This window comes from Phycodurus eques, chromosome 10 (genome assembly GCF_024500275.1).
Source record: "Phycodurus eques isolate BA_2022a chromosome 10, UOR_Pequ_1.1, whole genome shotgun sequence".
Classification (NCBI taxonomy): Eukaryota; Metazoa; Chordata; class Actinopteri; order Syngnathiformes; family Syngnathidae; genus Phycodurus; species Phycodurus eques.
In genome coordinates, this window is record NC_084534.1 from 21,958,015 (window position 1) to 22,060,709 (window position 102,695).

General features: G+C 41.7%; 3 protein-coding genes across 3 annotated transcripts in view; 2 read left to right on the plus strand and 1 right to left on the minus strand.

Annotated features, from left to right (window-relative positions):
* capzb (capping actin protein of muscle Z-line subunit beta) overlaps positions 1 to 1,626 on the plus strand; it is a 14,789-nt gene extending 13,163 nt beyond the window's left edge. The window contains exon 9 of the mRNA XM_061688567.1: positions 658 to 1,626. Within this exon, the coding sequence (XP_061544551.1) occupies positions 658 to 745 (88 nt within the window). The 3' untranslated portion in view covers positions 746 to 1,626. The remainder of the gene's footprint in view (positions 1 to 657) is intronic.
* Positions 1,627 to 3,737: 2,111 nt separating this feature from the next.
* On the plus strand, positions 3,738 to 69,901 carry celsr2 (cadherin, EGF LAG seven-pass G-type receptor 2). Its single transcript, XM_061688487.1, has 34 exons — positions 3,738 to 7,535; positions 28,359 to 29,054; positions 38,204 to 38,426; positions 45,180 to 45,295; positions 46,091 to 46,179; positions 52,037 to 52,194; positions 52,559 to 52,722; positions 52,989 to 53,114; positions 54,915 to 55,081; positions 55,564 to 55,743; positions 55,824 to 55,937; positions 56,474 to 56,630; positions 56,713 to 56,854; positions 56,935 to 57,055; positions 57,512 to 57,695; positions 57,798 to 57,899; positions 58,050 to 58,144; positions 58,959 to 59,168; positions 59,368 to 59,551; positions 60,176 to 60,494; positions 60,815 to 60,982; positions 61,079 to 61,202; positions 61,408 to 61,608; positions 61,703 to 61,877; positions 62,961 to 63,073; positions 63,147 to 63,229; positions 63,302 to 63,428; positions 63,518 to 63,628; positions 64,740 to 64,870; positions 64,952 to 65,040; positions 65,141 to 65,305; positions 65,409 to 65,564; positions 67,181 to 67,421; positions 68,361 to 69,901. Exons 1-34 carry the CDS (start codon positions 4,001 to 4,003, stop codon positions 68,383 to 68,385), a joined length of 8,991 nt encoding a protein of 2,996 aa, XP_061544471.1. The 5' UTR covers positions 3,738 to 4,000; the 3' UTR covers positions 68,386 to 69,901.
* Positions 69,902 to 76,782: 6,881 nt separating this feature from the next.
* dstyk (dual serine/threonine and tyrosine protein kinase) lies at positions 76,783 to 100,497 on the minus strand. The gene is made up of 14 exons (XM_061688566.1): positions 99,674 to 100,497; positions 95,733 to 96,142; positions 87,810 to 88,316; positions 87,486 to 87,681; positions 86,069 to 86,307; positions 85,827 to 85,910; positions 85,567 to 85,743; positions 82,479 to 82,608; positions 80,236 to 80,392; positions 79,776 to 79,908; positions 79,022 to 79,135; positions 78,336 to 78,450; positions 78,094 to 78,228; positions 76,783 to 77,357 (listed from the first exon to the last, which is right to left on the minus strand). Exons 1-14 carry the CDS (start codon positions 99,900 to 99,902, stop codon positions 77,170 to 77,172), a joined length of 2,814 nt encoding a protein of 937 aa, XP_061544550.1. The 5' UTR covers positions 99,903 to 100,497; the 3' UTR covers positions 76,783 to 77,169.
* Positions 100,498 to 102,695: the final 2,198 nt, after the last annotated feature.

Below are 102,695 nucleotides of genomic sequence, written 5' to 3' on the forward strand. Positions count from 1 at the left end.
CTTTTGGGGTAATATTTGTAGGCCAGCCACTCCTGGGAAGGTTTACTATTGTTCCATGTTTTCTCAATTTGTGGATAATTCCTCTCACCGTGGTTTGCTGCAGAAATTGCTTTGGTACCCTTTCCAGACTGATAGATGTCAATTACTTTATTTCTCATCTGTTCTTGAATTTCTTTGGATCGTAGCTTTTTATTTCAGCTTTTTGAGGTCTTCTGGCTAACTTGATTGTCTCAGACAGTTTCTAATTAAATGATTTCTTGATTGAACATTTCTGGAGGTCATCAGGCTAGGATGTGGACAGTGAAAATGTACACAGCTTATGAACGTGAACACACTTATTTCATGATTTTACAAGGGGGGCAATCACTTTTTCCCTACAAGGCCAGGTAGCTTTGAAGTTTTCCGTCCTTAAAAAATAAAAACACTATTTAAATACTTTATTTCTGATATTTGAACCTAGTGATGATACGTGGAACGGAAGATGAATGAATGAATATATTTGGTGATCTTAAAGTGGGGAAACTATGCAAAATAAATAAGCATTTGAGAAGGGGCAAATACGTTTTCATGGCACTGTATTCTTAGTTTTCTTGTTTTTTTTTGTACCTGATTTTGCCCACACTGACGGTGTTTCCTGCATGTGTTTCACCTTCACAGGAGTGTTACATCTCTGGCTGACAAGTCAAAGCAGGAGGCTCTCCAAAGCGAACTGTTCAAGGCGCTCAAACTGAAAAACCAAAGCTAGAGCTGCTGCTGTTCTGTCCGTTTCTCTCCGTCATCTCTTCTCTTGTTTCTTTCTGTCTTCTCCCTCACCGCCTCCTGCACTCTTGTTTCTTTGTGGAAAAAAAAAAAAAAAAAAAAAGAGAGAAAATGCTTCGCTTTTCTCCACCCCCTTTCACCTGTCCTGTTTTGTTGTTTTCATGTATCTCTACATGTTCTGAAGCCATTCACTCACACTCCCTTCCATGTTATGAACTTATCGATAGCATTATGGCGGTTAAAGATAATCTTGCAGTGCGAGGGTCGGCGTATACTAATCCCACCCCCCCCCCCCCCCCTGCAATGTCCTCAGTCATTTGGAACTGAACAATTTTTATTTCCTCTCAGCTGAGGAGACAAACATGCACAGGCTGTATGCTTTAGGTGGCATCATTCTCATCACATTGATTTCTTGCACCCCTCTGCCCCACCCTTGATTTAGTTGTCTAAATTGATAACTGCCCTTTCAGTCTTCCCTTCACACAGAGGCTTTTGCCTTCTGTGGAAAGATTTTTTACTCGTCATCTGTTCGCATGCATGTGAGCCCATGTGCGAGCGTGGAGCTGCAGTCAGTGGAAATATTTCCCGCCATAATAATACCCTCCACCCCTCCTTCTCCTCCCACCTTTCCACAATGAGTATCACATGACGGTTTAACTGCCACCCCTCTTTACAATATCTGTAACTCTTCTCTCTGCTCACCTTCTATGTCTTTGTTGGGGGTCACAGTTTTTGTGTCATTGGAAACCTTTGACCGTTTCCATTTTGGAGGGGAAACTTTGTATTTTGTTTTTGTTTTAATTTTGTAAAGCCTATAATTCATATTGTATTAGAGCCTCCAGCAACAATAAAAAGTAAAAAAAGCTATTGTTCTGCTTGTTTTTAGGAGAGCCGACATTATTGATCAATTGAATGTTAATTGAATGTTAATTGAAATGTTAATTGAATCTATTGATTCAAGCTAAATTAGTTTGTGGTGGAAAGTCTCACAACCGATTCTCCTATTAAAAATGAAAATCCCTGTAGTTGACCGAGGGATTGATGCAGATTTGTAGAGATGGTAAACATTTAAACATCCTAGTACAAATCCTCATCATGGACCAGAGCCTCAATTTTATTTGCAATGTACAGTACAAGTCAAAAGGACACTTTGCCATTCAATGGAATGAGAGGTGAGTGTCCAAACATCTGACTCGTTTTGTAATGAAACATTCAATGCACATATTTAAACGTGTCAGGATTTCAATCTTGAACAGTTCATATTTTTAAGCATTTAGCACGACGGCTTTGGTTTTATTTCACATTTCAAAATATTGCAATAAGGTATCATTTTGTATGTCATACGTCTTACGCCTGTAAATTGTCAGTGATATGTAACTAGTTATATTAATTTCAATTTTTTTCTCTTATTGCAGTTAATTGATATCCTGATGCACATTTAGTGTATCTTAACTTCATAGTAACTCCGGTTACAGTAATTGGTGTGTTATCCTCTTTTTCACCTATTTTGTTTGAGTCTCCTCCGCTTTAAGAGAGAACTAATTCACTCTTGAGCAGGGTGACATTTATATTCTGTCAGAGGCTCTGGGTAAACTCGAGATTGAGCCTTTGATAGCAGCTCTTGACTGATCTGAAAATTCAAGGACAAAGAGGCAAAAAGTCATCGTGAGGAAGATAGTGTGATAGAAACTCTATTGTTGAAGACACTAGTGTTCCATTTAGTCATACCGGATTTATCAATTTATTATTTTTTTAAACCACAAGAATCAATTATGTACAGAAAACTTGTAACATTGAGTCTCCATTGTAAAATGGAGAGCAGCATGACTTTATTGACTGCTTGTGCTAGTGTGTGCCTGAATTATCGCTGTTTGTACGTTAGGTGGCAGTGACGCATCATTATCTACACAAGCAGCGGGACAGATCTCACAAATGTGAACGTCTTCAAATTAATATCTGGCTGAGATTGCCAGTCAAAAGAGAACATTATTGTGTTTGTAAAGGTAGCATTTTAAATGCAAATGTTCATTCTTAATTGTCCAGGTGAGTGCTCATCCAACTAGAGTATTAGTAATTTCAGTGGAAACTTCTAAGTTGGAGGTCAAGCAAGCTCAATGCTCTGGAAAGAATATGCTTCAAAAGTCAGTCATATGCAAGCATCAGCAAATCTCGTGAGACTCAGTGAGAACCGATGGCCCATTTGGTGTTTTGCTTTTATGTGACCCGAAAGAAAACATAAATCCTCGACTAGATTACCATTTCTTTAGACGTTTATACGTAATATCACAAACCTGATTATTAGATTTTATTTTATCTTTTTTTTTTTTTGGGGTGAAAACTCTATAGGAAAAGTGTGATGGTAATCATCGACTGAAATCAATGCTGCTTAGTACAATATGAGGAATGCAAATTAATTTATACATGATGTTCACTTAGCATTTAACATGAAAATATCTTCAAATGGGGAGTAGTTGTATCTTATTTTAGTTGTATAGTTTTATTATACAGTGCTTAATTTTTATATTTGTATGACAGGTAGGAATGTAATTTTTTTTTTTTTTTTTTTTTTTTAATAAATACAAAAAAAATACCCATGTGACAGATTGGGCCTGGGACAGATTTTGTCACTCATTAATTCTAGTGCACGTTATGGGAGATCCTCACTTGGGTGCCATCTGCATTTGAAGAAAGCACAACAGAGCCAGGCAAAGTATGTCCAGCTTATATAAGAGAAGGAGTGAAATAAATGAGCTTTACTGACGAGAGCCACTGTTGACTTTGCAATGTTCCCGTTGAATCAAAGAAACCCCGCGAGGAAGTCTTCATTTATCTCCGGTGGCAGGGTTTGTGGACCCCCTTCACAAGAACTGTCCCGCATTTGCATACACGTGCACGCGCAGGTTTTTATGCTAATCAGGAGCCCGCGCGCGTGGTCGCAGCCGGGAGCCATTTTCACCATTCAAGCGGAGTCGCGCAAGGCGGGTAGGATGTGTTAGCGAGCTCGGCGGCGTGTGTGAATGTGTTTGTGCGGAAACTCCGTCTGTCGGGAAATGGTTTTACCTTTACCTTGAAAATACAATTGAAAACAAAACCCCCCCAAAAGGCACCCGGAGTGAGACGCGCGCCCGCCGAGAGAGAGCATGGCTCCTCCGCAACAAAAGAAAAGTCACTGGTTGAAAGTTTAAGGAGCTCCACGTTTTGAACTCCTCTCTTGGAAATCTTGAACGGAAACCGAGGAGCGATGCACTTCGTTCAGTTGGAGTTTCTGCTTGTGTTCTGCTGGTGGAAGCTGGCTCCTCTGGTGTCCAGTTTCGCGGTTCACCTCAGCGAGGATGCCCGGCCGGGGACGGTGCTGGCCGGCGTGGAGCAGCGCGCGCGGTGCGCCCTGGATCAGGTGCTCGCTCCCGGAGCCACCGAGCGCTTCCTGGACACCGACCCCGCGACGGGAACCGTGTTTCTTTCCGACTCGATAAAGTGCGCCTCGCTCCGCTCCAACCCGTTTACACTGTACACCGTTTCGGACTGCGTGGACTCCGTGAGTTCCGGCTACCGGCACCTCATCACCAGCCGCTATGACGTCCACGTCCACGGGAAAAACTGCTCCAAGAAGCCCAGAAGGAAAGCAGAGTGGGATATGGAGGTGCTCAGTTTGTTTGTTAAGCCCGCACAGTGCCACCAAGCAGGCTTTGCTTTATTTCCAGTGAGGGGGCTGCTACCTGGGGTGCCCACCCGCTGCCGGGTCACCAGCCGAGGTCACTTCTACTTCTCGGAGGGGGACTTGTTTGTGTCCGAGACTCTGTGCTGGGGCCAAGACGCGCTCCTGGAGCTGGACCTGCTCTGCGATGTCTTGGTCGGAGACGGATCCGCACGAGTGGATCCTATCTTCGTCCACTGGCGTGTTGGACAGGGCCCCTTTCTTCAGGACCGCATTAAGAAGCTGCTAGACAAGGCAGCTCGCTCCAACTCTGGGATTGTGGGCAGGAGTAGGAGAAGCATCAACAGCAGCCCTCAGTTTCAGCCTCCAATGTACCAGGTGTCGGTGGCAGAGAACAAGGCGACTGGGACTTCTGTTGTTGTTTTGAAAGCAGTGGACGCAGACGAGGGCGAAGCGGGCAGGCTGGAGTATTTTATCGAGGCTCTCTTTGACAGCCGCTCCAATAACCTTTTTGCCGTGGATCCGGCCAGCGGCACCGTGTCCACAGTGGAGGTGCTGGACCGCGAGACGAAAGAAACCCACGTGTTCCGCGTGACCGCCGTGGACCATGGAACACCTCGGCGCACGGCCATGGCCACGCTCACCATCACAATCAGCGACGCCAACGACCACGATCCTGTTTTCGAGCAGGAGGACTATAAAGAAAGCATCAGGGAGAATCTAGAGATCGGCTATGAGGTGTTGACAGTGAGGGCCACAGATGGCGATGCGCCAGTTAACGGTAACATCCTTTATCAAATCCTCAATAGTAACGGCTCAAATGATGTCTTTGAGATTGACTCCAGGTCTGGTGTTATCCGCACAAAAGGTCTTGTAGATAGGGAGGCGGTGGATGCGTACGTGTTGTTAGTCCAGGCTAATGACCAAGGTCGTGACCCCGGGCCCCGAAGCACCACAGCTACAGTCTGCATTGTAGTGGAGGATGACAATGACAATGCTCCCCAGTTTAGTGAGAAACGCTACGTGGTCCAGGTGCCTGAGGACTTGGCCCCTAACACTGAGATCCTGCAGGTGACCGCCACAGACCGGGACAGGGGGAGCAATGCCATGGTCCACTTTAGCATCATGAGTGGCAACTCCAGGGGCCAGTTTTATATTGATGCACAGACAGGTAAAATGGACCTGGTGAGCCACTTGGATTACGAGACAAACAAAGAATACACTTTAAGAATCCGAGCTCAAGATGGGGGTCGCCCCCCTCTTTCCAACATCAGCGGCCTGGTTACGGTGCAGGTGCTGGATGTTAATGACAACGCTCCCATTTTTGTCAGCACCCCATTCCAGGCCACCGTGTTGGAGAACGTGCCGGTAGGCTACTCCATCATCCACATCCAAGCCGTGGATGCAGACTCTGGTGAAAACTCCAGGCTGGACTATCGGCTCACTGAAACCATGCCAAACTTCCCCTTCACCATCAACAACAATACGGGCTGGATCGTAGTGGCCGCCGAACTTGACAGGGAGAGCGTCGATTTCTACAACTTTGGAGTGGAGGCCCGAGATCACGGCTATCCTGCCATGTCCTCCTCCGCAAGCATTACCATGAACGTTCTCGACGTCAATGATAACAACCCAGACTTCACCCAGAAGGCGTACTATATGCGACTGAATGAGGATGCGGCCGTGGGGACCAGCGTGGTGACGGTCTCCGCTGTGGACCAAGACATCAACAGCGTGGTGTCGTACCAGATATCCAGCGGAAACACTCGCAACAGGTTCTCCATCACGAGTCAGAGTGGAGGTGGGCTTATCACACTCGCGCTGCCTTTGGACTACAAACTAGAACGTCAGTATGTCCTGACTGTGACGGCAAGTGATGGTACGCTCTTTGACACGGCTAAAGTGTTTGTCAACGTCACCGATGCCAACACACACCGGCCCGTCTTTCAGAGCTCCCATTACACGGTCAACATTAATGAGGACAGGCCGATGGGCACCACGGTTGTCCTTATAAGCGCCACGGATGAAGACACAGGAGAAAACGCTCGCATCACCTATTTTATGGACGACAGCATCCCTCAGTTTGACATCGATCCTGACACAGGGGCCGTCACCACGCAGATGGAGCTGGACTACGAGGACCAGGTGTCCTACACACTCGCCATCACTGCCCGCGACAACGGCATCCCGCAGAAGTCGGACACAACCTACCTGGAGATACTGGTGAACGATGTGAACGACAACTTGCCGCGCTTCATCAGGGACAGCTACTTGGGCTCTGTGTTGGAGGACGTGCCCGTCTTCACTAGCGTGGTCCAGGTTTCTGCCACTGATCGAGACTCTGGCCTCAATGGCCGCGTCTTCTACACATTCCAGGGTGGCGAGGATGGTGATGGAGACTTCATAATTGAATCCACCTCTGGTATTGTTCGCACGCTGCGTAGATTAGATCGAGAAAATGTGCCTGTTTATAGCCTGCAGGCCTTTGGTGTAGATAAAGGTATTCCAGCGTTGAAAATGCCAATAAACATCCAAGTGACTATTCTTGACGTGAATGACAACCCTCCTGTGTTCGAGAAAGATGAGTTTGACATTATGGTAGACGAAAACACCCCCATTGGCCTTGTGGTTGCGCTTATAATAGCAACAGACCCAGATGAAGGCAGTAATGCACAGATTATGTACCAGATAGTGGAAGGAAACATCCCAGAGATGTTCCAGCTGGATATCTTCTCAGGAGAACTGACATCACTAATAGACCTGGACTATGAGATGAGGTCTGAGTACATCATAGTGGTCCAGGCCACCTCCGCCCCTCTGGTCAGCCGCGCCACAGTCCACATCAAACTCGTTGACAAGAACGACAACGTGCCTGTGCTCAAAAACTTCCAGATCATCTTCAACAATTATGTAACAGACAAATCCAACAGCTTCCCGGCCGGTGTGATTGGTCGCATCCCAGCCCATGACCCGGACGTGTCGGACCAGCTCCACTACAGCTTTGAGGTGGGCAATGAGTTGAACCTTGTGCTGCTGAACCAAACGACAGGCGAGATCCAGCTGAGCCAGGCCCTGGATAACAACCGTCCCCTGGAGGCCTCCATGAGAATCTCCGTGTCAGGTAAGATAATGACATAGCGCACACTCACACAGATGTGTTTTTGCTCCATTTCCATTTTCAATTCACTTGACTAGATAATGGAATTGAGCAACAGCTTTAGTATGACTTCCTGTGCTTACAGAGTGATTTTCAATGCAATAGAAATATTCATGAGGGAGGATTAGCATTCTCTGCAGGACATGTTGAAAACAAAACATTCAAGCATTCAATTCAGTCTTGGATTTAAATTGTTTGATGTGTGGCAGATTCTGTAATTACTTGGACCCTCATTAAGGAACTGACTTATTAATACCTTGATTTGTAGCCATCTATTGTGGAGATTTAAATAGGTGCCAGACTGAGCTTGTCTGTATCCTGCGGGATCCACACTTCTGTGGATAGACTGATGCTGAGCCATAATTGTCCATTATACACCCCCCCACCCAAATACAAAGAAAAATCCTAATTCAATTATGATCTGTTTCTGGAGCTTATTTAGAGTGGCAGCTGAGAGTTTGTCCTTTTAACGGTTTTGCTTTTGAACTCATTCAACGGAAGAGGTTAAAAGCAACTGTTTTCTCAGCGAGAAAGTGTTGATGACAGACAACAATGCATTTAAAGACAGCAGCTAAACATCACATTGACTTGATAGTTTTGACTCATAAAGCTTCAATTCTGCAGGCAATCACAAATTAGATTTTTCCTCACTCCGAAAATGTGAGCGAACGTGAATTATATTCACAAGGAGTGGGAGTGCACTGTTCCCCCTTTATGTGCCGCAGTGTGCACTGCTGTAAATCTGCCTTCTCTTTGACCTTGGCAGAAGCTAAGAGAAAACACAACTCAACGGGGAGCTCAATTAAGAAATTGGTTGGACATGAAGGTTAAATATGAATGTGGATGTGGATTAAATATGATGGGCATCTTGGGGATTTGTCTGAGCTGGCTAAATGGTTTGGTGATTGACAGTACAGTTACTACAGTATCAGTATCAGTGTAGTGTCGATACACAAGCGTCAAATATTGTTTTTATGGCTGTCTTAGGTCTAAGTCCGCACATGTAATGACACTTTTGTGTTTTTAATTTAAATGATTTGATTTTAATGTGATGATATAAGTCTTGGCAGCATGGTGACCTAGCGGTGCGCACAACTCTGGCTCACGGTTTGAGGTTTGGGGTTTTAGTTTCATTTAGACTTCAAATTGTCCGTATGTGTAAGTGCCCTGGTGACCAGTCAATATTAAATTGTCACTTTCCACTCCAGGATCTGCAATTCCCACACGACTGAACACTATATGGTTTGCGTGGTGGTTAGACGTATTTTGCGTCTCTGGAGAACAATAGTGAGCAGTCGATTGACAAGCTGGTTCTCAACGTCATAGCGGACTGTGGTCGGGAGGCGACAGCTGGGACTCCAGCAAAGACCATTTAGAGTCCGTGTCGCCGCACGGGTCCTGCACCTGATGGAGTATATGTATAAGTGTCGGCACCCCTGCTAAAGGCAGAGGGGGGTGAGGTACGAACTGGGAGCTTGATTAAAGAGGCAACAAACAAAGAAGCAAGAAGGGAAAGTCTGTCCAGCTGCTGCAGGATGAGGGGATGTGGTCGCACTATGAGCTCCTCTTTTAGATGCTACTGACCCCAATTTACAACTGATTCCCCCTCCAGGGACCTCCCAAGTCTTTCCCATTATCTTCCTCTTCATGCTGTAGTTTCAGAGGCCCCTTATGATCGAAGATTTGTGATGGGCTCTTTTGTTTGTAGTTGGACTGTGATTAACAGCGCTTCTGAGCACTGCTCTCCAGCAGTGAAATGGTTTCAATGAAGCTGCACTTGGCTAATAAGCCTTTAAAGTCAACTTTGAGTCGACACCAGCTTCTCGTCAACAATTTTTCTGCTATTTGATCTGCTTTGAAAGGTTTGTCTTTTCATCACTTTAACCGAACGGTAAAAGGTCTTCAACATGCGGTAGGATTGATATGCAAACTAGCTATTCCCTTTGCAGTCTCATCTAAATAAAATGCCCCAAGGGATGAGGATGTACCATATTTAAAGTCAAATCCAGGTTTTTTTTCATTTTCTAAAACTCTGTAAAAAAAAAAAAAAAAAATTCATAAAACGCAAGCTTCAATTGAGACACTGGCAAGCCCAGGTCAAAGACACGCTCACTTACATCATCAATAATTTCAATTACATCACTTTTTAAAGGCTGTAATACATTAACAAGGTCTCAAATAATCCCAACCCCCTCCAAAGTAATCGACCTATATTGAAACATAAATTAGCCATTAGAGGGAACTGAGTAGACTGGATTGGAAAGGCTTTAATCATTTGTTTACAAAAAGACACGGACTACACTTGATCATCTAGGGCAGCAGCTATCATATTTTTGTATTCGAGTATCCTACTAAAATGTTATCAAGTAATCGACTATTCGGATAAATTATATTTTGGCTTGGTTAAAGACCAATTACGAATACACAGGAAAAAATAAGCCATTTCACTCAAAAATGAACAACCAATACTTTTTCTTTTTTAAATAATCAATACTTTTTTTTTCTTAAATTAACATTGAGCAGGAAACTACTTTCTTGTCGAGAAATATTTTCAGTGAGCAAGAAAACACCAATAAATTTCAGTTTCATCTTAGCATTTTGTTCTACTTAGCATTCTCAGCATTTCTTGTAAGTATAAAAAAAACACAAACCGCCCTAATTTAAAAAATGGCACTAATTAAAAAAAGGCATCAGGAGCCTTTTTTATTTTATTTATTTATTTATTTATTTTTAACCTACAGTACTTGACTCAAAATGTTGCCACTTGCAGATAGGTACGATGTAAGTACACTGGCCATAATATACAATTACAGTGTGTGCGACGATAATGTGAGGTAACCTATTCAGGGTGCTTGTTAACTTGTTAAGCACTGTGAGATTTGTCTCAGCTTGCCAATTAACTCTTTCCTGCCATTAAAGGGAAGCTACTGTATATGCAAATGGTATTGTAACATCCCGGGAAGTGGTCAACGAGGAAGGGAGTCGCCAATGCACTTTCCGTCATTTTATTGAACTTGCGGAAACACAAGAACATCACAGACTTACGAGCAAACTCAGTCAAGAGGGCTGACAGTGAATAAGTTAAATAAGCGTGTCCCAGAGGCAGAGAGAATTCTTCGGGCATTTTTTGTATTCCAAGTACTTGAAACATTCAAGTATTCGTTGCAGGCCTACGCTCGTCAGGTCTTTATGATTTAATAGGCACGAACAACCTCAGAAAAACAAACAAGACGGAAACAGTAATGGGATCATTGTCTATGTCATAAACACAAATAGCTTTTTTGCTGTGAGCTGACATAAATTAGTGATCAGCGTATAATTAAGTGAGCCAGTTATGCTGTCAGATTTACGGCAGCAGTGTGCGGGTGTTGAGCCTTGCCCCATGTAGACTGCAAGACAGTTGGATGTCAAATAAATCCACTGATTTTCTTCTGCGTTTGGATACGCGGTGAAGACAAATTCTGATCACAGCATAGGCCGAGAGGCTTCTTGTCATCCGTGGGATTCAATTTGCCTTTGCATCTCTTTCCCGGGTTGTGTCAGATCAGTGTTGACATACTCAAGGCTGATCAACTCTTCCCAGGCATGCGTGAGCCTGCATTAATTGGTGTTTTTATTAGAAACCAAATTTTGTTCTCTTTTGTCTTTTCATTGCATCCTTAAGCCCTGCTAATGTAAGATAAAGCGTGTTCGTGATGTGTCTGTGTAGTGTTTCTATGGGTTTTGTACATGTTGCACGGCCTGTTTATGACCCAGTTAGTTGAACCCCCTTTGTTGCAAGAAGATAATTTATACATTAGCTTTAATATGCAACAAGGACACGTTGTCCTTTGTTTTAATCCAATTCCAAACCCAAGGTGGCATATTGTCAGAAATGCCACAGCAGAGATTTGACTAACACGCCCCCCACAGCGAATGAAGGCAGTTCGATTCGGCTCACATCCCGCTGAGCAGGTACTTCACTTACATGGTGGGCACCATTGTTTGTCTCTTTGTGGTCAGTGGTGGACAGCACAGGAGCACTTTCAATTTTCAAGTGTACAGCTCAAGTGGATGTGGATGCGCAAAGGTTACAGGCTACTTTGTTGTCCAGTCCGGCCCAGTTTAGTACTCTTGCACAATCTAATGATATCCAGTCCAAGATGTGTCGTGTGAATTCTGCCTTTACAAAAATGACAACTCCCTTTGATTGCAACTGTCAGCGAAGTATTAATTTGACGGTATATTTATCATTAGGCTTTACACGATCAGGATTTTTGGGGCCAATCAGCGAGTTTAAAAACCCGATAACCGATCCGATCACAAGATGGAGGAATGTGTCCATTTAGATTACCTGTTCATTTACTGTATATACTTGTACAATAAATAATGTATTTTTTTTCCCTCTATTTATGCCAGTGAGGCATAGTGACAGGCAGAACAAATGAATGAAATGAATGAATGAATGAATGGTAAATACAGTAATTAATGTATCCACTTTTTGTTTGTTGGTGTGCTGTGAGATTTTTCAATTGTAAAATATGTTCCTTGGAAATCACTGCTCTAGTCAGATCGTGTATTCTAATCTGTCAGGTCAAACCAACATTACATGACAGAAATAATGGGTGCTAACTTACTGTAATTAAATTACTTTATTTTTAATTAAATGACTTAACCCACACCAAAACTTTAGAGCATGATTCGACAGAACGGCGGCATGTTTACGTCCACCCGTTCGTGCTACCACTAGCTTGCTAGGCTACATAACGTTTTGTTGCCTGCTTGCGAGCCGTATCGTATTAAAAGTACGTGAACATACCTCAAGCAAGCCTTAAACGAACGTCCTCTCCTGTCCTGAGCACCGGTGACAATTCACGTTTTTCCCCATTTTATCCTAATAATATAGTCGCCGCGATCCACTCTTGTTGTCCTTGCCACGGTAACGAGTGTATCCGGTCGCATTTGAGTTGACAAGATTAAGCCCAATGATCGTAAAAAACGGGATGCGGTGGTATCGGAATACAATATTTTATTGCAGTAGTCTGACATAGTGCAATCTTGAAAGACCAAATTTGTCTTGTAGTCTGATCCAGGCATTACGTGTTGTCTGTCTCAGACGTGTTGTCTGTTCCACACCGCTGATGCTTTATTGGCCGTCATATATTTATAGGACTACGCCAAAGGGCACGTGACAAGGCTAAAAGTAAACTAGCTTTTGGATTCAAATATACTGTGCACGATGACGACGCGGGGTAAATGTCTTTTGCGGAGCCGATCAATGACGTTATTGATCGGATCTGCGAATTATGACATTAAAGCCGATCAGCATAAAATGCTAATTATCGGCCGATACCGATAAGGCCGATAAAATCGGTGTAAAGTCTATTTATCATTGTGATTAGACTCTAGTGATGTAGAAATACACTGCATCAATCAGCTAAACGTTGTGATCAAAGTACAAGAAAAGACTCTCCGTGCAAACTACACCCACAATAATACACATACTGTCAACATCTCTGGTAGTCTCTGACAGTATCAATCAAAACGGATCATTATTATTATCTCTGATGTAGTTTTTGGAATGGATCTCATGATAATGAGCAGATGTATCTAATGTTGTGAACAGGGTACACCTGCGCCATTAGTAACCCATCTATATTAACAAAAGACAACTTCACTTTAGCATCACTGCAAATTGCTGTTCCAAGATTAGATAATAAATTAGGGATTTAGGGTCTGTTGGAGTCACTGAGGTTGTTGTGGTTCACTTGCCGGATTTATGTGCAGGCAGCGTGGGTTCAGTCCCCACACATGGTGTGAATGTGACAGTATTCATTTTTCAGTTATTTCTGCTGAGGTCCCTCTTGTTGTAATATTGCACAGAATATTAATTACAAGAATGTTTTCTTAATTTTACGACTTTATCATAATAAGATTACCCCCTTTTCCTTTTTACATATCCCCGCATTATTACACTGAGATTACACTACTTTGTATGTGCTAAAAGGATGTAAATGCCAATTAAATGGTGTTTTCCTGGAAAGCCTTTACCTGTGAACACTTCTGGTGACATTGGTATTACAGAGATGTACCGAACATGCTCCAGCAGGTGTTTAGTTTAGCGAAGACTGTGAGAGTTTAAATATTTAGATGCTCCATTTCCTGTCTTGTAGGAACAAGACGTGGTTATCCTTGTGTAAGATAATGCTGCGTGTCTTGAATTTCAATGGAACATTCTGTGCTTGGCAGTAGTGTCGTTTCATTATAATCCATCCAAACTTTTAAAATGTCTGTGACTCTGAAACCTTTGTCATGGTTGATCGCTTCAACACTGGTGAAACACGAATTTATCCAGCTGCTTAAATTATATTGTATTACTGGTATGTGTATGGGCTGTATGTGTGTGTGTGTGTGTGTGTGTGTGTGTGTGTGTGTGTGTGTGTGTGTGTGTGTGTGTGTGTGGCCACCAACAGCTGGACTGCTTTCATCACTTGTCCCAATCATATAATTATCTCACTCAAGCAGTACAATGAATTGCTGTCTGTGTGCTCAACTGGTGTAAATATGTGTTGACTTGATGGAGTGTGTGTGCGTGTGTGTATCATGCACATGTTTTGCTTTCACTTGAGTCTACAATGACCAGAGGAAACTGTAAAGCTACTGTTCATGTTTTGCAGTGTTTATGGCACAGGGGGGAGAAATTATCATTATATCCTGTTATTATCTCTCACCATATTAGATTTACAGTATACTGCTATTGATAATGTCATCACCATCTTACACCCTTTACCAGAACGAGAAGGAGGGAAGCGATAAGGGTAGCGGGAGTTAAACAGGCCAAAATCCAGATGGCAGGTGGTGTAGCAGGGCGAGAGACGAGTTGTATCCTAGGTGTGGTTTAACAAAATGCAATAGTATAGAAATACAGTAAGTCGAGATTTCAACATTTCTACAGAGGTAGCCACTATAATTTCCGCAGGTAGGGCATTTTAGAATACTGGAGCTCAAATCCAGATCGCTCTAGAACCTGCTGATGGTACAGTATTGATAGAAATTGACAATATTTATTTCCATGTTTAATTGGTATTTATATTACACTATACTTAATATGTCAAAAGACTGCTTCCACAAGAGTCTCTTCTTATATACTCATACTGTTGGTATCATTATGTTTTGTAGATGGATTTCTTATCAATATTGCGCAATTGCATCGCCATAATATTGATTATGAGTTAAGCCTTGCAAAAATGGAGTCTTTCTTCGTACTTTCCCATCACCTACCACCTGATGGTGTTCTCTTACCCCCGTTTTGTCTACTTGTCACCCCTTTCCCATGTTGCTCCTATGTGGGTCAATATTGCTCTCACCCCTGCAACCTCCACTGTTCCCTCCCATCATTCCAAGCTCCTCCGTTCCGCCCTCTCTGTCTTTCGCGTCTTTTTGATTGTTATGCCCCCCCCCCCACACACCCTCCCGCCTTGCCCCACCATCCCCCAGCTACCCCTCCCTGGTCTGTGAAAGGAAGAATGCCTAAGAGAAATGCTTTGTTAAGCGCCCAGTTGTCATGGTGAACCCAGCAATGCCTGAGAAATTCCTGGTGGGTGGGGATGAGGGGTAAGGTCCCCTTTTGTGGAGCGAAGATGCCGGGGGAGGGGAGGCACATAAAGTTCTAAAGAGTAACTGTCCCCATCTCCCTCTTTAGCAGTGAAGCATGTCAGGTTTTCTTTGGAGCTGCAGTACTCCGGGACACACTGACCTGTCTCGCCGGGTGCAGACATTTTTATAGGGCGTGCGGCGAGGTGGCCGACACCTGACCTCAGATATAAACCATCTCTAGTCTTGTGTTGTTGTTGTTATTGTTTTTTAAATATAGTTTAAACCTGCATGTGGCAAACTTCAGAGGCCTAAAAACACCTGCGACCTCTTTGTTGATAACAGTGCTGCTGTCTTTTGATGCACTCAGTGGGTATCCCATTTCTTGCTACTGTGTTTTTTTTCTCTGTAACATCCGATTGCTTCTCTCCACTTGGCTGCGTTAAGATGACATCAACGGGGAGATAGGAGTTGTTTGGGATTAGGATTGGTGCATCTCCAGGGTGAGGCCTTATTTATCTCAGGGTTGTCCCGCATTGCCCTCATCCTCCTAGCAGACAATGGGGTTGGCCTCTGTCGCTTTGGGGCGGCACCTTTCTGTCTTCTTGTCCTCTTATTTGAGTTTCACAGGGGTCACAATTTACTGTAGTGTACAGTGTAATGGTGACACTTCCTCCCCTCACGAATAACTGATTGCAGACACGCCATAGTACATAATTAGCTTGGGACGGTTCTACTTGCCATTATACAGGTTGCTCCCAAAAACTTTACATAATTTGAAAGATGAATATCTGAGTAACTGCATGTCAAGGCAAAAGAAATTAAGTGGGTTTCATGTTAAAAAAAATAAGACATTTATCAAAATTCCAACAACATATTCAATTGGAGATCAATTTTATAACCGATTTTCTCGAAGCTTTACAAAGCACGACCTTTTTGTGATGTCATGTCCAAATCTGTTTTGCAGTTGGTGTTGGTTGATTTGTAATGCATTTTTACAAAAATGCTCAGTGCACATTCTGATTTCACTGTGTTCGGGCATATTCTAACACACTAAATGCCTTTCAATTGTAAGTGTCATTCTTCAACCTGAAAAAGGTAAAACTTCAAACTAACAAACTTAAATTTAACATAAAAGCCAGTTTTTATGCATCTTGTTAATACAGGAGACTCCATTTCTCATCCATTGTTGTTTTTCTGTAAAACATACCTGATGCTTTCAATAAACCACGGTTTTTGCAGTTTTCCCCACCATACTATTTAGAAGTGGAAGATAATGGGACATTTATCTTAATCAATCAATTTGGGGTTTGACTAGTCCTTGGTCCAACTTGGTAGGAACAGTTGGGGAATGTTCGTTTACCATTCTAGCATGGCTGTAGCCCAGTACACAAAGCAAGGTCCATAAAGGGATGCTTGGATGAGTTTGGTGTGCAAGAACTCCTCTTAACCCCATTCAAACACATTTTTGATGAGCTACTACACAGATTGTGAACCAACAGGCCAAATGTTCTTCTGGATGTATGGACAAAAATTCCTACAGACGCACTCTGGAATGTAGTCGATAATGTTATAGCTGCAAAGTGGGGACTAACTCCCTGTTGTCCCATAACGTTTGAGCATATAGTGTATTTTTCTTCTCCTCTCAGCATGTAGACCTCAATTGAACCGAGCAGGCAGCACAGCAAGCGAATGCTTCCAACATCCCGGATGTGACAGCATCTGATTATTTAACGGACTGTTACCTTCACGCTACATTGCTCCCATTTAACATGGAACCAGATTGAGATTTCACAGTGAGCTGGTATCATATGCTCCAGCTCCAGAGTGTAAACTGTCAACGTTAAACTGTTACACGCGAGGTGTGACTGCGAGCTGCAGTGATCTCTGACATGCGGCAAGGGTCTTGTATTGATAGTGACAGGAGGGCGTCACAGTAGTCAAACAGATGGACCCCCGTGAGCCACTACACTGGTGTGATTGGGATTTCACAGTTTGCTGGCAATGTGTGAGTGGATGCAGGTTGTAGTTTTTACTTTTAGTACTTCTGGAGAGCCATTTTTGGAATCAAACGCAGTTTTGGGCAAGCTACTTAGAAAATGTAGTGAGCTAAGCTACAAGTTATTCGACATTAAAGACCCTCTAATGTGAATTCAGAGATTTGTTTCTAAATATATAATACGTGTTTGAAGGTAATTGCGTAAAAAGTGCAAAGACAATGTACAGAGAGAAACAAAACGAAAAGTTGAAACGAAAGACAAATGTACAAAGAGAACAATGCAGTACTGAATTGTGGTGATATAGCATTAAATGTGATATAGCTCAACTTAATGTTCTTCATACCGCACTTAAAAAACAACAACTGCAGCTCTAACAATGTGCTGTACGTAGTAAAGATAGAAAAAGCACAAAACAATAAATGAAATAATAAAATATCGCTTTTCTCGTCACTAGTGAGATCATGTTGTCTTTTTAAACAGCTAACTTATTCATCCTCCATTGCTTCAAGACCGAGTTAATCAGCGATCAGTTCCGTACAATGGACCAATTGATCACACAACTGATTCATGGATTCTTATGCTATCTCCTCTCCAGGTTGTGGCAAATATTGCAGTTATCGAGTGACAACTGGTTCAAACGAAAGCCCTCTTGCTCGGCCACGTTTCTGCATGCTAATGTCTCGTCACTATTGCGCTGACAGCAGTTTTGTTTGATGTGCAAATGTTCTGATTGCGAGAGGTCACATGCCTTCCGGAGCCGCCACGCTGGAAGCGTGGAGGGGGGGGAACAATTTATGGAATCTTGATGTTTTTGTTTTTGGGGATGCAGCAGGAAAGTGTCGTCAGATTTCACAGTGAGCTGGTAGGCTCCACAAATGAGTTCGAATGGCCAAAAACAGCCTTTGGGCGCTGTCTCCTCAGGATTGAAACCCATGGGTCGACATTGAGCTGCACAAGCTTGTGTCAGTATTGACTCCCCTTTAGCTGTTGTCTTTGTCGTTATCGCTGATCTTTGGCTCTTTTTTTTTTTTTTTTTTTTTTGCTCTCAAACGACATAGGTTTTATTTGTCTGCAGATAAAAACAAAAACAAGCTCAGACACTAATTTGTGCTCTCGCAAACCCTTTTCCCTCTGCACAGAGGGTATGTAGTGTTAATGGAATTTGATTTAACAGCTTTAGCATCACTCAGATAGAGACAACAGCAAATCTGCTGCGTAGGAGTCGGGAACATGCTGTCTGTCTGCTCCCTCTCCGGAGGATAAGAGGTTTTTTCTTTCACCTGAGTTGTTTGTGCGTAGATCAACTTGTGTGGCTGCTGGCCAACATGAACTTCTCTTTGCAAAAGTGTTGTTCTTGGCTCAGTTGTTGACAAATCTTTTCATCATTAGCGCCCATGTTATTTGTAACCCACTTAGCGGAGTTTTGATACTAAAAATGTCTTTCTTGCACCAACCACTTAGCTAAACCATAGTCCTGGAAAACTCTGTTACTGTCTTTTTCTGCTTATTTTACTGAGAAGAAAATTCAAGCACATTGAATTTGCAATGGAAACACTCATCTGTATTACATTTAAAATTTGTACAGTTAAATCCATGTTCTATTATTTGTATCTTGAAATTACATAAGAAAGTGTGTTAAAACAGTCAGGATTTTTCCCCTTAAAACATTTTTTGACAAAGTTCCATGATCAAAATTTTCCATACGCTTTCTCAATACAGTTTGCATTGAGAAAACGTATTACAGACATATCCTATGTTCTTGATGGGGAATGGTTAATCATTCACCTACTGATGACGGCATCAGGAGCAACTGGTGGTTCAGTATCTTGCTCAAGGACACTTTGACATTGTCACAAGGGCTGAGGGTCAAACCCACAACCTGAAGGTTGGGAGACGACCACCCTACTACCTGAGCCGTGCCACCCACTTGTTAATTTTTGAATGTTATAAATCAGTGTTTTCCAACCTTAATGGAGCCAAGGCCCCTATTTTACATTAGAATAAAATAAATGAACGTGACTAAAGTATGAATACTAAAATAACGATGATCTTGTCTCAATTAACACAAATCGACTTACTCAGTGGGAACTCTGGGCCAGTTTAGTTGAACACAAAGCTATTATTCTGTTGTATAAATAGCAACAGGTGACTACATAGGTTTATTGTATTGTCTATTGGAAGAGCATCTAATTATTCAGCCTGTCACTATTTACGTTAATGGCATAGATAGATGAACAAAGATATATTTGTAATGACGAGATCATTTTCAGGCAAATCCAGTATAATTTAATAAAATTCCAACAGCACCCCTTATTATCTCTCACAGCACAATAGTGTGCCATGGCACCCTGAGTAAAAGTCACTGCATATAGATAATGGTAGAAGTAACCAGCATCTTTAAGAATCGCACGCAAGTTTGCATTTCCTCGAAATGTAAATAATTTCCAAAATGTAAAAAACTATGAAAATGTTGACTATATTTCATTAATATCTCTTAACAGAACTTTTTAAAGTCCTTTGTCACTTCATGTCCAGCTGCAAGATAAGCAATTAATCAATTTAGAAATATGATTTAACTCAGAATATGGCCAGGGTAATGTTTAGGATTTACTGTAGCTAATCTCAAGCCAATACAAAATCACCACTAAACCCTTTAATACCTTAGCATTAAATTACTTCGTGGCCACCTGAACATGTCTTTTAACGGTTAAAAGTGATAAAGGGCTGTGGGTGGAGACTTTTCCTGCTTGCTGATAGTGCTTTCTCTTAGAAGCAGTTGCAGTGTAAGTAAATGGCCAGGTGTATTTAATACAGAGGTTGGTGGTGATGGCGGTGATGGCGGTGATGGCGGTGGAGTGTCAGCATCAGCCGTTGCTGGTCTAGTAGGGGTCAGGAAGAGGGCCTGCAGAGGGGGCAGGGTACAAGTGCAATGAGATGAAAAACCTGCCTCCTCCCAGTTTTATAGCCCCCACTCCCCTCGTCTTCATTGACCTTTTCAGTCCAGTTCATTCATACGGCCCGCTACCCAGCAACATTTTACTGTGAATGCTAAAGACCTACCTCTCCTTCTAAAGATGGATTACAATCGTGTTGTTTGTGCCACTCGTTTAGACGACGCTGGCATTTTTGTTGGTAAAATACAGGTCTCCAAGGGGAGGTTTTAAATCAGCCGTGTTATTGTCTAAACACTGAATACAGGCATATTCCAAAACATGAGCAAGCACAAGTGCACCACATTCATTCATGAATGACAGAACACAGGGCTGTTGTTGCGTGTGTTCTGCTCAAGGTAACCATAAAGGTCTTCCAGTGAAGTGTACACTTTCTCAAATTCTCAACCCAAACATTTGAAAGTACTGCATGTAAATAAATTATAGTAAATACATTAATAAAAATCTGTTTTCGCTCGATCGTTCTCAGGTTTATACTCCAAAAACACTGCTATCCAGTAAGCAAGCTGCCAATGTCAACTCAAAACGGCCTAGTGTCAACGGCCTTTCATTTTCTTCTGTAGACAGCCCGTCACAGAGACATAGAACTTCTTGATCATCTTCCACTCTTTCGATCTTTGACCTACATCTGCCCTCGTTAGTGCTGGTTCAGGGCAGAATGGTTCTCTCCTCCATTTTGTATTTAATTGAACATCCACTCGCCGGCTCCTGCTGGTGGTGCTATTGTGGAGGTGGGGATTAGCCCAGCCGCACCGCTGCGGCCACCTCTGGTCTGCAGTTGCATTCTGGAATAATTAATTTCATTTTCGGGAAATCAGTCATCATCAAAGCAGAAGTGAGAGTGAAATTATTAACTTCTTCCTAAGTGTGATTTGCTTTAGTTAAGCATGTCGGTCACTTTGTCATGATAACTTGTAGTTTCTGAGAAAGTGGAGTTTTTGTGGATCATGGACTTCTGGGTGAGTTGTGGACATCAAGCTAAAAACCAAACACTAATTAAAATTATTTTATGTGGCATCCTATCTTGGACCTTTAGTTTAAAAACCATTTAAGTTTGAAAGTCATGCATAGCAAACTTGCAGCAGTCCAGCAGTGAACACTTGGTTGACAAGTTTTTGCTCAAGGGATCTTTTAAATTGGTATTATTGTACATTGATTATACAGTAAAGAGAGACAAAAAGCCCAAAATGTGATATTCATTGGAGTTTGGACCTCTTTCATCCTTTTTCATTTTCTATAGCATTTGTCCTTGTTAAGGTCGTGGGTGAGTTGCAGCCTATCACAGCTGGCTTTGGGCAAGAGGCCGGATACACCCTGGACTGGTCACCAGTCCAAAAGATACAACCATGGACCCTCACATCCACACTTTTTTCCAATGTAGAGTCTAAAATGAACGTAACATGCATGTTTTTAGAAGGAATTAATTAAAAGTGAGTGGCATCTTAATGGCCATGGGAAAATGTGCTTCTTCACAGGTTGAGACTTCTTCAGAAGCTCTCATTTAGATGTCCAAACAAGTGTGCTGCTAACAGTAAAGCGAAAACTCTTGGCTAGATTTACAGTTTGACAGTTCAGCAGGCCCCAGGTTTACAAACCACAACACCTGTAAGGTTTACTCTCAAAGTATCCATAAACATATAACACGTGTGCTGTCCATTAAGCGATGTTACATGTGTAAGGACACAGAGTACTCCCACTAAGTAATACATGTAATGCATTAGCGGCTGCTCCGTGTATTTAGGTGTAATGAAATCAAAAAGGCCTCAAAGAGACTGTTCTCGCAGGTCAACGTTGTGTGTTTTCATTGCTGTGTGTGCCTCAGATGTGTTGCTTGCACACATGACAATTGCCAAAAGAGTTTCACACTCAAGTGAATATTCACTTCTAATGTTAGATGCAGTGAAAATGAATGAAAATGGATTGTGAAAGTGGGTCTCTGCCAATTATTGTCCTTGAAAATAATGGCCAGCTTGCTTCTTTTATAATCAATTTTATAATCTTGCTTCTTTTATAATCAATTTTATAATCAATCAATAATATCCATTTAATAATATCCATTTAATCACAATATATATATATATATATATATATATATATATATATACATATATATATACACACACACACACACACAGTATATTATATTCAAACTTCCATTAAAAAAGTAAAAAGAAGTTAACCGTTGTTTGTAACAAGTTATGAAAAGAATTAATGTCTTTTATTTCCATCACCGAAAAAATATTTTTTAGTCAGCTTCAATAACTGATATCATATTAGAAGTGGGGGCGTTAAAAGATGGCTCGGGGTTACTATGGTACAGCGGAGGTTCTTGATGTCTCTTTCCTCCGCAGTTTGGTCACAGTGCCTTTCTGCTCTTCATCCACCAGGACTTCATTGACATTTTCTGGGAATCCACTGGGAGATTGGATGGTAACTTTGTGGTCTAATTAGGCCGCTCTCCCCAATTTCTTTGCCCTCTCTCTCACTGCCTGTCCCTCAGCAGGCAATTATCACTATCATTAAGGCCTCCTGAAGACTTAAATATGCAGTGGTGTACAGAGGATACTGTTTATGTACTGTATGTTTATGCTAATGTTCAATAATGTAATTTGTTGTCTTTGCAATGCATAAATAAAAATACTATATATTCTGTTTATTAGAATGCAGAATACTAAAGAAGCAAGTATTTATTGTCACGTCCCCTTACGCCACACTTTTATTAGTCACATAGCGTAGATACTATACTAAGTTGTATAGCATGCAGTGAAATTGTCCCTCATACTCTGCAGGAAAAAGCTATTGTCTAAAAATGCACAAAATTAAGGCGAGTGCACAAAGCAATTGAAATGTTAAGTTTTTACAATGTAAAGTTGTAAATTAAATAGAAACCCTAATAGAATTGCTAATATCTGTATCTTTGCGTCTTTATTTACTTGTTAACTATGTCAAAAATGACTCTACTGAGCCAGGTGACCCAGAACTTTAATATTGCTTCTCATCAAGACATTTACAGTCAGTAACTGTTAAAACGATTGATTTGATGTCTATTTGTTATCATGATCCAATATAAAGTCAATTACACTATAAACAAGTGGCTTGTTAGTCTTTTCCGCAACTTTAATGTGAAATAACCACCCCGGCTTACATGTGTCAATGTGTACATTAACACACACATGCACACACTTGTGTTTGTGTACTGCCATGGCTCAACCCATAACCACAGTGTGTGTTTAATCTTTTCTCTGGCGCCACTTCCTAGCTGAGAGGCTCCCGGAGGCCCACAAGGGTCCGAAGTGAAAGCAGCGTCACACTTCAGGTCTGGGACCTAAACGTACCTCATTTGGCCCAAAAAGCCGCCGCTTGCCCTCCCTCTTCCTGCACGGAGAATCCTTCCATGGAGAATGACCCGTTTGAACGATGGTCTGCTTCCTTTCAGAGGAGATTCTCCTCGTGCTCGCTTTCCCAGCGCTGCATCCACGCCTGGAGCTGTGCCCGAGCTCCCATCCAAGAATGCGAGTTGGCACAGGACATAATTAAGGCCATGTCTGTCCTCATACTCTGTCCTCATACCCTTTAAAAGCGCCTCTTTAGTGAGAGCTGTTTATCTGGCTACTGTTGCTGCAGAAACTTGTCCATAATGGACATAGATGGATGAAATGGGTGAAAACAGGCGGCGGCGGTTCAACTTTTGTTGCTTTGCTCAGCGTCCTAAGTTACTGATGTTATGCGTTATAACACTGAGGCCTTAACTACAGTGTTTCGAGGTTTGTGCACTCACCGGCCACAACTGTGTAAATACATTTCAAAATGAGAGCTTAATGGAAAAAAGGAAGTGTATAATGACTTTTGGGACACCCCGTGTGTTTATTTTTAATTGTGGTTGTTCGGGTGGGACAAAATAAATCAATAAATCAAACTAGCATCAAAATCAATGATTGTTTCAACACAATCTGATTACAAAAATGGATTTGCATGTTATGAGGATTTCAACTTTAATGTGATGTGAATGTGCACATTCTCCGCTAAGACTGCAACCAAAAAACTTATTTTATCATCAAGACATGCTTTTAAATGAGTCTTCAATGGATGCCCTGACGTGGCTAAGCATTTGGTGTGGGATTGTATGCTATTATTGCAATATTTTATTGAAATCTTTTTTTGGACACTATATCAACAGAGATAGTATGCTTCATTGAAATGGTTGATAATAATATAATTATAATGTGATATCAGTGTTGGCGGCATGGTGGCCGAGTGGTTAGCACATCGGCCTTACTTTGTGGAGTCAATTTTGTAGTCTCATTGGATTGTACAAGTGTACCTAATGAAGTGTCCAGTGAGTGTAAATTCTGCTCGTCTGCTTGAATAAAATCTGCTTGAAGCATGCAATCATCATAATAAAGCTGTCAGATGCTGAGGGACAGCTTGTAGCTACTTGTAGAAATCACATTTCTTTCATTGATACAGTATATGAGAGCTTCTCATACTCAAGTTCATCAGTTTATGGGGGGAGTTTTAGTTAGAATAAGATTTGTCATTAAAACTATACCAGCGTGGGCTGTGGGAACTTGTCATGAGCATTTTCAGCTGTTGTTCTTTTATTGAAATACCGGCATTACTTGTAGTGGTCATCAATCCTCAGAATCAATCCCACACAATCGTCAAACTTTGTAACAAACAATTGTTTTCAACAAGCATTTCTTAGTCTAGTCCTAGTCAAAAGATCTGAGGAGGCTATTTGTAACTAGATAATGCTATTTCTGTAGACATGAACTGAAATGCTCTGGAGTTTATTGCGGAATGATATCGAGTGAAGGGGTAATTTGTCATATCTCTTAATTTGGATTTTTATTTTTGGTACTTTTAGGAATGGGAATAGTTCCCAAGATTGATTGAATGAGCTAAACAATTTGAAGTTGGAATGGTTTTAATCAGTCGTGAAATGTGGAAGGGGGAGGGAATAACGTGAAATGTCTCTTAATTTGGAGCTTTATTTTGAAAGGTTCGGGAATTAGGGGATGTGAATCGCCTCCAGAATGTCTTGAATAAGCTAAACATTTTGAAGTTGGAATGATTTGAATTGGTCAAAAAATGTGGAAGCTGGAGGAGGTTAAATATGTAATAATCTCTTAGTTTGAAAGTTTAAATTGACAATTTGGGGAATGGGAATAGTTCCCAAGATGTTTTTAATGAGCTGAACATTTTGAAGTTGGAATGGTTTCAGTCTTTTTGTTGTTGTTGCATGTCTCTCCGTAATTCAGTGAGGGTTTTTTTTTTTTTTTTTTTTTTTTTTTTAAATATGGAATTCTGAGAAAAGTGGGAAATTTTGGAATGTGAAAAATAATAGCAGACATTTTTTTAGCATTCACACAAGCATCAGTTAAACTTGTGTGCTTGTTAGTCTTCATTCAGTATTCTTTTTTTTTTTTTACTGTATATCCACCCTTATATGCAAGTAATATGTCTCGTACACAAGTGTGTGTGTGTGTGTGTGAGAGTATTTGTTGACTGTACAGTGTCAATTAGTCCCGCTTGTTTCTGTACTTCCTCCACTTGGGTCATGTATTATTGCTGTGTCGGAGGCTCTTGACTGAAAACAGAGGGATTAGAACCGTGTCAAACACGCTTCTGTCTCGCTTCCTCTATGAAAAGCACTCCTGCCCCTCTTCCTCCTCTTCCTCCTCACCCCCACCTCCCGGCTGGCACCCTGCTTTTCACCTCGCCTGATGCCAAACGGTGATCTGGTAACTTTGGGAAGTTTTCTGTTTGTTTGCGCGAGTTGTGCACACAGGTTCTGCCCTTTGGCCAGCGTCCAGGCCCCTTAAACAAAGCGACCCATTGATTGTTTGGGAGCGGGGAGGCGGTGGGCCCGTTTTCACTACACGTTTGAGTCGATTGAGCTGGTTTTGTGTTTGCCGCTTTGATAATGTTAACCTGCGGACCTGAGGCAGGGCCTGTTATGAAATATCTATTGAAATCTCATCAACAATAACCTAAAAAGAAACAAACAAACATAGAAGTGTTTACCTTTCTTCTCCATCTGCTTTAATAAAACATCTTTTTTTTTATTGTTCCGAGCATCAATAACAGGGGAGATCAAACCATGACTAACAATATTATCACAATATTTTGCCAACAATAACAATATTATCATGATACAGCGATGTGTAATAATTCATAAAACATGATACCTTATGGTATCGTTGCATCACCCCTAATCGATGCCATTGCATTGAAAGTTTAAAGCATACTTGTCAAACTCAGGCCCGGGGGCCAACTTTGGCCCACGATGTAATTATATTTGGCCCGCAAGACCATATCAAATGTGTATTAGAGCTGGCCCGCCAGTATATAGCACGTGCGCCACTAATATTACAAATCCCAGAATGGTTTGCTAGTGTGTTGGCCCATCAGTCTAGACCGGCGAGCTAGACCCTTTCTGTTGCAGTTGTTAGCAACTATGCTACCAGTTTCCTCGAGCAAATTTACACTTCCCCTTCCCAAAAATGCCCAAACGAACGATGGAAAACGGTTAACTTCCAAGACAGGTGGGAGGCAGATTGTCTGTTCACTAAAGTAAGTAAAAGACAGACCTGTTTGTCGTGTGTGGAGCAACGTGGCTGTAACAAAGAATATAACATAATTTAATTGTTTTTTTTAATGCCCTTTAACAACTCCTAGGCAGGGACTGTTAATAGTTTGAAGTTTGGATTTTTATTGCAGGACATTCGTATTTTTTAGGGATTGTTTTGTTGTTGGCCTTTGAAAAAAGATTTACATCAAAAAGAAAGGTAGTTGGAGGTAGATAAATAGAAGATGGGGAGACAGAAGAATTCATGTTATCTATTTATATACAAAACAACAAACAAATACCACTGATGTCTTTTATAGCAAATTTGATTTCTCGTGTTTATAATATTAAAATTTATTTATTCCAGACTCAGTATTTAAGCAAAATTTAAGTTTGCTGTCATATGATAAACTTTAACACTACATCTCTGCAGAGAAGGGAAACATGCACATCGCAGTGATTCTTCATTAAATATTGAGTTTGGTCAGCGACGTTGTCCCAATTTTTTAATTTTGGCCCACCGTGAATTTGAGTTTGACGTCCCTGTGTTAAAGTAAATAACTATATACAGTAGAGCCTAAATATTAGCCTTACAGTGTGGGAAATGGATATTCTAAGTGACTCTGTAGTCCCTTGGCAGACTTGAAAAGACTGCATGTCAGCATTGAAAGGCAAACAATTGGAAGTATTGAAGGTGAGCATTTACACGATGTGGCATGGGAACAAGAGGATACAAGACAAGTGATTAGCCGGGCTGAGAAAAGCTTCAACTGTTGAACTGAAGACTTGGCATGAAAAATGAAGAAACATTTCTGCTTCCGGACAAAGAAAGGAGGAGTTTTGCTCTGAATGAAGGCGTAAAATTCCTGATTAGGAGCTTGGGATGTATTGAAAAGAAAAAGAAGCTTGTTCTTTTCTTAGTCCTGGCGTATTTCTATTGTTATTTGTAGAACGCATAGCAGCAGATAAACTCTTCTTTTGATCCGCTAATATGAGGAAAGTGTTTCATATAAGCGTCCTCCAATTGTAGGCGGTGTTTTCACTTGGCATGTGTGGTTGGAACTGAAGTGCGATTGCTCCTACAGTGCGGCTCAATCGGTCAAGTGTGAACAATATCATTTGAAACCTGCCGCTTGAAGAGGGTGTCTCGGTCCGCTTGCCAGTGAACTCTGGTTTGGTTTCCTTCACTTGACTGAACATAGACACGGAACCAGTGTTAACATGATCTTCGTCAGGGTGTGGAGGAACTCCTCGTGAGGACACTATAGTACAGTATAAGACTGGCTGCTAAATGGTATCCGCTCGCATAGTATTGGAGTGTTTTTGTGAGTCCGAGTACAAGCACAGACGTACAGTATCGGCACCGATACCGCATGCATCCGTCGTACCAGATACACAGAGGATTGAAAAAAATATTTCTTTCTGAACTGAACCACAGTGCAAAGATAAAAAGTAAAAGAGCTATTAAAATATATATATTATAAAAACAACAAAATAGTGTAAGTATAAAAGCAATTGTGTTGAGTGAATAAGGTTGATAGGATTGTGCAAGTATAAACATGTAAAAATAGTACTATTGTTGCGTGAATGAGGTATAGTAGATATGACATGCAAATATTTCAAAAGTACTGCTTTAAGTGTGAAAACAGTTTCCCTAAAAAAATACATGATGTGTTACTCTGTGTGCGTGCAGATGGCGTACACTCCGTGTCGGCCCAGTGCCTTCTTCAGGTCACCGTCATCACAGATGAGATGTTGTCCAACAGCATCACACTGAGGCTGGCCAACACCTCTCAGGAGCACTTCCTCTCCCTGCTGCTTACTCAGTTCCTGGACGGTGTGGCCCGTGTGCTCTCCGCAGCCCCCGAAGATGTCGTCATCTTTAACATTCAGGACGACACAGACGTCAGCGCCCGCGTCCTGAATGTCAGCCTGTCCGTGGCCGTGCCAGGCGACGCCCCCCAGCGTCCTCCGGGCCTTCGTGAGGACGGCGCCAGGAGAGGGGCCGAAAGCGGAGGGGCGGAGTTTTTCGGCTCCGAGGAGCTCCAGGAGAGGCTGTACCTGAACCGCAGCCTGCTGGCTCAGATCTCCTCCCAGGAAGTCCTGCCCTTTGACGACAACATCTGTCTACGCGAGCCCTGTGAAAACTACATGAAGTGTGTGTCCGTGCTCAAGTTTGACAGCCTGGCCCCCTTTGTGGCGTCCGACACCATCCTGTTCAGGCCCATCCACCCCATCGCCGGCCTGCGCTGCCGCTGTCCCGCCGGTTTTACGGGAGACTACTGTGAGACTGAGATCGACCTGTGCTACTCCAAACCCTGTGGAGTTCACGGTGTATGTCGCAGCAGAGAGGGAGGATTCGCCTGCGAGTGCATGGACGACTATACAGGTGAGAGACCTCCCCCAAACTACACTCTATCAATGAAGAAGTGGCTTTATCGAAATAGAATACAGTGAATCCCCTATTTATCGCAGGGGATAAGTGGTTCTGGACCCACCCGCAATAGTTGAAAATCTGCACTGTAGAGACACATTTTCTTAAACAATGTTTTACCCCATAACATGCTTTAAATGTGATTTAACTATTAAAACACTTAAAAGCTATTAAAACAGTTAAAAAGTAAAGTATTCCTTAGCAAGCAAGTGGGAACTCTCTCGCTGTCAAGAAATGGGAACCTATCGTCTAACATCACTCAGAGGAAACGAAAAGTAGACTCTCGCACAATTCTCCAGATAAGAGGCAAAGTGTACTTGCTTACAGTTGTTTATTTGTCACTCTCAGTTGAAGTTTACTTTAAAACTGACACATACAACAAAAGAGAATTAAACATGTTGTATTTATACAGCAAAATGTTCAACCAAACCATATCATTTCATCTGACAAATGTCCACAAGCGCAAGGCAACATGTAATACAAAACACCGTAGATGGTCAAATGGAAACACGGAGCATCAGTGAATACAAATCGAGCATACAATACTTGTAGGCATATATTTTCTCAGCTGTATGGGAACAACAGCTATTAGAGGAGCTCTGTTTGGGACCTTCTCTGTCTGTTCTTCTTGCTTCCACCTACACTGCATCTCATCTAGTAGACTTCTGCTGCCTGGCATGTTGCTACATGTCTACAGTGTCGTGTGGATTTATAGGAGCTTGACAAATAATACATTGAGTAAAGCACTACACGTTTTCTTTGCTTTGTGTTATACCTGATTGGTTTGCCAGTCAAAGTCAGATCACTAAAGAGAACTGGATTGCAATTTGAATAATACAGACCCAAAAAAAGTGCTAGGTTGAAAGCACCCTCGGGTTACTTGGTCTTTCGTTTGCTCACATCGGGGCCAAGTAGGGCAGTGAACCACAGCATTCAAAGTGGAAAAAAAAGATTCCCTTGTATGGCAATTGGTTCTTTATGATGCACATTATATCTATCTACAAGACTGGAATGGAACAGCATTGAGCACACATTCTGATTTCTTTCATCAAATTGGTCAGTCGGACACGTTTAAGTGAAAGTCTGTATTAAGTTGAAGTCCATTCTTTTAGATATTGCCAAAACAACTACAATCAGGCTTTAGCTATATATCCATTCATTAAAGCACCAACACAAAGTCAATAAAGCACATTGTTCATTTATCAAACTCCGATAATGGGTATCTGTGGAACTTTATAGCATGGTAGACGTACAGTAGACCACTTTACTACCAGTGCCATGTTGCACCAGTCATATTTCACTTAATTAAAATGAGGATTGGTCCATTTTGGACCCTCAGTTCTCATCCAAAAGCAGACTGTATTTGATCTGAATATAAATGTATTTTTAGGAGGTACATTGTCTGCTTCCAACTCTTATGTCCACTTACGTGTCAACATGTCTATAAATACACAGTAGGTTCACCTGCAAAGGTATTCACTCCCACACTTGGATGTTCATCCCGAGCCGCAATGGTAACGCTACATAACATTAAAAATAATGTGTCCTGGCTGTTCCATTCATTGTGGTGACACAATATATATAAACATATTAATTTCCACACACAGTATGTTGAGACAGAAGCTTCAATTTTCAGTGATAATGAGGGAATATAACTGCTGGCAGCAGAGCAGCTAAACAACTGCAGAAATATTCAGCCCAAAATGTTCACATTCTCAACTGGGTTAAAGCCGACTCATTCATATTCATTTAGCAAAAAAAGAGAAGTGAGAAATAAAATATGCTAATAAATACAGCATGCATATCATGGGAGTAGTCACCATCCTATTTATTAGAAGGTTAAGTATGCCAAAAACTGACTTTGAAAAGATTTGTATTCTTTGAAGCAGCATGTTTAATTGCTTTTTTGTACATATGGGCTCTGTTTAGTCGCCATTTGAGATTTAAAATCCATGTCTTGTCATATTCTCACCACCATATTAAGTACACATTCACGATACTGCATAATAACTTTTATAACATTCGAGCCTGCCTTTAAAAAAAAAATAATGCCCACTTTTGATTGGTACTGTCCGAAAAAATTCTAATGTGCTTCCCTAACACCCCGCACCCCCTCCAAAAAAAGTGCAGAAAGCTTTATCACAGAGCCGACACAGCAGATTTAATGGTGGAACTTCAATAAACACATTCGTCCATCCATCTATTTTCTGTACCGCTTTATCCTCACAAGGGTCGCGGGCGTGCTGGAACCTATCCCAGGTGAGAGGCAGGGTACACCCTGAACTGGTCGCCAGCCAATCGCAGGGCACATATAAACAAACAACCATTTGCACTCACATTCACACCTAAGGGAAATTTAGAGTCTTCAATCAACCTGGCATGCATGTTTTTTGGGATGTGGGAGGAAACCGGAGTGCCCGGAGAAAACCCATGCAGGCACGGGGAGAACATGCAAACTCCACACAGGCGAGGCCGGGATTTGAACCAGTCGAACCAGCTAACCAGTCGTCCAACGTGCCGGCTTAAACACGTTCAGTAGTGTGAAAATTATACTCGCACATAGCTACTCACAATTTGCACTGTACTTATTAATAGTGGAACATACTTTTGTCAACATTTTTAACGCCGTGATCGTAATGCCAATTGATCCCATAGAGCAGACCTATAACGCACCTGGCATCTTCTCGCGCTAACTCTTTCGTCATGCCCACAAATGTCTCCACGCTTTTTTTTTTTTTTTAAATCTCCACAATGCTAGCAAAGCCGCTTCACTTCATCTGCTTTCTGTGGTTGGCATTATATTTTAGATGCTACTTTCTGCTCTGAAGTGCATGAGAAAGAGAGAAAGAAAAGAGACCTTTGCGTGCATAGATGAACCAAAACGAAAGGTTTGGTCAATTATCATAAAGCGTCCCACCCCTGGTTACATTACTTAACTGTGATGAAACTTTCAGAATCACGTCATTTTTATTTTAAATCGTTTCAAACCAGTCTATGAAACTTAATGTTTGACCAGCTAGCTAAGCTGTAGAATTAGCTTACCTGTCTTCCTGAGTTTTGTAGTGACTGATGGAGTTAGATGTCATCGTTGTTGTGTCTTTTATGCACGAGTTGCAAACCACGCAGGCTGCCATTCTCTTTTTGCAGACTTCATCGACAACATAAAATCCTTAAATCCAAATTGTATTATCTTTGGGCTCCCCCCATTATTGTTCATGCAGGTGTCTACGTCACAGTGCCAAGTGTGCAACAACGCAGACTGTGTTGCCAGGTTGGCTAGAATGACAGCCCCCGCCCCCTCCCCACCATCTCCCCCCAAAACGTTTGGTACTTAAAAAAAACAAACAAACAAAAAACATTTTTTTTTTTTTAAATTTAAAAAAACAAAAAGCCAGACTGTTTCATTTTAAATGCAGATTTTCAACTTTAAATGAGATGACTTGCAGAATTCCAACTCTAAATGAAATGACTTGTCAAGTCGGGTAATTCAAGTCAGTCAAGTCTCTTGGCTACCAAGTCTCAAGTCAAGTATTTCTGAAGTATTTGGCAAGCAAGTCGCAAGTCATAAAACTGGGAACTCGAGTCAAGTCATTTGAATCCAATCGACCAGTCAAGTCATTTGAATCGAGTCCCCGCCATCTCTGCTCACCCGGACCAAACCTTGGCAGCACATCACCCCCACCCTGAAAGACCTACAATGGCTTCCAGTCAAATTCCGCATCACATACAAGCTGTTCCTCCTCACCTTGTTTATGTTAAATGACCTTGAGTCTCAAGAAAGGCGCTATATAAGATAAAGTTATTATTACTCGCAGACATTAAAGAGTCTATTTTCATTAAAGAGCAGCATATAGTGGAATGTGTTATACATTTCTCACATGAGTGAAAACCATGTTGCCGACTGATGTTCTTAACATGTTTCCTGCCCACGTGACTCTCCCCTTGCAACAACATGTCCATTCCATTATTCCTCATCCGAAATCCCAAGGTTTTCGTTCACCCGCTGTATACATTGTTGCACCTGAAATAGCGTATCAATGTGTGGGCCCCATCACCAGGTTGAGTGGCACTCACATCTTCTCGTGCACTGCTGTGGGTGTCGGAGAAGAACTGTGGCCGCTTTTAACCGGAGTTGTCATGTGAGTGGGTGAAAGTGGGCAGATTTTCTCTTGTTTCCCCTGTAAGCAGCAGAGATGGCTATATTCATGAGTTAGTGGGGGGTTGTGGAAGGGGGGATGTTGTAGCTGTCATACTGTCACAGTCGCTCATGCAGGTTTAATTCAGTGTGGAGTTTCTCTCATGACTTCAGGTTGAGTTGAGGAAAGCACTCCCCTATTGTGGTTCACGTAGCTAAGTGCTGCAGTTAAAGCTGGATGAACAATCTGAGGAATAGTTCTGCGTTTGTGGTGCATGGATGTGTGAATCCGTGCGTGTGTGTGCGTGTGTGTGTGGTTTGGATCTGTTGGACCGTAGGCGTTTGCCAGATGGTAGCGATGAAAAAACAGAGAGAAGAAATTGTAGCCATCATTTTCACTCTTCAGAAGGGCAGAGTGAAAGATCTTTATCATCTGAGTTGTTTTGTAGTTGCTGAAGTGATAGATAATGGCCTTGCATGTTTAAAAAAAAGGTTTTAATATACTCAGAGGCCTAAATAAAAAGTTACAACTGCATAAGGTAATAAGATCCAATACAAAATTCAGCATTTAGAAAGGTAATAATGTTGAGTTTGGATTGACATGGTCATATTAAAAAAATGTTTATTATTGTGCTTGTACTGTATTTTACATTAGTGCAAAAGTTGAATGCATCATAGAGGTCACCATATAAGTTCAAAATATTACAAACAGCTCTCAGTATAATGCAGTGCAGTTAAAAGCCACTGATCCAACATCAACTACAATAAAACCACTATTACTTATCAGTGTCACAGATTATTAGTTAATAATTACTAATATATCATTTACATGCAGTAAAAGTAAAGCGATTTTATTTAATTTAGCTTTATTACTCTATAAAGATAATGAATACATTAATCTTATCTGTTATTGTTTATTTACTGTATATTAATTGTATGATTATGAATTAATAATTAATTAATGCACCATTTAGTAAAATATGTCGGAATGTATTAGTCAAGTAGTGACATCTAAATTTAGAATGTATACCGTAATTTCTCGTGTATAATGCACACCCATGTATAATACGCACCCCCAAAGTTGACCTCATAATTCTGGAAAACCCTTCTACCTATGTATAATGCATTTTTACAATGCATTATTTTGCTTCTATCCATATCAGAATCAGAATCATCTTTATTTGCCAAGTATGTCCAAAACACACAAGGAATTTGTCTCCTTGTGTGTTTTGGACATACTTGGCATATGATCAAAACATTAAGTATTATCTGTATTTTGTTCGGGTTTTTTAAAAAGAATTATTCTAAAGTTAAGCACTTTATTTGAACACGTAATACTTTTTTAAAATTTACTTGCTCTTATTTTGAAATTCACAGCCCTACTTTTATTTAGTAAATGAGAAAACACACAATTGTGTTCATATGTTTGATTACCCAGGCGGAATTTGTAAGATGGGTACAATCCTTTAAAGAAAACATGAAAGACCAGGCGAAAGACATTTAATTTTATTTTAATGGGGTTCAAATTAAATGGTCAAGCTTTTCAGAAAAGCATTATCAGTAAACAAAGCATAACCATAAATAAATTAATGATGGCTGTTGTTCAGTCATATTATAAAGAAAACAATATTTTATAAATTCTGCCAGGGTATGTAAACTTATGACCACAACTGTACCTATATGCAGTCATACGTACCCGCTGTCATATTGGAATGAAAGTGTAGGCTACCCGTATTTTATAAGCACGAGGTGGCTGTGGCATATTAGAATGAAAGTGTACAACATTCTCATAACCTCTTGGTGGCGGCGGAATTATGAAATGAAGTGTACAGCGTTTTCATAACCACTAGATGCCGGCATATATTTATAAATTGTGAAAGTTTTTTTCCATTTGCCCCTATACCTATGTATAATGCGCACTACTGACTTTTGAAAATTTTTGGGGGGGGGGGGGGGGGTAGTGAATGTGCATTATACACAAGAAATGTGCTATAATATATTTATATTAAGCAAGTAGAAGTAAATTAAATGGATTTTCAATATATCCAGTATGTGGTGAGTGTGATGTAATGTTTTTAGGGAGAAAAAGTAAAGTGTAAGTGTATTTGACAAAAACTTTACATACTAATGAACATTCATGTGCTTTTCTGGAATGACATTCTAACGCTCACAGAGAGGAAAGTGCAAATTTATTGCTCTTAGTTTGAATCACAATAACGCAACCGAGTGAACAAATAAGAACGTAGCTAGTTGTGAAAGAACAGCCCCGCATTCTTCACAGTGTGTTGGCACCCCGCTTGTGTTTGTCATACTGCTTGCATTCTTACTTTCATCCCAAATTCTTTTATGGGCTTCGAATGTGTTTGGAACAAATAAAATCTTCAAAAGCACCTCACACTGATGCCAAACCATGAAAACCACTTGAATGTATCACTGAGAGAATACCCAAAAAATAATACTATTCCTAGCTAATAATTTAAGAGATGAAGCACTGTAGATAAGAAGATACGAGGTAAATTAAATTCTTTAGGTCCCACTGACTCTATATTTAAATTGGTGCTGTACAATGACATCAATGTACTGTATGTCACAATCATTGTTTAGTTTTTGAGAAAAACAGTGTTTCCAAGAGAAGTATTGAGTTAAAAGCTCAGCACTAATGACAGCTTGAGCACCAGAGAGGTAACTATATCTTTTTTTTACATCCTGTACAGTATGCTCTTGGTGTTGGAGGACATATATTGTATGTAATAATGGCTTCCTATAATGAACGATTACTCAGGAGACCAGATGATAGAATTTTTTTACAATCGAAATACATTTGTCCACGGGGAGTGGCAGTGCGACCCGGAACTGCTGAAATCCACCCGTAATTGGCGGGTTGGTGGGTGTTAATGTCAACCACTGCTACTAGCGCTCGTTACATGATAGATAAATGTGAGACTACGTATACCCAGCGCAATGGGACACTTTCAAAACTGCAACTTCAGAACTGTTTTCCCAAAGTACATACATACTGTAAACTTTATTTTGCCACAGGATAAAATTATAATTTTTACCACCTCATAAAAAATCGTGACTCGGCAGAGTTTTCAGCTGATAAAAGGGGGTTACATTCTGAAAAAATAATTGGATGCAGTTTTCAGCTGTGTATAGAACACAAACACAATGACCACAACTCACGCCTACACACACACACACACACACACACACAGACTCGCCATAGCTTGAGCCAACCGACCAACCTCCCTCCAGCTCGCCACGTCACATGCCACACCACCGAGCCCCACCTCCTAAAGGTACATACCTGACACACCGACACTACAATATGTTAAAAAAAAGGTATTTTCATTTTATAGGATTTTCACCTATTGCAAGTGTGTGTGGAAAATATCCCCGCAATGATGCCTCAGCATTTATGCTCATATCGATCATGTTCCAATCAGGAGCTGCATGAACCTACACCAACCTCATCTCCTTTTTATTATCTGGTGTAATTAAAGTTGAGCTAGGTCGTTCTTGTTGTGAGTCTAGAGGGACGTTGGTGCTCCTGTTATCTAGCAGCCTGACAACGTCCCATGAGCTTCTGTGTCTCTGAGGAAATGTCCTCTGCTGCATCTTAATCTCAATTAGCCAATACTTTTTTTCTTTTTCTTTTAACCAGAGGTGGGAATAAGCCACACATGTGACATTTCTAAGTCTCAAGTTAACTCTCTGTGACACTTGAAGTGTCTGATAGGTGGCTCAAAACTCCACCTCTTCCTCGCTCCACGGGAGCTGTGCGGCATTATGTCGCCTCAAGATCGAAAATCTGGATGTTATTTAGACAATAGATGCCATTTCTTTTATGACCTAAAACGTAGTGATTCTGTGTTGCGAGGATTCCGCTCGACACCAACGATGAATTTTAAGTCTGAGTCTAGTTGAGTCTCATGAATACGAAGTCTAGGTCAAGTTGATTAATTTTAGAAGTTTTAGTTTTAGAACTTGGGACTTGTCCCAAGTTCTAAAACTGCCGACTCAAGTCCCCCACCTCTGCTTTTTACTTGCATACTAACATATAGATTGGTTGACTACTTTCTGCTGCACTTGAATTTATTTTGCATAAATATTGAATCTTGTTTACTATTCTAGGATCAGTTTATGATTTCTTTGGTGAATAACAAAATTATTTTTTTTAAATTCATAATTTAACGTTGGCTCACATTCCAATGGCATTGATCTTTTATGCATGCATCAAGCAAACATTAACGAGCGTAGCGCATCTTCCGCCCATTTCCGAGGTGTGCAATTTGCCGCCTTAATGATACGAGCGCTCACTCACACATGGTCGTTGCTTATATTGACTTGTTTAAATAATTAATCAGGAGATGCTGTGCATTTGTCACTCTGAGCTCTGCGCCCTGCTGTCGCTCTCACCTGGCAACGTACTGCAACAGATTAGCAGCGGGGAGCTAGACTTCCCATAGGGCACACCCTTTTGGAAAGAGCATGTTAATTAATGACATAATAACAATTATTCTTATAAACACTGCTTATCCTGGTTAGGGTCGCGGGGCCCAGCTGACTTCGGGCGAAAGGCGGACTACACCCTCTACTGGTCGCCAGTCAGTCGCAGGGCACATATAGACACGGACAACCTTTCGCACTCACATTTGCGCCGTCACTGAGTGGGAACTGAACCCACACTGCCAGCACCAAAGTCAAGCGAGTGTACCACTACACCATCAGTGACCTTATTATTATTATTGTTATTATTATTCATTTTTAATAAATCCAGTGAGGGTTTAAGAGAATCCCAAAATACAAATGAATGTATACATAATGATCTGCGATTGGCTGGGAACCAGTCCAGGGTGTACCCCGCGTCTTGCCTAAAGTCATCTAGGATCGGCTTCAGTTCAGCTGTGACCCTAATGAGGCCAAGCGATAGTGGTTGAACATCATTATTCTGTTTTCTCTGTCCCAGGAGAGCGCTGCGAGCTGTCGTCCCGCTCCGGCCGCTGTGCTCCGGGAATCTGCAAGAACGACGGCGTGTGCGTAAACCTCCTGGTGGGCGGGTTCAAGTGCGAGTGTCCGACGGGCGGCTACGAGAAGCCTTACTGTGAGATGACTACGCGCAACTTCCCCTCGAATTCCTTCCTCACCTTCAAGGGCCTCCGCCAGCGCTTCCACTTCACGTTCTCGCTTACGTAAGTTGCAACACTCGCATCGCATACTTTACATCACTTGCATTATATCCTGAACATTGCCTGTATCACATGTAATCTGTCACCTACATCATTATGTACTGTACATCACATACAGTGCTGTGAAAAAATATTGGCCTCATTCTCAAATTCTTATCCATCCATCCATCCATTTTCTGTACGGCTTATCGTCACTAGGGTCGCGGGTGTGCTGGAGCCTATCCCAGCTATCGTCGGGCGAGAGAGGCGGGGTGCACCCTGAACAGTTCACCAGCCAATCGCAGCTCAAATTCCTATATTTTTGCATAATTTCCATAAATTTAATTTGTATAAATTTAATTAAGATCATCAATCAGAATCAGAATCATCTTTATTTTGCCAAGTATGTCCAAAAAACACACAAGGAATTTGTAGTTGGAGCCGCTCTAGTACGACAACAGACAGTCAATTGACAGAGAATACTTTTGAGACATGAAGACATTGAGAACAGTAATCTAGTAATGCCGACACAATTTATTTTATTTTTTTTGACAATTGTGCAAAAATTGTGCAAAAAGATGCAGAGTCCTAGCAATTAGAGCAGTTTGAATGACTAATATACCAATAGTCCGGTGCAATGACCATTGTGCAAAGGGCGCCGAGACTTCAAGGAATGTACGCAGTTTAAAGTGACTAGTAGTGTGATCATTTGGGACAATGTCGATTGTGCAAATGTTGCAGCTACTCCTCAGTCAGTGTGCAAGTGGTGCAGATGCTACACTGGCATGACTGGCCAGTATTGGTCAACAACAGATGCAAATAGTGCAGCGTGGCGAGACTATCACAGTGAGTGCACGAATAATGTATAATTGGCCCGACAGAAATGTGACAACAAACTCAAGACAAAATAATTGGCAGCATGTTGCAATGGAATAGTAAATTAAACAGATATAAATAGCAGACAAAGATAACAAAAGTAAACATAAAATGCTGTATTCAAACAGTGATTTTATTTATTAACGGGGGGGGGGGGGAAACTATTCAAACCTACCTGGTCCTGTGTAAAAAAGTAATGCATCCTCTTGTTAAATCAGGAATTTACTGTGGCTAATCACGTATTTTGGTTAATTTTTACTGACCACGCCCAAGCCTGATTACCTCCAGACCTGTTCAATGAATAAATCACTTAAATAGAACCTGTTTGACAAAATGAAGTTGACCAAAGGATCTAAAAAAGCTGCAACAAAATGACATGATCCAAAGAAATTCAAGAACAAACGACAGATGAAGTAATTGACATCTATGAGTGTGGAAAGGATTAGAAAGCAATTTCTAAATCTTTAGGATTCGAGCGAACCACGGTAAACACCATTACCCTTAAATAAAGTAAACATGGAACAGTGATTAAATTTCCCAGGAGTGGTCGGATTACAAAAATTAACCCAAAGCACAACGAGAACCCATCTAGAAGGTCACAAAGCAATCCAGGACAATGTGTAAAGAACCCCAGGCCTCACTTGTCTCAGTTCCAAGGCAAAAACGACTGCTGACCAAAAAGAACATTCAGGCTCATCTGATTGCCAAGATTTTTGGGAGAATATTCTATGGACTGACGAGAAGAAAGTTTAGCTTTTTGGGAGGTGTGTGTGGCATAAATGTAACACAGTATTTTAGAAAAATCCTCATACCAACAATCAAACATGGTGGTGGTAGTGTGATGGTCTGGGGCTGCTTTGCTCCTTCAGGACCTGATTGATGAAACCATGAATTATACTCTTTACGAGAAAATCCTGAAGTAGAATGTTTGGCCATTAGATCCTGACCTCAAGCTGATGCACACTTTGGGTTCTGCAGTAAGACAACAATCCATAACACAGAACATATATGCATCACCTTCATCACCCATAGTATATTACCTGTATCACCAACATCGCAGACTGTGCATCTTCACCTCTTCCATATATAACTTGTATCACCTGCCTCACCTACATCACCTGTAAAAGCTCTATGTGTCACCTGCATCACCCACGTGCAAAAACATTGACGCATACTTCATATCAACCGCATCACCTGTATCATCTACTCCATATCACATATGTATTAACTGTATCCCCTCCACTGCTTTTTGCACAGTGTGACTCATTGCTCCTCCACCTCCACACACCTCTCAGGATATCATTGAACATCAGCCCTCTTCTGTCAAGCCACTGCAGTGCCACATTCTAGCACCTGACCTAAAAATACATGCAGAACCACTGCTAACCAATATAGCAGTTACATCTGTACACTGTGCTTACATGTTGGCTTTTTAATGGCTGCTGGACAGAAGGAAAAGGTGTATTTTTGTAGAGTTGAGATCCTGCAGTCAATGTGGAGATGAATGTTAATGCAATATCCTCAAAACTTACTTCTCAGCATTTTTTGCTTCAGAGGTTAGAGGATGAATATCCATCCTTCATGTTAATGGAATGGGCGATAAAAGCATGTCGTGTTGTTTTGATATCCGAACACCACAGATGTTGTCAAACATCTCAGATGGCATCAGAGGGAATGTGACAACCATCATGCTCGCATCACTGCTCCACCTGCCCAATAAGGGTTGACCCTCACAATGTCTGTTAGTGAAAATAATATCCCCCTTGTGATCCTTCTGGGCCCGGCCCTCCTTTAAGCCTGGCTCGGATGACCGTCTTTTTTGATGGAGAACTGGCCTGACCAGTTTGGAAAGTGCTCTACATTTCAGCGGCAGGTCAGAGAAGCAGCGACGTAAAAGGTGCCGATACTCCGAGCTCGAGGCAGGTAAGGGAGAACAAGTAGCGGTGACACCGATCAGGTTTCGCCCATGAGCAACTTGTTATGATGGACAGATCAGAATGCAAATCCTGTTTGCACCGTGCCACAGGTGGCCTTACGCATCGTGTTTGGTCACCGCTTTAGCGCTGCAGTAAAGGCTTTGATTTTACAAAAAGGTGTATAGGATCAACACTGGCTGGATTTAAGGTGACCGTACTCCTACTTCTGCTCATAATTTGTACTCTCAACCCAAAATGAAACTTCATAGTAGAATTGACAATGTCCAGCACCCATGGTAACAATGCAAACACAATGTTTACATTTTTGTCTTCCGCTCAAATCTCTGGAGTGGGATCCAATCTCAGCTATGGCCTTCCATGGAGTTTGCATACTTTCCCTGTGTTTGTGTGGGTTTCCTCCGGGTACTCCAGCTTCCTCTCACATTCCAAAAAGATCTATACTGATTTCAGTTTATTAAAGACTCTAAATTGTCCATAAGTGTGAATGTGACTGTTTGTTTGTCCACATGTGCCCAGCGCAACCAGTCCAGAGTGTAAACCTCCTTTTGCTCAAAGTCAACTGAGATTAGGATAAGTGAATATAAAATGGATGAACGGGTTACATTAGGTAAAACAATACATAATGATGATGATAATAAATGATGAGGAAATCTATCTTTCTGGTCGCCAGTCTATGGCAGGGCGCATACTAGAAAAATAACCAGTCACACGTACGTTCACTCGTCTAGACAATTTTTAATCTTACATTAACCTAACATGCATGTTTTTGGAATGTGGGCGGAAGTCGGAGTACCCGAAGAAAACCCACGCAAATACAGAGAGAGCATAAAAACTCTACACAAGAGCCAAAGCCAAGACACAAGCCCCGACTCTCAGAACTGAGAGTAAGACATGCTAGCCACTAGTCTACTGTGCTGCCTGGGTAAAGTACTGTAATACATATTGATAATAATAAATACAATAATTGGAAAATTCCCAAACGTATCCAGCTAGTGACCCTATATTAAGGAGGTAGCACAGTTATTTCATAAAAATCCATGCAGTGGTTGTGGAATGTTAATGTGCTACTGTACATGTACATGTATGTTACATACAGTATAGCAGTACAATGAGTGAAGGGCCCCTCTTTATTCCTCATCAGCGCACACATCTTATGCATTGCAGCATGTTCGCATAGCGTGACACGGTTCCCCACATAAGGGCAGACTGGTTGTTTCTTTTACTGATGAGTGCCTAATGCGACACAAAGTGATGTGCGTGGTTACTTCCAGCTGATTACTCTCATAGTTCCGAGAGCCCTGGGGGGGATCAAGGTAGTGGGGTCTTTTAAATTGATATGTCAAAGACGAGAAGGGGCTGCTGTGTGAGAGAGTCAAAATTATTATTTTAGTTGGCATTTTGTGCATACATTCGGAATGTATTGAGGTCGTTTGAGGGCCTTTTATGAATTATGTCGCTGTCGTCTTCATCGACATCCTCTGTCCTCCAAGGTGGCGATTTAGCTTTTGCGTGTTAGCAGGCCAGCAGTGTCGTGCCCCCCGGCTCCTCTCCATTTTTAAGAATACTGCACCAATAGCGTCACATACATGTGCATGTAGTTTAGCCTCAAACGCCCGCGGACTTCAAGAGGGGGTGGGCAGCTGCTCATGTTGTCTGGGAGAATCCATTGAAAGTGGGAGTTGGGAATGACATCTCTAGAAGACACTGTAGCTGCATTCAGGCTCCAAACCCAAAGGTCCTATTTGACCTAATAATTTGCATTAGCTGCATGATACTGTACAGATAATAATGCCAGGAATTCAACTCAGCTGTAGCTCATCAGTAAGGACTTGGGCTTTTGAACTAGTTGTTGAAGAGATGCTAGTCTGCTTCCTAACTACTGTTGAGCTGCATTTGAGCAACCCTAGCTCAAGATGTCCCGCACTGTACCCGTGCCGCTTTCTCTCTGACATCTCTCCTTGCATGCACGCTTTTAGTTTGGCTCTCTCTGTGGTGTGTAGCACATTAAAAAAAAAATAATACAGCAGAGGGTCATTTCCCATTGAGGGGTTGGATTGTAATATAGACTGAGTCCCAGACAGGACATAGGGACGAAAACAAATTGTAGCCACAATTAGTTGTGCACGGTATATGCAGTCGTCGGTATAAATGTGGCCTCTACCAAACAATTGTGATAGTGCTTGTTGGTGATGCAATCGTATCTGCTTCAGTGTAGAAATGCCTTCAAGCACGTCGGACCACAGGGTTGGAAGAGCCTGCCAGTGCCATTTTTGTTAAATAAGCTCTTTCGAACGGTCACTCATCCTCCATGCTTTCCCGGCTGCTCGGAAACTAGTGGGATAATGCTAGGCGATAAGTTAACTTGCTTCGCATCAGCTACGAGCTGCGGCTGGCTAGCTGGTGCAACTAAACACTGTCCTTACACGTTGCCGATCTATTTCCCTAAGTCACTAATCCTTGGCGGTGAATGAGCTACATTTTTGACAAGTATCGTTATCACGAAAGGATATGCGGACCGAACTCTGACTCCGGTCGTACAGGGACCGAACAGCCCGTATCAGGGGGTTCGGTACCCCATACTCCCGAATCACCCCCCACAGGACCCCCCCCTAGGTACACGGCCTTCTCCAAGTCCACAAAACACATGTAGACTGGTTGGGCGAGCTCCCATGCAGGTTCTGATCGATGGGGCCGTTCCTCCCCCAGCAGAACGATGGAGTCCCCAGCGGGAGTGCTCTCCAGCACCCCCTCCAAGGGAGCGTACTCTGAACTGCATAGGCACAAATAACAGTCAGGACCCGTCCGCCCACCCGAAGGCGGAGGGAGGCTACCCTCTCGTCCACCGGGGTGAATCCCAATGTACAGGCGCCAAGCCAGGGGGCAATAAGTATACCCAGACAACTTCGCTCCTCGGATCATTGGAACACACAAACCCCTCCACCACGCTAAGGTGACGGCTTCCAGGAGGGAACAATTAAATATTATTTTTGCAATATATGTATAATTATATTGTATTTATTAGACTCTATTATAGTATTATTATTATGTACTATACTTCATCATCGCAGTGATCCAGATGCAAACATCTGCTCATCTTCCTTCCCGCTTCGCCGTCCGTGCGGTAATAATGCATCCCCCCGCATCCTCCTACTCATTCACCGCCACATCCGACCCACTGCTACTTTGACGTCGGCCTAGATTTTCTCATCTGTTGTTTAATGTGCCAATCGTTATTCATGGCACACTTCCTTTCTGTTTCTCAGGGCACCTCTCTGCTGTAAAGTTCTCCTGCTCACGGTGTGCTATTCATTAATCTCGTCATTTATCTGGTATTTGTGATTTGTATTTTCATCTCGATAAAGCACTAAATCTTTATCATCATCCTGCGCATGCACTTTTTAGATTGTTTTTACAATAAAACATGTCTCGTTTTGTTTAAGTGAAAGTGTCACTCTCCTTTTTTTTTTTAATTCTAAAATGAGACTAAAAACACAGTGAAACCTTATAACAATAATACGATTCAGTACAAGATGTATCACAATTCTGCCTTCACAAAACTACTAAAGATCTCTATTGATTGATATAAAGTCAATATGTTTATCATTGTGGTTGTAGTTAGCAGTGGTGTAGAATTATAATAATGTGATGTTGTGCTATTAATTAACCCTGCACACCACAACCACAATAATAAACATTTTAAAATTGATTTCTCTGATAGTGTCAATCAAAACTGAGCATTATTATCTTTACAAAGGGTATTTTTTATAATGTCGTGCATTGAAACTCGTTGAACTGTGCAGGGCTTCCTAACATTATTGGTATCATTTTAATAATAGAGAGTAGAAAATAAAGCCTTAAAATTATTCCAATTTCTGTAACACCTGAGGGAATTGTAATGCATTAGCAAGATATTGATAACCTAGCAATTGCATTTGTTTTATTTTTAAACATTTTTTTGTCCTAGATTTGCGACTAAAGAGCCCAACGGATTATTGCTGTACAACGGCCGCTTCAACGAGAAACACGACTTCATTGCCATGGAAATCATCAATGAGCAGATTCAGGTCACCTTCTCCGCAGGTAACAAACACTCGTATTAGTTTAGGATTTCTGAAGACTTAATCAACTTTTACGCTACTCACAAAATGTTAGGGATGTTCGGCTTTTAGGTGAAATTTCAGGATGAACCTAAAATGCACTATAACCGCTACAATTAAACTTAATTAGACTTCCTATAAACGTATAAAGGTACATGTCCAACTGTTTAATATTTCATTATTTACTAATCAGAAGGGGGTGCTGGTCAAACTTTTCCGCCTTGAAAAACTCTATAGTGGGGGTGCCAGCGGGGTGGCCGCAGCTGCCGGCAGGGTGACTGACCTTCAGTCTGCGGTGGCCCCTGCCCACCACGTAGCTCCGCCCCTGGAAAGACCACAATGTATGACAAAAATATTTTCATAATAAGCATTTTGTCTTTAAGTAAAATATCAGAAGTCTTTTCATGGGGACAGAAAAGCCACCAATAGCCAGGAATGCCCCAGGTGTTGTCTTGGTCTCATGATGTCAAAACGTGAAAAGAATGATGAAGAGGACTGTTTAAATACCATTTGTAATCGTACCCGGTAATTTATTATTCCATTAACGAATCAAACACGTTAGAGAGCAGCAGGTTTGGTAAAAACTATTGAAACATTATTCAGTTGGACATGTGCAATCAAAAGTTTAGAAAAGGTCAAATCAAGTTCACCCGTAAAAGTTACAGTGCATTTTAGTTTCATCCTGGAATTTCTCCTGAAAGCTGAATGCCTCTACCTTTTTGTGAGCAGTGTATGTGTAATACTTCATCATCATTATTGATCGTGATTCTTTCCACAGGTGAAACCAAGACCACAGTTTCACCTTTTATCGTTGGCGGTGTGAGCGACGGCCAGTGGCATGTGGTGGAGGTTAACTACTACAACAAGGTATCGTCTCATTTGGCTGAGAAAAGACTACGTTGCACTTCCTTCCTTTAATTTAGGACACAACAAATAGCTGACAAAACAAGACAGAATTTAGACAGAAGTTAATGAGTGGAATCCTGGTTAATCTGCAGCAAAATGTCAGTCAGAGGGGTCTGATTCTATTGAAGTTGGCATAAATAAGTGACATGCTTTGGCAATAAGACCCTGGTTCAGAGGGAGTGAAGTAGAAAGTGGAGGGACTTTGTTGGTCCATGTCGTCAGTGTCACACTCAACAATGGCTGCTGACAAATTGATAATCTGGAAAGCTGCCAAGGGATTTAGTTTTTTTTTTGGGGGGGGGGGGGGGGGGGGGGGCTTCTGGACATTATTTTTGCAGATGTGCTCAGATTGGATTTAAGATGTTGTGACTAACGCATCTCTCCGTACCAACCACTCAACATCTCAATCAGTGAGGAATGTGCGGACCTGTTGTCTGTCTGTGCTTTCCCAGACAGAATGTCACATTTTAGTCCATTGAGAAAGCCACTTTGCATTATAAAGATGCCCCCCCCCCACACACACTCCCCTGCAGTTCACATTTTCTATTCAATGCCTATGATAGCATAGCTGTGCCCACAAAAGTGATGAAGGGGGTGGAAAAACTTGTCCTTTTGCCAGCAACCTATTATGGAGTCTTTAGTCAACTTGTTACAAAAGCTGAAAATTGTTACGCCGTAAAAAACATTCCCATGTCTTAGATAAAAAAAAAAAAAGAAAAACATCACTTCTCAGGAAAACAACAACAAAAAAACAGTTAACAGTTCATCGTCAAAGAGAGCAAGGCATTTTCAACACTTCAAATAAGTCAATTTGTGAAAAAAAATATCTAATTCACCAAATTTGGAAATAGGAACTTTATATAATGTAAAACAGTTATAATAATATTGTGTTATCTTGACTTACGGTTTTAACATGATCCGTGACAGAGCAGAACTCCAAATACTTCTTCAAATACTTCTTTCCCAATTGAAATATATGGCATAGCTTTTAATCTTTTCCAGCCTTCCAACAAAAATGTGTGTATTGTGATTTTACGTTATGAAACACACAGTAAATACATAATTAAATACAAATCAAAGCAATTAAATCATTTATTGCTTCAAGTCAATGGACATGGGGCTGCTCCTTTTGGTGTGCGCACCTTGGCCATCTGGGGCAGTATAATACAGACATACGGCCAGACTGCAAATGAAGCTGCTCTCAGCTCCTCAGTATGCCGCTGTACTTTTATGCCGTGAATATTTTTTTATAATCTGTCTACATCTATTGCGCCACCGTTTTTATTAAAATATCCATTGTTTAAAGGGTTATAACACTGTGACACGTTCCAATTTGTTAGCCCCGCTATGCTGTTTCCCATTATGTGTTAGCATTAAGCTAGCGCAATTTAATGGAAAGGTTATGTGGTTGTTTGAGATACACTGTGTAATTCTCTTTGATGTTGAGTTTGACAGTAGACTTCAACTTGGAGTGGCAATAAACAGTTTGAAGCCTTTTTTTTTTTTTTTGAAGAATTGTTTTATGATTCTGTTATATGCATGGCAACATGTGGATACACAGGTTAATTGCACCTTCTGCCATCTAGGCGAAGAGCATCTAATTGTACTACTACCTGTCACTATATGTTGCTGGCATATAACAAAGATACATTATGTGTATTTAAAAATATATATATTTTTTAGAATAATGAAGTTAAATTGGATAATTTCCTGTGTCTTACCTGATTAACTCTCACAACCCACTCAAGTGCTGTAGCACAGTGGTTGAGGATCATTGAATTAATGGACCTTGCGTTGTGCACTGGCAGAAGAAAAGGAAACGTCTGTTTCTGCAAAGTTGCAATCATTTCCCATGTTTTATTGAGAAGAAAAATGCAGATTAATTCTTTGATTGATTAATGAATTGACTTTTGGACAACTGAACATCACCCTATTCCATTTCCTCACCTCTAACTAATCCTCCCTCCTCCTGGGACTTGCTGAGGTCTAAACATGGCTCCTCCCATTGGAGGTATCCCACAGTGGCCCTCTCTGACCCGTCCCTATCAGCAGGGGGTGGGGCAGGGTGGCGGGGAGGGGTGCGTTTGAGATTGAAATGTGGCTTTCATGGTAGCCGGGGCTGTGGAGAATGGCAATGACCGTTGCCTTTGTGCGTAGCTCTGCTTCTTTTGGGACCGCGGGCAGTGAATGATGCGGCCCCGGGGAAGGTGCCCCGCTCTGTGTTCTAGGGAGAGCAGGAGAGCAGCGGAAGAAAAGCGCTGAGAAGTATTGACTCGGGCTTTGAGCGGCGATGCTGCGCTTCAGGGCTCAACTCCCTTGTTGCTATGGTTTTTCCAGTCAATCTTAGATCGCATATGCGTGTGTGACTTCTCTCATGCTCCTCTTGCTCACCTCCTGTCCCCCTTTTGTGTCAAGAAACTCATATTCCCATAATCCTTCTGTCGTGTCCGGCAAATGTCCGACTTGAGCAAATATGTACATTCCAATCAGCGCTGACAGGGCGGGCCTTTGTGTGGCCGAATGTCATCCTGACAGTCAGTCATTAATGGCGAGTCAACAGCCGTGACTGATGACAGCAGAGGTCAGCGAAGGAGCGTCCAATCTGGAGCGCTGCCTGTTCCGGACCTTTCACAAGAGAGGAGAGGTGGGGGGTCGCCGTGGAGAGAGAAAAAAAAAAAAAAGAGCATGTCGGATGATTTCGCCATTGGCCGATTCAAACAGTGTTTGCCTTTTTCCATCATCGACAAATTTGTAACACACTGGCCTGTGCTGCTGAAAAAATAAAGAACCAGTTGCTTTAACAAGCTCAGGATGAATCGCTCTGTCTTGAAAGGACTAAATTGTATGAAGACGTTTTGGAAGTGAAACACACACACTTGCCACTTCCACAATTCAGTGACATCCAATACAAGAGCTATATAACAAAACTCCTCTTTTATGAAGATAATAATGCTCAGTTTCGATTTGACTATATAAGAACGGTATGAAGTGAACAATATGTGTATTATTGTGGTGGACCAACTGTCAATCAGATACCACTACCGTGACATGAAAAAATGGATGCTACTTTTCTTATACCTATACATAACTACATGTTTGAGCCACGGAAATATATGTGCTTAAAGTTTCTGCTGGCTGGGATATACTCCACCGGTGCATCACGGGGCTTTTCCACGCCACGAAAGCGAGGCGCGAGGTCTTTTTGCTGGCTGTCAAGTTGGTCTTTTTATCTTTCCCTCCTCCCTCTTACACCTTTCTCCTAACAATGAGGCCATCTTAAGCTGCCATGCCAGCAGACTATCCAAAGGCATACCATGCATGCATTTTTTCAACATGCGTTTTCGGGTTGTAGGCGTCGTGAATCGGATTGTCACCTTTTTAGCCTTGTAAAAAACAGTTTAACGCTATATCTCCTCAAACGAGGACTTCAGTGTTCATGTGTTTTCAGCAATTATCTTCAAACATAAAGTATTTCAAAGCAAATCTCTGACTTCACTAAACAGGGTCTTTAACATGTTTCAAGTAAAATGTTTCAGATGGCTTAAAAAGATGCATTTCGTGCAAGGTCTGTTTTTATGTATGGAAAGCACCCTGTAGTTTAGTGTGGTCTATGACTCTACTGCAATTTACACTTTCAGAAATAGTGGTAGACCACAAGTCAATTTCTGTCCCTCACCGTAATATGTCACATATGTAAACTTAATGTTCTGATACAATGAAGAAAATAGCTGTGGGCCACGAACTGACCCCCTGGCTTAGAGAGCGTACCATGAGAATTTAATATTTTGGTTGCTTTATTTAACGACATCAAAATGGTACCATTATAGACAGCTCTAAGTACAACCCCAATTCCAATGAAGTTGAGACGTTGTGTTAAAAATAAATAAAAACAGAATACAATTTGTTTTTTCTTGTTTTCCGAAAACATTTTAACATTACTCGGCAATTATGCTGTTAGGCTAATGATATGTGGCGTTTTCATATTCTCGCCGCGCTTGCGTGTTTTTTCTCCTGGTACTCCGGTTTCCTCCTACACTCCAAAAACACGCATGATAGGTTCATTGAAGACTAAATTGTCCGTAGGTTCGAATGTGAGCATAAATTGCAAATAGCTGCTTATCAGTCCAGTGTGTACCTCGCCTATTGCCCTAACAGTCAGCTGTGATAGGCTCCAGCTCACCTGTGACCCTAATAAGGACAAACGCTATACAAAATGGATGTATGGATGTTATTGAGAGTGGTACCTTAGCTTACAAACTTAGGGTTCCGAGACTTTTTTCGTGAACTGAAATGTTTGCGAACTAAAGCATTTTCCCCATTAAAATGAAAGGAAATTGAATTAATACATTCCAGCCCCAGAACCAGGGTATTTTTTTTATCACTAACAACTTTTATGCTGATCTGCTTTATGGGCATTTAATTTAAAAAAAATGTTTTCAAATATCCTGCTTACAAAATTACTAGGCTAAAGTTGAGATGCCAGAAAAGTGAGAGATGACAGCTGGGATCTTAGAGAAGCCATTGAGTCACGTATAGTCGATCTATTTTGGCTCTAGTAAGACAATCAAAACAAGACAATTGTGTACGTTCTCAAGCTGTCAGCACCGAGCAAGTTAAAACGGCTTGCGCGTCTCATCTCGGTGCATGAAATGGGCTAAGGCCTCCTAAATCCTGTCTGACCAGCTGACAGCGCAGCGCCGCGTCCTCTCCTGCAGACCAAACGGTCGGTCAGCTGCACGACGGGGGGTGCCCGGGGGTTTTGGGAGGACTTGGTTACTTCCCCGTTGTCTGTTTGCAGCAGCGGCTTGAACCTGTGCTTAGGGTTAATATGAGCTAGACGTGACCTCAGAGAAACTGCCCAGTTTGAAAAGAGGTTGTGACCTTTATTGATAGAATCATCATTCTGGGCCCCCACAGACCACACCCCCTTCTACCCCCTCATGCTTTTGGTGCCTCCCCGCAATCGGCTTCTCAGACAATGAAGACAACCCTTTGTTGACAGGGATGATGTCCTGCCGAGAGCCAGCCATTTGCGCGCGTGTGTGTTATCTGGCCATACGCTGCCGTTAGCTGTTGTATTGTTGTATGAATTATCGACATGCACAACAGCAGCTGTAATAAGCAGATTTTGTGAGCTGAACGGGAGGCCGAAACAGGCTAAAGGCAAAAGATCATTTGGCTGATCTTTCACAGTTTCAAAGCTGCACTGTTTAATCTGGCTCAAAAAGCTGTATGCAGCATTGCACTGGCTGGAGTCTCAACTGCTTTACCAAATAATCCTTTCATCAATGCAGCAGAACAATACAATATTTTCTTAACATCATAGCTATTTCTGAATGCTTAGTAACCCAAAATACGGCAGTGTCTTAAAATAGTGGTGTGATTCTACTTGTACTTTCGTTTATGCTTTAATCTGTCAATCTGCACAAGCTATTTTCCACTAAAATGAACAGACAAAAAGTTTTGCACGAACAAAGAGCAATTCAGAAAGGAGCCACAGACATTAGAATGTACCTGAAGAGAAATACACAAATCTGGTGAAAGACTTCATTAAGTGCACATTCTCCTGCAAAAATTCTGCCTGATGCACGTTTTTGGGATGTGTGAGGAAACTGAAGAAAACCCACGCAGGCACAGGGAGAACATGCCAACTCCACACAGGGGAGGCCAGATTTGAACCCCGGTCCTCAGAACTGTGAGGCAGATATATGTCGTAACCATGGCGACATGACTTGTCGATCACATGACAATTCAATCGTCACATAAAAATGCTTATGATATATTCAGGTTTTTTCGTATGTTGCGTCTTTGTCCACAGCCCGTCCTAAACCAGGCCGGCCTGCCGCAGGGTCCCTCCGACCAGAAGGCCGTGGTGGTGACTGTGGACAACTGCGACAACCCTGTGGCTCTGAGGTTCGGTCATGTGATTGGAAACTACACCTGTTCCGCGCAAGGAAGCCAATCGGGGAGCAAAAAGTAAATATATTTTAGTGGATTCTTCTCCAATGGTGTTATAAATAATGTTCTTGCAGCTGCATCCCCTCACGCATTTGTTATTGACTTCCATAATTTAGCACATTACTTTCTTTGCAGTGGGCTCATTAAGAGTAAATTTATGAAATGAAGTTCCACATCTCCAGGGTGTTACTTTTTTCCAGGATGTTTACTACTTTTCTGGTTTTATCTGCAGGCACTAATAGTAACACTGTGCACTATTTCTGTCATGAATTATTTACTGTATGTATTTCTCCTTTAATGAGTGCTGATGATGTCTTTTAAAGGCGCCAGGCGACGCAAAACTGTGCAATATATTAAATGTTCGTGTGTTCTGTGCTGTCAGATCACTGGACCTGACCGGCCCGCTGCTCCTCGGAGGAGTGCCCAAGCTCCCCGAGGACTTTCCCGTCCGCAACCACCAGTTTGTGGGTTGCATGAAGAACCTGCGTGTGGACAACCAACGCGTCGACATGGCCGGCTTCATCGCTAACAACGGCACGTTGCCCGGTACGCAGCGATGCCTTCCCGGCCTCAAAAGCTCACATGGCTTTGCTTTGGTTCTGTTTTGTAGTCAGTGTGCAGATGAGAGCTGCCAAGTGAGAGAGAGCAAACACTGACTATAATGAGCACAGCAGGGTAGACGAATCAGAAGGAAATGATCAGAATAATCTACCTTCCATTCTTTGCTGCTGCGATAAAATAATGAGGTAGGAACACATCAAGCATGAAGATGAGTCTTTTTTTTTTTTTTTTTTTTTTCCTCACCTTCCTAGGATGTTCCACCAAAAGGCACTTCTGCAACAACAACCCGTGTCTGAACGGAGGAACCTGCGTCAACCTGTGGGGCTCCTTCAGCTGCGACTGCCCGCTGGGATTCGGAGGAAGAAACTGTGAAAGAGGTGAGGGAAAGAGTGGAAGTGAAAGTGTCGACAGGTCGAGAATGTTTAGACCCCAGAGGAGGCCTGACACCTATCGTGAGTCTGATCCATGAATCACCCGATATGACCTGAAGTTGTCGTTTGGTGTAAACAAAGAATCCATCAGATCAATAAAGCAATGGAAATAGCGAAGCGGGGTATAGAGGCCCAGCCCTGCCACCAATAGCGAAAATCCACAAGTAATTGATGTCTCCCCAAAAAGGTTTGCACTTGCCTAGAGATGTCACAAGATGGCAACAAAGCACTTCTTATATTTGAATGAAACTCATCAACTCACTTCAACATATTTCCTTGATGCCAAAACGCCACCGGATGACACCAAAGCAATCATGCTATTGCTTTGTTCTAAGCACAAGAACAGTGAATAAGTGAGTTTTTCAGTGAATAACGGAGAGTAGGTTCCACAAAAACATCTGCGAATGATGAACATGAATATGCGAGGGCTCACTTACTGACACTTGGGCCAAATTCAAACATTGTTCCTCTCTTTCGATCAAAGTCAGCAAAGGCCTGATAGATGGATGGATGGATGGATGGATGGATGGATGGATGAATGAATGAATAAATAAATAAATAATGAGGCAACTTTGTGAGTGGATTCAAGTTACCAGATAGGATACCAGTTACTACAATACTACTGTTGCTTCTTTCGGGCAGTTTGAATGTCCAGTGGCACCATGCTCCCTCTGACAGGTCAGTCTTGGTACTACAACACAATGTGGGAGGAGACGTGGTTGTCTGTGGAGATATTGTTACGTGTGTGGTGGTCTGTGGTCATCTCAGGTTCAACACATACTATAAGAGCAGTAAGCAAACATATGGCAAACAAATTTATTCATTTATGTTCCCCCTCCACCCACACATGACTCCACCCATGTGTGGGTGGAGTCGCTCACATTTTAAAATGTTGAAAATTGGTATGTGTCTATCCGGCTTGACTGAAATGTCCAAAGGAAGCATTTAAAGTGATTCTAACCACAAATGATAGAAATGTACTTATTGTAAGACCTTAAATGGAATGCAATATGAAGTCTTCCAAAGATGAATTGAATTGTATTAACAATGAGCAATCCTCATCAACAACCAAAACACAAAAAGCCAGGACAAAATCACAAAAACATAATAACCTCAACATGCATTTATCAATGCATTGGAGGCTGATGGTGTACCAAACTCCGACTAGGATAAGTGCAATGAAATGCAACTTAAAGTAAAAAAAACAGCGTACTGCAATTCATTGTGAAGAAAGTGTATCAACAAAATTATTATTTTTGACATTTCAAGTTTTATGGATGATTTCCCACAGCATCAGCTTTAGTTATGAGTGTCAAGCAGGGTGCTCAAATATAGATGAAACGCGACTAATTGCCCTAACGACACGCATGAGTTATCATTTCTGTTTCTGTTTCCATGTTCTCCAGTGTCCCATTTTGTTTCACCTGACACACCGCAGCCTCTTTTTTTGTGTGCTGATTTCTGGTTTACAGCAATGTGAGAGGACACACACAGAAGCTCAAAATGGGCCATGTGAGTGCGCAACACGCATAATTGTGTTTGCCGTGTTTCAAACAAGGAAAAAGATGATTGTGTTTGTTTTTCGTGATGATCTGATATGAAAGGTGTGAGGAATTGCTGTGCACTGCGGCAGACATAAACTGAATGTGCTTCCCCGGAACTATTCAACCGCAGTGTGTCGTTTGATTTTTGGGGCGTTCGCCTTTGGAGGTTCCGCCAAATATCAAGATGAGTTGTTCTCCGTAGTCATGGCCAACCCGCAGCGTTTCCTGGGCAACAGCCTGTTGCAGTGGAACAACCTGGCGACGGCGACCTCCGTCCCGTGGCACGTGGAGCTGATGCTGCGCACCCGTCAGGCGGGCGCCATGCTGCTGCACATCTCCTCCGGCCTGCGGCACAACCTCACTCTGCAGGTGAGACCGCTCTTGGCTTTAAACACAAAGACTTTTGAAACCCAAACCAAAAGTCTCTTCTTTGCCGCTCGTTGCATCAGATGCTGTTTTTCTGCTCACATGTTGCAATACACAGAAATGTCAAGTTTATTCCTAAGGGCAATAGAACTACATATCATCAGGATGTTTTAATTAGGAGGGAAACAACGCTAATAAGATCGCTTAGAGGGCAAAACTCAGAATGAAGTGGTTACAATGTATATGTATCCTAATAGCTGGAATGAGAGGAAATTCCTCTGGAACCAATAACATGAAATTAACTGTAATTTAATTCCAACAAAATCTGGATTCTCTCCATATTGAAATCATTATTCAAAAACACCTATTTAAAGGGGCTCATCCATTATAATGAATTAATCTTCTGCTCCTCTGTGCTCTTCTGTTATTGATTGACTCCCCTCCCTGCTGCCTCTGTCCTTTTCGTCACCTTTCTCCCTCTGCAGCTGCGTGGTGGGAGTGTGCTGATGGGCCTGCACAGGGGGGAGGACTCCACGCTGTCCCGCGTGGAGGAGGTGCTGGTGAACGACGGCGACTGGCATCATTTGCAGCTGGATATTAGCAGCTTGGGCGGGCCGGCGGGCCACCATAAAGCTGTTCTATCAGTAGACCATGGACTCTACCTGGTGAGAAAATATGCCAATATTTATTCATGACAATCTTGTTGCTCAGCCACCCCGCACTGAATGTTGTCTCTGTGTTTCAGGCCAGTATGCAGGTGGATGGGGAGTTGCAGGAGTCCACGCTGAAGGCTGTCAGTGTTGGCGGTTTAGCAATGTCTGATGGGAAAATTCAGCATGGCTTCCGAGGCTGCATACAAGTGAGACCCCTCGAAAGAATGTATTGCCACAGACCTCCATATGAATGAATTGCCAATTTGTGAATTACTTTTTTCTGCTGCATGTCCCAATGCCTTTGTCCATAACGTGGAAACCCTATTCCTGCTACAAGTCCCAAAACCTTTGTTCATTTGCTGTACAGTATTGGCTTAACCTTTCTTTACTGATTGGCTGAGAGACATCACAGTGTGTGGCGTCCATTTTGTTACCGTTATGGTTGTGCCCTACAGTATAAATGGCCATTTAAAAGCTTTCCTTCTCCAGGATCCCAAAACTATTCAATATCTTGGGCTTGATTTTTCCCAATTTTGATGTCTCATTTTATGTACTTGGTAATTTTTTTAAATCATTTAAAATGGCAGGGTTCCTAACTTCTCTGTGGTGTGTCAAATTTACACAACATTTATTTTTACTTTACAAGGACTTAAAAGAAAATGTTGAAACTGCAAAACTCTTCTCTGTGGTTACGTTTCATAGTGCATCCTCTATTGTTAAAGATGTGTCGGTCTCTGTGCAGGGTCTGCGTGTCGGGGGGGCTCTGAGTCTGAGTCAGGCCAGGAAGGTGAAGGTGGAGCTGGGCTGCAATGTGCCCGACCCCTGCAGCTCCAGCCCGTGTCCCGCTAACAGCTACTGCAGCGACGACTGGGACAGCTACTCGTGCACATGTCGCCCTGGTTAGCATCAATTCACAATCTTTTGAAATAATTCATATATCACATGACCCGCAACAGTATTGCGTCATTTACATGTTTGCAGGTTACTACGGCACCAACTGCACAGATGCGTGCACGCTCAATCTGTGCGAGCACGAGTCCACGTGCACCAGGAAGACCAGTTCCTCCCGGGGTTACACATGTGAATGTCCACACAACTACTTTGGCCATTACTGCGAGAAAAAGTACATAACGCAACGTTAACATCCGCCTGTGTGCGTGCCAGGGCGCTTTAAAGTACGTGACTGTATTTGTGTCTCTGCAGGACCGACTTGCCCTGTCCTCGAGGTTGGTGGGGTCACAAGACCTGCGGGCCCTGTAACTGTCCCACTGAGCGCGGATTTGATTCCGACTGTAACAAGACCACTGGAGAGTGTCGCTGTAAGGTGGGTGAATAGATAAAATATTTTGTTCATATAGTCAGCCGAAGCTGCGAGGAATACAAAGTTAACAATCTCCTTTCAACCATCGTTCCTGTCATACTGTGTTGCGTATTTTTGCTTGCACATGAAGGACAAAAGTGCTGTTTTTGTTTTAATTATTCATTTTTTAAAAAGACCATTCAAGCAACACGTTTTTCCTCATTTTTTTGAGATTGCATATCTCAAGGCACCACTGTACTAAAAAGTTAAATACAACTCTACTGCTCTTGCCAGTGAGTCTTTAGTGTACCCCTCGACTGAGCTTGCATACCACTAGTGGTACTAGTACTACACTTGGAGACTAGCATCATTTGAATATGTATATATATATGTAATGTATGCCTAATGGTCAGGTGTCTCAATATTTTGTGTCCATACAGAACAATTACAATATACAGTCTGAATTTGCGCCCTTTGCAGGACAATCACTACCGTCCCGAAGGCAGCGACACGTGCCTGCTGTGTGACTGCTACCCGGTGGGCTCCTTCTCCAGAACGTGCGAGCACGAGAGCGGTCAGTGTCAGTGTAAAGCGGGCGTGATCGGACTGCACTGCGACCGCTGCGACAACCCCTTCGCCGAGGTTTCTCCTAACGGCTGCGATGGTAACAACCCGCCACGTTTACACTCCGCTTCATGTCCATTTCTGATGTTCGGCGCGCTAAATATTTTTCCATTTTCACCCCGCGCTGCTCCATCTGTGCCAGTCATCTATGACAGCTGCCCTCAGGCAATCCAGGCTGGAATCTGGTGGCCCAGGACCAAGTTTGGGCTCCCTGCAGCAGTCCCTTGCCCCAAGGGGACGCTGGGTAGGACGTTTTTTCAGCTGACGTTCCGATTACCATAAAATAATGGCAATGCATGGAGGTTGCCCGGAGGCTTTTTTTAAAGCTGCAGTCTATTTCCCACCTCATGTAATAACACTCACACCTCCTCTTCCTCCTCCTTTTCCTTCACAGGCACTGCCATTCGCCACTGTGACGAGCACAAGGGCTGGCTGCCTCCTAATCTCTTCAATTGCACGTCGGTCACCTTCAGCCAGCTGAGAGCGCTGGTGTGTGGCTTCTCTCTCGCTTTGCCTCGAAAAGCAAATGTTAAATGTTCAAATATTTGTCATATTGAACAATAGGAAGCTCAATGTTACCATGCATGCATCACTCTCTTGCACTCTTTCCAATATATTACAAGACACAAAGTTCCAAGAAATTGTCAAATTAAATACTTATCATGCCACCTATCAGAGTACATTAAATAGCTTTTTCTGCTTCTGTGATTTTGTGTTATTATCATTTGCACCTTAGCTTAATAAGTACTTCCCTATGGGTCAGAGTAAAGCAGGTACAACAGTCACTGTGGAACAAAAAGTATGGAATTATTTTTTTATTTTTTTATGTTTCTGGGGGATAAACGCGAGCGAGTTTGATTCCAAATGATTCCACAAATACCATTAAAAATCGTTAGCTTTTAGGTTTTTTTTTTACTACAGAGAAAAGAATTCTAATATGCTGTTTGGTTTTTTCACCGTTACCATCAACATTTTCTCAGTTTTATGGCAAGAATGGCATTTAGGTGTAATGTGTAGTGTGGGCAAACCATGGCTATTATTATTATTTTAATATTTTACATGCATATTTTAGCATTACATTTTTTTTCCATGTCATCTCTGAATGACCTTGCCTCTCTGTTCATTTACAACATGCCCGTTGAGCACAAAAGTTTGTTCGCCCTGGCTTAAGGTCATCTTATTCATCAACCACTCTTTTAAAGTTGATGTCTCCCATAATCTTGTTTATATTTGGGGGGGGGGGGGGGGGAAGCATTTTGATGGATGTCTTCATGTACTATATGTGTGCCTTTTCTGCTCCCAGTCTGAAAGATTTTCCCATAATGCATCACTGCTGGACTCGGGCCACGTCCAGCAGACAGCGGCCATGTTGGCCAACGCCACTTTGCACACAGAGAAGTACTACGGCAGCGACGTGAAAGTGGCCTACGGACTCACTCAGAGGCTGCTGCTGCGTGAGAGCAAGCAGCAGGGATTCAACCTCACCGCCACGCAGGACGTCCACTTCACCGAGGTGACAAACAAGCACCACCGCTACCACACACACACACACACACACACACACACACACACACACACACACACACGCACGCACGCACGCACACACACACACACACACACACCACTTCATCCTTTTGAATAATGCCAGTTCAAATGAGCTGGATAATGTCACCATTGAGGGTGCCTGAGCTTCTCTAGCTTTGGCCCCACAGAACCTGGTCCGCGTGGGCAGTGCCATCCTGTCTCCCGACACACGCCCGCACTGGGAGCTGATCCAGCACAAGGAGGGCGGCACAGCGGCACTGCTGCGCCACTACGAGGAATATGCCAACACTCTGGCGCAGAACATGAGGAAGACCTACCTAAGCCCCTTCACCATCGTCACACCGCACATTGGTTAGCCTCTGTAAATTACGTCATTAAATAGAAACATAAAGTGTTTACATTCTATTATTAGAATAATAACATTTTATACTGCTCAAAATAATCTGACATAGTATTATATTTGTAAAAGTTTGTTCTATTAGATAATTGTGCTGATTACGTATATTATACATAGTTGTGAAGATACTTAGTTTATAAAATTATACATTATATAATGATTATATAAGTATTATTACTCTTTATTTAAATATTGTCAAAAATATGACAAAAATAATATTTAGCATTGTGTATGAAACAACAATTATTATTAATGACTAATTATTGTTATTGTTGTATTCCTAAGTTATTATATTTATAATGATTATATAAAATAATAAAATGTTTTTATACATATATACTCCATATTTATATACTGGATGTAAAAATAATGAGTAAGACTTAAATTGTATTAATATTAATAATATTTAACATATTTTATAATAGCTCTGTTTTTTTTTCCTAGCCACACCCACGATAGTTTAATAATAATAATAGCTAGTCACCGAGAGTAAAGTGGTACAGACAGGAGTCTTTAGATTTTTTGGTTTTGAAATGTAGAGTCATGATCTACGACCTATTTAATTGTGTCCTAATTAGTCATCTCAGTGGACCGTCTGAAAAAGATGAATTTTGCCGGGGCCAAACTCCCACGATACCAGTCCCTGAGGGGCCCTCGTCCGGCCGACCTTGAGACCACCGTCACCCTGCCCGACTCCGTCTTCCAGCTGCCCGTGGACGCCAAGGCCCACAGGAACCTGGACGCTTTCCCAGAATCCTCGCCGAGGAACCGCTCCGCCAACAGGAAGCGCCGCCATCCTGATGGCGACCAGCCGGACGCCGTCGCCAGCGTGATCATCTTCCACACTCTGGCGTCTTTGCTACCGGAGAGCTACGACCCCGACAAGAGAAGTCTCCGGTAAGAAAAGTTTGCATCTTTTCCCGATGCTTGCGAGGGTTTTCTCCGAAACTGCGATTTCCTTGCACATTTCAAAAAAACATTCATATTAGGTTAATTGAAGACTGTCAATTGACCATAGCTATGAACATCAGTGTGAATGTTTGATTGTCTAAATGTGCTCTGCGATTAGCTGGCCTCCAGTCCAGGGTGTACGCAGCATCTCGGCCAAAGTCAGCTGGGATAGCCTCCAACTCATCCATGACCCTAATGAAGACATGCACTATAAAAAAAAATGCATGGATTTCTAGTTTTTTTGCGTATATATAATTTTTTTTCAGCGTGCCAAAGCGTCCTGTGATCAACACACCCGTGGTGAGCATCACCGTTCACGACAATGACGAGCTGCTGCGGCACATACTGGACAAACCCATCACTGTGCAGTTCCGCCTGGTCACCACAGAGGAGCGCTCCAAACCCATCTGCGTTTTCTGGAACCACACTATACTGTTGAGTGCACACACACACACACACAAACATATACACAAAGAGAAGATGAGGTTCTTGTTGTTGTTGTCATGTTTGATTGTCGTGTGTTATTTTAGAGGCGTAATGGGCGGCTGGTCAGCGAAGGGATGCGAGGTGGTCTTTCGGAACAACACTCACATCAGCTGTCAGTGTTATCACATGACAAGCTTCGCCGTGCTCATGGACATCTCCAGGAGGGAGGTAAGCATGCAAACGAGCCGATGAAGTGAGCTAAATTAGCTTTTCACCGCCTGTAGAATGCAGTTCAACTTGCCAGTGTTCCTTTTGCAAATGAAAAGTCCTTCGGGGACAATTTCATGATGATGATAGTGATGATTCATTGTTTGTCACTGAAGATTTTCTGATAAAATGAAATGTGTGCATGTCTGCATGTTGTATGCATTAGAACGGTGAGATCCTGCCCATCAAAATCTTGTCGTGGAGCACGGTTGGCGTCACCCTGGGCTTCCTCTTCCTCACCGCCGTCTTCCTCCTGTGTCTGAGAGCCATGCAGTGCAACAAGACCAGCATCATGAACAACGGCGCCACAGCCCTCTTTCTCTCCGAGCTCGTCTTCATCCTGGGAATCAACCAGGCCGACAATCCAGTGAGCACCTTGAGGTTTTTTTTTTTTTTTTTTTTCTGTTTGTCCAGTAAAGTCTTGAGTTGGATTTAAAAAAAATCTGCTTCTCCTGTTGCAGTTTTTGTGCACAGTCATCGCCATCCTCCTGCACTTCTTCTACCTATGCACGTTCTCGTGGCTTTTCCTGGAGGGCCTCCACGTCTACCGCATGATCAGCGAAGTGCGAGACATCAACTACGGTCCCATGAGATTCTACTATCTGATTGGCTGGGGAGTACCCGCCTTCATCACAGGTCCAAACCCAGATATTATCAGAAAATTCATCAACATCAGCGGTGTCAAACAAATTTCCGTCGCGGGCCATTTTGTAGTTATGGTTTCCCTCATCACTACAACTCATCCATCATATTATTACATATACACAATTGCCCCTGTTTGATTGTGATGATGAGCCAATATCACCATATGGTGCAAGGATGTCTATTGTCTAAAAAAAAAAAAAAAAAGAAAAAACTTTTAACGTGTTGCAAATCTAAAAGTCTCTGTTAAATGTATGCTTAAAGGCATTAAACGAAGTAAAGTGTTGGAGTTTCTATTAGTCAAAATTAAAATGAAATTTAATTAATCTCTCAGAGGCTGCTGCTGCGTGAGATTTTAATTAATTTAAAATTAAAATTGTGACTAATATTTTTCCTTTTACTGCAGATGAATATCGGCTCCAAATATCAGTTATCGGCCTCCTTGACCACTATTAATCAGTATCCGTATCAAATCTTATATATCTATATATCTTTTTATATCAATTGACATTTCACTATGACAGAGTGGACATGTTGAGCTTGATGGCATCATCTACTCACATAAGATTTACAAAGCAGAAGTGTAAATATTTAGTCCGCATCAAGTCATTGTTTCCGCCTCCACTGAAGAACGACAAAATGCTGATAGTAATGTCACTGAAAACATCAGATGGTTTATTAAAGGGGCAGTTACCCCATAATGGCAGGGTGGACAGCAATTTCAGGGATAGATGCAAAAATGTTCATTGTGATTGTAAAAATAGAATATTCATGATCAAAAAAAAGTATTTAGTATCATTTAACCACTTATGACACACACTGTAGTTAGGAAAGCAGTTTGTGGGACATGCCAAAATCACGTACTGTACATCCAATGAAAAAAATCCTTGTAAAACAGGTTAAAGAGAAGAAAAATTGCAATTTTTGTACAGATTTTTTGTTAAAATAAAAATAAAAAAATTAAAAAAAAAACATCAGTTTTGGAAGAAAAAAGAAGTCGATTGTACTTTATTTGCTTTAATGGGCCACAGTCACACACATCGTTGGACTAAATAGACTTATGGGTTTGGCGTGTAGGTTTGGCGGTGGGATTGGACCCTGAAGGCTACGGCAACCCAGACTTCTGCTGGCTGTCCATGTACGACACTCTCATCTGGAGCTTCGCTGGACCCATCGCCATGGTGGTGTCGGTCAGTCTCTGTAGATTCTTCTACTTTATTGTCCAGAACAAGCAGTGATGACGTTTGATGTTTGTGTGCGCAGGTGAACGTCTTCCTGTACATCCTGTCATCCAGAGCGTCATGCTCAACGAGACGCCAAAGCGTGGAGAAGAAGGAGCCTCGTGTGTGAGTGTCAGACCATTCTACTGACACCTGACAATAGTCACCCCTGATTGAAATGTCTTTTGTCTTGTGCAGTTCGGGGCTGAAGACAGCAGGTGGTGTCCTCTTCTTGGTTTCAGTCACATGCTTCCTGGCTTTGCTCTCTGTCAACAGTGACATGATCATCTTCCATTACTTGTTTGCTGGCTTCAACTGTGTGCAGGTGCGCCCACTTAATCCTCTCAAAATAATGTTACTGTAGTCTTTATTATTATTATTGGTTCTTTAAACTTCGCTTCTGTTGTCATCCAGGGTCCCTTCATCTTCTTCTTCCGCATTGTGTTCAATAAAGAGGCTAGGAACGCCATGAAGTATTGCTGTGGACGCAAACACCCCGATCACATGATCAAATCCAAATCATCGGTGAGTCCTTCGCCACAAACTCACACGGTCCCGTGTCAGGAGCCTCCATGAAAGCACGTCACAAGCTCTAGGGGCCTCATTTATTTAGTGTGTGTAAAGCATGCGTACGAACCTTGCCTCGTAAAGTATGGGAATATTCAAGTTGGACTAGTGCATAGGAACGTGCGTAAATTTATGCACAGCTCTGACCATGCATACATACAAACCTAGAGCAGTGAAACCACAAATAGAACGCACCCGCCGGGTCACAGAGTTAAGCAATTTCAACCCACACACGTCTAAATAAATGTTTAGCAAAAACCTCAAATCAGCTTTTTATTTAACTGCAGTGTGATTGGTTTACTGGTTGTATTGTTTCTCAGTTTAAATGAGGCTAAACATGCGCGAGTGTGGCAGTTTAGAACAGGAGGGATAAAGCAACACACATTACTTACTGGTGTGCGTACGACAGGTGTCTGCACGCTTGATAAATACAGATGTTCTTTTTTTTTTTTTTTGTACCTACACACAGTCAACATTTTTGACTTTTTGAATCTCTTTTTATGCATGGTTGATAAATGAGGCCCCAGACCTCTGGATAATTTACTACAGTACCCCTACTGCTCTCATGGTGCACAAGGGTGCCACGGCACCCTGGGTTAGGGACATTAATTCAGGAAATTGTGTTATCAAGTAGCAGTCTTAACAGAAATCACATTCAATTTTACATATAAGTGAGTATTATATATGGTCATAAGTATGTGGTCTGCCATTCTAAATATTATATGATACATGTGAAACGCATTGTGTGCATAATAAACAATACAGTTGAATGACCTTAAGCTGCAGATGTAGTACAGTACATCAAAATAATTTCAAAGAAAATAAATTATGATCATTTAAAAAGTCAAAGTAGTTCGATATACTTTGTGCATTATGAGCCTTATATTGTAATATTGTGCTATTTTGGACTGAGGTCATTAGATTTGTTGTGTCCTGGATTTAAGAGTGGTATTTCGGAAAACAGTGCCATTATCTAAAAATACACAGGACTTAAAAAAAACTTAAATTAGACAACAAATTGCACAACAGAACCACAGAACGCCATAAGCTATCATCTCTACTTTTCCAGGGCTACAAATGCAACACCAACTACATGGACGGCAAGTTATACCATCTTCCCTTTGGGGAGTCCAGCGTTTCTCTGAACGGCACCATGCAGAGCTGCAAGAGTCAGCACAGCTTCGTGCCCTTTGTCCTCAGGTAAGAACTCAAGGGCAGGCATGATGAGGTGGCGTTGTTAGCCGCATGAGGAGCACTTTTACAGCTCTTGTGTCTTTGCAGGGACGACGGCCTGAGCACCAGCCAGGCCCACATCGCCCTCAACGACCACACGTCGTTCTTCCATGAAACCAACGAGCGCGTGGGCGACGGTAAGCTAAGCAGAACCTTTTTTTTTTTTTTTTTTTTCCCCCCCTTCTTTTCTTCTTCATTCTTTTCCCGCATTGACCTCTCACTCTCGCCTGTGCGCAGACCGTGACAGCGACTCAGACAGCGACCTGTCCCTGGAGGACGACCAGAGCGGCTCATACGCCTCCACGCACTCATCTGACAGCGAGGACGAGGAGGGTCCCCTACCACCTGAGGAATGCTGGGAAAACTTGGCATCCAATGGAGCCAGACAGCCTCCAGCGCCCGGTACAATCAGTTGTCTTCTCATGTGCAGCATCAAGTGTCTAATGACTCACTGGCCAAAACATTAGGTACACCTGATGACAATATGTTTTATATTTACATGTAGACAGTAGACTGTACTGGCCAGCAGCAGTGAGTGATGGAGACCTCACAGATGCTGACAGACTCGAGATGAATCCCAAGTCATCAGATGAGCGCAGGCTCGACACGGTGACGGTACTGCTACCCCACATGCCCAACCTACATGCCCACCCCCACAAAGGTAAATGCCTGAAATGGTTTCAGGCATACAGTACCCCCCTGCATATTTACAGTTCATTATTCATGAATTAACCTTTTTTTTTTTTTTTTTGTGGCAATTCCACAAGATGTCGCCAAAGCCCTGTGTAAATAAGAATCTTTGTCATATGTTGAAGTGATGCATCTCAATTGAGAGACAGATCTTTGTATGTCGAGGAGGAGCTAAGTTTAGTCTGACTTGTTAGTGGAAGTCACGGAGAGTCTTCGCCTCACATGCATGCATGCATGTTCCAGCGCATTTTTTCATCATCAAATCCTCTGTAAGCCATTCACTTTTTAAAACAAATGTTGCATTATAATGTTGTATGGTGATTTTGAAAATTATATTCAACTGCTTTGGAATAATAGTGTATATAATTATTTTATTTTGTGTAGATTAATGTACCTGTACGAGCAGAAGCAATCTATGACAATTCAGACCAAGATATCAAGGTGATATCTGGTGTGCCCCAAGGGTCCGTGCTTAGCACTAGTTTTTTTTCTTACCTACATCAATGATTTAAATTCAGCACAACAATATCTTTGTGGTAAGCGTTGCCAAAATTTACTGCCACAGAAGGGCCCGAGCCCTGACGCGAATAGCGAAAAACAAGAAGTAACTGACGCCCCCCCAAAATGTGTTAATAGTTTGAACCGTAAATATATCACAAACTGTGATCCCCAAAAAGTTTAACATCATTTCGAACTCATCTTACAACATTACCCTTAAATACCCTTAATAGTTGGTTTCTACAGATAACTTGATTTTGACAAAGTTCATCGGAAGTGAACGTGTACATGCACATCCGGCGGAGACTCATTTCACTAACAACTGAGCCTAATCTTACCTCCTCCTCAACATGTAAAGGATACCGCTCAGTCAAGATCTATGAAAAAAATAAAATAAAATAATGTATCACTCCAGCAAAGTTCTTTGACGCCAATGTACTACTTGTCTATTAGACAAGGATTTGGCACTATCTAGTGGCATAGGTTCACCTTTTTAAAAAAAAAATGCAATTGTTGAATTTGTGAGTATCCATCCATCCATCCATTCATTTTCTGCGCCCTTCTCCTCACTAGGGTGGCGGGCGTGCTAGAGCCTATCCCAGCTATCATCGGGCAGGAAGCGGGGTACACCCCAAACTGGTTGCCAGCCAATCGCAGGGCACTTACAAACAAACAACCATTCGCACTCACAGATACACCTACGGGCAATTTAGAGTTGTCAATTAACCTACCATGAATGTTTTTGGGATGTGGGAGGAAACCGGAGGGCCCGGAGAAAACCCACGCAGGCACGGGGAGAACATGCAAACTCCACACAGGCGGGGCCGGGGATTGAACTCCGGTCCTCAGAACTGTGAGGCAGATGCTCGAACCAGTCCTCAACCGTGCCGCAGATGATGCCAAATTTACCGATATTTTGTTGTTTTGATGAGTGACCTCATTCATTCCGACTTAGATGCAGTTTGTATTTGTTCTGCGGTGGGAAATAGCTGCTGAAAAACGTTTTGTAGTTTGTTACGGTTATGCTTCTCCTGAAAGGGATTTTGTAATAGGCGGTGTTACATCCGGTGATTATTGTGTGGCACACAGGCATTTTAAAGAAGAAGCAGCTCTCCCCGATCATAGAGAGGAACGGATTCAACCGCATCCACAAGGAACTGTGTGACGGCGCCCCGGGTTCGGCATCCCCTCGCGGCTCGGCCTCCCCACACGGCTCGTCCTGCAGCGAGCGACAGGCTGGCGCCGCCAAGGCCAGCCTGCCCGAGCAGATGAACGGCATGGCTGTGAGCATCAAGGCAGGAACGGTGGACGGTGACTCATCTGGATCAGAGTGAGTATCCGCATCACAAGCATTTATTAAAAGTGTCTTATTGTCACGTTTAAGTGTTTCTCTCTGTCTGACTACAACTTGTGTTACCGTCTTTAGTCAGTGTTGTCCTATGCCTCATGTTCCACATTCTGTTACGCTATATGGACAAAAGTATTGAGACAAACCTCTTAACGAATGGATTGGTCTTAGGTTAGAATCTTCAGTTCCCCTCGCAATGTTAATTCTTCATCTCACTAAGACATTTTGTCAATCAATCGATCATTCAAAACTTTGTAGAGCTCTTCTCATCTGTGGTAAATGACCACAGATGAGAAGAGCTGTACGAAGTGCTGTACATTATAAAACAACAGAGCAAATGCATACACACACACGCACACACACTATTGCATTTGTGTATTTACACACACGCGTAGCGATAAAATCCAGAACGCTTTATTCTCGCTTTGTTCACTTCCTGTGCGTATGATGACCAGTTGTCCCAATACGTCTGTCCTAGTGGTGTATATTTAATGTTTATTCAAACAAAGACAGAGCCCAGCCTGAGTTTGACCTCTTAAATTGTTCTAAATATTTAAAAGGACTTCAAATCTTAATCCCTACCAATACCAAAGAGGAATTAAGAATGACAGTATTTCACATGCGGTGGATGATAAAGAGAGCATCATCATCATCTCAGTAGACACTGACAATACTAATCTCACTTTCTCTGTCTCCCCTGCCTTTGCCAAAATATCACATCAAGATTTTTATTCTTTAATTTTATCCCCTGAAGTGGCGATCCTCATGCAGACTGATCAGGATCTTCTGATTGCTTCTTCCTTTAAGCATCTGTCATCCCCAACCACCGCCTCTGTTTGTGTATGTGTGTGTTTCATTGTTCCTTGTTTTGGTTTTTCTTTGTGTTGCTGCTCTTCCTCCACCGTCTTGTTTTTCTCCCAGCAGCCACTGCAACACCGCCATGTGAGCACGATGACCGAGGGGTGTGTCTTTGCAGGTCATAGAGCCTCCTTCCTCGTTTGCTGGGACTTCCCCTTTATTTTTTATTTTTTTATAATTTTTGGGGGGGCGGGGGGGGGGTTTGAAACGTGGAGTTTGTCTGTGTGTGTGTATTGTACAGTTCAGCCACTGAGAACTAGGGTGGGATAACTCCATTTTTGTCATTTTGCAGGAGAGTGATTTAAATATTATGGCTGCAATTAAAATGTCGGTGATTTATAGCTTTGCGATTTAAATGGCAATGATTACTTCTTCTGTATACTTGATTTTACAGAAATTGTGGTTGTGCTCATGTTTTAGTTATTCGAAACATCTGTCAAATCCATCAATATTTCATGAAAGATGATAATTAACATTCACTTAGATGCACTGGCACCCAAGCTTAAGCACTACTCACTTTCTAAAGTTTCTGTCAATCTCTGAACCTCACTTTCTGGGATGATTTTGTGCGAGGTGAAGCCTGGTTTCATGGGTGTGGCCATTTTGGAAATGGGAGTTGGCCTAGTTGTTGCACTGACGATGCAGGAAAAGTGCTATATATGTGAACATTGAAACCAAACCTCTATTTAGACCAGTATTCATCTGTAAGATATTCATTTTCTCTATTTATTTCTGCGCTTAAATTTAAAATGTTAAAAAAAAAAATGGAGTTTAGCCCACCGTAGTTCACAGTAGTTCATTATATGTGAGTGTGTATGTGTGCCAAACCTCAGGCTCAAGCACACTGACAGAACATAACGTATCTCCCTTGAAATAAATTGTTTTGTTTATATACTTGAATTTTTAAGAATGCACTTTTTGTTTCATTTGCTGCCCTGCTTTCCTTTATTTTTTTAATTTTGTACTTTTTTTTGTAGCGTACATCTGTGGAACAATAAAGTTGTCATGCCTCTGTGTGCGTAGGCTTGCGAACATTCAGGGAACTTTCATCTGAAATGACTTGCTGATTAATTTGGACTGCGTGTTTGAAATGTGTGTGTGCACGAGTGTGCGTGTGCGTGTACAAGCAGCACCAACAATCAAGTGAAGGTCATTACAGCTGTCCTGTGTGTGTGTGTGTGTGTGTGTGTGTGTGTGTGTGTGTGTGTGTGTGTGTGTGTGGTTTCCACCCCACCGTCAATGGTTCATGTCAACAAGGGCACACTTCTGCATGTGTACGTACACCTAAAGAAAAGGACTTGATGCTTTTTTTTTTTTTTGTCATTTTGAAAATCGACGTGAGCACATTTTTATGGACTTGAAGCGCTCTCTTTTTGTTTTTCATCCAACGGTAGGACGCATTTCCGTCCATGAATTAACAGCTGTGTTCTTATAGAGTAGCTGTGGCGCATTTGTCTTTTGTAAAATAATTCAAATCATGAATATGTGCAGTGTAATCTGTTTTTACTGTACAGTATGGACTGTAAATGAAAGTAAATATGTATACTTGACATGATTGTAGGAATGTCTCTCTTTGTATCTACTATTTGCCCTGTTGACCAACTGTGGACTTTGAAATGTGTTTCCATTGCTGAACCATTAAAATAACTTGCAGGTGTTCTGTCTTGTTTGTATTCTCACATATTTCCTTCAAAAAGTGGACCATGCTGCATTATAAAGAATGGCCAAAAGATGATTGCTTAGCATTTAAACAAGTTGAACGAGCTTCTGTCTCACACTCGAGGAGTATCTTCAAAGTAGGGTTGCAAACCAGGGTTAGGGTTTCAAAGTCAGATTTTAAAACAGGGTTAGGGTTTCGAAACATGGTTAGGCTATCAAAGTAGGGTTTCAAATCAGGGTTAGGGTTTGAAATTAGGGTTTTGAAACAGGATTAAGGTTTCAAAATAGGGTTTCAAACCAGGGTTAGGGTTCCAAAGTAGGGTTTTGAAAAGGTTATGGTTTCAAAGTAGGTTTTAAAAATAGGGTTTCAAATTGAGGTATAGAGAGACCTTTGGGGTTTCAAAGTAGGATTTCAAAACAGGGTTAGGGTTCCAAAGTAGGGTTTTGAAAAGGTTATGGTTTCAAAGTAGGTTTTAAAAATAGGGTTTCAAAACAGGGTTATGGTTTCAAATTGAGGTATAAAGAGAACTTTAGGGTTTCAAAACAGGGTTGGGGTTTCAAATCAGGGTTACAGTTTCAAAGTCGAGTTTTAAAAAAAGGTTAGGGTTTCAAAGTAGGGTTTCAAATCAGGGTTAGGGTTTCAAAGTAGGTTTACAAAATAGGGCTTCAAAACAGGGTTAGGATTTCAAATTGTGTTTTAAAGAGAACTTTAGGGTTTCAAAGCAGGGTTAGGGTTTAAAAAAAGGGTTAGTGTTTCAAAGTAGGGTTTTGAAAAGGTTGGTGTTTGAAAGTAGGGTTTCAAATCAGGGTTAGGGTTTCAAAGTCAGATTTTAAGACAGGGTTAGGCTATCAAAGGTTAGGGTTTCAAATTAGGGTTTTGAAACAGGATTAAGGTTTCAAAGTAGGGTTGCAAACCAGGGTTAGGGTTTCAAATTGGGGTATAAAGAGGGTTAAGGTTTCAAAGTTGGGTTTTAAAACAGCGCTGTGGTTTCAAAATAGGATTTCAAAACAGGGTTAGGGCTTCAAATTAAGATTTCAAAACAGAGTTGGGGTATAAAAACAGGGTTAGGGTTTCAAATTAGGGGTTTGAAACAGGGTTAAGGTTTCAAAGTAGGGTTTCAAACCAGGAGTTAGATTTTTAAAGTAGGTTTTCAAAATCGGGTTTCAAAACACTGTTAGAGTTTCAAAGTAGGGTTTCAAATCAGGGTTAGGATTTCAAAGTTGGCTCTTAAAACAGTGTTAGGGTTTCAAAGTAGCATTACAAAACAGGGTTAGAGTTTTGAAGTAGGGTTTCAAATAAGGGTTAGGGTTTCAAAGTTGGCTTTTAAAACAGTGTTAGGGTTTCAAAGTAGGGTTTAAATCGGTTACGGTTTCAAATTAAGGTTTATAGAGAGCTTTAGGATTTCAAAGTAGGGTTTCAAAACAAGGTACGGTTTGAAAAAAGGGTTAGTGTTTCAAAGTAGGGTTTCAAAACCGGGTTAGGGTTTCAAAGTAGGGTTTCAAATCAGGGTTAGGGTTCCAAAGTAGGGTTTTGAAAAGGTTATGGTTTCAAAGTAGGTTTTAAAAATAGGGTTTCAAAACAGGGTTATGGTTTCAAATTGAGGTATAAAGAGAACTTTAGGGTTTCAAAGTAGGGTTTCAAAACAGGGTTGGGGTTTCAAATCAGGGTTACAGTTTCAAAATCGAGTTTTAGAAAAAGGTTAGGGTTTCAAAGTAGGGTTTCAAATGGGTTAGGGTTTCAAAGTCAGATTTTAAAACAGGGTTAGGGTTTCGAAACATGGTTAGGCTATCAAAGTCAGATTTTAAAACAGGGTTAGGGTTTTGAAACAGGATTAAGGTTTCAAAGTAGTGTTGCAAACCAGGGTTAGGGTTTCAAATTGGGGTATAAAGAGGGTTAAGGTTTCAAAGTTGGGTTTTAAAACAGCGCTATGGTTTCAAAATAGGATTTCAAAACAGGGTTAGGGCTTCAAATTAAGATTTCAAAACAGAGTTGGGGTATAAAAACAGGGTTAGGGTTTCAAATTAGGGCTTTGAAACAGGGTTAAGGTTTCAAAGTAGGGTTTCAAACCAGGAGTTAGATTTTTAAAGTAGGTTTTCAAAATCTGGTTTCAAAACAGTGTTAGAGTTTCAAAGTAGGGTTTCAAACCAGGAGTTAGATTTTTAAAGTAGGTTTTCAAAATCTGGTTTCAAAACAGTGTTAGAGTTTCAAAGTAGGGTTTCAAATCAGGGTTAGGATTTCAAATTGGCTCTTAAAACAGTGTTAGGGTTTCAAAGTAGGGTTACAAAACAGGGTTAGAGTTTCAAAGTAGGGTTTCAAATAAGGGTTAGGGTTTCAAAGTTGGCTTTTAAAACAGTGTTAGGGTTTCAAAGTAGGGTTTCAAATCGGTTACGGTTTCAAATTAAGGTTTATAGAGAGCTTTAGGATTTCAAAGTAGGGTTTCAAAACAAGGTACGGTTTGAAAAAATGGTTAGTGTTTCAAAGTAGGGTTTCAAAACCGGGTTAGGGTTTCAAAGTAGGGTTTCAAATCAGGGTTAGGGTTCCAAAGTAGGGTTTTGAAAAGGTTATGGTTTCAAAGTAGGTTTTAAAAATAGGGTTTCAAAACAGGGTTATGGTTTCAAATTGAGGTATAAAGAGAACTTTAGGGTTTCAAAACAGGGTTGGAGTTTCAAATCAGGGTTAGGGTTTCAAAGTAGGTTTACAAAATAGGGCTTCAAAACAGGGTTAGGGTTTCAAATTGCGGTTTAAAGAGAACTTTAGGGTTTCAAAGCAGGGTTAGGGTTTAAAAAAAGGGTTAGTGTTTGAAAGTAGGGTTTTGAAAAGGTTCGTGTTTGAAAATAGGGTTTCAAAACAGGGTTATGGTTTCAAATTGAGGTATAAAGAGAACTTTAGGGTTTCAAAGTAGGGTTTCAAAACAGGGTTGGGGTTTCAAATCAGGGTTACAGTTTCAAAGTCGAGTTTTCCTAAAAAGGTTAGGGTTTCAAAGTAGGTTTACAATATAGGGCTTCAAAACAGGGTTAGGGTTTCAAATTGCGGTTTAAAGAGAACTTTAGGATTTCAAAGCAGGGCTAGGGTTTAAAAAAAGGGTTAGTGTTTGAAAGTAGGGTTTTGAAAAGGTTAGTGTTTGAAAGTAGGGTTTCAAATCAGGGTTAGGGTTTCAAAGTCAGATTTTAAAACAGGGTTAGGGTTTCAAAACATGGTTAGGGTATCAAAGTAGGGTTTCAAATCAGGGTTAGGGTTTCAAATTAGGGTTTTGAAACAGGATTAAGGTTTCAAAGTAGGGTTGAAAACCAGGGTTAGGGTTTCAAATTGGGGTATAAAGAGGGTTAAGGTTTCAAAGTAGGGTTTTAAATCAAGGTTCGGGTTTCAAAGTAGGGTTTCAAAACAGGGTTAGGGTTTCAAAGTAGGGTTTCAAACCAGCGTTAGAGTTTCAAAGTAGGTTTTCAAAATCAGATTTCAAAACAGTGTTAGGGTTTCAAATTAGTGTTAGAGTTTCAAAGTAGGGTTTCAAAACAGGGTTAGGGTCTCAAAGTATGGTTTCATATCAGGGTTAAGTTTTCAAAGTAGGGTTTTAAAACGGGGCTATGGTTTCAAAACAGGGTTAAGGTTTCAAATTAAGAATTCAAAACAGAGTTAGGGTTTCAAATTACAGTTTAAAGAGATCTTTAGGCCTTCGAAGTAGGGTTTCAAAACAGGGTTAGGGTTTCAAAATACGGTTTTAAAATAGGGTTTGGCATTTCAAAGTCGGGTTTAAAAACAGGGTTAGAGTTTCAAAGTAGGGTTTCAAAACAGGATTAGAGTTTCAAAGTCGGGTTTCAAAACAGGGTTAGAGTTTCAAAGTCGGGTTTCAAATCAGTGTTAGGGTTTTAAAGTAGGGTTTCAAAACAGGATTAGAGTTTCAAAGTCGGGTTTCAAAACAGGGTTAGAGTTTCAAAGTCGGGTTTCAAATCAGGGTTAGTGTTTCAAAGTAGGGTTTCAAAACAGGGTTAATGTTTCAAAGTAGGCTTTCAAAACAGGGTTAGAGTTTCAAAGTCGGGTTTCAAATCAGTGTTAGGGTTTTAAAGTAGGGTTTCAAAACAGAGTTAGGGTTTCAAATTACAGTCTAAAGAGATCTTTAGGCTTTCGAAGTAGGGTTTCAAAACAGGATTAGAGTTTCAAAGTCGGGTTTCAAAACAGGGTTAGAGTTTCAAAGTCGGGTTTCAAATCAGTGTTAGGGTTTTAAAGTAGGGTTTCAAAACAGGATTAGAGTTTCAAAGTCGGGTTTCAAAACAGGGTTAGAGTTTCAAAGTCGGGTTTCAAATCAGGGTTAGTGTTTCAAAGTAGGGTTTCAAAACAGGGTTAATGTTTCAAAGTAGGCTTTCAAAACAGGGTTAGAGTTTCAAAACAATTTCGGATTTCAAAACAGTGCACTCATGGCAGGCGAGCTTCTGTGGCCTTGTGCTGACCTGTTAACTTGTAACCCCACGAAAGCATCTTCTTCATCATGAAGAGTTCATATAACATTAAATGTTATCAGTGTGAGGTTAAAATGTTTTGCGAGGTCGCGGGGGTGTGTCCACGAGTGCGCATCAAATGACTGACCTCTCGTCCAGTCACGCCTTCTGTCTCTGATTAGCTGTTTTCCCTCGGGCATGGAGTTTTCTTCGATATCAAATTGGAGGCACCAGATGTGGCCGCGGAGGGATGACGATGATTTATTATTTTTTTTTTTTTCACAGATCATTTTCGTAATTGACTACTGTCAGGTCAAAATGACAATGTACGTGCCCTACGATTGGCTGGCGACCCGCCCTAATTGTCGACTGTCGACTTGAAAATGAAGGTCAGAGGTCAGAGAGGCCCACGACCCGTGCCGCATGTCCTCGGCCAAAAATGATCGCCGATCTTCTAACTAAGGACATAAACGAGTCAGAAGTTCGTGCCTGGGCTCGTTTGCTCGCAGCGTGCCGGGAGGCCAGCCGAAGCAATTGGCTACACAGCGTGATGCGATTAGGTCGAATGGCGATGCTCCATGACGTGCCGTGCGTCGGTCAGCATCAGCTGCCCTCCGCTAGCAAAGGCTGGCTTTGGTGCTCATCAAAGCATTTCTACAAATTGACACGATGAAACAAAATGAGAAACTGATTAGCCTCTTGAACAGCTGACACTTGTGACGTTAGGAACCAGACGGATGCAGACACGCCGCAACGACTTTAACAAGAAACAATAATTGCTCAATTAATTGACACGGTCTGGTATTCATTTAGCAATACATTTATTCTATAGTTTGTTTGTAGTGTGTAATTACAGCGTACTTTAGTTTCGAATACAGTTGGGTTATTGTTTATTACGAGAGTATTGACATCATTTATATGTACACCATACAGTACATAGCAGTTTAAATTGGCCATTTGCTTGTGGTAAGGCTCTCAAAATAAACTAAAAGTTCTGTCTTTTTTAAATTTTTTAAATCTGATAATCTGACAAATATTAAACTCCTTTATGTCATCTGCTTATTGTACTGAAATTGTGTTTTTAGCGCAAAATTATCAAACGCATGAAATAAAGTGGGCGGCACGGTGGACGACTGGTTAGAGCGTCACCCTGAGGTGCGGGGTTCAATCCCCGTCCCCGCCTGTGTGGAGGTTGCATGTTCTCCCCGTGCCTGCGTGGGTTTTCTCCGGGCACTCCGGTTTCCTCCCACATCCCAAAAACATGCATTCATTGGAGACTCTAAATTGCCCGTAGGCATGACTGTGAGTGCGAATGGTTGTTTGTGTCTATGTGCCCTGCGATTGGCTGGCAACCAGTTCAGGGTGTACCCCGCCTCCTGCCCGATGACAGCTGGGATAGGCTCCAGCACGCCCGCGACCCTAGTGAGGAGAAGCGGCTCAGAAAATGGATGGATGGATGAAATAAAGTGCCGGCACGGTAGCCGACTGGTCAGCCTCACAGTTCTGAGGACCGGGGACCGCCTGTGTGGAGTTTGGGTGTATTTTCTCCGGGCACTCCGGTTTCCTCCCACATCCCAAGAACATGCATGGTATGCTAATTGACAACTCTATAAATTGCCCGTAGGTGTGAATGTGAGTGCAAATGGTTGTTTGTTTGTATGTGCCCTGTGATTGGCTGGCAACCAGTTCAGGGTGTACCCCGCCTCTCGCCCGAAGATTGCTGGGATCGGCGACCCTAGTGAGAAGAAGCGGAACGGAAGATGAATGAATGAATGAATAATTGCTGCAGGCCTGCAATGTTGTTGATACTTTAAATTAGATTTTTTTTGTTTTGCAGAGTGAAAATTCTGTCTATAAGCCATCGTAATGAGTTTTTCTTTTGGTTGCACTTAAAATTCCCACACATTCACAAATAGTGTGGACGTTGAGTCTTGTGTGTTTAAAAAATTGGATTAACAGAGCCCAGGAATCATTAAATAACTTGTTTTTTTCTAGTGAGCACCTATGCGACAAGACAGCAGTCCTAATTTTCTTTTTTTTCCCCCTCTCCAGAGCGATTTCACCTTTGATCCTGAGGTCAGATTCTCACAGACTTGGCTCAAGTCACCTCTGACCCCCGACCACATACATCCTACACATGTAGCTGCTTCTGACGTCCTCTTCAAACGGGCCTTCTTTCTTTTTCTTTTCTTTTCTTTTTTGCACCATAACCATTTACATCAACAAATAAGAAATAGCGTGAGGGAGCCTAACAGAAAAGAAATGCAGGGAAAAGAGTAACACTTGCAGTATATTCATTTGTTCCAGTGGAAAACATGGACAAAAAAAGTCTGTTGAATGTTGGTCTTCACATGACAAAGCCTGGAAAATTATTTCAATGCCAATAACAGCTGACTTGTTGTAACAGATCCTTTTATTTAAAAAAAAAAAGGTGTTTGTGTAGATGCAGACATTAAATACAATCTAAAATGTATATTTTAAGTCTTTTTTTTTTTTTTTTTTTTGCTCACGATACTTTTAACGGACAACATTTAAAAGTTGCATCTAGTAACATTTTCTGTGAATGAGTGGCAGTTAGCATGTCAAAGTGTAGGACTTCTATACAAATAATAAAACAACTTTGCAAACATCTGTATCCCCTCATAAATTACACATGTGAATAAGAAGGACAACGTCATCGGTCACAAATGGTGGCCATCGAGCATCCGTTCATAAATACGACAAAAATACTTTTGATGACCACGATCCCTGTGACATGCGCGTTAGTTCGTCAGGAGTGTTTTCAGTTCGAGTCCTCCAGGCTGCTGCTTTTCTGCTCCGAATCGTAGTTGCACAGGCGGACCATGATGCTTTGCAGGCCGGGCTCCACGATACCGAGCAGGGGCCTCTGGGAAGGGTCGCCGTTCCAGCAGGCCTCCATCAGCTGCCAGCACTCCTCGTCGAAGGAGGGTAAGCGCTCGGGTCGGGCACCTGCAGGCCGCACGGATACATGTGAGTGACCAAAACAGGCACCTTTCGTTTGGCAGATAGTAACCATTTTTTTTTTTGTTTTTTTTTTAAAAAGAGGGCTTCAAGCTGTTTTTTTCCACTCCCAGTTGAAGTTTACTGTCGAACTCAACGTAAAACAAATAGAATCACACATTGTGTATTTAAAACAACCACAAGCTTCAGTAGTTTAATGCTAACAAACAATGGAGAATGCTATATAAGAGCTAACGATGCAGCATCGTTGTCACGGTGTGATAACCCTTTAAGCAAGCGATAGTTCAACACAAGCGGTGAAGCAACACATGTACACTGACATAACTCAGCCATATATTCTTTACCCTTTCTGAAAAAAACGCTAATTATTACTGCAACTTACAGAGCAGTTGTGACCGTCACAGTGAATTAATTAATCATGATGCACAAATTGTTTAAAATATATTTATTTATATCATTACGGTATATTTTTATAAAGTACAACATTATTGTTATTTTTCTAATTAAAATACAGATTGGAATTTTTTTTTTGTTTTTGGGGGAAGGCTGGAATGAATTAATGGCATTCCCATTCATTTCAATGGGGAAAGACGATTTGTTCTGAGTTATGAGCGTGGTCACTGAATACATTTAACTTGTACCTCAAGGCGCCACAGTATCTATCAATCTATCTATCCGCAGTATCAAACTACAGCATCTATGTACCTAACCAGAGATTCATCACCTTTTTTAACATTATTCCAGAGTTGGTCTTTGCTGGAGCATTTTTCAAAGGCTTCCGGGAGTTTAACGGAACCGGTGCACAGGTACCAGAAGAGGATCCCGAAGGCATAGACGTCGACAGAGTTGTCATACTTTCCTGTGAGGAGGAGTCACAGTGAGGAGGAGCTGTTGTCATCAGAGCCGGGCTGCTTAGTTAGGCTTCGTGATGCATTCGGGGACATTGCGACCACTGAATGATGATACCTGTAAACAGCTCCGGTGCCATGTGGATGGGGGTTCCGACAATGCTGCCGGACATCATGGCCTCTGGTTTACAGAAGCCCAGGTCGGTGATCTTGGCACGGTTCTGCTTGTCCAGCTGCATGGAGAAAGGAGGGACAACACAATTACAATCTTACAGGAAGTGTACGCTATAGTGCTTTTATTTCATAAGTGCACAATGATGCTTAAATTACAAACACAATGCACCTTATTTTTTATAGTCTACCAGAATGTGTGATGAATGTATTTAAGAGGAGAGCTTTATTTGCATAATTTCTTGTGTATTGGTGGACCGGAAAACATTGCAGTCTGTTGATTGGTCAACAAAATAGCACTTCCGTGTTGCGATGCGAATGAAAGGTGTAAATAAAAAAATATGTGCATTTGACGTTTCTTGGCAGGTGAACTTTTAGTGGTGCGGTTCTTAGGTCTTAATATTTTTTTTATCCTCACGTTTAGATTACAATCCAATTGCACCAGTGTGTAGCTGAATAACAATGAAATGAGTCTGAGTCAAAATATCTACTGTATGGTCTAATCAGATGCTTGACAAACATTGGATGGATTCTGACATGAATTCTTAAAAATGACTAAACAAACATGAAATGTAATATTCTAAGTGGGCTCATTAATTTTCAGTGCTCGGTCATCATCTTGTTTGCACTTACCAGAACATTTTTAAGCTTTATATCTCTGTGCAAGAGGCCCTGACTGTGCAGGAAGCGGATCCCTTCCACCACATCCAGAGCGATCTGCAGCCTCTCCCTCAGCGACAAACCAGCCTGGCATAACCAAAACAATGTTAACAAAAGAGTGGTTACGTCTCTCGAGTGGATCGATGTCAATTAGACTGCCACGCTGGTCTGTATAAATGGCACAAAAGGGCGTGAGGTGTGAAGTTTGACGCCAGAGACTCATTTCTCCTGGCTAGTACAAGTGCATCAAAATAAATTAGAACATCGAAGAAAAGTGAAACTTGAATAGCCATCCATCCATCCATTTTCTAACGCTCGTCCAAGGTCGGGTCGCGGGCGCAGTAGCTTTAGCAGGGACACCCAGAGTTCCCTCTCCCCAAAATCTGAATCTGAGATTCGACTTTGTCTGGTCCCTCACCTAGGACCTGTTTGCCATGGGTGACCCTACCAGGGGCGTGAAGCCCCAGACAACTTAGCTCCTAGGATCATCGGGACACACAAACCCCTCCACCACGATAAGGTGACGGCTTCCAGGAGGGGAACTTGAATATCATATAGATTTATAAAACCCAATTCTATGTTAAAAATCAGTTTGATTGTTTGTTACACTCTAATTTCTCGAGATGGTGAATTATTATTATTATTTTTTAATTTGCTGTAAGCTTGAACAATCCTGAAATATTTAATTGTGTAGTGCTGTGGCTCTGACGCAGCATCTGTGTGTCACCTTGAGGCCGGTGTAGAGGTCTCTGTGCAGCCGCTCCATGATGAGCAGCACGGCAATGCTGGAGCCTTCCCCGTACGTGTGGTCGATGACGGAGCCGTGCAGGTCGACGAGCCGCTCGTGTTTGGGCAGCGACCTGAGCACAAATTGGCATCTGTTGTCACCGACGTGTGCCACGAGACTTGCGCGCAGCCCAGCTTGTAGCGGCCCCGCATTCCTCTGCTTTGTGACACTTCAAGCGACCTCGCGATAAGAAGACGCTCGGTGCAAGCGAGCGTCTGTACACTGTATACTGTATTCGCAGAATACAGTGTATTGGCCCAAAATCTGTATTCTTAGAAACAGTGGGGCGCACAAGGACATTGCTCACATGATATGAAGAGCTGTTTTTATGACTGGTGGGTAAAAGAATTAGCAAAACAGTTTGGAATTGTAGACGCTCAACAAGATGTTACTAACTCACCTTGTGTAGTGAAACTCCAAAGCCAGATCGTTCCAGTGTTTATCATCCGGGGGCACCACAGACTTGAGGGCACATGGATAGCGGCCCCCCCAACTGTCACACAAGTACACGACTCCGTACTGGCCGCGGCCCAGCTCCCGGCCCATCTTTGGTTTTCCTGTGAAAAGACAACAGTCATTTGTTACAGAGTAAAGTCATACATATTATCAACTGTGGGTGAAAAGGAATTGGAAGGGAATCTTTTGACTATAGCATGTCGTTGCTGTCAAGCGGACGTTTTTGTAATGTGGGAGGAAAATAAATCCTTAGAAAATCCACGCAAGCATTTGGGAAACATGCAAACTCACAAGAGAAGCGCAAAGATTAGATCCAGATTTTCAGCCTTGCTAACCACTTGTTATTTATTTATTCTATTGTATTTATTTGAAATCGTTTAACTAGGAGAGCCTCATTGAGATTAAAAATCTCCTTTACAAGAGTGTCCTGGTCCAAGACAACAAGTAGTCATGGAAGCAACATACAGACAAACATAAACAATACAAAATAAATACATAAGGCGCACATCAACATACCCAGTTCATTCTCAAAAGATCAACCAGCAAAGCATTTAAAGCACCAACTTGTTGCAACATCATCCAACCCTTTCAATTTACTTTTAAAAACGCTTAAAGAGACCTGCTGCCTTAGGCCCAATTTTTTCTGCTACTCCTTTTTCCCCATTTCAAGACATACTTTAGGAACAGACAGTAAAAACAGGTCTTGGGAATGAGTAACAGAACGAAGACTGTAAGTGCCAACATTTCTATGGTAAAATGGAAGCAGATTGGGATTTGCTTTGTAAATAAAAACATGCCAATGATTATGTCTTCGGATAGACAACGTAGGCCAACCAACAGGAAAATAGTGGTCACAGTGATGTGTTAGCCTTAAACTTGTAATACACCTCAAAACTCCAGGACATACAGTATCCAAAGACCGAAGACACTGTACTGTGAAGATGCATGCATGCACAAAACACCATAGTCAATCACTAAAATCATTAAATCACAAAAACGTTGCAGCAGTGAGTCTCTTTTTTGCAGCAAATGAGAAACAGCACTTGTTTCTGGAATAAAAACCCAGAGGCAGTTTCAGCTTCTTGACAAGCTGCTGAATGTGAAGTTTAAAAAAACGTTTAAAAGTGTATCATCAATTAAAAAAACCTAAATATTTATAAGCTGTGACACACTCAATGACGTAGCCCTGAGACGTAATTATAGAAAGCAAGTCCTGTGGTTTAGTCTTTGAGTTAATAAGCATTATGAGTTCAGTTTTTTCAGAATTGAAAAACAATTTAAATCCCCAAATTTGACTTGTATAGTGTTAAAACCATCCAGTAAATGACAAAAAGCCTGATGCTGCGTTGGCGCAAAACAATAAACGACAATATAATCTGCATAGATTTGAATGTTCGCATTAGGAACATTGATAAAAAATGGTGAAGAATAACGGTCCCTGAACCACGCCATTTTTTATTTTTAAAGGGCCCGAAGCCTTCCGCCTGCACCCACTGCAATCTGTTTGACAGATAAGTGTCAGACCAGCTGAGAGACGGTTCAAACAGACACATGCTAAGTAGTTTGTCTCATGATCACATGGTCCACAGTGTCAAAGGCTTTTGACAGGTCTATGAACAGAGCTCTACAATGTTCCTTCTTATCCAAGGAATCCATAAAAAATCACTGACAATCTTCAAAGCTGCTGTTGTCATGCTATGCTTTTTCCTAAAACCTGATTGAAAGTTTGATCAAATGTGTTATTGGCTCATAAAAAAAATCTTTGAATTGAACACTTAACCAAAGTCTCTAAAATCTTGGCCAAAACTGGGAGTTTGGAAATTGGCCAATAATTATTTTAAATAGTTGGGTCCCCGCCATTTAACAGGGGGAATTACAACAGCAGCTTTCCATACGTAAGGAATTTCACTGGAGGCTAAAGACAAATTGAAAATAAACGTAGAGGGTAAAGCAATAAACTCAGTGGCTACCTTTAAAAAATGGGGCTCTAGGTTGTCTGGACCTGCCGATTTCCTGAAATCTACTTGTACACCATACTGCCCTTCTGGGGACAATCTAGTTTGATTTGAAAGGCTTCGATTGTGTCAAGATTTTTTATTTTTATTTTATTTTTTTGACAAGTTTTAGGTAGACAAAGTTATTTGAGCCGAAGTTGGGTGGACAGAGGGAGATGATGTGGTGACTCACCATGCAACAGCACGTCTCGGAGGGAGCGGCTCTCCAGTGACAGGCGGGCCAGTCGAGGGGCATGGTCCTTCCTCACACGCAGCCACAGATCCTCGGTGCGCTCCAGTCGCCCCGTGTGGCCTTCCTCCAGCTGCAAGCGGACATACAACACAAAACTCTTCGTGGTTAGCATTTGTTTGTGTTTGTTTGTTTGTTTGTAATTAGGCCTTTCATTTATCCACCCCTCCAATAAGTTTCTGGAACACAGATGGCATCACATTTGGTGGCCTGCTAGGGTTCTTTTATGAAACAAATTCATTGTAACTTGATCACCATGGCCTCCCATTTCTCACTGGCTACTAGTGAGAAGCATTGACCTCCCTGACGTTGTTGTCGTTTGTCAACTTAATAAGCACAGCGTTCGTCGCCAACACAAACAGTCTGTAAAGAATGTTATTTTTCTGAGAAGACAGCGACCGTAAATCAATGTTTGTCCAAGCATTCCTTTTCATAAACTCCCTCCTACAGGTTTGTGTTCTAATCTGTCTCATGCCAGACCCTCAAAGTTGGCATGAGAGCGTCCATAAAGCCAAGTTCACACCAGCGCCGGATCACAGCAGTGTTTGCACAACTTGAATAGCAAATCTTTACTCATTTGGAACGTAATTAATCTTTGGTGTTCATTAGGTACACCTACACAATCTGCTGAGCTTTAACGAAGGTTGGTTTTGATGGACACTGCCAGAATCCTTTTAATTCGGAAACTGTCATGTCTGTAGTTGGCAGTGGTGTACAACTGCACTGCATCGTGCTGCGACCTGTTTCTAATATTTTTCACTGTCCTGCCCAGTGGCCAAATATGGGAACTAAAACTGCAACTACTACAAATTAACTATTACATATTTTTATATTAATACCTCTCTGGCAGAGTTAATCAAAACTAAGCATCATTATCTTTTTAAAGGCAGACATGATCTCGTATTGGACTTGTTAATGGTAGATTCTTTAATTTGTATGTAAAAAGTGAATGGGACATGCTTGTTTTTCCCTCATATTAACTAGGGATTTGCCGACCAGTCCAGGGTCTACCCCGCCTCTTGCTCAAAGTCAGCTGATTTGAGTCGGCCAGTCTAAGACCTTCCACTTTTGCCCCCTGATGAAGTCCTTTGTTGCGTTGGCAGTGTGTTTGGGGTCATTGTCTTGTTGCAGGTTGAAGCTTCTCCCGATTAGTTTGAATGCATTTTTCTGTAAATTAACACATCTAGATGTAAATACCATGAAATGAAAGCTGGAATTCTGAACTTTTGTCTGATATTCATCTTTTGCTCTGAAACCCAAATGTCTTCAGTATACAACAAAACAAAGGACTTGACCATGCCGTTCCTTTTGGAGGGGACTGTAGAGTCCAGCTTAAAGAGGACAAGCGCTATAGAAAATGGATGGATGCTTTTGAACTGGCTATAAAATTGGACAGCAATGATCATTGGTAAAGCAGGGAAAGTTTAATGTGCGTTTGCATGTTCTCCCTGTGCCTAGGTGGGTTTTGTCCGGGCACTACGGTTTCCTCCCACATCCCAAAAACATGCGTGGTAGGTTGATTGAAGACTCTTAAATTGCCCGTGAATGTGAGTGTGAATGGTTGTTTCTATGTGCCCTGCGATTGGCTGGTGACCGGTTCAGGGTGCAGCTGAGATAGGCTCCAGCATCCCACGACCCTAGTGAGGATAAGCGGTAAAGAAAATGGATGGATGGATAATCTATTTTCACTTGGCTACAGTCCACCCAAGCATCAGTGGGAAAAAATGTGCAAAATGTCCATTCGTCAAACGTGTGTTCGAGCATCCTGATGTTTTTAGCGAATTCTCATGTGATGACAGAGAAACTTTGGACTAATCATGTAACCACGTTACTAAGTGGATAAAATGCAATTGATTTGGTATCATTGTATAATACAGAAAATTATCAGGTTTTCACCCCATTTTACAGTGGCAGACACAAATCTATCACTTTTTTTTTTAAATCAGAATTTAAATCATTTTTTCCCCTTGAATTACAAACATCTCTCCACATGACTTTAATTCTTTCCATGACCAATCGTAAACCGAGGTAATATTACCCGTTGAAATGAATGGAATTGCAATTAATCTATTCCAGCCTCAAAATTACGCTCTATTTTTATTTTTTTCAGCACATCGTTACAAATAAATTACAGTAAGGGAAAAAACTATTATAAAGAAATAACACTAACACAGAAAAGCCGGCGGTGTTTCTGGGTGTTGTTGATAAATGTCTTTTGCTTTGAATAGTAGAGTTTCAAGTTGCACTTACGGATGTAGCGCCGAACTGTATTTACTGACGTTGGTTTTCTGAAGTGTTCCTGAGCCCATGCGGTGATATCCTTTACACATTGATGTCGGTTTTTGATGCAGTGCCGCCTGAGGGATTGAAGGTCACGGGCATTCAATGTTGGTTTTCGGCCTTGGCGCTTACATGCATATTCTCTGAACCTTTTGATGATATTATGGACCGTAGATGATGAAATCCCTAAATTCCTTGCAATTGTACGTTGAGGAACATTGTCCTTAAACTGTTCGACTATTTTCGCACGCACTTGTTCACAAAGAGGTGAACCTCGCCCAATCTTCAGGGATCCTCCTTTCATACCCAATCATGGCATCCAACTGTTCCCAATTAGTCTGTTCACCCGTGGGATGTTCCAAACAGCTGTTTGATGAGCATTCCTCAACTTTCTCACTCTTTTTTGCCACTTGTCCCAGCTTTTTTGGAATGTGTTGCAGCCATAAAATTCCAAGTGAATGATTATTTGCTAAAAACAATCAAGTTTATCAGTGTGAACATTAAATATCTTGTCTTTGTAGTGTATTCAATTAAATATAGGTTGAACATGATTTGCAAATCATTGTATTCTGTTTTTATTTATGTTTAACACATCGTCCCAACTTCATTGGAATTGGGGTTGTAATAAAACCATTTAGAATTGAATTATGTATTTGAGGTTTGTTCTGCCAGAGTGTTGGTTGTGAATCTGGTTAGAGATTTGCTCTATTTGAGGTCAACAGAAGAACCAAGAAAACATGGACACGTTAACCTGACGGAGGGATGCCGCAAAGGCCTCATGGGAGCTGTTGAGCCGGGTTCTGAACTGGGAGCAGATGCTTCGGGCCAGTTTGGCAGCGCTGAGACTTTCTATGGCATCCTGGGCCACTTTGCGCTTCCACTCGTGCGAAATGGCAGGTGGGTTCACAAACGTTATCCTGTGGATGATCTGAGAGAGGCACACGATCACTAAGGAGCCTCGGATAGCGGTGTGACGACAAACTGTCTGTGCTGAATTCTTAAGTGATTTACCTGTTTGATTTGCTCCCAGACGAGTCGCGTGACAGAGGATCCCGAATGAAAGGTGACCTCGACATGGTAGGCTGCGTTTAATAACTACAACAGATACAGACACCAGGCTAACATTGAGGCTAACTCGCAGTGAAAGGTGGTTGAAATCATCCACAGCTCTACAGGATTTTGTAGTTCTTTACACTGACTTTGTTGCTTGTCTGCTTCTTTTTCTGTGTGATGTAATGCTAAGGTACACCCACCTGTTTGAGGTGATTGGATGTGATATTGTGTACGGACGAGTCTATGTGGGACTTCTCCAGACTGCTGAGACATCGCTCCAGTGTTCCCACGAAACTCTCTCTCAAATAGTCCACAGAGCTGATGAGTTTATTGGCCACGGCCTGATTCAGACGCAACACGATCAGCTCCTGGATCTGGTGGATGCAAGACTTGATCTCCTTTGATGTAACCGGCTCGCCTTTGTTTGTCACGATTATGTCTGCAGTCAAAGGGTAAAAACAGCACTTTAAATTATACCGCTAGCTACAAAGATTGCCTGCTTAGTTTGTTTGTAGTTTTCATTTCACTCATATAACAAACAGCCATGTGCAAAGGTTTTAATAACTTTGTTATGAAGCTAGCAAAGCTAACAAATCTGTCTGTTTGTCTGTCTACAGTATCTATCTATTGCATATCACAGACATATGAAGATACTGTATGTGCAAAGTTAAAATGCCCAGACTCATTTCAAGAGGTTGCATAGGAAAACAAACTATCATTCAAATAAAGTGCAATGATTGCAGTAGTAAAGTCACTAGAGTCACTGTAAATCTAAACTTCAAACGAAACTATGGTATTCCATGGTCGGGTCATGGTGTACCGCCTCAAAAAAATGGTGCAACCAAATCATGTGCTGTGCGACCAACTTTTTCTGTTGGTTGCACCAGTTGCACTGAAAAAGTTGGTCGCGCCAGCGCTACTAATGCAAACTTTGTGTAGAGCCCTGAGTACAGTTTTTTTTTTTGTTTTTTTTTTAATCCTACATTTAAGCGCTATTTTAATGTTCAAACTGCAATATGTGGCTCAAGCATTTTCTTTATCCAATACAGGACACTTTTTTACTTTTCATGTACAGTAAATTTTTTATTTTCCGATTTAATCAATCGATTTAATCTTTAAGAACTGTTTGGCTTTATAACATTTATTTAGGTATTCTTTATGTGCAATACATTTTATTTAAATAATTTAACCAGTTTATTTCCCCCTATACTTAATGTGCCGTATTAATGTTGAACCTGAGTAGATGGTTAGGGTTACATTATACGCAGTGGCTTACAACAATATTAAACATAGTTTGATGTGAATATGATCTGGTGGAGAAAAAAAAAACCCAAAAAACAAAAATCAGAAGGCCAACAGCATCCCACGATTAGTTATGTTTGACCATCAAGCTAATGTTTTTTCCTCTTCGTATTTACCCCCGGGGACAAGCATAGAGGATAACCCACCCTCTCTTATAATGCAAACCCTTCCCAGTCTCCAACAGCTTAACACACGACTACACACACCTACTGTAGTTTTGAATTGAAAATATTTCACTACGACTTTTAGTAAAGCCACTAAGTATTAGGTGCCAATAGGGCCTTATCATAAATAGCATGGTGCAATATAACTCACCCGTAAACTCCAAGTTGGCAGCATCCTCCAGGAGCTGCTCTTTCATGCTACTCAATGTATCCACAATCATTTCCTTCATCTCTTCCTGTTTGCGGTTAGCAATAGCCATGAGGGAGGTGAACAATTCACCCTCTTTCTCACGTGTGTATTCCAGCCTGCGGGGGGTTATCTGCAGGTCTCTCTGCATGTCGAAGGCCTGCAGAGGGCGAGAAGGAGCAGAAAGGACAAAAGCTGCGTATTGTTTGGTTCTTGTGCATTTTAAAGCCAACCTCTTAAATGAACACTATTAATGGTCACATGTTTATAAGACAGAGATTATCTGACCTGGTTGATGAAAAGATCGAGGCTGCGACAGTGTAGCCCGTTGAGCAGGCTAGCGGCCTCCACCTGTTGGTTTTGAAGCACCTGGCGTGTAAAAGGCACCAACAGCCTGTGCAGTCTTTCAAAAGCCTCACCCAGCATGCTCTGCGGCTTGGCACCCGGGGTGGGCATTTGTGTGGGGGCCCCGCAGGAGCAGTTTCCCGTTGGGCCGCTAAGGAAGCCGAGGGACAGCAGCTGCTTATGGAGGGCGCTCTTCTCCCGCTCCTTTTCCTTCTCTGCGTGGCGGCTGAGCTCCGGCGAGGCTGTGGGCATCGTGTCGGGGAGGCGAATAAAACAGATTGGAAAGGAGAGCATCTCTTTGACCTTCCAGAGCTCGGCCACCTGCTCTGCATTTAAGGAATCCTCCTTGATGGCATACAGTATGATAGGGATCACGTTCCGCGTGAAATCTTCTAGGACCTCCTCCATGGGCTGGACGCTTGCACAAGGCACCACCATGACCTTTGCTTCCTGATGAGCAGGCACAAGCATTTCAAGGTCATTTCCATGTACAACTGAAATGATAGCAGGAACAGCACAGACATTCGCCAAGCTCCCCCAAAATCCAATAATCCTGAAATACAGTATAATATGCATCCATCCATTTTCCGTACCGCTTATCCTCACTAGGGTTGTGGATGTGCTGGCACCTATGCCAGCTGACTTGAGGCAGGGTAGACCCTGAACTGTTTGCCAGCCAATTGCAGGGCACATCTAGACAAATCATTCACACGCAGATGCTCACCAACGGATGCAAACCACCTACATAGCGCTTTTCAAGGCATTCAAAGACGCTTCACAGTTGCACACATTATTCATTTTTTCCACAGTCACACCCTAGCGGTGGTAAGCTAGTTGTGTAGCTACATCTGCCTGGGCCAGTCTCATGGAAGTGTGGCTGCCATTCCATGCCTATGGCTCCTCCGACCACCACCAAAGATCCAACCACATGAATTCATTGGCAATGTGTCAGTAGTATATAAGTCCCCGGCCCAACGAAATCATATACATGAATTACTGAGAAGTGTAAGACCGGGGAAAGTGAATTCAGAAATTTGTTTCTAAATACATTATACTGTATGTTTAAAGACAATTTCTGAAAACATGCAAAGGCTGAGAACAATGCAGTAACGAGTTGTGGTGTGCTCAAATGTCTCTCATGTAGTTTGAGCCACAGGCCAAATGAAGTGTGTCACCGTGTTTAACAAACGGTTAACTTTCCCTGACATGTCACTGTTACAGGAACCACAAACCGACACAACACCAAGCGAGGAGGTGACGCGGCTCCGAGGAGCCTCCAAAAGCCGGTCTGCTTGTGAGGTACCTGGTGGCTAGCACCTCTCAAAGTGCCATTGAAAGCCCCATGAGAACTCAAGTGGAATATATTCTCAACACCGGTGGTTTTAACCAGATATATTCTCGCGGCTAAAACGTAGAAATGTGTAGGCAGGAAAAAATTACATGTTTTTCAGCGGGGCATGGTTCCGCGCATTCAGCGGACACGCCCACAGCATTTGAGAGGGGAGACAATGGATTGATTTTTCACAATAATGAAGCCTCATTATATATAGTTGGCAGGTTTTTTTTTGTTTTAGTTAGTTTTTTTTAACGTTCAAATTAGGTGAGATTGTTAACAACACTTCACTGTTGCGTGTCAAATTTAACATCATTTATTTTCACTTTACTGGGACTTTAAGGAAAATGCTGAAGAAAAAAAAAATTAAAAGAAATTCCTAGAATCTTATCCAAATGGAAAGGGTCATCCACACAGTTTCATGGAAATGGATTACATTTTTATGTAATCCACCTAACAGATACAGCACAATGAATGGACTGAACCTCGTTGACTGAGGTAATGACTAAATACAAACCTAGATTCCAGATCAGTTCCACAACCTTCCAAGATTCCAAAGCAGACGTCAATGTTACTCTATTCATTCGAGAACCTGAACGAAAAGTCATTTTAGGCACAGTTTTGTCAGTAATGTGGAATTGGGTGAGGTTTGCAGCTTCTTTTAAAAAAATAAAAAATAAAAAAATAAAGTTAGCTGCAAGTATCTTCAAAAGGAGTAGCTCGACCAAATTATTCCATCATTTGAAACAGAGACATGCAGCAGCAAATATTGCTCTACATGAGACTCTGATTAATACAGAAGGCAGCACGAAAACCTTGGCTCAGAAAAAGACATGAGCGGCATTAGTTTCACATTGTTTTGCATATGACAAGAAAGGAGCCCAGTGACCGAAGTCGCAGAGTTTAGCAGGCTGAATATCGCCAATGACAAGGTACCCAGTTATACATTGCAAAAGCAGTCATTTACGGACACACTGCTCCACTTCAATGGTGGAAGAAGCATGAAATAAATGTCCCATGACTGAATAATATTGCTTAGAAATACCTCATCATACATGGTACAAGTGCCCCATCAGAGAGGGTTTTCATTGTAGAGGGTAACATTGTAACATGGAACAGAACAGAGCATGCCTAAACCTTGATGTTGTAGTCAAGCTTATTTTCCTTGCTAAAAAAAAAAGTCTTTTTAAACCAGGCACCTGCCTAGCATGTACCTTAGATTGACAAATACTGTATGCAGGATTTTGTTGACATTTTCAGAGACAAGTAAATTTTATATGAAAGCAGTTCCCTTTATTCATGTTATGCTCAGTGACAGGGGGCGTGCTGGAGCCTATCCCAGCTATCTTCGGGCGAGAGGCGGGGTACACCCCGAACTGGTCGCCAGCCAATCGCAGTGCACATATAAACATACACTCATTCACACCTACGGGCAATTTAGAGTCTACAATCAACCTACCACGCATGTTTTTGGGATGTGGGAGGAAACCGGAGTGCCCGGAGAAAACCGTTATAATATTTCTGTCAATTAAATGATCAAACATTTAAAATAGTTTATTAAAATGTATTAAAGATTGTATTTAAAGGGCTACTTTACCTAAGAGAAAGCACATCTCTTTTATTTTCACATTTTAAAGAAAGAAAAAACTGTATTCTTTATGTGGAAGTTAAAACTGAAACTCATGCGGGGGTTGTCGGGGACTGTTTAAATGTCTGCATTTGATTTCAGGATAAATAAAGCAAATCCCAGAAGGGGGAAATACAAAAAGCAAAACTTTCAATAATGTCAGTCAATTGTGTTTTCTTTTTATTGAATTGGGAAAAAATATTGATTACACATTGACCAGCTACAAGAGTGACTATTTCAGTCAATCTGATAAGAAACAGCAAAATAAATACCGTATTTTCACAACCTTATTAAAAGGCGCAGTCTCAGTTACGGGGTCTATTTCTGCATTTAACACATACATAAGGCGCACCGTATTACTGGCCGCAGGCATGGTAAAACATATGTGAGCTTATAACATACAGTAGCATTACGGTTAAAACAATGTTTTTAAAAAGGCAGCGGGAGCAAAACTCAGTTCGGTTGTACTTTATTGAAGTATTTAACAATGTACTCATGTTATTTTTTTATCAATCCTCATCCACAAATCCATCAAGGCCCTCATCTAAGTATCCGAAATGAACAGTTGGGCAAGTTCTCCATCAAACACGCCAGGTTCCCTCTCGTACTCGTCAAGGTCAGTCTCGTTGCCGTGCGGCTCCTCAGAAATGATGCCGGCTTTTACGAAGGCTCGAACAACAGTGCAAGCAGACTCGTTAGCCCGAGCATCCACAATCCATTCACAAATTGTAGCGTAACTCGCCCGGCGCTGCCTCCCAGTCTTAGTAAAGCTGTGTTCGCCATCTGTCATCCATCGCTCCCACGCTGCTCGCAACTTCACTTTGAACGCCCTGTTTACACCGATGTCCAGCGGTTGGAGTTCCTTGATGCATGGATGGCTAGCTCCGAGTTATTGCACTCAGTCGAATGGTGACTGTAGAGACGCTTCCTGGCTGTTCTTTGATCATTAATCCATTGCTCGAGTTGGTCTTCCAACTCGGGCCACCTCACCTTGTTTCCGCGGAAACTCAGCTTCGTCTTCTTGACTTGGCGAAGCTCGTTTTCCTGCTTCCTCCACTTGCGAAACATGGATTCGTTGATCTTGAATTCTCTCGCGGCTGCTCGATTCCCATGTTCCTCCGCGTAACTAATATCTTGTAGTTTAAACTGTGCTTCGTAAGAGTGTCTCTTTGTAGGTGCCATTTTCTGGGGTCCTTAGACAAACCGATGCACATACCGGCACAATATACCTACTAGGGGCGTGTCTTTAGCCTCCTCTGTCACGCGCACCCTTCCCCCTTTACGTCCGCATGCTGTCCTCAGCCACGTCCGCCTTCCTCTATATAAGCAGCGCATCGGCAGGAAATGCTCCCAGTCAGTCAAGCGGAGCGGTCATTATAGTCACACAACAACGTTTACAGATTTTGGAACTCGGTGCACACATAAGGTGCGCTGCATTATAAGGCTCCCCGTCCATTTTGGAGAAAATTTAAGACTTTTAAGTGTGCCTTATGGTCGAGAAAATACGGTAAATGAAATACAGCTGCAATTCCCAGATATAAAAAATATAACAAAATGAATGAAAATTGTATGATACTATGTCATCATGACACACCCACAGACTCTTCCATGATTGTTTTAGGCCAGCTCATTGTTGTTTTATGACTCACCGTCTGACATTAGGCACGCTATTTGAGAGACAAGCTTCTAACAAAGCCGATGTAGGCAAACATGCAGCTCGAGAACAAGATTATCTCCTTTGGCAGTGGGTGGAGAGCAAAATGAGGACATTGAATGCACATTTGGCTTTTGAAAGTACTGTATATGCTAACAATTTGGTTACTCTAACCAAAACCAGCAAATTTGCGTAAGCATTACAGCTACCTAACAGCAAGCACACCTTGAGCTTCTAAAATAGTAAACGCACCAAGAGGCAAAATGTAAAATATAATTAAAACAGCAATTTTGGGAGGGTGGGGGTTTCAAGGTTGGTTCTTAGTTGATTGCTCATTCATGTATTTTGTACTGCAATGATAAAACTTTGGCCAAACAAAAATGTCACTTTTAATTGTACACGACTTCTTTGTCTGTTTAACACCAAACCAAATGTTCACTATGTAAATGTTCCCAATGAACGGATTACGTCCGACCTTAAATGTTCCACTGTAAATTCATGTAGTGGCTGTGAGAAGGCAGCGACGAGTATCTACTACAGATTTGCCTTACACTTGAATGAATGAATAAATAAAAATAAGGCTGGAGGAAGGCTTGGGAGCGAGGTCATGATGGTAAAGAGGCAGACATAGCAACACAAAGGAGACCGTCAGTCCCGTCCCCAAGAAACACGAACCAAGCGGCCTCTCTAGAACAAAGATAGCCTGCAAGCATCCAGATCAATACAGTGTTTGAATCTCTTTAACTCAGTTGTTTTCAACAAAGACCCTGGAAGAAAAAGTCAGTGTTGTTGGCCTTTTTCTCCCAAGTACAAAAAAGGAGTTTAGTTTAACGTCATTTTCTCTTACAATATGACACAGTAGGACAATCGGCCGCTTTAAGAAATAAGATTGTTAAAGTTGCAGCCGTTTGTTAACACGCAAGCTGTCTTATGTGAATTCATAGGGCACTGACACGTTATGTACCTTTAAAAGAAATATGGGGTTGGGTTTGGACCCTTTGACCTTTGGGTGTTGAAATAGAGCCATGCTGGGACAAGGAGACCTAATTAGAAAGTGTCTCCTCATCTGCGGGGGGCTGCGAGTGTGGCAGCAGTGTGTGAATACCGCAGTGAGCAGAGAGATTCTATGCCTTCACAAACTGAACCAAACACACTAATCTCTCTTTCATTCAGCAGAAACCTCAGGCTGGTTTAGTCCCTAAGAAGGAACATGTGCTTATTAACTGGCCCGTGAAAGTCTTCCACACCTTCTAAAAAGCAAATATTCAGGCATTTCCACCAGCACCGGCTGACAACATTCATCAACTTCAAATACACAAATTGAAAATCAGTTTCTAATGTTGTTACTAATCTCTGAGAAAGAATTTGAGATCTGAGTCAAAACTAGCTGTGACCCAATTAAGGGATATTGCACTTGAAGCAACATGTGATTATGAAAACGAATGAAAAATATTACAGCAATGATTTTCAACTGATTTTTCATTGTCAAGCTCTTAAAGCAACAGTGAAGAATTCCAATTATAAATGGCAATTTGTAACATGAATGTCAGCAGATGACTTTACATGGTAAATATAGCAATATGGACTATGAACATGCTCGGTTAAACTTTAAAAATGCCATTTTTGAACTACACAGCTCCAAAATGACCAAGGATTCTGTTGCATCTATGGCAACTTCAGCATAGCAAAGGGGTTTGGGATTGTTGTTTTTTTTCTACACGACCTAGTCATGTGAATCGCACCGGACCAGCAGCATTACGTAAGGGGGTGAGGAGGGTGGGCTGCCCTGAGGCAGGCACCAGCCCTTGCGTCTTGGAGTTTGACGTGAGGGGGTTTGGAGCGACTGGATGACAACAATTTTCCGCGTCACACGTGACTGAGCAAACTCATGTTAATGGGTGTCAGTCAGGCCACACCTTTCACCATTTAAAGTGCCTCTAATTAACCCCAAATAAAGTTCAGGTTTTCTAGTAGACCTTTTCTGACATTTTTGTGTCATATTTTACAGCCCATGTTTTGCAAAGACCTTCCAAATAATTTACAAAGTTTACATAACCATGGAACACAGTGACAGTGAAATATTTATTTTGGTCTCATTTTATATATCATAAGAACCTGGCATTTGAACAGGGGTGTGTAGACTGTTTATATCCAGTGTTCATCCAATAGTCAGCTGTTAACAGGTTGGTGAAAAAAGACTCACCTTCTCGGCACACAGCATAATCCCTTCCCCCTGCTTGTTCATCACCGTGTCATCAAAGGGTAAGTGCATATGCAATTTTTTTGTTTGTTTTTTTGTTATTTTCTTGTTTACTCTGGCTGAATCACGTGTACTGTGGGTGATTATTCTTATTATTTTTTTTAGGTTTGGGTTTAAACATGTACTATAATAATAATAATACATCACATTTATATAGCGCTTTTCATAGTACTCAAAGATGCTTTTCATTGAGGAAAACAACAACACACAACCTCTCGTAGGACAGTACAAACAGAAATGGGTATAAAAAGGAGAGAAAAGTACAAGGAGGGGAATGAGATAGGGTGGGGTGTGGTTCGGGTGGGTGGAGGTTAGTTGGGGTAGGGTAGGTTGAAGAGGTGAGTTTTAAGGGTGGGTTTGAAGGAGGAGAGGGTAGGGGGAGCTCTGATGTTAATGGGGAGAAAGCTCCACAGTGTAGGGGCAGCGACGGAGAAGGCCCTGTCACTTCAGGTCTCACGTTTTGTGGCTGGTTTAACAAGGAGCTTGGCACTATAGTTTACAATGATCAAATGTTGCCAGCTGATTAATTGATTGATTGCTTGATTAAGATTTGACAATGCTGACAGTCTGACCCTAAAAGGGATTCATTGAATTATAATTACAGAGGAAACAAATGTTTTGAAGCTAGAACATATTGGAGGAGCAGCGTCTCAGAATGGATTGTGGTTATCTCTTGGGGTTGCACTTTAAAGGAAAATACGGCTTGTGTGTGACATAAAATGCACCTTTAAACAAAGTGTTTCACTCCCCAAATATCTAGCACCTTTGACTTTCATCCAGTTTGCAAAGTGAAAAATTCCAAACATTCCTGAAATAATACCTGGAATGACTTGCTCTGGATAAATAAAAGCCTGTACAGACATTCATGAGTGATTTTGATCAAATCTAATGATATTTTATGAAACCAGTTCATTTAACTGACATCAATAACTGACCATAAAAGGACTGTTGTTAACCGATGTAGATAGATAGTCATTTCATAACAGACTTGCCTGAAGTAAAGGGTGATGCAGGGTGATCTCCAGCTCAGCGAGCCTGTGTGCTGGGTCCTCGCATTCCTCGTGGATCTCCAAGTCTTCACGGGGCACCGTATCCCAGCGGCCGCGGTTGGCCGCCAACTGGTGCACGAGCTCGTACTGGCCTGGCAGCGCCAGGCTGAGTCGCGTCTGTCTTCCGTGGGTGAAACACAACTTGCGCCTCTTGCACGGGGTGCCCTGAACGCCTCCGCAAACCTCCCCGGCCTCGGGGCCCAGCGGCAGCAGTCTCTCTCCCAGCAGGCAGTTGAGCAGCTGGTAGCGGGCAGTGCAGTTCTGGCCCAGCACCAAGATATATGGAGAAGCACCCACAGTGTTGCGTAGGAACTCTTCTTCATGGCTGGGGAAAGCAATGCAGCTCAATTGCTCTGTGAAATGAAATAAAAAGGTTAATAAAACCATTATCAATACACATAGCCATCACTACAGTGAACCCCTCGTTTATTGTGGGTGTTTTATTCTTTTTCTGGCGTTCAAAAAACTGCTAAAAAGTAAATGGGCAACTGAGGCTCTCCTTTCCGACAGGCTAGGTAAGTAAGTAAAATGTAAAAACCCATTAAAAAATTATCCCTTTAAAAATGTGTAGGGTGCATACTGCATTTACTACTGGAAATAACTTTTTGAAACACATGACGATAGATTTGATCTGCTACCACCTCTGAGGGGAATTTTCTGGGATCCCTGTGTAAAAGAGGCAATACATAGACAGATAAATAGATGTGTAATTGGACATTTGCTTGGATCCAAGTAATTATACAAGGCTATCCACCATACTGACTGTATGTATCAGTGTGACTCAGCCCGGTCTGAAACATTTGCATAAGGAACAGATGAAAGCAGCACAAGTCAAAACAAATTTGTCTTCTCGCCTCCATAAAAACACATTATTTGACCGTTTACTGTGATTGGTATGTATCCCTGGATCAAGCACAGCTCATAAATACTTGAGACTGTCCCGTGTGCTGCAACTTCAAGCTCGATAAAATCCGCTGAAGCAAGCAGACTAAATAGTAGCGTAATCGCTTGACATCATGTGATGCAAATTTATGTCGAGGTATGTAAGGCCGGATGAATGTAGTGTTTTAGAAAGTGATGACATTTAATTTAATTTTAATTTAAAAATCTAAACACAATTATCATGTCACTTGACTCAGAGAAAGCTTTCGATAAAGTCTGTAGCAGTTTTACATTACAAAGACAAGACAAGGATGTCCACTCTCACCAATGCTATTTGCAATATTTATCGAACCTCTTGCTATACGTCAGAATGCTAATATTAAAGGTATCTGCTCACTATTGACAGAACACAAAATCAATCTATATGCTGATGATATTCTTCTTTACTTACAGGAACCCAAGTATTCTCTTCAGGCACTCTTCAATCTCATTCAAACATTTACACAAATATCGGACTACTCTATTAACTGGACAAAATCAACAATACTGCCAATAACAGAAAACTCATGGACTCCTGCAGATCAAATCCCAGAGTACCCTATTCCTGTAGGAAACTAAGCATTTAGGTATCAATATTTCGTCAAAACTCACAGAGCTAACCAATCTAAATTACACACCACTTCTGGAAAAGATCTCACCTGATTTAAGACGCTGGAATAACCTGCCTATATCATTACTGGGAAGAATAGCTACAATAAAATTGGGTCCCTGCTGCCCCCACCGGGTGGTCAGTTGTCGGGGCGCCTCGGTGGGGCTGGCGGACCACCCTGGGTCACTTCTGTCAGTCTTTGTGCATGTAAAACGGTATCAATTCACTTGCATGTATCCGCAGACACACACCCCTAGGACTCTTTCACTGGGTGTGGGGTCACGCACTTAATGTGACAAATAACTCATGAATATGCAAATCCCGTGTGTATCCCCTTACTTATACTCTCGTCTTGTAGACTTTTATAATTGACATAATTAATGCCACCACACTTCAGTTGTACAGTCGGGTTCACGACCCTTGTCTTGCATGCTTCTTCTCCTGTTCTATCTTGTCCTGTCCGTCCCTCACAGGGTGTAGCACTACACCCCCATGTAACACTCATATTTAATGTTTCATTGTTGAAGATAATGTAATGATTTACTTCTCTCATTCTGTTTACAATTAGTGCTTTGTCTTTTGTCTTTGTTTCTCTCTCCCATCTAGAAACTGTTCTGTTCGACTGATCAAGTCTGATTCTCAATAAACCTCAGTTATAATACCACAGCGGAAGCTTAAAAACTCCACTGTGACACGGTAAAACTGTTCCGGCATGAAAGGGATACAGATTTTCCATTCTGCTTGACCTAACAGACGAACAGGACAAAAAAATAATAATAATTAAATAACATTTTTTTTTTTTAAAAAGAGAGTGAGGACACGTGCTCAGCTGCTCCTATGAAAGGGCGCATTATCCCATGCGTTGTGTTGAGTATGACTCATCTAATGCTCAACACTGTCCAGTGCAAGCTGAAGAAAGTTAGGCTGATCTTTTGGGTGAGAAAGATACCACAAAGTGCTTCATCTTTAAACACAGTTATCTGTCATTTGAGGGGGGGGGGGAAAAAGAAACATTCATGCAGCATTAAAAACCCAACAAACATCTTTTAAAAAGTCAACATCTCACAACACATCACGTCGAGAGGAAATTATTAAATTACATAACTCACATCCATTATCTGTACCACTTTACTATGCATGCTTTTTGGGATGTGGGAGGAAACTGGAGTGCCCGGAGAAAACCCACGCAGAAACGGGGAGAACATGCAAACTCCACACAGGCGGGGGCCGGGATTTGAACCCCGGTCCTCAGAACTGTGATGCAGATGTGCTAACCAGTCGTCAACCTTACTGCCATAGCTCACATGCACAATCTAATTGAAAACAACTAAATGTTTTTTTATTGTGCTTTTCCTCATTAGGGTCGCAGGTGAGCCTATCCCAGCTGACTTTAGGCAGAGGCATTCGAGACCGTGGACGGGTGGGCAGCCAATGTAGCAAGGCACATAAAGACAAACAAACATTCACACTCACACCTACCGAAAATTCAGTCTTTGATTTTTGAAATCAATCTAAAAATCTATCTAAAACTGAAAAAAAAAAAATCATAATAAAATGAGATGACCCATAACCAGCATAATGCAATGAGACTAAAATCCATCTAAACTACAGCAAAAAAAAATAAAAAATAAAAAACAATATTAAAATTAGAGGTGGTTAGAAATATCAATTGATTTCAATATTTATTTCCCAAGTTTAATATTGATTCAGCAAACCCTCGGAATCGATTCACCTCCTGGCGAGTGGGGGCGCTTTGTGTATGATTCGCATTGTATGGACAAGACCAAAAAAAACAACAAAAGGGCAACCAAAGCAAGCAGCATGGCGTGAAAGCCCCACGTTCAACTTTTAAATCTGACATTTGTTGTCATTTTTGGGTTCCCCTATTAGTCCATAAAACAGAAAATAGAAAAATAGTAAGTAAATTGATTATGATTATTCAGTTACTGGTCTGGTCCGTAACATGTCAGAAAATAGGCCAAAATGTTGATCACTGTTTACCAAAGTAAAAGATGTTTGTAAATGTCTTATTATGATGAAACAAAGAATCAGTCTACTTCATTATAATGGATAATTATTAATACTTAATGTTGAGAGGCTGAGATTCCGAGGATTTTGACAATTTTAAGTTAAACAATTGATCTATTACCAAAACCCGTTACCGATTTAATTCGATTAGTTGTCGATTAATCGTGGCAAAGAGGTAAGTAAATGATCATCTTCAACCCAATTAATTGCAATTTGATAGCTTCCCACAGTGGTTGGGAATCACTGTCGTAGACAAATTGTCGGTAAATACAGTAAGTATGTGAATGTTTGCAAGGATGCTGCAGAAGGCAGGATGTTGACCCACCTGCCTCCAGGGAAGCTGACTCCGAGCTCATGGCTGATGCACACGCGTTACTGTAGTTCTGTCTGATTTCCCGGAAGAAGGCATTGGTCTCCTTCAGGTTCTTCTTGAGCAGAACCGAGTGTTTGTTGTAGCTGCTGAATATCCGCGTGAGCTCCCGAGTTAGCGGGGTGCTTTTTTGCTGCACGTTCCCCTCCATGGCAAACTTGTGTGCGCCTAGCTTGTGCGACATCGCAGCGACAACAAAAGCTAGCTTACCGACTTGACTCGAACCGTCACATCTGCATTTTGTCTCGTTCGTCGGAGGCCAATGAGATAAGTTGTTGTTGTTTTAAAAAAAAAAAAAAAAAAAAAGGTGGGCTGCAAAGTCGAGAAGTGTGCTAAATAGTGCGCGCCCACAAGGTAGTACCCGCCCGGGTTAGCGTAGCTAGCCGGTTGGCATCGCCTCTCCGCCCTCGTCTTGGCTTGGCACCACACTCATAGCCTTTAACGTCCGCTAAGCGAGCCCTGAGACAGCTTGACAGCCATACAGCTCGGGGATAAATAACCACCTCTCTGCCCTCGCAGTCTCCGGACCAACACGACCCGAGTGCGGCAGCAACCACAACAACAACAAAAAAAAACGTGGGAGTCTTCCTGGTGACGCTGCGAGGGGAAATCTCTTCCTAAAGTCGCGCCGACCGAGACGAGCCAATGTACATGTTCCCGACAACGCCGCGAAATTAAAAGTATGTTTGGGGACGACAAGGACGCAGAGGGTGGTCGAATGGGCTCCAGGGCGACGGAGCAAGTCCTGCAGCTACCCACAAGTCATCAAATCACAGCAAAACAGAGACAGTGAAGTTATGGAAAGGAGAGGGCGGGGTCCAGGTGGCGAAAGGCACCCTGGGAAATGTAGGCCTATACCGTTCTATTATTTATTTATTTCCTGCATTCCCTAATTTATCACCAATTAAAATAGAAATCCGAACGTTTCGATTGCCCTTCGAGATTATTGTTCAACCACTTGCTCATTGTGATTTATAGCCAAAATTCGATCGATTGCATGATTATATACATCCAAAATTCCTCCAAATGTGACTGTGTCTTTCTAGAACTCAAATTGATCACACAGACTGCCGCACCGATTAAGTAGATTGTCTTCTTTAAGACATCATGCAAGGTTAATTTAAAACAAGTACTGTAGTGTACTAACTTGCATCAAGTTCCGTCATAGTGTTAAATTTAACTGCACCGTTTAGCTCCCTCTATTGGCAGATTATCCAAATTACAAAAACAGCACCTTCAGAGTTATGGAAAGTCCCCAAATTAAATAAATTATTACACCATTAAATAATCACTTCATTAATAGTTTAAAATTTGATTCACTTTTATTTAGCTATAATTTCATTTAAATGCATACGTGTTGTTCCAGTTTTAATAACTTTAATCATTTAGGTATTTATTTAATTAATTAGAATTGGAATTTAATCCATACATGTTTTAATAGTTGTAATTAATTAAACGTATGTATTCATGTATGTATTAAATTTTTTATTATCATTGGATTTTAGTCCATTCGTATGTTATCGAAATTTTAATTAAACTTTATTAACATACAAATAGGCGGCACGGTGGCCGACTGGTTAGAGCGTCAGCCTCAAAATTCTGAGGACCCGGGTTCAATCCCCGGCCCCGACTGTGTGGAGTTTGCATGTTCTCCCCGTGCCTGCGTGGGTTTTCTCCGGGCACTCCGGTTTCCTCCCATATCCCCAAAACATGCATAAATTGGAGACTCTAAATTGCCCATAGGTGGGACTGTGAGTGCGAATGGTTGTCTGTTTGTATGTGCCCTGCGATTGGCTGGCAACCAGTTCAGGGTGTATCCCGCCTCCTGCCCGATGACAGCTGGGATAGGCTCCAGCACGCCCGCGACCCTAGTGAGGGTAAGCTGCTCAGAAAATGGATGGATGGATGGATGGATGGATGGAACATACAAATAACACATTGAATGAGTTAACTCGAATTTGAAATGCATCCGTGTAATTCCAATTTTTATACAAAATTCATAAATTTAATAATGATGGAATTGAATACATAGATGTCCAATTGCAATCAAATAAATGTGTATATTTTTTTATTTAATATATTAATTATAATTGGAATAATTAATTAATTTTCGATTGCTTGGTTAAAATCGGAATAACACGTGTATACATGCCTGTATTATTCAAAATTTAATAATAACACATTTATGTATTTAATTATAATTAATACATTTGTTATTAATCAAATTTTAATAACAGCTTTATGTATTGAATCATAATTTAAATTAAATACACAAATGTGTTATTCCAATTATTATTCATTAATGACTGACTGAAGTAATGATGTAATTTTTACAAACCCCAATTCTAATGAAGTTAGGACGTTGTGTAAAACTTAAATAAAAACAGAATTAAAGGATTTACCAATGCTTTACATCCTATTTTCAGTTAAATACACTACAAAGACAAGATATTTAATGTTTGAACTGATAACTTTTATAACTTTATGTATAATTTTTATAACTTTATAAATATAAATATATATATTTAATTAACCTATATATATATATATATATATATATATATATATATATATATTATAAACCTCCCAGTGGCTATATAGGTTTTTTATATATATAGGGTTTTTTTTTCAACCACTGTTCCCCTTAATTCGTCTGAAAATTATCATGTATTTACGACAAATTGATGTATATTTGTTATTCTTAACTAAGTATGCTGTCGACGTCCACTGTAGTGATGACAGACAGAACAATTAAATTATTTCCCACTAGATGGCAGAAGATACTGCCTATCGTCCACCCGTTGCAATTCAGCCATCTATCCATTTTCCTCACTAGGGTCGCGTGCTGGCGTCTATCTCAGCTGACTCTGGGCAAGAGGCGGGGTACACCATCAACTGGTCGCCAGCCAATCGCAGGGCACACATTGACAAATAACCTGAAAGGTAACCCAGGGAACCGCATTGTCCCATTGTTGCA

Excerpts from the sequence above, each read along its gene's own strand:
- celsr2 (XM_061688487.1), top strand. The coding sequence starts at position 4,001 with ATGCACTTCGTTCAGTTGGAGTTTCTGCTTGTGTTCTGCTGGTGGAAG. Across the intron at positions 46,180-52,036 it reads AGGTTAACTACTACAACAAG|CCCGTCCTAAACCAGGCCGG; the intron begins GTATCGTCTCAT and ends CTTTGTCCACAG. Across the intron at positions 65,565-67,180 it reads ACATGCCCACCCCCACAAAG|GCATTTTAAAGAAGAAGCAG; the intron begins GTAAATGCCTGA and ends TGTGGCACACAG.
- dstyk (XM_061688566.1), bottom strand. The coding sequence starts at position 99,902 with ATGTCGCACAAGCTAGGCGCACACAAGTTTGCCATGGAGGGGAACGTG. Across the intron at positions 85,744-85,826 it reads TCTGGGAGCAAATCAAACAG|ATCATCCACAGGATAACGTT; the intron begins GTAAATCACTTA and ends TGCCTCTCTCAG. Across the intron at positions 77,358-78,093 it reads CTGGAATAATGTTAAAAAAG|GTGCCCGACCCGAGCGCTTA; the intron begins GTGATGAATCTC and ends TGCGGCCTGCAG.